Here is a 105,355-nt window from a genome sequence, read left to right as displayed (position 1 = left end):
ATACCCTCATGCTTCTCAGTTTCCCAGACCGTAAAAGCCAGGGCCCATGGATGCTGTTTGAATCCAGTTTCCCTTAATGCTTTCTGTGGAAGCAGAGAGCAATGATGGAGCCACATTAAAAGTATCAGGCTTAGTGATTAAGGGTAGACAAAGCAGCATCAGCAAGTTACCCCCATGTTTAGTTGTGCCCAGGGCCAGCGGAACAACTAGGCCTCGGCCTAGGGCGCCGACCATTAGGGGGCGCGAGCGGCAGCACCAACGGGGAGTGGAGATTCAGCAATCTCCACTCCTCTTTGCTGCCGCTAGCGGCCCCACATGACTCGCGCCCCCTAATGGGCATGGTAGCATGACCGGTGGGGGGGTGGCACTCCTCTTTGCAGTTGTGGCACCGCCACTCGTGGCCTCACATGGCTCACGCCCCCTAATGGGAGTGATGGCAAGGCAGAAGGTGCCTAGGGTGCCCAATCCCCTTGCACCGGCCGTTTGTTCCCCAAACTGTAAACGTCGGGGCTCTTGTTGGTTGCTGTCGGAATCCACTTCCCCTTTTCCCACAGGCCTTCCAGAGAATTAGAAACAACATGAAGGAAATCTTTCGGAGATGCTCCATCAGCCGGTCTCTGCACCGGGTGCTGCCATGCAGAAAATCCAGATTCAGTTCGCGGTAGGACCGACATTTTCCACGGCATGAGGGCCAAGCTAATCCAGCCCTGCTCTTACCCCCATTGCATGCCTGGACTTGCAGTTCTGTTGTCCTCAGTAAAAGCAGTGGGACCTTTTCAGCTTGGAGAAGAGACGACTGAGGGGGGATATGATAGAGGTGTTTAAAATCATGAGAGGTCTAGAACGGGTAGATGTGAATCGGTTATTTACTCTTTCAGATAATAGAAAGACTAGGGGGCATTCCATGAAGTTAGCATGGGGCACATTTAAAACTAATCGGAGAAAGTAACGCACAATTAAACTCTGGAATTTGTTGCCAGAGGATGTGGTTAATGCAGTTAGTATAGCTGTGTTTAAAAAAGGATTGGATAAGTTCTTGGACGAGAAGTCCATTACCTGCTATTAATTAAGTTGACTTATATAATAACCATCGCTATTATTAGCAATGGTTACATGGAATAGACTTAGTTTTTGGGTACTTGCCAGGTTCTTATGGCTTGGATTGGCCACTGATGGAAATAGGATGCTGGGCTTGATGGACCCTTGGTCTGACCCAGTATGGCATATTCTTATGTTCTCCCCAGGCACGCCTCAGGGTAATATCAGGACCAGCTCAGTCTGTCTCTTCTGACATGGAGCTGTTGGGATGCCAGGCTCCTACTCATTGCATCAGCAGTGATCACAATTGTAAAAAGTGTTTTTCACCAAAGTGCATAACCATGCTCAAAGCAAGACCCTATTAGGTCAAAGGTCAATGCCTAAAACAAGAAAGCCTGCATAATGTACAAGGCTTGTACATGGAACACCCAGCATCAAGGGTGGAGGAGGTAGTTAAAGGACCATGGAGGTTGGTCAGTGCGCATTTGCATGGTGGAGCCAACAAAAAGTCGGTTTGCTCTTCTGTCCCTATCAACTGCTGCAGAGATGTGGATGGGCTAGGCCGGGGGGGATCGTGGCCTGGGATAAGGGAGGGGGCCCACTGCTGGGGTCCTGGCCGACCAAACACTGGCCGACCAAACCAAGTCCAAGGGAGAGGAAAGGCATCATAGCCCTTATCAGGCACTGCAAAAAGTTATCCACACCTCAGGGAAACGTAGTCAAGCTTTTGTTTAATCATGCGGGACCTAATTCAAACCACAATACCTAACACAATTCACAATACCCCCATTTCAATATTAATAAGCTGCTTTGCATGCTTCCGGAGTGGAACTGCTTTGTGTTGTCTTGAAAGCAGAAAGGACCGAAAGGTGATCCAAAGGCAGAGAGACTTTTAATCCCCTCCTCGTCCTCATACCCACGGGTTCTGAAGCGTGGATTTCTGAATGAGGACTGCCAGGCTGGGACCCCTGCGTGCAGTTGCTGTTGAAAGAATCTGTCAATAGAGCCTCATGTGAAGTTGCTGTCAGGAGGAATTTCCAGTTTCCCCAATGTGAAGGAGCTGCCTCCAGTCCGCAGGTACCATTCAGGGAAGTGCCTTTGTAAGAATAGCTGCTGCCAGGGAGGGCAGATTTACCACTGACTCTGGCTTTCATTCATTGGAACTTTATCCAATGGACCTGCCGTGAATTGTCACCTGCAATCAAGTTAACCGCTAAAAGGATTTAGTTTTGAACAACCTCAAAGGAGTGAGTTTCTTTTGCCTGTTTCTATTTGGAAGACGGCAGAAGAGCTCCAGCTGGCCTAAGGGCCTCGGGAGAGTTTCCCCTGTCAGGAAAAGAAAGCAGGAGCACAGGACAGAACGTGGTCCCAAACCTGCAACAGTTCATATAACCAGAGCATTTCTTCATTTTATTCAATATTTACCTTCAACTTTTATGGAATTTGCTTGCTGGTTTGGGTTACACTATTCTTTCTGCACAGATGACATCCAGTTTTTTGCCCCTGTTCTGCTAATGTTAGTGCTACTATTGGATCATTAGCAGTACCCATGGCAGCCATTAAAAGCTGGTTAGTGCACAATAAAATTGGTACCTGTTAGGAAAAAAAAACAGAGAACTTTCCTCAGTAGGAAAGCTGATATTCAGTTTAATTCTCACTTTACATTTGAAGGAAGTCAAACACTAAATAGGGAGAAGTGCAAAGAATTTAGGAATTATCATCGATTCTGATCTCACTTTACGGGATCAGGTTGAATCCCTAGCCTGGAAATCTTATTGGATATTACGAATGCTCCGTAGATTAAAGCCTTACTTCGATATATCAGAGTTTAGGACGGTTGTGCGAGCTCTTTTTCTACCTTGCTTGGATTACTTTAATTCACTGTTCTTAGCCTTACCTGCCTATTCCATTAGAACAAGTCAGATGGAGGCGAGGTGAGCTGTGCTAGACGTTTGGATTTTTTCCCCTGACAAATATTGCCTCGGTTTACTTGCCTGATAACCTGGACACTTTTGTTGCTTGATTGCTGCGGGGGTGAGGACGAAAACCCGCCCTGAAGATTGGATTGCCTAACCAATTGCCTGCTGCCACGTCAATAGGAGGGGCCGGAAGGTAGTCTGAAATTAATTCTTACGGCGCGCAGCTGCTGTGGTGTGCTGCCGAAGCCGCGCGCCAAAGGCGCGCGCGGCTCTGACCGGCTCCGACTGGAAATGCCAGGTACGTTTTATGGAATTTAGTTTATCAAGGGAAACAAGATTGTCCAGTGAATCGCTTACATCTGTGGGTAAGTCAAGATATGATTACCTATAATGATTAATAGCACAAAGCTCCTCGACCTCCATAGAGAAGTGTATTAAGTTTTGTAAGTTCCACTTCTGTGATCCGTGACCAGGAGTGAAGCTGTGTCATATTAATTAATATATGCCTCATACTAAAAGGAAGGCCAGGATAAGGCCAACCTCAAGTACTCCAACAGCTCAGCCAGGCCAAAGGACTGTCACAGAGTGGATGAGTTCTCCATATAATACCCCTGTTGAGGGGGCCGTTAAAGAGAAAGAATTAGGGCAAATTTCGTCTCTTTTGGCCGAGGACATATCTCTAAGTCCAGGGGCGCCGGACATTCCACCTCCACCTGGCAATGAAGGGGTTTCACCCATCAGTTTGCCAGATATCTCGCAAGGAGATCCAGACAGTGTAGATGGATCTGGTGAAACTAAAGTGGTAAAAGAAGGGATTTTGAAAAGCAAGACTTCTATGCCAAAAATGGATCAAGACAGAGTACAAGATACTCTTCCTTCTAAAATACAGAAACATCAATTGGGAGTTGAAAACCAACAAACGCTGGAGCAAGAAGTGTTGCTTAAACCAGCAAATGTAACTTTAGAGACTTTATGGACTTATATGACAAAACTGGATTCCTCTATAAAAAATTTAACAAAGGTGGTAAATGAAGTTAATTTGGTTGTTAAAAGTAATGCTGATATATTGGTTGTACAACAGAACCAAGTAAATGATATGGAACAACGGTTATTAAAAGTAGAGAATGTACAAGTTCATCAAATTAAAAATGAAGGTGAATTACAAAGGAAGATCGAAAATATAGAAAACTATTCCCGTATGTTAAATTTGAGGGTTATAAACTTTCCCATTACAAGTAAATTAGGTCCAATAGATCTATTTAGATCTTATATAGTTGAAATATTAAAGATCCCCGAACAATGTATTCCCCACTATAGTTAAAGCTTTTTATATTAATACCTCTACTTCAATTAAGATGAAAGAGCAAGTACAACCTGGAATACAAAGCAAAGATCAAGGAGACCCCAATAAAGAAATTTCTATCGATTTAACAGACTTCCTTGAGAAATCTCAAGAAGATATAGTTATTGAAAAAAGAGGAAATTTATTGGTTACGTTAGCGTTTATTTCAGACAAAGAAAACATCTTGAAATATTTTTTTCGAAATAGATCTAAAACCTTTTATGGTTACAAGATCTGGATATATCCAGATCTTGTAAAAACTACCCAGCTTAGAAGGAAAAAATTCCTTGACTTAAGACATCATGTTCTTGAACAAGGTGGCCAATTCTTATTGCGCTACCCTTGTAAGTGTGTAATAAAACTTAAAGGTCAGACATACCACTATATGGACCCAGAACATCTAAAAACACTTCTGGGAGTAAAGTAAACGGCAGGAAAAAAAAAAAAGTAATGTGGAGAAATAACTTACATTTTCATATTTATATAATTTCTTAGATTTGCTCAAGAGGGATACACTTCTCTAATTTTCTTATAAATGATACAGAAAAGATGTGAGATGTTATTGTTTAAAGTGTATTACAATTAGATTTCTTTTTACTTCTTTTCTTTTCTGTAATTTCAATACTGCAAGTAAATGCTTGTATTGTATTTAAAAATGGATAAATAAAGAATTAAAAAAAAAAAAGAACAAGTCAGATGATGTTCATGCATCAGGAATTTAGAAAAAGGAATGCAAATACAAGAACGTGTGCACAAAGCCGAGGGAAGAGGGGACGGAGTCTCTTGGACTGATGATTTGTGTGCACAAAGCACGAGGCAGGGAAAGGAAGAGCTGAGCCTGGGGGAGGGCTGTGAGTGTAACAGGCCATGGTGTGGGAGGAAGCGTCATGGCTACGCCTGGCCCACCCGTACATGCTGCGACTCGCTGCTGGAGCAGAGCTACCAGGGCACCACCTGCCACTACCCAAGTCCTTGGGCCTGCAGAGTCCCCACCTGGGGAAGAATTAAGCTTCGGCTCCCACTGCTGGCAGCATAGCCCTCCCTCCCACGAGCTGGGCTGCCAGTCTCAGACACCCAATTTCCTATGCGCACAACTGTGTGCTCTGCCCAGCGCACCTTATTCCATCAGCCTGTTAGTGTAAATGAGCAAGAATCGTGACAAAGAAAAACCCCAAAACAAAACACAGCCTGGGCATCAACACGAAAAGTAATGTTTGAGGAATCCCCTGCTTCGCAGCAGAGCAAACAAAATTGCATAACTCCATTTAGATTACGTATTATCTGGTATGGGGGGAAGACAACAGGAGGTGGTGGGGAGGGCAAAAATGGATGGGAAGAAAGAGTGGGCTAAGTACAGAAGATCCTTTCTTGGAGGGTAAAGCTGGTGCTTAGGTGGGGTTCAATGGTATTGCCCTAGATGGGGAGAAAACAGGCAGACTCGGAGGGGCTGGCTCTTATTTATTTATTTATTTATTTAAAGCTTTTCTATACCGGCATTCATGATACAATCATATCATGCCGGTTTACATATAACAAGGGATGCAATAACTTTCTTTTAACCAGTGTCGAGGAAGTAAAAAAGATACAATATAACAAGGTTGTTGAAACTGGGAAGGAAGGAGACAGGGAAAGACAAGAATTATATAATCTTAACAGAGGTAGCTTATTTACATTGTGCCGTGGTGTCCCTTAATGGAAATTATTTACATTGTGCAGAAGTGTCTCTCAATTGTGCAGTAAGGTCTCTCCATGGGTATTACCGTAGGTTCTCTCCCTGCCGTAGGATCTCCCCCTGGCTATTAGACTCGGGAAAGGCTTGTCTAAATAGCCAGGTCTTGAGCCTTTTTCTAAAGGTTAATAGGCAGGGTTCAAGTCTAAGATCCGGTGGTAAGGTGATATATATCCCAAAGCTTAAGTGTTAAGTCTATTGATTTTTCGATCGGAATTAAAATGTGTACATCGGTTGCATATATAAAATGTGTTAGAGTTCTACATAAAGGAAGTATATAAATATTAAAAAGGGTCGTGGACAGAGAAGATCGCTGGGGTACACCATGTTGGAGATTAATTGGTTGAGATTCTTTATCATGAAATTTCACTTTAAAAGATCTATTCTTTAAGTAAGTCAAGCCATTTCAGCGCAGAGTCTTTAATACCTATTTCATTTAATCTATCCAGGAGAATTTTATGCCAAAGTTCCCCATGTGAGACTCCTCAGGAAATTACAAAGTCATGAGAGAGGAGGCAGAGTTCTATTTGTGCTGGTAATTGGTTAAAAGGCTGGAAACAGAGAGTAGGACTAAATGGTTAGTTTTCCAAAGGGAGAGGGTTATTAGAGTACTACAGGGATTGGTACTGGTACCTGTGCTGTTTAACATATTCATAATTGATCTGGAAAAGGGAAAAAGGAGTGAAGTGATCAAATTTACAGTTGACCCAAAATTATTCCAATTTGCTAAAAGAGCAGCAAATTGCGAGGAACTGAAGAAGGACATTGTGAGACAAGGACCCTAAGTAACTGAACGGCAGATGAAATTTAATGTGGAAAAGTGCAAATTGATGAACATAGGGAAAAATAATCCTAACTCCAGTTACATGACGCTTGGTTCTGTAATGGCATCACTACCACTGAACAATACATTGAAATCACTGGTGCAGTGTACGGCGGCAGTCAAAAACGTAAACAGAATGATTCAAAAACGAATGAAGAATAAAACAAATCTCGTAACGCCTCTGTACTGAGTCATGGTGTGACCACACCTTGAATACTGTGTGCGGTTCTGGGCACCCCCATCTCACAAAAGACATAGTGGAACTAGAAAAGGGGCAGAGGAGGGTAACAAAAATGATAAAGAGGATGGGACATCTCTCCTATAATGAGAGGCTACACAGGCTAAGGCTTTTCGGCTTGGAAAAGAGATGGCTGAGAAGGGACATGATAGATGTTTATAAAATCACGAGTGTATTGGAATGGGTAAATAAAGGATGGTTATTTACCCTTTCAAACAATACTAAGACAGGAGGTCACGCCAAGAAACAGCCAGCGGATTAAAAAATAAACCTCAGAAAGTACTTTTTCACTCATGACCATCAGGCCGTGGAATCTATTGCCAGAGGATGTGAGCAAGGCGACAAGCAGAAGTTTGGCCAAGCTCCTGGAGGAAAGGTCCATAACACATTATTAGCCAGGTAGAGCTGGATCGGTCACTGACTGAGATGGGATGCTGGGCTCGGTGGGCCTTGGTTTGACCCAGGATGGCAATTCTTATAAATCAGAACCAAGGCTGCAATCTATTGCTATGAGCCTTCATTTATTTATTTATTATCGCTTTTTTTATACTGACGTTCGTAGGTACATCACATCGCTTTACACAGAACGGGAGACAGAAAATGAATGCTTACATATCACATGTTAAAACATTATTTATCTGCCTTCATCCCATGTTTCTGCTGCCAAGAAATGAGTTTCTTTTCACTTTTGTGACTAATTCACAAAATGAGGATGGCATAACCATTGTATCCCTGATTTTTCCTTCTCTCTTCCCCCAGGTTATTAAAGCATCTGCACCATGTAATGCACAACATAGATCATTAAAACCACCAGGCAGCACATGCTGCATGGCCCACTACAATAGCACCCTCTGTTGGGCACTTATGGCAACACACATTTCAGTCTGCATGGCTGCAAGGGTGCTTGTGCTGCAATTCTTTAATCCCTGCAGCTCACTTACATATTTTTCATACTGAAGGACTTCCTGCTACCCAACTGGCTGTGTGTGTTTTTTTTTTTTTTTACAAATAAAATAAAGGCAAAAAAAAATACTGCAAATGCTGGAAAAACTTACAATTGGAAATGAACAGGACATTTTGGTGCATGGCCTGAGGACAAACAAGTTTGGAAAGGTATAACCCCCTTCTGGTCGGCACACAAGGTCCAAATGGGTTCTCTGGGACAGCAAACAGCACATGTGCCCTGCACCAAGACAGAGAGATGGGCCTAGTCTCTCCTTATACCACCCTTTCACCAGGACACCAAGAGCACATAAAAAAATAAAATAAATAAAAGGAACTTATTTAATGCTTCTGCTCAATCCCCTAAATCGATCATCAGCTGTGGTGCAGCAGAAAAGATAGTCAGATGAGGGCACCATGCAGCCCATTCTACGGTGCAGGGTCCGGATGTGCTGCCATTCCCGGCCCTGGTGGATCTGGTAGACAAACACCACTCCATCCCATTTCACCAATCCCAGGGTGTCCTCTCTCCACTTTTAAGGAGCGTTCACATTTGTGACCCCCCCCCTTTAAAAAAACAAAAAAGCAAAAACAAAACAACTTTTCTTGGTTTGTCTTAACAGTTTGGTGACGGGTTTGCCGAAAGTCTAAAACAAAAGACTAAAATCTAATAGATTTAATTAAAATTCATAGACAATACACTTCTAGCTACAGTTCAGGACAGGCTACCTGTTAATTACAACCTCTGTAACATTGCCGCTGAATAGCCGCATACAATGAAATACTTAAACTGGATAACACTTATCCAGCTAAGTCTAGAAGTGCTCAATAGCAAGTCTAGACTTGGCCAGTTAACTTATCCAGCCAAGTATCAATATCGCTACTTAGCCAGATAAATCTAAGTTATCTGGCTACGAGATACCTGTGTAGAAGACTTATCCAGCTATTTAGCAGCTGAGTTTACATGGATCGTCAGTGGCTGCTCGCTAGCTCGATAAGTACTGTTTAGCTGGCTATCTCCCATTTGAATATCAGGCTCACTATGCTTAGTCTGTTACGGATTGCATTGGCGCTGAGAAGTGAATTTCTAAACAATCTTGGGTGTTCTATTAAGGTTCAAGGAGATGGCTTACAATTTTTTTTTTTAAATAAATTCTCACGGTGCCTAGTGAGGCTTAAAACCTGCCTCTCTCTCTCAAACAAGGAGACGCATGCAGTGCTGTCTGGCAGCGGCCACACCTGCAGGTGAGAACGGACTTCAGGTTTAGGGGAAAGAATCCGAACTGCAGCCTTGCGCTTGTGAAGTTTCTACTGGGTCTCCCCTCCTGATACCAGGTTCAGACTGGCTGACGTTCCCTACCACAGCCCTGCTGCAAAGTGATTTACTGCTGCCCTCACAGTAATAGCCCTGTCAAGAAACACCAATTGCTGCAACTAACTTTGTAATTGTTACTACATGTTCACTTTACTTTTGGTTTAGAGTAATATAGGGTTTGGGGGAAAGAGAGGGGAGGAATAAAATATTTATACGTTTTACTGTAAATTTGACTTGGATTTCACTTCCATGTATTAAAAACACGGCCGTGTCGGGGTCCTTGAGTGTTTTATATCTTCTATGACTGTGTACTTAGAAATATGTATTTCCACATTGTTAAGAGATATTGGTCAGTATATTGTTTGCCACACATTTCTTTTCATTGTATGTTCTCTACATGGGTGTTAAAAAAAATTAACACAATCAGAAATTAATTTAAAAAAACGAGATGGGGAGTTTACAACTTTCAATTTTTTTTTTTTTTTTTTTCTATTTAAAAGCATTTACTATCCATTTATAAAAGAACAACTGTGCTAAGCGCAGTACAACAACGCAATGCCATTAGTTGCAGTTTTGGGTGAGATCTGTCCACTTTTGGACCGGGGTGAACAGTTCTGCCCATGCGAACTGGCTCTACCAATGCAAAATTCTGCAATCACAAGGAACAACGCCAGGCAATGTGTTTGTTTTAGAAAATGGTGCCCCTGTTGTGGCCAAAACCCAACGAGAACGACGCTCGGCTGGACTTTGTACAAAAGCACATTGGTAAGAAATGTGATTGTAGGTACTCGACTTAAAAATTGTAAACAAAAAACATGTTTTCATTACTGCAAACTGGGCCACGCCTGCGCTTCCTCCCGGACAAGGAGAGGCGGCGCAGCCGATAGGACGGTAGGACCGGCTCCCTGCTTCACCAACAAAGCACCAGAGAAACAATCCCATGACATGAGGCCGGAACATCATCATATAGGAGCGCGAGAAAGCCGAGGGATCGAACAATCCCGAGTCGCTTGCACTGGGAGGAGCTCCACAGAACGGAAAGCGCAAGAGAGGAGAGGATTGAGGGTGGAGTTTTTTTTGTAAAAAGGGTCTGTTATTTGACAAGCCTTCAAAACTTTTCTGGCTTCTTTATGGCAAGAAGCAACAGAAAAAAAAAAGCAACAGAACGAACAGCCTTATAAAGATTAAGATTGATTCATACACACTGCACTGCTTCTTAATGATTTTTTTTTTTTTTATAAAAAAAGACTAAGAATGGGTTTTTGGTTTTTTTTTTTTAATTTGGGGGAAGGGGTGTGTGAAGCAGTTTGTGGGTGTGGGGGTATTTTAGGGAAGCACGTTGAGAGGGTAAGAGGAATGGACATTTGTGGGTTTCTGTGTGTGTGTGAGTTTTGGGGTGCCTGACGACGGTGTAGTTTTTCAACTGTGTGAGCGAACACAAACATGGGAAAGTTTCTTTGCTGTGGAAAGTTATGCGGGCAATGAAAAAAGTTACGCATGTACACTTCTACAGCCAGGGTATGTACGAGCTTGCTCACAGAGTTGAAAATGTATACAGAAGTTGGCAGCTGAAGCACACACACATCCAACCTTAACAGCCACACACTCTCCTCCACATGACCCACATATACACACTACTTACACTAAACATCCTCTTCACATACACTCCCTCCAGCCACCAATCCCTCCACCCCAAAACTCACACACACACCCCCCCCCTCATACAGAGAAACCCACAAACATCCATTCCTCTTACCCTCTCAACATGCACCCCTAAAATACCCCCACACCCACAAACTGCTTCACACACCCCTTCCCCCAAATTAAAAAAAAGACAAAAACCCAATTATTTGGGAAATGGTCAGCTACAGCCAAATATGGTAAATGCATAAAACATAAGCCAGAGGGCTAGTAAAAATGGCTGGCCCATGCAAGTTTTCATCTCACCAGATGCCCATGAATTCAAGCTGTCCCCAATCTGATTTTCAGCTTAAATACATTGGCATTTTGCTACTACTGTTTTTCTCTGGCATATACATGATGTATCTCAGGTTTATCTGTAGAGGCATGGATTACGTTAATATCACTTGTTTAACATGTTATGTTGTGTTCTCAATAAACTTTAAATTACAAAAAAAAAAAAATAAAAGTAAGAAAGTGATAAAAAAAAATATAACAGTGACCAACAAATGTAACATGTTCATGCAATGTAACCTTTCCTCAGCAGGTTCTGAATGTACTGCGAGCGGCTATGAAGCGAGGGAGTCCTTTTTGAAGGTGACGACATAGGCTCTGCTTAATATTTCAGGATAACCTGGGACAAGGAGCAACGCTTCGCCTTTCAGTGTTGCGATCCTGTTATTTTGCACATTTTCCGCTGTGCAAGTGCTATCAATAGCACTGCTCATATGAGAACAGGCATCACAGTTGAAGAAGGGACCTAGCTTGGGTTCAGGAGCCCCTCCGCAGCCTCCTCTCTGCATAACCATTAGTCCGATGGAAGCCAGCAGGACCCCTGACTGGATCTCCCACCTACCGCCAAGCGGCTCTGGTCACACGGCCCATGGGAGTCCATCTGCAGCCTCGTCAACATTAGAAGGACCCCACGCGGGAGCGGAATCTACGATTGTCGTGAAAAATTGCACAGCTCACAAGAGAGTTTAAAGTAGGATTGATTTAGACCTAGTTTAAAGCACCTCTCCCTTCACGCCAGCCTCCCCCATTGCCTTTAAAAAGGAAAATGCTGGAAGGGAGTGGCCCAGAAAAAAAGGCATTAAAAAAAAAAAAAAAAAAGTGCGTTTTTAAATTGCCCCTCTCCAGCAATTCACCGTCCACCAGCAAGTGAGTGACAGTGAAGAGCACTAATCCTGCACTAGTAAAAGGGGGGGGAAATGACACACGACAGTTTCTGCAGGTCACATGATTCTGAAGCAGTCTGGGAAATGCAGTTTTATGTTTCAGGACTAAAATGCCCCCGTTATTTGGAAGGCAGGAGGATAGAAATCGGTAAAGGGCTGGTCAAAAGAAAGCCTGGCCACAGTGCCCTTCATTCCCAGACCTAAGCTCCTGCTCCCAGTTCCCCCTGGGAGGGGGGGAGGAAAGGCTGTGCTAACACAGCTCACACAGTAACAGGCAGTCGTAATAATGCTCAAACTGTGCATCTTCTCGACACGCAAGGTACTGCAGGATTTCTTCCCTGCATGAGAGAAGATGCTCCTCCACATGAAATGAAACTGGCGGACCTGGCTTGGGTTTCCCCCACTCCTCGGCTCAGCCAGAGCTGGGGAGCCTCTGTCGTTGCTCAATAGCAACACCTAGTGGTCAGGCCTGAAACTGCAAGATTTCAGAAGGAGCTCTGGTGTGTGGCTGCAATGATCAGGGCTAAGTGAGCTTGCGGGGGAGGCAACTTATAAAAGAGGGGAAAAATGCCCAGGTAGTTGCAAAGGAGGATTCACGGTGCTGTAACCCAGAGCCCAGTTCTGACTGACTTTGAGAGTGAGGTGGAAGCAGAGTTGGAATCGTAGGCTCACATTACTTTGTAACTGTGTTTCAAATCAGCAGCAGGTCCTGCCACACTGGGGCAAACTGCACTGCAGACTAAAAAAGATAGAGCAAAAGGTAGTTTGAAAGCGCACATGAGAATCTGGTCTACAGGATGCAGGATATCCTGGAAGAGCTTATGAACCTCGTCATCTGCACATGGTGCCCTCTTGCACAATTTCAAGGGTCACGTGCTAGAGTTTACTCTGCTTGATGCGCTCCTGGAGAAGATTCCAAGCTTTCTGTACCTGTAAGAGAGTGAAACCAGAAAAGGGCTTTAATATTCTAGGGCGTGACCTCCCTCGCAGCACTAAACGTGGGAGGCAAAACCCTTCCCCGCCTCCCCCAGCCTGCAGTTCTCTCTCTTTAGGAACCAGCCTTTAGAAAATCGGAAGTTACTTGCAGACAGGCAGACAGAGTAGAATACAACCAATATCACCCGACATAACCTCGACGTGCAATCAATGTCACGTGTTACAAAATAATATAGTAAACAGGAGCAGGTAAGGACTGACTGGCCCATCCAGTCTGTCCCGTTGTCTTCCTCTCATAAGAAATTGCCATGCTGGGTCAGCATCCTGTTTCCAACAGAGGCCAAACCAGGCCTCAAGAACCTGGCAATTACCCAAACACTAAGAAGATCCCATGCTACTGATGCAATTAATAGCAGTGGCTATTAGCTAAGTAAACTTGATTAATAGCCATTAATGGACTTCTCCTCCAAGAACTTATCCAAACCTTTTTTTAAATCCAGCTGCATTAACCACATCCTCTGGCAACAAATTCCAGAGCTTAATTGTACGCCGAGTAAAAAATAAATTTTCTCTGATTATTTTTAATGTGCTACTTGCTAACTTCATGGAGTGCCCTCTAGTCCTTCTATTGGCCAAAAGAGTAAATAACCGATTCACATCTACCTGTTCTAGACCTCTCATGATTTTAAACATCTCTATCATATCCCCCCTCCGCCGTCTCTTCTCCAAGCTGAACAGCCCTAACCTCTTCAGCCTTTCCTCATAGGGGAGCTGTTCCATCCCCTTTATCATTTTGGTTGCCCTTCTCTGTACCTTCTCCATCGCAACTATATCTTTTTTGAGATACGCCGACCAGAATTGTACACAGTACTCAAGGTGCGGTCTCACCATGGAGTGATATAGAGGCATTATGACATTTTCCATTTTATTCACCATTCCCTTCCTAATAATTCCTAACATTGTTTGCTTTTTTGATTGCTGCAGCACACTGAGCGCACTCTCTGGGTAGAGGAGCAGAGAAATACCCAGAATTAAACCAACACCAGCTCTCCTCGCTATCCTGTTCCTTCCACTACCCTCTGTATCTGATCCAAGCGTGGTTAAGTCCCGTTGCAGTGCTGGCCTCCACCACCTCCGCTGGTAGCCTCTCCAGGCCTAGCCATCTTCCTTTATTCCTTTTATATCTCACATTTAATCCAACACTCGGGGCCCTTCCCAAGCTTTGCAGTTATCCCAACATTCATCAGAACTAGCGAAGCTGCTGTCCAAATGGTCCGGCCCACCCTGCGCGCATGGATGTTAGGTTACCCCCGAGTCAGCCACTCTCTGTCCACTGGCTTGTGTTCTCCCCTCTTTGGCCCTCTAAATTTTCATAGGACTGAGCAAATGCTCTAGCCCCCTCCTTCATTTTTTCTACTCGTCCCCCCCCCGCGCTGTGTCTGTCCCAAGCCTGCTTGAATCCTGTCACAGTACCTTGGTTTCCATCATCGCTGCTGGAATTTACCACTCAGCCTTCCTCCTGGCAACTTCAGATCGTGACCCCCCCCCCCCCCCCTTATCCTTGAATTTTCTTTTCTATGAATAATTTCACCATCCCATACTTCATTAAATCCTGTCAAATATGTGAATCCACCCTATCTTCAGCTCTGTACCATTTTGGTAGCTTTTTTTCAACACCGCATCCAAGTTCCAGGGCCTTTCAAAGGTGCAGCCTTCAGCACTGAACACAGTTCTCAAGGTGGGGGGGGGGGGGGGGTCTCACTAGTGATCCTTCTTCTAGTTTTGCCACCGAGCGTCTGCAAGCTTTGTCTTAGTACAATAAGTGGCTACTGCGAGGTTATCTGAGCTGATTACTGCTAGAGCTCCTTTTTGTTGGTTTCCAGCTTTTCTCTAATTGATAGGTGGCTAATGGACTTTTGCATCCCAAATGCATGATTTTGCACTTTTTAATCCTGAAACTCATTTTCCAAACCCTTGACTACACCCTTCTGTATTTCCTCCCCCCCCCCCCCCCCCCAAGTCCTCCATTTTTTTCACCCCCTCCCAGTGTCCACTCTGTCACAGATTTTTGCATAAACTGCATCCAAGCACAGTTTTCCATTAACTTCCTCAGCACGATCACCTATAAACTTATTAAAAACCAAGTTCTTGACGAGTACGGGCTTTCGGCCTCTATTCCCAGAACTGAACTCGCGGCCCCTTCCACTGTGCTACCTGGGCTCTCCGGGTTAACCGATTCTGTTCCTCTTCGAGCCCTGGTCACAGGATCCGCACCAAAGCGTGCAGCAGAATTCACAGAACCATACGAACAGAGGGGGCCGCGATGCGCATACTTCAGCTGGGTCCCCTGGAACTGGACCAGGGCCGCCGGTTCATTTCACCCAGGTCACCGCTTGTCCGTCCCCCCAACTAGACCTGAGCTGGATTTGACTTCATCGGTGAGCGGCGAGGTGACAGGCTCTGTAACACCTGATGATTCCCTGGTCCTATCCACGACACCCACTCCCTTCCCAGAGGACAGGGAGAGAGATCTGTTCTGACAGCCAGGGAGGGCAGAAGAGAGCGGGGGGTGGGATACAGGAGCCATGCTTGCTAGGCTGGGGTGTTCAAATAACTAACTAGGAAAAATAAAACCCTTATAAAAAGTAAATCCATTGTGATAATTTTAAAGAGTTTTTATCCTGTTGAAAGACAAGACAAGTTACAGACCAAGACTCCAGGATGCAAATGCACATTCTGAGGAAACACCACCTGGACATTCTGTTAAATTTATGTCTTTGATACTTTTTTTTTTCTAAGGAGGGGGCTCCTACAGTAAAGTTGACAAGCCACGTCTTCACAGCAGGGTGGCTGCCACTGGACATAAGTTACCTGAAGACCGTGGTTACAGCCTTAGTAAAGCCACAGTAAAAAGCATGCATCTTTTACTCCCCAAAACGATAAAATGATTACAAAATAATATACATGGGGCCTGAAGAGAGAGAACCCTTGGAATAAGACCAAGAAAGGTGGTAACAGGGCCAAGGAACCAGCCCTAAGTAGTATTATCTGTGCGTCTGTCCATCCCCCCCCCTTACCTGCTGCTGCGTGATTTCGGGCTCCCAGACTGTGCACAACACTACGTTGGACTTTGCTACTCTCTCACTGTTGCTAAGCTGGTTCACAAGCCTCTTCCTTGCAGCGTCCTCGCTCACGCCATCTCTGTTCATTATCCGAGTTACAGCCTAGAAGAAATCAGAAAGATTAAAGATGAGCCAGAAGGCAGCGGGAAGCAAGAGCTTAAAAAAAAACCAAAAACCACACACACATTTTTGTTTTGGTTTGCACCCAGTCATTCAATTACCTCTTGGTCAGGGATGATGGCTGTCCACACTTCATGCACCATTTCCTCCCAGCCAGCCTCCAGGAGCACGGCAGCATCCATTACGCAAACAGCTTTATCTGGGGAAAGATTTCAATTTACCATCAATGGCAGAATAACCTTCCGGATCATCACAGGCAAGCTATGCACTAAGTAACAGCTCGCTCACTATGGCCTCTGTCCGAGAGATGGTGTCCATAAGTGCATTTCTCTCAATAAGACAGCATGCGTTAGGAACTCCTTGCTGGGCAGACTGCATGGACCATTTGGTTTTATCTGCCGTCATTAGAGGGTGCAATATTCTGCAATAAAAAAAAGTTCCTAGAACTGCCATAAGAGGCCAATGAATAGTAGGTTTTTAGCATTTTTATGTATTGACTTCAACTGTCTGTGCACACATTATCTGCTGCACCATTCAACCTATAGCACATAAAACTGAAAAAAAAAAAAAAAAAAAAGAAAAATAGTATCCATATGAATTACTCTGCAATTCTTTTCTTACTTCTTGTATTTGCAGGAAATTGCACCCTAGTGGCCCAACAGATCATCTTGCTGCAAAGCAACAGCACTAACTACTGGACAAGCTACTTTTTACTATTATTATTTATACAAAAAAAGAAGAATGCAAACAGAGGTTTATCGCCAGGGCTCTCCCGTGAGAGCCTGAGCATCAAAAGTTAACTCTTCAGAATCACACAGCAAGGGAGGCACAGGCAGGGCCCGAACCAAGCAAAGCCACGATAAAGAATGAAATCTTGGAACGTGATGACCTGTCCGTGGTGGTGGTAGGGAGAGCGCTACCAGCTCATCTCACAAACCCCTTCACATCAGACAGAGCAAAGCACATCCATGCCAGCCTTACGGCCTCTTCTCACAGCTCGATAGGTTGGAAGCAGCTCAGGGCGTTCAGAAAATCTCTTTCAGGCCCTAAATAAGACTTAAAAACTCAGGTCCCTGGACTAACTGCAGCACTATATCCCCTCCTACCCATTTCCTCCCTAACCCTGTCCAATTTAAGTTACTTCATGCTAGTAATACGTTGAAGTATTCTTTCTTCCAAGGGTGGCAGAACTGATTTTTCACATCTGAGGGGACAAATAAATAAAATATCTTCCCTCAGTTTGTTGCTCCTTTTGTAAAGGCCCCTGTCGGACAAGGGTGGACAATCCCGGTCCTCGAGGGCCACAAACCAATCTGGTTGATACATGCAAATCTCTGTCATGCATATTCATTAGGGATCTCCTGAAAACCCGTGCAGTCAGAGGCTCTCGAGGATTGGAGCTGTCGTCCCCTCCCCCGCTGTGGGATCACCGGATAGCGATTATCCTGCATAAATGAATATCTGCACCCATGCTGCCCACACCCTTCAGCATCTCCCATGCTATATCTTTGCCTTGACCATGGATTTCGGCTGCAGGCACCCGACAGCTGGAAAGGCTTTCACACTTCCTCGAGCAGCGGGGGTGGGGTATTGTTGCAGTTTTAGCTGTAAATTGGCTCAATATCAGTTACCCTGGGCAGCTGCTTCTGCCATCTGCTTCTTTGCAAGTGTGACTATTGCAGGCCAAACGATGTCCGTAAGACGCTTTAACTGCTCCTAACAAGATAAACAACATCTTATGACTTTTAGGAATATCTTACAAGGAAACATAAAAGCAGTCGTTAGTGGATCTTATGCCACTGGGGTTGGCAGGATACGGGCACACCACAAAGAGAATGATCACACTCGGGCCGGCAACTGTTACTATAGCGCCCTTGGAATCGTAGTGCTTGCATGTAGCTTCCCTCCCCCATTACAAACTTTCAACCCTGCTCCTCCGAACTTTATACCCAAAGCATTTGGCCCATACGATAACATTACGGCACATTAGTGACTGAGGGCAACTCAGCTGTTAAAACATGCAGGCAAGCAAATTTGTTCACTTTGTCACAGGATATTTAGTGTAGAGGGGGTAAAAACATTAAAAAAAATAAATCACTGGTGATCCCCGCAGCCTATGTCACATCACAGCACTAAAAGAAACTTACAGCATCAGTGACTCTCCTGCTTTTGTCGCTCTGTGCCTTACAGGAGGAGGCTGCGTGCTGATATTAAAGACCAACGTTAAGCACAAAAATGTGAACAGGAAGTCTATTTATTTATTTAGTATTGTTTTATGTTATTTTATTATTTCCTTAAAGGGTGTATTGTGTTTTGAGCAAAACAAAGAGCTGGCAACGCAAGGGGGCTCCCATGCAACCCTACAACCAGAGCTAGAGATACAAGGGCATCCCACTGCACTAAACTTTCTACTACTGAAAGCTGCTAGCTGAGAAAACAACGGCATGAACATTAAATATGAAAACATCATATTTTGGAAAACAGGGTGATCATAAACACAGACCATTTCTTACCTTGTCTGCAAAGACTCTGCTACCCAGTACTTTTCGGTTTATTGTCCCGTCTTCATTTACGATACCTGCAGGACAAAAGTGGAAAATTAGTTTCTTACCTGATAATTTTCGTTCCTGTAGTACCACGGATCAGTCCAGACACCTGGGTTTTGCCTCCCCTCCAGCAGGTGGAGACAGAAGTTTTTTCAAAACAACCCTGCCATATATAGCGAGGTGCCACCCAAGGTCCCTCAGTCTTAAGTAATGTCAAAGCAGCATGGAACAAAACCAACCCATATACGGAACTATAACCATGCTCAGTAAACCCCAAACGGGAAGAGAACTAGCAGAACCAATAGAACAAGCGATACTGTAGCAGAAACAGAAAGAAAAACCAACCAGACCGGACTCTCCGTTACTTCTATATACACTGAAAAAGGGCGGGGCTCTGGACTGATCCGTGGTACTACAGGAACGAAAATTATCAGGTAAGAAATTAATTTTCCTTTCCCTGTACATACCCGGATCAGTCCAGACAGCTGGGATGTACCAGAGCCAACTTCACTGAGGGTGGGAGCCGGAGAGGCCCGCATGGAGCACCCCTTCTCCAAATCCCCCAACCTCCGAAGCTCGCACAACCAATCTGTAATGCCGTGCAAAGATTTTCAAGTAGCCACCCTGCAAATTTCCTGGGGCGAGTCTTGGTGACATTCCGCTGAAGAAGCGGTCTGTGACCGTGTAGAATGAGCGTGAAGCCCCACTGGTACCATCTTCCCATGCAGTAAATACACGGAACCGATGGCTTCCTTCAGCCAACGAGCTATAGTCGTCTTGGAGGCATCCCCCCTTTACATGGAACATTCCACAAGACAAAGATGATCGGAGACCAGGAAAGGATTCGTTACTTCCAGATATCGAAGCAGAGCCCTGCGGACATCCAGTTTCTGTAAGTCCTTGGCTACCAGATCCGATCGATCCACAGCAGAGAATGAGGGAAGTTCGATGGACTGATTCAAGTGAAAGGAAGAAACCAGCTTTGGAAGAAAAGATGGAACCGTTCACAACGAGACCTCTGAATCAGAAATCTGCAAGAAAGGTTCCCGGCACGATAACACCTGCAATTTGGACACCCGGCGCGCCGAAGAAATTGCCACCAAGAACACCATTTTCAGCATGAGATCCTTTAAGTTCGACCGCTTTATAGGCTCAAAAGGTGGTGCACACAATGAGGAAAGCACCAAATTGAGGTTTCAAGGAAGGACATGGATGGCGAAGTGGGGGGCGCAGGTGCTTTGCCCCACGTAGAAGACGAGCCACATCCGGGTGTAACGCCAACGCTATCCCCTGGACCTTACCGCGGAGACAACCGAGTGCCGCAACCTGTACTCTGAGAGAACTACAGGAAAGACCTTTAGACAGCCCTGCTTGCAGAAAACCGAGAATGTCGGAAACAGACGCCCGCGTAGGATCTACTGTGTGATCCGAACACCAAGCCTCAAAGACCTTCCAGACCCTGACATAAGCTAGAGTAGACTGTTTTCGTGACCGCAATAATGTGGCCACCACATCCGAATAACCCTTATTTTTTAACCGTTGCCTCTCAAAAAGCCAGGCTGCGAGACAAAAGCAATCCGCCTCTTCCAAACAGACGGGGCCTTGATGAAGAGCCGCGGACTCCTGAAACCGCAGGGGAGCCGTGGTGGAGAGACTGAGCAGGTCCGCAAACCAAGGATGCCTCGGCCATTCCGGGGCTACCAGAATTACTTCTGCCGGATGGAGTTCTATTCGCCTGATTACCTTGCCGATCAGCGGCCAGGGAAGAAACACGTACAGTAAGATGTTTGTCAGCCATGGAAGAACCAGAGCATCAACTCCCTCAGCCCCTGTCTCTCTGCGCCGACTGTAGAACCGTGGCGCCTTGGCATTCTGAAATGTGGCCAACAGATCCATGCATGGCGTACCCCATCGCTCGCAGATGAGTTGGAAGGCCTCATCAGCCAATTCCCACTCTCCAGGATCGAGATGGTGACAACTGAGGAAGTCCGCCAGTATGTGGTCCACGCCTGCGATGTAAGAAGCCTCAAGGCTGACTAGATGCTGCCTCGCCCAGTGCATCAACTGTCGCACTTCCGTCACCACCGGGCGACTCTTGGTTCCTCCTTGGCGATTGATGTAGGCCACCGTAGTCACGTTGTCTGACAAGACTCTGACCGACTTCCCCCGAAGGAGTGGGAGGAAAGCCTGCAATGCCAGAGCCACTGCCCTGGTCTCCAAGCGGTTGATTGACCACTGAGATTGATCTCTGGACCATTGCCCCTGCACAGACTTTCCCAGACAAACCGCTCCCCATCCGAAGAGACTGTCATCCGTGGTGACGACCGTCCTGGCGGGCATCACCAGGGAACTCCACGCATCAGATGTTCCGAGGTAAGCCACCAGTCGATGCTGGCTCTCGCGAAGCCCATAAGCGGAAGCGGCAGGTGGAACTGTTCCGACACCGGATTCCAGCGGGACAGCAAGGCTGATTGTAAGGGACGCATATGAGGGAAGGCCCAGGGGACTAATTCCAGGATGGACGTCATGGATCCCAAGACTTTTAAGTAATCTTTTACCCTGGGCAGTCGCTTGGACAACAGGTCCCTCACCTGTCCCTGAAGCTTGACTATCTGCTCCGTGGTGAGGAAGACTATCCCCTGCGCCATGTCAAACAGTGTTCCTAGGAACTCCAGCAACTGCGAGGGAACAAGACTACTCTTGGCACGGTTGACCACCCAACCGAGTGAACTCAAGAGCTGGAGCACCCGGCTGATAGCCTTTTGGCACTGAGCCTTGGACTTCGCCCGAATTAGCCAATCGTCCAAGTAGGGGTGCACCAACAAGTCCTCCCTCCACAGCCGCGTCACCACCACCTTGGTGAATGTTCTGGGCGCGGTGGCAAGTCCGAATGGCAGAGCCCGGAACTGGTAATGACTGCCCAGAACGCAGAACCTGAGGAACCTTTGGTGTGATGACCGGATACTGATATGGAGATATGCTTCCGTGAGATCCAGAGAAGCCAGGAACTCTCCTTGCCGTACGGAGGCGATGACAGACCGAAGGGTCTGCATCTGGAAATGAGGTACCCGAAGACATCTGTTGACTCTTTTCAGATCTACGATTGGCCGAAAGTACCTTCCTTTTTGGGGACTATGAAGTAAATGGAGTAGCGGCCCTGGAACCGTTCCGTGGGCGGGACTGGTGTTATCACCCCCAAGTCCAGGAGGCGCATAAGTATGCCGTGTACCGCCTCCCGCTTTTCTCGGTACGCGCATGGAGAGACCAGGAATTTGTCCTGAAGGCGCTGTACAAAATCTAAAGCGTAACCTTCACTTATCACCGTGAGGACCCACTGGTCCGACGCCAGTTTGGTCCATTCCTCGAAAAAGAGCGATAGTCTGGCCCCCACGTTTGGTACGGGAGGGATCACGGGAACGGAGAAATGGACCGGCAGGATCTCATTGTGACACCTTAGCCCCCGCAGCCGGTTGCGGATTGCCTGGTCTGCCGAAGCGTCTGCCTCGAAAGGACTGAGGCCACGATTGCTGCCTGTTTGAGCCCGGGTGAAAGGAGGAACCGGACAATCTCACCAGACGGGGTCTCCTTGAACCCTGAAAACGAGACCGCGCTGTAAACAATCCTCTTGACCTGGGTCTGTAGTCTGGCAGCTTGTGAACCTCGTTCTCTCCCAGCGATTGGGTCATATCTTCCAACTCCTTGCCGAACATCAACTTTCCTTTGAAAGGTAGTGAATTAAGGGTTGCCTTGGACGAGACATCAGCCGCCCAATTGCGGAGCCAGAGGAATCTTCGCGCGGAGACAGCGGACACCATGGATCTCGCTGACATATGCAGCAAATCGTAGAGAGCATCCGCGCTATAGGCGATGACCGCCTCCAGCCTATTCGCCTGAAGAGCCTCTCCCTCGGAAAGATCGGCACTGGCCTGGAGTTGTTGGGCCCAACGAAGGCCCGCACGCAGCATAAAATTACTGCAGATTGCAGCCTGGACCCCCAGCGCAGACACCTCGAACACCTTCTTGAGCTGTAGCTCCAACTTTCTGTCCTGCAAGTCCTTGAGAGCTGTAGCTCCCGTAACTGGGATAGTGGACTTCTTAGTTACTGCAGACACCGCTGCATCCACCTTCGGGACCCTCAGCAGCTCCAATGCGTCCTCCGATAGAGGATATAGCTTGTCCATTGCTTTACTGACCTTCAACCCCAGATCTGGGGTATCCCATTCACGAAACAGGAGATCCGTTGCTGAGAAGTGAAAAGGAAAAGAGACTGATGGCCCCCTGAGTCCTAGCAACACAGGATCCATAGCCCCCAGCCGGGACTCCACCGGCGGGGCATCCACGCCTAACTCGCTGAGGATGGCCAGAATAAGCGGATTCAGCTCATCTCGTTTAAAAAGACGGACCACCTTTGGATCGTCGCCTTCCATAGCCGGAACTCCTCGGCCTCCCTCCTGTGGTGGATTAGAATCCTCATCAACACCCCCACCCCCCCGGGGGTTTGGGTGGTGGATCCGGTTCATCCTGGGACGTGGAGTCCGAATCCATCCCCGGAGGCACAGACCGTAAGGGCCTCTTGTTCTTAGGCCGGACCGCCCCCTCCCCAGAGTCTGCCCGCTTCCGCAGCTTCTTATAAGAAGCCTGTGAGGAGAATTTTTCCTGATTCCTCCCAGCCTCTCTCTCCTTAAAGGCCTTGTGCATCAGTAGTATAAACTCTGAGGAAAAAGAGGAATCAGACTCAGGGGAAGTATAATCAGCCCCTCGAGGTCAATTGCCGAAGGAATACGGGCCGCAGGCACCTCCCCCTCGGGAAGAATTCGCTGTGGAGGTAAGGAGGGTGGTGAAAACCCCTCCCCCATCGCGTCCCGCGTGGCCGCCCGAAGGGAACTCAAGATGGCCTCCGTTCCCGTGCTCAGCGGGAACGGATCAGCTGGGGCCGGGCCGGCTGCCTGGAGCTTTGCGGAGGACCGAGGGACCCTCTGGCGATCTCCCCGGGGCAAAACGGAGGAGCCTTCCCCTCCGGGTAAGCACGCCACACAAAGGCCGTCCCTGGAAAGGCGGGTGCACGCCGAGCCGCAGGCACGGCAAGCCGAACCCTGAGGCATCTTTGCCGCGACAGGAAAAAGGATAAACTACAACAAAAAAAAAAAAAAAATAGAAGACCAAATAAAAAGCGCGAACAAAAATGGCAAAACGTCGCAGTACGGCTGAGGGATAGAGAAATAACGGAGATACAGCGCAGCAAAAAGTAAAACAGACTTTTTTTTTTTTTGTAAGACTTGCCAGATCGCTGTCCCGGGTTCTGTAACAGGGCTTGCTCCTGTAGGGGTGAGTGAGCCGGGCTCCCCGGTATCACCCAAGGCAGAGTCCTTGACCCTTTCAAGCAGCGGTCTCGACCAGGAGGGATGGTCCCCTCAGGACCTAGCATCCTCCTGGGAGACTCACAGAACCACCATCTTCTTCAGCTTCCAATGAAACTTTTTTTTTTAAATTAAATTAAAGGCACAGACTCCTAGAAATGTACCAACTCTCAACCTGATAACTCCACTACCCTAAGTACTAATTGTCATCAGGTAATCAGCAGAGACCATGGGTTTTGCACCTCCACCACCTGCTGGAGACAGAGTAAGACTGAGGGACCATGGGTACCACCCTCGCTATATATGGCAGGGTTGTTTTGAAAAAACTTGTCTCCACCTGCTGGAGGGGAGGCAAAACCCAGGTGCCTGGACTGATCCGGGTACGTACAGGGAACAGGCATTCATTCCACTGCTTCTGCTCCCACACTCTAGATGCCTCTGCCCTGGCTCAAGCATTTCCTAGCAAGGTTTCCCCCTTCCTCAGCATTTTCAGTTCTAAACCCCCCTCCCCCCTCAGAGCTCCCACCAGGACGATGCTAAATTCTCTCACAAAGTCTGCACTGCCTTCTTGTGGACATTACTGTGAGGGAGGCACGCATTCTAAAGCCACAGCAGTCAACTTTTCAAAACAATAGGGAGTGCTGAACTCAACACGTTACCTCTCTCTGAAACTCCTTCACTATTAGGGGCACTCAAGCACCCACTACCCTCATTAGAGCTGGCACCCATGGCTAAAGCCTCCTTTTAACAAAATCAGGGAACCTTGGGGTTTGATCACTCAATCTTCTGCAAGCCAACTTGCAAACTAAGGACCTTTGGGAAGCTCTCTTTGCTGAAAGAGGACAAGAATTCCATCTACTGCAGCCTGGGTTCTGATTTCAAATGACCCTCTCAAGGTATCCTTCTTACTCAAGAAAAATATAAAAAGGATTGGATGCGGGATCCCACTCCTGACACCACGTGTGAATGCTGCACATTGGTTGCAGAACACCACATGAATATTGGAAAATTACAGAGGTGAAGTGGCACCAGCCCCAGCTAAGCTGGTAGAAGGACCATTGGCATGAGTCCTATTTTCCTTCCCTTATTTTTTCAGCCTGTCCGTTATTCTGGTTTGTCTACGTGCTAGGTACAACACATGGTAGCTGCAAATTTGCTTTATTGTGTCTGTACCTGACCCGAATTCCTCAATGACTTGTTGGTATGCAGGACCACCAGGGCTATAGGTTTCATGGCCAAGTTTGTCGCTGTCGATCAGGGCAGCCCCCAGCTTCTCCAAACGTTTTGCAATGGACGTCTTGCCGCTCCCACTCCCTCCCGTTAGTCCAATCACATATGGGTGCGAAGGTATGTGTGGATTTTTCTAAAAATTGAATCAAATGCAATGTACGTAAGAAAGGCAGGCAGCACGCCAGGGCCAGAAACATAAAACCCATCAACTTAAATTGAACCTTTTCATGCTTACTTTTGGGGGCTGCAGTATTGTTCCCAGCAATCGGATCCGGATACTGGAAGAGCTTATCTTTTCCTCCTCAATATCTGTGTGCTGCGGGTCTTTAACTAATTGAATCTCATGGACAGCCAGCTCCAGCAGTTGCTAGGAAAAAACAGAATGGCAGGATAATGATTCATAAGGAAAATCTTCTGTTTGGGCTGAACAGTTTGCACCGTTCTGGTCCTCCAGTCTCCTAGATGGCGTCACAGAGACTACCTTGGACTCTCTCGTCTCCCCCAGACCTCTCGGTTGGTGAGAAACCCACTAAAACGCCCTTAACAGGCAGCTGGAAGCCCTCCAGCGTAGCAGAATGAACCACTCGCCTGTCCTGGGCAATTCTCCTGGCGATCTAGAGAAAGCCATGAAATCCAAGGCTGGGCTTTCCATACAGCTCTAGAGCAAAAATACTCCGGCTGCCGTGGTGGTTCACCTGAATATTTATTTATTTATTTATTTGATGAGTTTTATATACCGCTATTTGGTTGAGCCATATGTAGAGACAAGGGTCAGTAAAGCGAGCTGAGGGCAATACTATTTGACTGGACTAACTTAATACATCCACAACCAACTGTATGAGGGAAAGCAGATATACATAGCTTTGTGCAATGATCATTCACCGGCCTCCGACGGGTATAGTTATCTACAAATTTGACATTTCTAAGGGAAAAAGGAATTGCATGACTAGAATTAGGACAGGTTTTGAATGTTCTGTAGTCAAAAGCAAAAGGGATGGACCCAAGAAGCAAAGAGGAATGTGATCTATGATAGCCATGGAGGAAACAGAAGAACAGATGCCAGATGTCTGAACGTATTTATTGTAGTGGAGACGTGTTTTATAAAAAGCCCGACTCAGCCGAGTTTCGCCACACATCTAGTGGCTGCCTCAGGGGCTCTGATTTATGAGTCTGGTTTAAGACCAGACTAGGCCCAATCTTACTTGTAAATACATAAATTCTCGATAAAACATCCGCAATCGTAGCATATCGTTTAAACTGCAGTCGGATGTGCTCTCTTCGCTTCTTACAAACAGAACCTCCGTGTTCATGTCAACATGTTGGATCACTTTAAATGTTTTGCATGGTGTATTCCTAAAATTCCTATCCAATACTCGGATTGTGAGGTTCTTGGCCGATTCTGTATTATTCAAAACCTGGTGGAACCGTGGGGCTTCCTCACCGACAGCGCCGCAAAGGCCGGTCACAGATGCATTAAGTTAGCCCAATGTAAAGGTCTTGCCTATAGCTCGGTTGTTCCTTTATTTCTGCAATACACGAGAGACAGAGCGCATATTTACAAGCGATGTAACCCATTACATTTTCTAGCCTCTTCTTGTTCACAGCATTCCCTCCTTTCCAGGTTTCTTCGCTGACCACAATGCACATCAGCGCTGGGTCCGTTATGGACGGCCCGAAGGGGTCGAACAGAGGCACGACCTCATACTGTAGCGAAGGCTTTACATCCACCAGGAACTGACAGAGTTTGTCCATGCGCTGCTTGTATGGCTGGATTAACTCCTTCAGAGTCTTACCTGAAAGGTCAGAAAACACTGCGCATCAGCGAAAGCGCTTCTACCGGATCAAGCACTCATAAAACACATTCGAGTCAGCTGACTGCGGTATAAACATTCCTGTAAGGTAAGTACTTCTCTGTGTGGGCCTCAAGGCCTATACACAGCCAGTCTGGTTTATAGGAGATCCACAACGAACATGCATTAGATAAATCTGCATATACATGAGGTCTTCCAGCAGGAATCGGGGCGACCATCCCGAGCCCGATGCTTTGATTTGCTCCCCCCTTCTGCTCTCTCGCTGGTAGGAGAGCAATGCTTTTTACTTGTACCCGCCTCTGCCGGCTTCAGTCTGAACTGCAAAGGGACGGCGGGTCCCTATGGGGTCCTGCGAGGTTCAGAGTGAAACCGGCAGAGAAGCGCTGCTTCCTCCTGCCAGTGAGGGCGGGGGAGGAGGAGGACCTATGCAGGCTGATTTGGCCCAGGCCCTGCATACTCCTTGGGTCAGCCCTGGTTCCAAGGTACACAAACAAAGCATGAGCATATGGAATATGTACATCCCGAAAACCAGACCTGTTAGCTGTGCCTTAAGGTTGAGAACCACCAAGTAAATGAGCACATGAGACTGTTTCACCTTCCTTTAGGAAACAGGGAAAGAGATCAAACTTAAAAAACATGGGCCTAAATTACTTTTTTCTGCTCTTCACTTTATTTATTGGTGCTGGAAGAGTACAGTATGAAAAAGAAAGTCAGACATTTTAAAACAAATACTAACAGAGTCAGCAGTTTGATAAGATTATTCCTCTGGAAGAGGGGCAGCTCAGAGTGCAATCCACGCTGGGAGGAAGCCAAGCTGGGCTCTCCAGCAATATCCTGTGGCCGCTCGCTGACAGCCCGAGTTCACCCAACCGTCCCAGCCTTGAGGGTCTTCCAACAAGTCTGGCTTTCAAGGTAACCAGAATATGAAAACTAACCTGATTCTTAGATCAGACGTACGTGACTATAGCTCATGAATATTCATTCTGGACAAAGTCAAGACCTGTTTTGGTTTTTTTTTGAGAGGGGGTGCTTGGGATCTACTTGAGAGCCACTGGGCTAAGTATTCCTAATGTTTTCTATAAAAGGAAGATCAGTCATGGATCTCCCAATTTGCAGGCAGAGGGCAGGAGGGTAGAAAGGGAAGAACAGAGTGCAAGAGTCATCCCCGAACTCTCACTGTCTTAGGACAAACCATAAGGCTGTGACAATTAGGGGTAAGGAGCCTTGGAGTGGAAAAATAGAATATTTAAAAACTAAAGGGGAATGCTGGCTCAGGGGTTAAGTGCTTGGCACTGCCATATGGAAGGTCCATGGTTTGATCCTGGGATTGGGTTTTCTGCTCCCCAGGTCGGTCAGGGCAGGGCATGTCGTGGAAGGGGGGAGGGAAAGTTGTCATTGTTCAAGGGTGACACCTAGTGGTCAGATTCAGGGCCACGATGGCAGAAGGGGCCCCAGTGCACAGCCCTCAGCACAGGACCACGACACCAGTTGGGAGGGGAATATAAAATAGGGAAAACTCCCCAGGCTGATGTGAATGAAGGCACCAGATCCCAGCTTTGGTTCTGACTGAACTGCAAAATACAAAGGGGCAGATTTTAAAACCTGCGCATGGGCGCAGATTTGTTCGCGCAACCTGGCGCGAGCAAATCTACACCCGATTTTATAACATGCGCGCATGCAAGATAGGCTCGGCGCACGCAGGGGGGGAGGCAGGGGTAGGTTTTCGGGGGTTGCTGAAAATTCCTGCTGGACCAGTCCCATGGTGGAAATGCGGTAGTACTGCCCTGCGGAAGACCTAGGATCACTTCTCAGGCCCAGCATCTGCTCCCTGGGCCGGCTGGAGTCAGTGCGGAGGCAGCATTTACAGCCCTTTCAGGGGAGGGGGAGAAGGGAATCTCGGCCATCACTCAACGGTGACACCTACTGGCCAACATAGGGGGGGATGCACATTAGGTTCAGGAGGGAGCCGCAGACTGTGGCCACTGGCCAAGAAACGTTACTGCAAGTGCTGGGATAGCAGGGGGTGGTGGTGGTAAAATTGGGAAAGCTCCCCAGGTACTTACTTTGATCTGCGAGGGTTTAGGAATCGTTAACCTACAGCAAGACCCTATCAAATACTTCTCAATGCAAATGAGATCCTAACTCACTTTCCAGCAGATCCCCGTCAGAAAGCCCGATGAGGAGACGGCTCTCTGTCAGCAGGCAAGACGCACTCAGGAGGATCTTGTGAGCGTTGTGAAGCCCATCGAAGGTGCCGCCGACCACCGCGTCGCTGTAGCTCTCCAGGGCCTGGCTCGCTGAGGGGTCTTCCGAGATCTCGCTTTCGTCGGCTACCTCATAGTCCGGGTACAACAGCACAGACATGAGGTTGGGCCTGCAGCTGTAGCAGCTGGTTGCGTAGCGTTCCAAGCGCTGCTTCACCGGGTTGTACTGTCCCCCGTCACTGGTGTGGAAGTCTGTGAGAACCACCTCGGGAGGATGGGACAAATTCTGAACAGAGCAGGGGGACTGCGGGCTCTTGCTCCGGTTCCGGATGTTGGTCAAAAGGACCCGGACATCCAGGTGGCTGCAGGTATTGGCACTGGAATAGAGCTTGGTGACCAGATTGTACACTTCCTTCGTCGCCGGGATGTAGGTGGGCTTGGGCTGGGCCGGACCCGACAAACAAAGTCCCGGCTGTAAGTGAACGTAGAGTGTGTCCTCCACTATCCGGGAGGCCGAGGTCAGGATGGGCACGATCTGCCGAGACAGGGCAGACAGAGGCGACGTCAGAACCAGGACACCCGAGCGGAACACGGCCATGCTGAAGCGTCGGCTCTTTCCTCTGAAAATTAAAAGAGAAATTTTGCACACTGTCAGGCCCATTTTCACAGGCTTTAGGCTCCTAATTTTTGGAGTTAGGCTCTTAAATTGGCCTTTTTTGAAAATTTACTCTGGCTAAATGCTTGAATTTAGAGTCTTAGCTTTCACTAGGCACTTAAATTTAGGAGCCTAAAAAATGGGAGGGTACAAGGACAGAATTAGGGTGGGGAAATGATGTTAGGAGTTTAGCACTGATTTTCAGCACTTGGCACCTGACTTGGGGGCCTAATTCTAGGCAAGTGAAGAGCCGACCTAAGTTTAGGAATCTAAGCTCCTAAATTTATGAGACTTTCAGTTGAAAATTTAGGATCCTGAGTTTAGCTGAAAATAGGAGCAAAATTTAGGAGCCCAGCTTTTTATGAGTATCAGCCTCTAACAGTCCAGTTTTCTAAATGAGGGCTCAATGTCCAATTTAAAACACTTCAATTAGGAGCCTAATTAAGGTGCCTATCAACTATTTGGATGCCCTAAATTAAAGCACCTACATGCTCCCCTGCTCTGGCCCTGGTTGAAGGGGCCCAAAGTAGCTGTTGAGCCCATGAACACTTTTAAATTCAAAGGTATAGGCAGCTAACTCGTAATGTTATAGGCACCTATGTCTTGTGCTTCTATTTTACATTACATTAGTAAGTGATGCTGATGGAACATAGGCTGCTTCCATTCTGGTGTTCCCTCCTCGCTCTGTGCTTTCTGGTCAGTGCACCAAGCCTTCGGGTTTCTGAACACCAATCCGTCCACCTTGTGCTTCCAATCTTTCTGTTCCCGACACAGAAAGTACCATCAACATAAACAAACATAGTCAGGGTCACCAGTCAAGGCCTAATTACAGTGACCTGTGATCCATTAAACCCTGCCTGTGGATAAATACCCAGATTATGGAATAGGTCTCCATCCCAGTTGCTGACTCAGGGACTCTGAAAAGAAGTTAATCTTTTAAAACTACTCTATGGTATAAAGGAAAATTGGTTCTTTCCTGCTAAATTTTCTTTCCTGTAGTACCACAGCTGGGTACATACAGGGAACCTGAATACTGGAGTCAGCCGGATAACTCATCTGGCTAACTTACCTCCATCCCAGAACACCCCTAAATTTATCCAGCTAAACTTTAGCCTCATACGTGGTGGAAATATTCAAAAGTCAGCATCTAGCCAGATAACTCATTGGCTATCCGGCTAAGTGCTGCTGAATATGGACCTCCTCGAGTCTTGAGCAAGATAACTGCTTAATCCTTTTACTCCCATCTTGCTGCAGAACAAAGCAATGCTTGTAGCTATCTTTCCCCACACAAGACCATGATTTAATGCAAATCCCAGGGGGGGGGGGGGGTGTCAGGTTACCATGGTGACTAAAAATGTTATCATGGGGCAGGGAGGGTGCAATGTCTGCATCCTGCATGGGCAGAGGAGGATGAAGCAGTGTCAGCAGCTCACAGGGGCCTAAGGGATGCCTTCTCTTCATCCTGAAGAAAAGTAAAAATGTGTGCCAGGGAGAGGAAGAGACTGAGTTAGGATAGGGCAGGGGGATTGAGAGATATAGAACACGAATTAAAGGAGCTGGGGGGGGGGGGGGGGGAGGTGAACGGACTCCCCCGCCACTGATTTCCAACTGGTGAGGTGGGCGGAGAAAGCTCTCAGGCGCAGATTCTTAGATCCAAAAAACAATCTGACGAGCTCAGTTAAGGAGCAATTAAAGAAAGGAAAATACCACTCAAAAGTTGACTGAAATTCTGAGGTCTTGCCTGTTGCTGAGGTGCCACAAGATGCAGTAAGTTGAGGGATGCAGATCAGAGAAATGAACATGTCTGTGCTGCTAGACCTAAAATACAAAATCATCATATAGGAACATCAAAATTTTACAGAAAAATGTATTTTATTTTGGGCCACTTCCCAGCCTCTGTCTGCAGCAGGTTGCTTCCCCTTGGCCAAGCTGCAATAGCGTAGGCTGGGGTTGTGAGAGACACTGGCTACACCCCTTTCCCCTCAGCTCAGCACAGTGCATATGGTAGCAGCCGCAAGTACAGTGCAAACTATAGACCCCTTCCACTTTAGACAAAGCTCCTGTCAGTGGGGCACTGCCTCGTTACAAGGAGGGGGAGCAATGTCACAAGATGGCTGGTGTCCCACACTTTGTTATTGATTTCTCCACCTCCTACCCTTGTCCTTCTGATATCACATGGCATAGATAAGACAGGGCTGTTGCCAGGCTGGGCAGGGGGTTGGAACACATGCCACTACCAGCATCAGACCGGGGGGGGGGGGGGGGCGGCTGGCACACATGTCACCACTGCCATCATCATCATCATAGTAAAATACAGCAGATAAAGCCCAAGTGGTCCACCCAGTCTGCCCAGCAAGCTGCTTGCGGTAATAACCGCACATGTCCCATGCGGCTGCTTTGATCTGCGGGCCGGCCCCGTCATCAACGGGAGAACATCCCTCAGTGGCCGGTGTCCCTTGGGTTCGGCAATAGTCCTGCAAATGGACAAATCCATAACACAAGCAGCCTAAAAAACGCTTTGTAAACAACGACTCTGAAACTGGTTCTTAGTTTTGCAGGAGCAGTTATAGACCACGGGTTAATATGCACATCATCATTCACGCAGCCACCCCCACACCCCACGCACCTCGAAGCAGCAAGCAACCCCCATCCCATACTGGAGGCAAGCAGGGACGCCAAGAAGGGGAGGACTCTGTCGATTGGCTGCACGGCAGGGAACGCTGGGGAGGAAACGGAAGACGGTCTGGGTACTGACAGGCCAAGGGAAGGCAAGTTCCACCCCCACCCCTACGCAAGCCTGTCAGGGTGGCAGGAGGCGGGACAGGAAGACTCGCTCTTGCTCAACTGATTGGCTGCGAGAGGCGGATTTGGCGGACTCGTTTAGGCTCAGCCGATTGGTTGCAGGAGGAAGGCGGGTGAGGGAGCCGATTGGCTGCAGGTAACCTGCCGCTGTCCGGCGCCGCTGGGGGTAGTTTGAAGTTAATCGGTAATTTTTTTGTGCTGCTTGGGCTTACAACTTTGTCTCTTTGTGGTCGCCTAATGTTTGAGCGAGTCAGCGAGGGAAAAACAATAGGACCGTTTCTACAGTTTTGGGATTTATTGATCATACCTCGCACGATGGGTTATGTATGTCTGGCAGCACCGATGGACGGTCCGCTGCTCTCCCCCCAGCTATTCACACCTCATTGAAAAGGGCACCAAGTTGCCCCTTTCTTTCTTTTCCTGCCATTTCTCCGCTTTTCCCCACTGAAAGCGCAAGCCTGCTCGAGCCAAGTCTTATCTTATTTTATTATGTATGTTTTAGTTGTAACCCGCCCTGAACTTTGGAGGGCGCTGGAAATAAGCACTTTTAAATTACTAAATAAAGTGGGGGAACGGGGCGTTCACAGCCCTCCCATATCTCTATCCCAAGCAAAGGGCCACCACCTATCTGCCCACTGCTCCCCTTCCTTATTTCTTGCTGGTCAGTGACCCCATTGGAAAGGGCCACCTCCTTGGCTAATGGCCACTCCCAGACCCACCCCACCTGACCACTGACAAGCAAGGATCATCTGCTAGTTAACCACTGACTAGGACTGTCGGTGCTCCCCACGTCCACCGAACAGGCTGAGCCAGTCCTATTTTTGACAGATTGCATGCATAGAGTTGGAGTTTTGATTTTATTAGGGAAAGGGGGGGGGGGGGAGGAATTAAAACAAGAAACCCATGCATGCACTGGGGCAAAACCAGGACTGAATCAGGCTGTTTGGTTGACATGAGGAGGGGCAGCCAATGGCATCCTACTACTGACACATGTTCACCCTCTGTCACACAGAGGGATGAGGAGAGGGGAAGAAATTGGAGAATGCAAAAGAGAGTGAGTGGGCTCCAGCCATACTCTCCAGACACTCATCCTCACTTATACCAACCCCAAAACACCCCAACATATACACAGAGAAGGGAAGGAGGGGGGAGTGTGTACACACAACTCACTGATTCTCTCCCCAGACATGCAACATCTCACCTATAATCATCACCGCCCCCTGCACACACATCCCCTCTTCCCATACACAGGTGGGTGAGGAGAGGAGGAAAGATTACCCACATGCCCCTCACACCACTAGCTCTCGCCTCCACATGTCCCACACTCACACAGAGGTGAGGTGAGGAAAGGGGGACAACATAGGGTGCGATGTAAGTGTCCCCCAGCCATATACATCTCTCCCCCATCCACACTTCCCCCACACACATATGGGGAGGTAGAGGAAGGGGCTACAAAATAGTACAAGGGGGAAAACCCTGACCCAGCCCTCCTTCATGTCACCAACATCATCTACCCATGCTCTCCTTCCTCCGATCCCCTGTCCACCCCACAAACAGAGGTGAGGATAGGAGGAAAAAATACCCCTACCCATAAACACTTTTAGGAGAGGATTACAAAGTGGCACCTACAAGGGAGAGATTGGGACCATTAAAGAAGGAAAAAATTCCCCCAGCCACACATACACACCACTTTTGCACAAATTTCTCCACTATCAGGGCTGGCAAGCAAAATGAGCAGGGGTGCAGTCCCTGGTAAATTTTAAATTAAAAGCTTTAAAACAGGAGTTTTTGTAATGCAACCAAGGATTCCATTCTCCAGGGCTGTGTCACACACAAATACTGCTTCAGAGAAGGCGGGGGACTCGACTAGGCCTGCACAGGGGTAGTTTGGAGTATGGTGCATGTGCCCAGTGTTGCCAGATGGGCAGTTTTCACGCCAAATTAGGCTACTTTTTCTCTGTGAGAAATATTTGGCCTTTTTCGGTTGTGGGATTTTGGGCTAATTTTTTTGGCACATGAGGCTTTTAGGCATCTTGCCTCTGTCACGCAGAACGAAGGCCGGAAGGAGTGCAGAGTGGGCAGGGTGTACGGCCTTAAAGCCAGTCTCTATAAATACTAATGCATGATGCATCACAAACTACTACATGGGGGACAGACATAGAGCACAGGCCCTGACAGACAATGGTGAAGGAAAATTAAGCAACGCAGACGTAGGGCTGGGGAAACTCATACACCTGATGAGGTACACAAGGGGAGATAGCGAGTTTCGGGGCTTCATTGTGCATGAAGTTAGCAAGTAGCACATTTAAGACTAATCAGAGAAAACTTTTTTCACTCAACACACAATAAAGCTCTGGAATTTGTTGCCAGAGGATGTGGTTAGTGCAGTTAGTGTAGTTGGGTTCAAAAAAGGTTTGGATAAGTTCTTGGAGGAGAAGTCCATTAACGGCTATTAATCAAGTTTACTTAGGGAATAGCCACTGCTATTAATTGCTTCAGTAGCATGGGATCTTCTTAGTGTTTGGGTAATTGCCAGGTTCTTGAGGCCTGGTTTGGCCTCTGTTAGAAACAGGATGCTGGGCTTGATGGACCCTTGGTCTGACCCAGCATGGCAATTTCTTATGTTCTTATGTGCAGGAGCCATGCCTGACCGACCTTTCTACTAGCAGAGAAATAAAAGATGTACCTTGAGCTGAAAGCATTTTGCTTTCATTAGCCGTTCGCCCTGTTCTGCTCATCACTGGAGTAGGATGTAAGATTTGTGGATGAAGGGGCCGCCAGTCCATGGCTGCTGATTAGGCTTGGCTGCAACACAGAGTTAGAGCACACTGGCTCAAAGAAGGAGGGAGGGAAGCTGGCTGCTGCAATTGTGCTGGCAAATGACCAGCAATGAGAGTACAACTCGGGGGTGGTGGCAAATGTTCCTACAACTGCCTGGGCACGTTGTCTGGTAGAGGCTGGGTAGAGAAGGGCTCATAAATGGGATAATGAGCCCACTTCCCCAAAAAGGATTTGTAGATGAAGAATTTTACAGCACCATCCTTCAATAGCACTTCAGGCAGAGATGCTGATACAAGAGGAGTGTGAAGCAAACTTAATATATGGTGGATGGAATTGGAGAAAACTTGGTGCCCATGTCTTGTGTGGGTGATCCTGTGAAAACAGTTGCACTGCCTTTCTACTCTCCGCCTTAATTAAAGCAAGAACATATTCTACAAGTTGCCTGTGTATTTGTCAGATCCATAAGTCACAGTGACAAATATTTAATCTGATCCTCTTTGATGTGCAAGATTGAACATAGACGATTTAAACAAATTAAGTCAGGAAAACCTTAGCTAAGATGGGATTTAGGCCAAAGGAAGAGAATCTCATTTTCTCATATGCTGGGCATATTACCTTCTCTGCATGCATGTTTGGTCAAGATGAGACCAAAAAGCCTCGTGCTGACAGATTTAGCTATATTTTTGTCTTTATCAAACTTGTTAAGTACTTTGGCATATGCAGTAGTTGTATGAAAGATGCTACTAGATAGGATATTATATCATTTTGATGCTCAGGAAACCAATGCAAATGGTTTGACCAATGCATTTTCACATTTCGTTAGCATCAGATTATGCAACATGCAGATATGTCCAGAAATAAATTGTGCTGTAACTGTTTCGAGCCAACACTATCTATGCTGAATGGTTTTACATCCGATATGTACAGATGGTATAGTAACACTGAACACGACAACCTCAATGATTAGGTATTTCTAGCATTGTTTTTATAATTTTTATATACATTATTAAATTTGTCAGTATGCAGTACAGGAATTTGTATATAATCTTGCATAATGACAATTATTTTTGCAGCCTTTTAGTTTTGGGCTAGATTTTGTAAGTGGTTGGTTGGGCTCTATAAATTTTTGGCATCTGCAACACTGCATGCGCCGGATATGTGATCTCCTCCCAGCTCCTGCACGCTTTGTGCCGTGTGTCCTCGTGCGTCTGGAACGTTCTCTTTGCCTTCTGCTGCTTCGCCAGCTAAGCTGTGCGGGTGCCTTTTCTCTTCCCTGCTGCTGCAGCACAGTTTTGAGGCCAAGAGAGAAGCGGAAAAGTGGGCTTGTACTACAACAGCGGGGCTTTGGGCCTGTCGAGAGTCGGCACCTTGCCCTGGAATCTTATTGGCTGCCTCAGCCTGCCCCACGGTGAGCATGCGCTCAGAAGCCTTACGTTTCCTGGCGTATGCACATGCCAGAGAAAGCTTTCGCTTGTTCTTTGAGCATCGCCCCTCTCTTCGCTGAGGCTGTGCCTTACTAAAGCCGGTTTTATATTTTAACTCCTTCCTGCACGTGGATCTTGGCAGAAACTTAAACTTCCCTGCTCTTATTCTCAGCTCGGTTTCTTGATGGAGTGGGTTAGTTTTTGGACAAACTGACAAAGGTTCAATGCATAAAGTAAGTTGATTTAAAAAAAAAAAAATCTTGCATACAAACTTACTGTATTTCACCCCTTGCGGTCTGTATTTAATAAACCTCTATAGTGCAGAGACTGGCTAAGCATTTATTTTTGATTGCATGGCCAAATCCTAAAATGATTCTCACCCATTCAGGCCGATACAGTACTGTGCGCTCCAGTGGAGCGCACTGTTAACCCACATTTGGACGCACGTTTTCGACGCGCTAGCTTTACCCCTTATTCAGTAATAGCGTGTCAAAAACGCACATCCAACCCCCCCAAAACTAATAGCGCCCGCAACATACAAATGCATGTTGATGGCCCTATTAGTTATTCCACGCAATTCAGTAAGTAAAATGTGCAGCCAAGCCGCACATTTTACTTTCAGAAATTAGCGCCTACCCAAAGGTAGGCATTAATTTCTGCCGGCACCGGGAAAGTGCACAGAAAAGCTGCTTTTCTGTACACCCTCAGACTTAATATCATGGCGATATTAAGTCAGAGGAAGTACCTGTGCTGTGTTGGGGAGGCTTTTAGGTGAGATGGCTGGCTGAGCTTTGAGAGGGGCAGCTGGTTGTGGAACCAAATGAGTCTTCCGGAGAGTAGGGGTGCCGAGAAGGTGAAGGCTCCCGGAGAGTAGGGGTGCCGAGAAGGTGTAGGACAGGGAGGGGGCTGCTGCAGGATGTTGGCAAGCAAGAACTTTATATGTTGATGTGGCAATGCTAGGGTGGGGACACTCATTGAATGAGAACACAAACAGCAACACAACAGCAGAAGAGTGCAAGAGTGTGTGTCTGTGTCACTATGCCAATAAAGTTTTCTGAGTCTGAAAACATGGAGTGTGTGAGTGTGTCTGTGTGGCAGAATAAGGCCTGTGATGAAGAGTTACCCACTTTCCCCACCACTACCCTTACATAATACCGTTTCTGCATTGGATAACGAAGAAGCTCCAGGAATAGAAAATGAGGCGATATCTGAAAGGGATGTAGTCACCCTGTCTACCCAGAAACTCTTAAAACATTATCAAAGGTCATAAAAGGAAGCTACTTCTGCTGGGAGACTCAGTCAGCAGAGGAACCAATTTGGGTAATAATTTTGATAAGAACACAACAGTTAAATGTCTTCCAGGATCCTCCGCTAGTAGAAATACCAACCAAGTAGCCAATGCAATTACAGAAGAAAGTAGAGAGTCCAGAAGCAATGTTATCATCCATCTGGGGACCAACAACCTTGCTAGACAAGGTATCCTTGCAGTACAGAAAGATTTCCAGAATCTAGGGAAGAAGATTAGACACATGGCAAAGACCATTGCCTTTTCATAAGTATTACCTGTTCAGGGAAAGGGAAAGAGAGGTTCTGCCATATAGATAACGTCAATGTTTGGCTCAAAGCATGGTGTAAAGCAAGTGGTGTAGGTTACATTGGTGGATGGAGCCGTGTATGGAACAGTAAAAGGTTATAGTGTAAGGATGGTCTGCATTTGTCCTTGGGTTGGAAGTGAGAAATTCGGGAGACCACCCATCTCCTTAGGGCACAGGGAGGGGAGAAGGAAGAATACGTAGCGCCTTAAGTGAGCATCTCAAACACTTGGGGGGAGAGCACTGACCAGGGGAAGCTAAAAGCAGAGCTGCCCATGCCTGGCCAGGGGATCGCACAGCCGGCAGGGCTTTCAACAGACCTGCAAAGATCACGGAAGCCCACTGTGTGCTAATTTATATCCTGAATGTTCACTGCGGCTGACGGGCTGTGAGGTCTCCAGGAAAGCCCTGGCTGAAAGCAGGCACCGGTTCCATAGCCTGCAGCATCTTGGCAGATTGAAAGGCCAAGTTCTCAGGCGAATGTGTATAAGGTGACTAAATGAGATTCCCAAACGTACACACGCTAATGTGCCCCTGCTGGAGCACCCACACAAACAGCAGGTGCAGAGTTTGTGGACTCCTAAGGTGTGTACTTTACATTGCTAGGATGTGAAGCTGTCATTACATCCTATCAGATGGTAACTTTCTTCTCTGTATTCTGTTTGGAAAGCAGGTGATTGGTTGACTTGGTGGAGATTTGCCATATGTTATTTGTTTCTTTTTGGATTTAGTTTCCCCTGAGGCAGCCTTGAAGTAAGGCAAAAGATGGGCCCATGGCGGGATGTGCTTAGATATTTGGTTTCACATCTGTCCTGTCCCACCCTTGGTGGTGGAGGACATGGCAAAGAATTTGGAGATCCTTGCTGGCCCTGTTACATGTGAAAACAGTAAAAGGAAAGTAATTATCTACGTTACAAACTAAAACCATTTTATTTTTTATTTTTCAGGATGAATAAAGGGATGCCCTAGTGCTCCTTCTGACTTTTCGGATGTTAGAAAAGTTGAGAGTGGGTCATCTGTCGATGCCGTACCTGAAGCAGTGTTGGGAGAACAGCTCCAGCTATTAGAAAGGTTTACACAGCAACTGAGAACAGTAGCAGCTGATCCGGGAGAAATGGACGAAGTCACCGAAGCACACTAAAACCGGAGTTAACCAAAACCCGTGCTACAATTTAATGTGCATGGTGAAAGCTAGAGCCCCTGCTTTCCTGCAACAGATGGCAAAATCTGTGGCATGTAAGTAGCAAATCTGCATAATTTTGTATTCAATGTAAATCATTTTTTTACTTTATAAAAATAGTCATTTTTTTTTTACACTTGTGACCGGCTCATTTATTTGGAATCGTGGGAGGGCCAGAGCGATAAGGGAGGAAAAGGAATGAGGATCAGTAGGAATGGGAGTCGCGGGGGGATGGAAGGGAAGATTGGAATGGGGTGCGGAAGGAAAACCCCCCCCCACCTCTTCCACCCTCCCAAATCCCCATTAAATCAACCCGGCTCCCTCCCTGCCACTGCTTCACTCCCCTTCCCATGGACCCCTCTTGCCCATCTCTGCCTGGATCAGCTGTAGCCAGTCCTGGTGGTGGAGGGCTGCCCCACTCTCGATGTCTGCAGACTGCTTGTGAAGGGTGGTTTGTTGCTCCACTAGCCTGTGCCTCCTCAGGTAGGTGGAGCTGCAGCTGGTGCCTGCATCCTGAATAAGCAGGGGTGCAGGTACGCAGATTGCTGCTCGCTTCTCCCCGGAGCTGCCTGCCCTTGATGCTCTGGTTAAAATCCCCTGCTATTTTCCTGCATCTCACTATCATGTCTCGCAGGACCCAGCCGACCCTCATCCCTGGGGTCTCCTTTGCTACCAGATGAGGAAAATATGCAAACGTATCAGTGGCTCTGGCAGCCCTCATCACCTATTGCCTTGATCTTGTTACTGCCACCATCTGGAGTAGCAGGCTATAAAGCGGAGGATACCAGGGTTCAAATCCCGCTGCCACTCCATCGCCTGCCATACAGACTGAGATGGGGAGCCCCCTCTGGGGACGGGGAAAACACCTCCAGTACTTTGAAACATCTGACCGGTCACAAAAAAGCAGACTATAGTAAATTAACAAAAAGCCCCAGCAACGGTCAACCCTCCTTCATGTCCAAGTCCTAATGATGATATAAAAAAAAAAGGATTTGAATCTATGCAAGCATTTTTCCAAGATCAAAATGCACCGTACAGTTAGAACACTCTTGAGATGAATATCCCATCACCGCGATGGCAGTTTGGCAGCACAGTTCAGTTGCTGAACCTGTATGATGGCTTCAGAAAACAAAATTATAGTTGGATTTTACTATTCTATACTACGGATAGCTGCAACCCATTGAAAATTCATCAGCAAATAGGTTCTCCACCTCCTCGGTGCTTTTGTGCAGAGTAAGAAAGCCCCTTGTTAATCAGAGCCAGAACAGCACAGACAGCGGGAGTCCTTGAGTTTGAAGAACATAAAAAAAAAAGTCATGCTGGATCAGAGCACAGGCCATCAAGCCCAGCCTCCTGTCTCCAAGAGTGGTCACAGTCTGGCTTGCAAGTAGCCAGCAGATCCTATGAAGCAGACCTACTTCCTCTCACTCCCAGCCCATGGCACGTTCTGAGGGCTGGCTGGCGCTATTTTATTGTATGGCCGTACAAACATACAAGAAACTGGCACCAGCACCATTTGAAAGCGGACGACCCAGGAATAAGAGGTGTGACTGGGCTCCCCTTCAGAACCTCCACGGATGGGGTGAGTGGAGGCCAGGATGGTTCCTGGCCCTCCTAGTACCTTCTGGGGTGGGGAGGGGGGTTTGGCGGTCCTGGGTTGGGCCAGGGGGTGCCTTAGGTCAGCTTCTGAAGGGATTTTTCACTTTTTTTTTTCTCCGAAACAGAACGAAAGTAAAACTAATGAAAAAATTTTTTTTTTTCATTGAGTTTTAAAAATGTAGTGAAACGAAATAGGAAACATCTGTCATTTTCTATTTTGTTTCAAAATGACTGCACATCCCTATATATATCACCGTTTCCTTTTGCATTACTGAGTTACTTGGCTTGAATCTTGTGCCTCAGGGTACCCCCTAGGCAAGTTCTAATGACCAGGTTAAGCGTTTCCTTCCACTTAATGCTTAATTATACGGCCTGCATGCCCAACTTTCATCCACAAACACATAAACTAGGGTTGAATATTCAAGCTGCGAGAAAAAGCCATCAATTCAGCAAGCTGCATATTTATTATTATGAGCAAGGCAGCATTGTAACTCTATATCTAATGAGGCAGTAAGGCCATCAAGTAACACACCATGCGTTTTCTCCCGCTCCTGATCAAACTTCATCTCTCTTCTGGTTGGACGAGAATACAAACTGATGCATGGCGCTGACATAGTCCGACCCGTTAGTGCATGCTAGCTTCAGCTTCGTCAGCGGCATGAAGAACTGTGTGGTGAAATATCTCAGGGCAGGTGAGGGAGCATTGATGGCTTCCATGAAGACCTGTCAGACGGAAGAATTGCCATACTGGGTTAGACCAAGGATCCATCAAGCCCATTGGCCAATCCAAGTCACAAATATTTGGCAAGATCCCCAGACAATAAATAGATCCCATGCAGTGATAAGTAGTGGCTATTCCCCAAGTCTACTTGGTGAGTAGTTTATGGACTTCTCCAAACCTTTTTTTAAACCCTACTATTCTAACCGCCTTAACCACATCCTCTGGCAATGTCAGAGCTTAATTGTGTATTGAATGAAATAGAATTTTCTCCAATTTGTTTTGAATGTGCTATTTAGTGTTCCCTAGTCTTTGTATTTTTTGAAAGAGTAAATAACCAATTTACATTTACCTGTTCCGTACCACTTTTGATTTTTTAGATCTCTGTCATATCCCCCCTCAGCCGTCTCTTCTCCAAGCTGAATAGCTCTAACCTCTTTAGCCTTTCCTCATCGGGGAGCTGTTCTATCCCCTTTTACATTTTGGTCATTTACATTTTACATTTTTACACATTGGTTTCCAATGCAACTATATACAGATATGTATTTTTGTTTTAATTTTGTATTATGTTTTGTAAAGTATTTATTTTATTTATTTATTTAAAGTTTCTTTTATACCGATGACCGTTTACACATCGCATCGGTTTACAGTTAAAAAGGAACAAATGGGCAGAACCCTTACATATAACATTGAAAAAACAGGTTAACTTTTGGGCAGGGCCCTTACATTAACTGAGAACAAGGTGGTTAAAAGTGGGATAGGGTTATAGAGCTGACTATGCCGCGAGCGTCCGTGATATCAATAAATAGATACAGCAAAATCAGTAAAATCACAACTATTTACAAAAGCTAATTACATAAGTAGCCGAGTCAAAGTACAAAATCGATGGGCATGAGACATATTCCGAGAAATAGATTCCTAGTCATGTAGCAAATTCTTAGTTACTCAATTTTTAGTTAAACAGTGGGGGTTTATGTAATGGCAGGTGATGTGTGGTAAGCTTGCTGGAAGAGCCATGTTTTCAGTTTTTTATATATATATATATATATATATATACATAAAGTAGTATGTATAATTGATGTATTTTGATTGTGTTGTAACCCACTTAGCACAACTGGTTTGCTATAAGCAGGCTATAAATATTTTAAAATAAACAAATAGATACAGTCTATGCAGACCTAGAGAAAGACGAATCAGGTCAAAAGAATCTACTGTTAAACAGGGGGAATGGCTAAAGTTGAAGCATTTTGGAACTATAACTGATAATAATTTGGGTTTCTGTATCAGCTTTCCATCCAAAAAGGATGTGCCATACTTAGTAATTTAATACTTGGCAATGTACAAGCACCACTTATGGGTGGGGTGACCTGCCAGTACTTTCTCGCGCACAGATACTGCAGGAAAGCATCACCATTTCACAGGACCTCTCGTGGGCCGCTAACCAGTTCCTACGGGAATAATCATGTCATAGGGGTCGGAATGGGGTGTGCCACAGTGGCCATGGCCCTGACCAAGATCTGGTCCTCCTCCAGAATCAATGCAGGAGATCCAAGGCTGGATGAGGGCAGGCAGCAGCAGGAAGAGAGCAGCGCTGAATCGCCTCCAGCTCTGGGCCCAGCTGCTGCTTTCTACTGGATCAGCCGAGGCAACCCTACTCCAGTATGGGAGGGAGGGGGGGGGATCAGAGAGGAGGAGAAAAGAAGAGAGATCGAGGAGGGAACTGAGGCAGGGGAAGAGGGAGGTAGGGGGAGAAGTCAGAGCTTGATTAGCTTGTGGGCCTCCCCCCAACCAAAAAGGCATTTCACTGCCCCTGGTTTATATAATGCAAGGACTATCTTCAAATTTCTGTCACTTTATAGCAAACATAGGGCCTGATTACTAAGGCCTTTTTCCCCATCTGTGTCTAGTAAATCAGTCACATGCTGTTTAAAAATGATAACGTTATGTACTATTTAAGGATGGACCTACATGATGACTTTTGTTAGTAAAGGCCCAGGGACGGAGGAAAGGCGGCCACTGCTACTGTTGTGGCCCTTTTGGCCAACGAGTGGCACTGAGGGCTGTTCTTTGGAGTCCTGGGGCCAGCGAGGAGGACTAATGTTGCCCGGGAATGGCATCTGGTGAGGGGGACCAGCACTCACACACACACACACACACACACACACACACACACACACCAGGAGCAAAGGGGGGAGAATAAAGTCCCAAATCGAGATGCAAAAAGTGCTGTTTGTACGTTGACCTGTAATATGTCTTCCGTATCCTGGGCCGCATCCCGGAAGATCATCTGGCAGTGCTGCAGGTACTGCTGATACAGAGCTCTGGTCTCCAGGTCCGCCCCCTGCAGGCTGCTCTCCTCCGGGTCGGCACCCTGCAGGTTGCTCAGAAAACTGGTGTTCATTGGCCCACATTCAATTAAAGTGAGGCTGGACATAAACGAAGCAAAAGCGAGAAGTCACTGCCCTCGGCGGCGGAGGAGCCTACGGCGACTGGCTTATGGCAGGAGCTGCCGTCAACCTCTTTATGCCAGACGGGCCTGACGGGATTATAAGGAAAAGTATGGTCTATGGGTCGTGCCTTGCCCTGGATTACCACCGAGGGAGAGACAACTGCGAGGCAGTCAGAAGAAGGATGGGCTCTTTGGACACCGGCATTTCTTTCCCCTTAACCAACACTGTAAGGACAGTCCTTTGGGGCCACCACAATAAAGCTTACTTTCCGTAAACTTCTGACCATGGCCCAGATCTGACGGCTCCTCTGATTTTCAGGGCAGATCAGGATGTAATGTTTCAAGCTGACCTTAGGCCCTGACTGTAGCTGTGCTTCATTAAGGCAATGCTTCCAGCAGAGGATTCTTGATAGTCCTACCATGAGGTCAGGCCAGGGTCACCTTTTCCCCCTTTTTCCATCCAACCCAGCTGTTGCCCGCGACAGCCCTTGACCAAGGCCTACGGACCACGGCTCCTCCTGCAGCCTGGCCTACTTGCAACCCCGAGTCCGGCCCGTAGATATTTGCCGTTGTGCGACGGCCAGGACTCCCCATCCCAGGGGCTGTGGGCTCTGCCTCCGCCAAGCTGTGCCACCTACACCATAGAAAGCCCCAGAAGCTGCTGCAGTTAAGCAAAACGCCAGCAAAATGCCCACGTGTCGGGCTTACTCACTGAACATTGAAGTGCTTCAGGGCGATGGCCAAGCTTTCGCAGAGTCCTTCCACCGCAAACTTGCTTGCGCAGTACACAGCGTTGAAAGGCACGCCTGTGGGAGAGCAGAGGGAAACGCCATCGATAGCTCCCACACGTACAGGGTGCTAAAGTGTTTCACAATAGCAACCACTGGAGAGGAACGAAGAAACAAGCATACGACAATCCACTGCACACAGAAGAAAGAGCGTAAGGGTGGGGGGAAGGGAGCAAGAGGGAGAGATCAGGAGCAAGGGGATGAAAGAGGCTTGGATGATTTTGAAAGATGTTTATTCAGGTAAATGGGCCGGTCGTAAAATTGTCCTCCTCAGGGTGGCGGGGGTCCCACAGCACACATGCTGTCAGCCCAGGCTAAAAAGAGGTCAGGGGAGTAAGACAGCGGGTATACATGGCATGACTGTTATTTCATCCTCTCCCCTCCCCCTGCCTGTACAAAACAGGGGGCAAAGTAGGTGGCACTTCTAGCACAAATGCTTCCCATGTGACTCTCCACGCAGGCAGGCTATTGAAAGAGTAGAGGATCCTTTTCCGCACAGAAATTACATAAATGTGATGACGGGGCATCAGCCAAATGTACTAAAGCAGGAGTAGGCAATTCCGGCCCTTGATGGCCAACAAACCAGCCGCGCTTCAGGATATCCCTAATGAATATGCATGAGAGAAATGTGCATGCACTCTGCCTCAGTTGTATGCAAATCTATTTCATGCATATTCATTAGGGATATCCTGAAGCCGCGGCTGGTTTGTGGCCATCAAGGGCCGGAATTGCCTACTCCTGCTTTAGTACATTTGGCTGTATGCCCCGTCATCACATCAATAGCCTGCCTGAGTGCAGAGTCACATGGGAAGCATGTGTGCTAGAAGTGCCACCTACTTTGCCCCCTGTTTTGTATAGTACTATACTAAAGGATTTTTTCTCATTTTGTTTCTATGGAAAATATGATTGGAGTGGAGGAGTGACCTAGAGGTTAGAGCAGCAGGTTGAGAAGCCAAGGAAGTCAGGGTTCAAACCCCACATCTCCCCCTGATGCTCCTTGTGATCTTGGACAAGTCACTTCACCCTTCATTGCCTCTTGGGCAGGGAATAACCAACTCTACCTGAATTTGTACCTCACCTTGAGCTCAGATTTGGAAAGGCGAGTGATAAAATAAAAATCCTAGCGTACAGGCCCCTTGGGCTTACCTGAAACCTGGAATGCAGGATCAGCATCTGAGCAGATCCTAGAATATCATGCCAAATCCCAGAGTGATGTTCTTATGGCAACTCCTGACAAGGCACAGAAGAGCAGAGTGAATTCTGAGGGAAATGTGTCTTGCTCTCTCAGCCCAGAGGATTGTACGTGGAAAAGGGGAGAGGGAGGGGGGAAAATCAGAGAAAAGTGGGAAGGTGCAAGACATGACAACTCAGGTAAAGAGGGAGAGGCAAGGGAATATTTTTTTATTTACTGTGCATGGGTTTTTGTTTGTTTGTTTTACCTTGTAGCCCTCCTATACTACTGGATACGATGATCTTCCCAGACTTTCTGTGTTTCATCCCTGGCAGGAAAGCTTGAATGGTGCGGACTGTCCCAAAAAAATTGACGTCAAAGATGGTCTTCATGTTTTGATAAGAATGGCACTCCAAAGGTCCCATTAGGCCCACACCAGCATTGCACACTGTGGGGAAAGAGAGAGGCAGGGATGCATCTAACTAGGATTATTGTAAGTAAATGACGCTGAAACCTTTAAAGAAGGCGTCCGACGATAATTTTGCTTTGGCCTATTCAGGGCTGCGCCAAGATGTCCAGACCATCTAATACTATTACCTAGATCTAAAAGCACTACTAGGCATGTGCAGTGCTGTACAGAAACACATAAGAGGCAGTCCCTGCTCCAAAGAGCTTATGCTCTAGTCAGTCACACAGAGAAATCTCCAGTCAGTTTTCTGATTACACGTTATGCCAGTCCTGGTGGCTCTTGAAAGCGAGGCACAAATGTAATAAGTCAGTTGGTTTCACCAACCACGTTCTCGGGGGAGGGGAGGCGTTCAGATTGATGGAGGAGAACTGCACACAGAGGTTGAATTTCCAAATGCGTGCACGTTCTTTCCCTCCCTTCCCCAACCCCCTCCGATCATCTGCCCACACAAATAGCACGTACCAAGGATGCATGGGCGTCATACACACCTCCTTTACGCCGATTCACACAGGACTGCTCGAAGAGTTTCCATTTGAACATGATTGAGCGTCTGCTTTCCCAACGCGCGCCCATCCACTTCTCCCGGGCGTGCGATGCAGTATACTAATGAGCTGCTGGTTAAAAAGGAGGCGCTAGGGGGAAAACGTGTCCCTAGCACCTCCTCGGCATTGGGTGCCCAGTTTTATGAGCATCTGTTTTCCTAACCTGTGCACAGCCACGGGTTAGGAAAATGGACGCTCGTTAATTGAATATCTGTTTTTCCAACCTGACTGCTGACAAGATATTTTTTAAGTTACTCCTTTTTTCGGTTCCTCCAACTTAATATCGCCACGCTATTAAATCAGAGGAACTACTGAAAAGCAGTCCATGCAAATTTATCTCATGCATATTAATTGGGGAGATCCTGAAAACCTGACTGGTGGGGGGGGGGTGACCAGGAAGCCCTGCCTTAAGTTGCTGTGTAATGACTTAACAAAGGTCAGGGCAGGTCACTCCTGCAAGGACTTCTTTTAGTAGCCAGTGACCAGCCTTTTGTCGTGTGACGTTGATCCCAAACCAGGGATGGCCAACTTCGGTCCTCAAAGACCACAAACAGGTCAGGTTTTCAGGATATCCACAATGAATATACATGAGAGAGATTTGTATGCACTGCTTCCATTATATGCAAATCTATTTCATGCATATTTATTGTGAATATCTTGAAAAACTAGGCCCCGTCTGTGGCTCTTGAGGACTGGAGTTGGCCACTCTTGCCTCAAAGGAAAATCATCCTGAGCTTTGAGGTCCATGGCGCAACAGTCAGAGATTCTCAACGCAGTCCTTAGGACATTTTATTTTTTATTATTTAGGTTTTTATATACCGGCATTCGAGACAGCAGTCACATCGTGCTGGTTCACATAAACAGGAGTGCATAATAAACTTAAACTAGAAACTATGGTGCGGAAAAGGCAGTTACATGTAACAAGGGTGGCTAGAACTGGGAGAAGAGGGAAGAGAAAGGACAGGTTACTAATGGTTAACGATAGTTACAAGTAGTTACCAATGGGGTAGTTGATGATGTGTGTTGATGTTGAGGTGCTAAATCAATTGGAGTCCGGAAGTGCTTGTTTGAACAGCCAAGTCTTGAGTCTTGGCTGTCCTGCTGGTTGGATTTTCATGAATATGCATAAGATTTTCATATGCATAAGATTTTCATACAATGGAGGCATTGCATGCAAATCTCTCTCATGCATATTAATTATGCTATTCTGAAAATCCATCTGGTTGGTTACATCCCCAGGACTAGGATGAGAACCACTGGATCCAATTGCTTCTAGAGTTGCCAACAAACTCCATGTCATAAGGGACAGGCTGAGCCAGTCCTGGTTCTACCCTTTTGCTGGAATAGGGATGGAGTGGTGCAAGATGTTAGGTAAGACCCAGACTGGATTAGCATGCCTCTTATGACTTGGAGGGTTTAGTCTACCCATGCAGCAGCTTCTTACCCCAGCCGGGAGTACCTCGGATGTACTTAGAATGGGTACGCTTCTATCAGCCATTACAGAGTGAATTAGCATGTAAGAGAGGACTGCAGCTGAAGTTGGGGAGGAGGGGAGGTGAATCACATTGGTTAGAAAGGAGATTGTTTTCTTTTGAGGTCTTATTGTTGCAGTAAGGGTGAGCTGAGGCATCTGAAAAGAGATGGCAGGCTGGCCCCATGGCTCCATGATAGTGACGTGCGCTGCCAAGTGGGGTCTTGGGTTCTGTTTGCTGGGCCAGGCGGGGTTGGGGGGAGCATACTCTGGTAGTTGCACATGAAGGCTCATGCTGTCATAGATCAACAGAAGCCTACCTCTCACCTGGAAGCCCAGAGGAGAAGGAGGAAGTGTCCACTATATAAAAAACAGGAAACCATTGCTGGCAATCATCAGACTCACCCAAGACATCCACTCTCTGCTCTTGATTTTCTGTGCTGCTGAGACAACAGACTGCTGATCGGTGACGTCCATCTGGAGATCTCTAAGGTGTGCACATGGCTGTCCCGTAGGCTCTCCAGGAGTCGCTCCTTCTTACTCAGATTACGCATAGTAGCATAAACTGGAGAGAAGCAGAGTGCTGTCAGGTCTGCTTTGTCCTTGTATAGATAAAGGTCAACAAGTAAATTGTAGCTGATACCTTTTCATTGGACTAACTCTTTGTGAAGAGAATGTGTGTACATACATATATGTATGTGTGTGTGTGTGTGTGTGTGTTATGGGGCAGGCTTAGAGGAGGAAGGGTGATAGGTTGTTAACCAGGGCTTCCAAAGCTTACGCTGAAGCAGTGATGAATATGTTGGTAACAAAGTTTGGTAATTCGTGGTGAATACTGTGAAAACAAAACTTTTAAAGGCAAGGTAACAGGTGGCAAAGGATTCTGCAAGGTTGAAATGACCAGGAGAAGTTCAGCAGGAAAATGCCCCCCCTTGAGTGGATGCTGCAGGACAAAAGCCCCCAGCCCTGCCTGTGAGAGAATAATGTAAAGGGGGGGGGGGTTACACCTCCCCTGAGGGGATGCTACAAGGAGAAGGTCCCCTGCCCGTGAGCAGATACTGCCAGGGAAAACGCCCCCTCCCCACCATCATTGAGGGGATACCACGGGGAAAGCCCCTGCTTGTCAGAGGACATTGCAATGGGGAACCCCCCCTGTGAGGGGGGTTCCCCATTGCAATGTCCCCCCATGGGCAGGGGGATCCCTGTGAGGGGATCCCCCTGCCCATGAGAGGATACAGAAGAAGGAGGAAAACCCCCAGGCAGTGAGGGGATGCTCCAGGGGGAATGCCCCATCCCTACGCAGATGCTACAAGTTAAAGAGCCTATCCATGGGCTGAAAACAGAAACGTCCTCACTCAAAGTAACGTAGCGAGGCTCCACCTTAGATGAAAGAACATCCACACCTACAATGCTGCTTAATAATCGGAAACACTCTGCAAGCTACATTATCCCTTAAGAGCGCCTTCCAAATCCTCCTAGCACGTGCACTACAGGCGTTTACAACTAAAGTCATTTAAAAAAAAAAAAAAAGGTTAACCTGCCCCTTTTTACCTTTAAATCTTTGGGAGACATCGGAGGCAAGTCGGACCGCCAGTCCCAGTCCTATCCCCGAAGAGCATCCTGTTATTACGACCACAGTCTTCTCCATTGTAGCAAAAAAACCCCCCAAACACCCACGTCGGGCGTGCAGAGCGAGCGGAGCACTCTTGGAAGTCCAAACGTGAATGTAAAGAATTACATTAAAAAAAGAAACAGAGGTGGCGGTGGCTGCAGCCAAGCTCTGCTTTCATCACCCTGGCACTGCAGGTGTTTTGTCTCAAAGACTATCTCAAGGTTTCTACGGCAAGACTGGGAGACAGTGGCCTTTTTTTTTTTATTATTATTTTACATTTGTGCTTGGCTTCCTTGCCAGCTTTCAGATAGCTCCAGAAGTGTTTTGGGAAGATAACGAACGATGCCCTCGCTTAAGAAGCTCCTTTCCTTCCTTTGGTGGAAAACGAATGCCAGAGCTGCAGCAAGGCCTGGCAGGGGATGCCATGGGGTACAGGCGGATGTCAAATGGAAACAAGTCAATATTGGCGCGTGCTGTTACCCCCTTAGTGCGGTGCTCCTTATCGCGTTCGTATCAGCCCTGGGCCTTGCTGGGCTGCCGAGGTCCGATTTAAGATCACGGCGCCCATAGGCAGAGGACTGGGGGTGACGGAGTTCCTCACCAGAAAATCAGAGAGCAGGAGGAGGGAATTCCAGTTGTCTGTGCTGCCTCTGTCTAAATCTGGCCCTCCATGCTACTCGTACTCCCTGATCTACTTTCTTTCTCTGTCCAAATGAGACAGAAATACTTCTTTGGAATAAACCAGGTATGTAGCAAGTTAGCGCAGCTCCACACAATTTTTTTTAATTGTCTCTCCTGAGGGCCCTTATACAGTTGTTCACACCCTATTTATAGTTTAGATGGATTAGGATGGCCCGTGCACAGTGGGTAAGAAGGAAGGTCCTTTGAAACTAGTTCTTCTCAGGACTGGAAAAAAAAAATAAGATTGCCCGCTGTCATTTACTATGTCAAACAGCTCATTTTATGCTCTGTTGGTGCCTGCATTACTGCTAGGCAATCTATAGGAAGTTATTCCAGTCCAGTCCTACTTTCCAGGAATGCTGAAAAGCAAATGCAAATACAAATTTTGGAGTCCCCTCAGAAACAGTGACACAAGCTCCCTCCACTATTGGGCACTCTGTGACGCAACACAAAACCCTGCGGAAATGACACTCAGCAGCTGTGCAGCAAAACAGCACAAACTCCCACACAGCAACAACCCCCGCCTACAGAAAGGTAGCACTGCAAACATCGCCCCATGCCCTACAACACCAATACACCTTTCTCTCTCCTAACAACCTCTCTATTTCACCCTCCTCTCCCCCCACCCCCCATAGCCAGCAGTCTCTCTAGTCTTCATACTCTCTCCCTCTCATTTCAACCTGCTCCTCCCCCCTCCCATTCCAAGCAGCCCCTCCCACTCCCCATGCCCCCCCCCCCCCCGTCCCAGCAACTTTCTGTAAATACTGAAGGGGGGCCCTATCTCTTCTGCTGCCATGTTCAGCACTGTGGGGAGTGGGGCTCTACCTGGAAACCTTAGGTAAGAAATTCAGTGGGACCTACCTGGAAAACTTTAGGCCATGGCTTCCTCCAACCAGACTCAACTGCATAGGCTTAGTCAGGTAGCACTCGGCGAAAATTAAGCCCCGCCCCAGAACGCCTCATGCCCTTCCACTGTGTACCTGGGTAAAACTGAGCAGGAGGAAAGTGGCTTTTTCTGAGAAGCTGAAAAGTTACCCAGACAAAACCCTTTCAAATCTGAGCTCCTCGCAAGGAACTTTTCAAAGTCATTTCTGCAATGGACCCCCCTCTCCCCCACCACTGTGGGTAATTAAAAAAAAAAAAAAAAGAGGGGAGGGGCATAGTGTGGGGGAGGGAAAGAAAGTGCAGGAGCTTGCATTCTCATAACCCCCTGCACTCTTGTGCATTTGCACTGCGCATCTGGGGCACCGCCGGCGCAAATTTTGAAAACGTGCTTGCAGTCCCACGGCTACAAAGTACTCAAAGCCCCGCAGAGACTTAAAGAATTGTCCCCTCCCTGCCCCCATTCTGAATATCCAGAATTCACTGCAAAGCCTGGAAAGTTTAAACAAATTAAATCCAACCAGCAGGAAAAAAAATATATGCAAAGTTGAAACACACAGCAGCAACAGATGATTTTGAGATGTTCCGATTCTCATTTTTATTTTCCACACCTGACAGTCACACCTGGGAACTCTCCGGATCTGGCCCGGAGACTCCGGAATTCTAAAAGAATTACCGGGTCTCCGGGCCAATACCGGAAATCTCCGGGTGCTGCAGCAAAACCCATCTGCTTGGACCCGGAAAGAAGAAAGGAACGTCACTGGTCTTGCGCAGCTGAAAAAGGAAGGAGGCACTCGACAGTGATTTCTACCATCTCCAGACCTTTTTAACTCTTAACTTCGCTTCCTCGTGACACCACCTGCTCCTGTGTCCAGGCACTTGCCCGCCCCATCCTGTTTGCCTTGGCCAATCGACATTGTGATTTCCTGCCCGTGCATCAACCGAGGAGTAAGAAACAGGCAGCGTCCACTTCTGCAGCACAGGAGGAGAAGGCAGAGGCTGCTGCTGCTCCAGGAGCCCAAGTCAGAGTCTGCTGTTGCTAGTGCGTTTTGAAAGGGGGGGGGGAGAGAGAGAATGAATGAGCAGGTCTGAGAGAGTGAGTGAGTGTGTATATGTGTAGGAAGAAGAGATCTGAGAGTGTATGTAGGTGAGTAGGAGAGAGCTGAGTACAAGTGAGCATGGGTGTGAAAGTGAGTGGGCATGGTGTATGGAAGAGGGAGAGATGTGAGTGAGTTGAGTGTGTGTTGGTGGGAGAATGGCAGAAGTAAAGGTGTAAATGGACATGTGAAAATGGGAGAGAATGAGCAGTGACAGTAAGTGTGAACATGTAAGAGTGTTTATGAGAGCAAATTTGTGAGCATCTGGTCCCACTGTGCAGTTGCCCCTCTGCTAATCCATGGTAATCTCTGGGTGACAAAAGTTCCCAGGGATGCTGACAGTGCTGCTTTATACTAAAGCATTACAGCGTTTAATCTTTCACAGGGCTTGCGAGCTTCCCAGAATCTTTGCAAACAGAAATGTCACCTTGCAGCTGCAAGCAGCTGCTGCCGGAGCAGATCCCGGGAATGCAGCCGTGTTATGGCTAGGGAAGATTACATATCTGTGCTTACAAAACCCAGCCCGGAGGGCCATTCCTGCAAGTGGGAAGCAAAACCGGTACAGGCTTTATGAGGAGGCCGCAAACGGTTCTTCTCGGCACCTGCTCTGCAAGTAACGTTCTCCCTTGTTTCTTCTGTGCCTCGGCTGCCAATGGTGGATCTTTCTTTTAACAAATTCAAAACCCATTTGGACTCTACGAGTCCTCCCCCCCTCAGACACCTGGGCATTCAGATTCTGTCCTTCACCCCTCCTGTAACTTTCTTTTTTTTTTTTGCAGTGGAATGAGGAAGCCTTGAAATAACTTCCCTCCTGAAACACAGCCTGATTTTCACATGCCCCACCCCTCCATTACATACTTCACGTTGAAGCTCTGTTTGGTGCCTCACTAATTGTGTGATGGCTGGGTCTCTGCAAACACTGCCCCTGTCATCCCAGGCCCAGCGGGGCCGGAAAAGACAGACTCGAGAATCAAACACAAGATCCGTCTGCAGCAGTACAAGCAAAGGTGGGAGCCCACGTGATGGTTTTGTGAGATGCTCTTATGTCCCACTGTTGAGAAAAGTAAAGAACCTTTACTAATCGGAAGATTAACCTTTGTCTGGCAGCCCGATTTACAGACAAGAGGCCTGCTTGGTCATCCCATGACCTCCCTCGACAAAAATTCAAGGCAGGGAGAGTTTCTTCTCACAGGCCAGAGTGAGCAACTGTTGCCAGAGAGTTTTCAGAAGTCCCTGACCCTGTGTCTTTCACAATGGACTGACTCTGGAACGTCTACGCTGGCTACTCCCGCACCAGGCATTTGCCTTCTGTCCTGCAAATCTCTAAGATGAGGTCATTATTCAAAGCACATTCGGTGCTATTTAGCTGGATAAATGTAACTTATGCAGCTAAGTTGCGGCTGCTGAATATCCGCCTTCGTTCAGCAGCTGCCACTTAGCCGCATAAGTCATTTATACTGTTAAAAGGTCAGCCGCATAAGTTGTGGGCAGAGCGAGTTAGCTGTGTAAGTTATGCAGCTAACTGTCAATATTCAGTCTTAGCCACATAAATTAACCAAATAAGTTAGATGAGCCATACAGCAGGTCTAAGTTAGCCGGTTTTAACATATACAGCTATGTGCAGATTTTATATATATATATATGCGTGTATTCAGCAGCTTAGCTGAATATACCTTATAACTTAGCTGGCTAAGTTACTTAAATAGCCAGTTTTGAATATTGTCCTCGATGTGTCTGTCTGTCTTGCTTGTCTGCCACGCTGATGGCCCAAGCATGTTCACAAATCGATTTTTTGGGCCAGCCTGGTGGCTCAGTGAGTTCAATGCGTGGCTCTGGTCTTACAGTTTCCTGGTTGACTGGGACTGGAGATGCTGTGGAGGCATCATTCACAGCCCCTGGGGGGGTGGGGGTGGAGGGAGAGGGAGTCAGTCGTTGTGCCATGGCCAGGCCTAGTGGATGGAATAAGATCCCATGATTGCAGAGTTCCAAAAAGCCAGAGGAGGAATCTGCTGGGTGCAAAGACCAAATCTGCTCTGTTGATATGTATAAGTACAGGAATCCTTCTCTCATTGTTAACAGTCATCAGTTTTATTTTAAAAAAATCCTCAGTATGTGATCCCATTCTAGCCAATGACCTGACAAAACATAAACGTATTAGAAAACACATCATGAAACCTTGGTACAGTTAATAAAGATTTAACAGTATAAAAATATGATCCATGTCTAGAAAAATATTATACAAATGAATATATAAAATCTCATTACAATAATTAACCTAAATATTCGAACCAAAATCTCTTCCCTTTCTTTGGTTTTGAAATAATTGTGCTGCTGTATCTTTCTACTTAATCCAGAGTTGCTGCTATTTCACCGCCTTCTGCAAAAAGTCACCCTCGTTCCTGGCAGACGCTAATTGTGCATTTCTGCTGGGGGAAGAACAAAAACAAATAGAAACAGAGAATCCCTTCGTATTCAAAATCTCTAGATCAGGGAATCTCCACTCCAGGCCTGGACTGTCAAGTAACTGAGCTGTGCAGATTCCCTCTCCCTTGTTCTAAAGGCATTGCTGAATTAGAGCTCTGCAAAAATGAGCGTTTTAGAAAGACAGATTATTTTTGTTTTGGCACATGGGGGGTTTCCCTGCTCCTTTACACTACCAACTCAAATTGGCACTCTCTGTTATTTACCAACAGTGCCATGAGCCTTCAATTGTAACTAGCAGAGATTTTCCCCAATATGTTGCATTCCCCTGCCCCCCAGCCCAGTCATTGCACCTTGGCCGGGAGCCACAGACTGCATCTTTCTCTGGAGCCCAGTGCACGTGCACCCAACATCCAGCCAGCAGGTGTCACTAGTGAGCAATAGCCCTGGAATGCCTCCCCTACTCCAGGGAACGAAAGACCTGGCCCGGGAGAAAACTGGAGATGGAACGACCTAGTGGTTGCAAGCATTGGGCTGAGAACCAGAGAAACCAGGGTTCAAATGCCACTGCCCCCAACTACCATGCTTTTAGCCTGGGGCAAATCAATATCTCCCATTGCCTCAGGAAGCCACTTAAGCTTGAGTCATTCTGTGTCTCCATATACTTCACACCAACCCTGAACTGCACAGACTCTGCAGCACTTTATCCCTAGTGGTTAAAAGGATAGAAATGAAGAAAAAAGGGGGAACCCGTGTTAAGTGGTGTAATCTGCATGGAGTGGCAGTTACCACCCTAAACAAATAAATAAGCTGGCTAGGGAGACTGAATGGAGCACCTGGGTCGTTTCCTGCTATCATTTACTATAGGACAGGACTTGTCATTCCTGAAGTCTAATAATGCTGTTAGCTGCCTTCAGTATCAAGTGGAAAATGGGGGTAAGAAATCCAAAATTCAACCCAGACCCTGAAAACGGCACTGCACTGAGCCTCTGGCTGGCCCCATCCATAGACCTCAAAGCCATGGTAAAAGCTCTTGCAAGTCACCCAAAGGCTTCCATTTCCCAAGAATCTGTGCCCCTTTTTAGGTTGCCTAAGAATGACATGAGAAGTTGTCAACTGGGTCAGACCAAGGATCCATCAAGCCCAGCATCCTGTTTCCAGCAGAGGCCAAAACCAGGCCACAAGTACCTGGCAATTACCCAAACACTAAGAAGATCCCATGCTACAGCACTAGCAGTGGCTATTCTCTAAGTCAACTTAATTAAGTACTGGGTGGCATTGATACTGAACACTGACTGGAAACATGAGCAGCCACCACTAACAAAATGCACGTTGCACACTCCAATATTTAAATTGATATAAAATGTTCGGTTGGGAAACTGAGGGCATGAAGAATGGCTTGGTCGTCTTCTCTTTGGCACGGTGACGTGATTATCTGCAGTTTGTGTGTTTTGAAAATGATATATAATAAGCACCGATTGCCCTGACAATATTTGTTCATGTCTAACTCTTACATGAAGGTAATGACTCTGCAGATTTTAGGCACTGAGCCACGAAAGCAATTATTCAAATGGCAACTACTTCTTTTTGCATTTTCTAGCCTCACCTCAAGGGGCCCACCAGAGAAACAAAGGGGTTGAATAAAATTAAAGCCTCCTCTTTAAAAAAAAAAAAAACAAACACAGCAACATCTCAATAGGCAGAGGAAGGGGGGAGATTGTATGAACACCTGGACGATCAATCACCAGTCACTCACTCACTGAATTTGGCTCTTTTGTGGTTCAAAATGCTACAGGTCTGGCTAAAACATTTCCATCCAGCAGGACAGAGGGGGATCTAGATGGTTAGAGTGAGAGAAGACAAGAGATCCATGGAGTGCAGTATACATACAAAAGAAGTCTAATCTCCAACTGGATAAAAAGGTTTGATTCACGTCCTATTGCTTCATGGCCTCCACAAGCTCTTAATCACTATGCGGACCTTATGGAAGGTCTTAAAAAACAGCTTCCAGTTAACCTATTCTCTGACCTCTTAGTGGCAAAGGTCTGAGAATTTTTTCACCAATCTCTACCTGCGTAGTCTGTACAGCAGGTTTGTCCCTCTCTTCTGCCCAGGACGTAAAACTCAACAAACCTATCAAGACGAGAAGTGATACAGAAACTCCACAAGAGCAAGGAGGATGGTGCAGGATGGCAAGGTGACACATGGCGTGAAAGAGGTCTCTGTGCCGTGGAGACAAGGTGGCTGGAACGGGCTCTGCCCAGAGCCATGGCTTCCTGCAATAAGACTTCACTCACAGCACCTCTTACCTTACTGCAAATTTTAAGCAACAGGAAACAGCTCAGAAAAGAAAAAAAGTTGAAACATGAAGAACCGATTTAATTCCCTTTAAAACTTTCTGTATAATTTCTTTGAATTTGGATGATATTTAAGGAAGATCCTTTTCACAATCTGGACCGTATTTCCTATGGGACTGGTTGGATACTGCTTCTGGTTATAAATGAAGCCCTTCTCAACCTGGAAGACAACTTGGTTAAACTCATCTTGGTGGAAGGGTTTGCCGGTGTTGAGGCTCTCCACGAGGCTGCTCACGAACAAACCCCAGCGCATACCGTAATAATCACCAACCAGTCCTCCAAACTCTTTGTTAGCGTAATCTAAAATGTTGCCCGTTGGACCCCAAAGAGTTAATTGATTCCTAGCATTCATGTCAAAGAGAGCGGCTTCTTGCTCACTCGTAGCCATAGTTCGAGCCTCTTGCAGCCAGCGACCAAGCAAGAAATGGGTCTGACTGGACAACAGAGCGTCCAGTTCTGGAATGAGATCGTAGACAAGAACCCCACCCACGGTCAGCAGGTCAGGAAGTGACTGAGCCACATATGCCTGCTGAATTTCCAGGTAATACTGCGTCACCAGCTGCTGGACCGCCTCCCTCGTGATGTCAACCAGGTCATAGAGAAAGGTCGGGCTCCCAGCCAGCTCGGCGGACGCATTCTGCAGCAGCCGCCAAGCTTCGTAGACATCGCTCCTGTTGTACCACACATTGGTGTTCATCTTCAGGTGCGGGCGGTGGACCAGCGGATTCTGGTTGTGGTTCTTCCACAGCACCGTGCAGTTGTACACGCTGCGTAAGAGCAGATGCCAGGCGGTTACAGCCTGGGCATTTTGGCTTCCATAGCGTCTTACTGCATACCAAGTTATCCACTGGGAAAGGTTGAAGGCCTTGTCACTCCAGCCTATCTCGTTCATTAGTTCATAGATCATATCATTTTGCTCAATGCCTTCAGGGGTCAGGCCGGTGCCCACCATGGAAGAATTGGGAAAATTCATGGCTGCGAACGGTCCATTGTTGATGCTCTCCACGCTCCCGAACATGCCGTGGTTTCCCCCAAAGTTGTGCAGCAGGCACCATATGAAGGGTTGGCCATAGAAGGACTCCATTCGGAGGTAAACCGGTGCGGTCTCGGCAAACAGATCCAGGACAATGATCTTCCCAAGGGGCGCGCCGAGAAGCAAAGCCCGAGCCTGGGCCGGTTTCCAGAAGCTGGGCGAATTGAAGAAGATCCAGCCCTGCAACAACCAAATGGCATCGGGATCCACTGCAAACAGACCAAAACAAAGACAAATTATATTTGGGAATGACAAAGGTGGGAGGCATCAAACTAGACAAAAAGAAATGAGAGAGGAGATGTCAACACTGTATAAAAGGTTTTAAAAAAAAGTCCAGTTCTCCCACCCTACCATTCACTCTGTGTGACCCTGGGCAAAAATATTAATACTTTGGTTTCATGCAATGTGCAAAGCAACATTCACAGCCAGGGCAAACACCCCTACACCAGAGTGCCGGTGTGTCAATGGAGGATGAAGGAATCATTATAAAAACTGAAATTAGTCATTTAGATTTATACAGTGCCTTTCATCCAAACAGGACCCCCATCAGGTTTCATGAATTACAATGCATTGTAAAAAGCAAACAAAAAAAAAACAAAAAACCCACCACCACGTGCAACCACTTCTGGGATGGAAATCTAGTCACCAATGTTAGGGCCGGATTTGTACGACAACTTCCAAAGGGGAAAAGAAGGAATAAAATGTTACCATTATTAACCAATTAAAACAAAAGTAGGGGGGAGTAGGATTTGAACCCACATCTTGGAATTGTTGCCACTCTAACATGTAGATCACAGATTGTTTTCCTCCTGCACTGATGTTACCTGCTGTCATTGATTTATAGATGGCGGCACTAATTCCAGAGAGGTAAGTGGGGTCTGAGGAAGTGGGGCACATCTCGTTGAAGGTGTCAGCATTGTAGATGTGATCGGTCCCAAATTCCCTGGTCAGCTCTTTCATGAACAGGGCTCCTATCACCTGGAACATGGCATCCTCAGGGTCCAGCAGGTAGCTGCAGGAGTAGGTGCAGTCAAAGCCTGCCCAGCCCCCAAGCCTGGTCACATTGACATTGGGAAACACCCTGAAAGCAACAAAGGGACGTACAGACTGAAGAGATGAGACACACACCTGTCCAGAGCCTGTGTGCAGAGCACCACAGGAATAGTTACACAAATTACTGCATCACCACTAAAATACATAAGAGCTTTTGAGTTGTGGTCACCCTGACGATGGATTGGGGGTTGTACATTAAATTTCCTCTTCCACTCCCCCCGCCACACACACACACACACACACGCATGTTCTCTCTGTTTTCTTCCCCTTTAGGGATGACCCCCAGCACTTTCTGCTCTATTCTCAAGCCTGATGCCTACACTCTCCCTCCCCCAAGACCAATGCCAGCATTCTTCCCCTTCCCTGACCCCCAGTGCTCTCCCTGTCCCTAGGCATGGGCACACAGGGTTCTTGCAACCAATCTCACTCAACAGAGAACAATCTTCTGCTTCCTACTTCAAGTCTCTCCCCTCCCTTCCCAGGCAGTGTGCATGGAACAGGAGGCAAGGGGGTGAGACTGGGGCTGGAGCAGACTCTGCATCTTAATCCAGGGCCTCCCCTCCTGTCTTGCAGGAAAGAAAAAGGGAAAGGGTGAAGTTTGAGGGGATAGAGCAGAAGAAAGAAGAGAGACTCTGCTTCCTAATCCAGACCATTCCCTCCTGTTTCTTGCCCTTCTCAGGCAGCCTGCGTAGAACAGAAGGGGAGGGGCCTGGCCAGCATCTGGAGATTTCCCAAATGTCTCTAGAGACTCAGATTTCATTGAAATCCAAGTCTCTGGTCACACCTGGAGAGTTCCCAGGTGTGACAGTTGACATAAGGGATAGCTTTAGCAACTCCATTTTTCCTTCATCCAAGTGATACATACAGTAGGCTGAACTGAATTTAAACATGGAGGGCTCGTATATTTATTAACAGTTCTTTGTATCATGTTAGCAAAATGCCCCAAATATCTCAGAACAAACAATCGTCAGTCGTTATTTTGAGGGACATTTTTGGGAAGTGAATAATAAGAATGGGGCAAAGTCTAAAAGTTTAATTGAAATCCACTGGATGGATGATTTTTTTTAAATGAAAGTGTAAGACTGTTCTTTGAACTGTAGGCCAGTTAGCCACCATCAGATACCTTCATTCCAAAATATGATTAATTTAAAGGAGGTAGAAGGAAGAAAACCATTTTATTCAGAATGCCAGAGACAAGAAGTGAGATTTTTGAGTAGGTCTTTAGCGGCCCCTTGAGGTAGGAAGCCAAAATTGCAGCTGAAATTGATTACAGCTGAAAAAAGAGCAAAGAAACTTTTTTTGGCTAAGAAACTCCTCAGCTAAAAGTGTGCAGTGTCCCTTAAACATAATTTAAGATCTTTTGTCTTTTATTAACATGTATTTATCACTTATGCATTACGCACTAAGTGATGCACAGGAGGTAACACACATAAAATACACTCACATACAAGACAGAAATTTGAAAACATGATTTCTTCGACCAATAAAGCCATCTCAAAAACTGCAGTCTAAGGACGAATGCACTGGTCCTAGTCAACAATAGACTTGTTTAAAGAGATGTGTCTTCAACATTGATTTAAAGATCTTTACACGGTCTGATAAAACGCGATGCTTCAGGTAGTGAATTCCAGAGTGCGGTAGCCACAACAGAGAAAGCAGTTTGTCTCCACAAGACGTGCCTGTCAAACAGAAGGTTCGCCTTCTGAGAGGATCTTAAAGAACAGATGGGGCAATAAATGCATATTAGAGCATTAAACCATGGAGAGTCGTTAATAAGCTCTAACTTAAAGACAGTCATGCCAATATTATATTCATCATATTGGCTGAAAGAAAGCCAGGGTAAGTCGATAAGCGCAGGGGAAATGGGCTCTCTCTGATTGCTTCCTGTGATAAGACATGCAGCTGAATTTAGCAGAAGCTGTAACGGTTTTAAAGTCACTGCTGGAAGGCCAAGACCTCCAGGGCCCGAATCGATAAGCTGCAAGGTAAAACGGGCGCTCTTATTGAGCATTTTTTTTTTTTTTTTTTAACACGCACACAGCCACATCTCCTGGATGCGCAATGGCATATTTTAATGAGCTTCCGCTTTAAAAGGGACGTGCTAGGGATAAATTGTGCATCCCTAGCGCGTCCAAGGCATCAGACGCCTAGGAGACATGGCTGTGCGCAGGATAGGAAAATGGACGCTCAATTTACAAGCACCTGTTTTTCTAACCCGCTCACAGCCATGGGTTAAGAAAACAGACGCTTGTAAATTGGGCGTCCGTTTTCCTAACCTGACCACTGTCAAGTCTTTTTTTTTTTCTGCGATGCAGCTTTCTGTGGTTCCTCCTATTCAGTTTCGTGACAATATTAAGTAGGAGGAACCACAGAAAAGCAGTGTGTTTTGCTTTTTTGTTGAGGCTTGGGGTGCGTCAAGACTTAACGCCTGCTCTGGGGCTGGCAATCATTTTTGCGTGTTAAAATGTGTGCGTCAGGCGCACAGTGATTTTTTTGCATCAGGAGCAATAGCATTAGGAAAGTGATGTGATGAGCGCTATTAGCTATGCACTGGTTTGGACGCGCTAATCCCATTATTGCATGTCCTACCACACATCAAGCTGTGCACTACGCTGAGCGCACTATATTGCATCGGCCCCACAGAGTTACAGTCGCTAATCATGGGTAAAATCGAAGCTTGGATTACTGTATGAAAATCAGATTTGTCCAGTAGGTGTTTTAATCCGCAGTGGACTCTCAGTTTATAGAAACCAGCTTTTATGACAGATTTAATACGAGGACAAAAGGAGAAGTCAGAATCAATCCCTACACCCCAGGCTTTTTATATACAGACATAGAGAAATGTTAGAGCATCAAAAGTAATTGAGGTGCATTGAAGTTTGGAATGTGGTCTCTGGATGAGTGCAAACTGCGTCTGGGATAAATTCAGAGCTCATTTATTGAAGAAAAGCCATTTTTCTGATTGTAGTTTGATAAATTTGTACTAGTTCGGATGTAGATGACCATTGAGTTGAATACAGACAAACAAAACTCTACATCGTCTGTGTACAGTTAATACCCTTCACATAGGCCTGCGAGAATGTTGCATATGGGGGGGGGGGGAGAGGTATACAGTGAAAAGCACAGACGATAAGGCTGAGCCCTGTGGAACCCCCATTTTCATAGGAGACCACCGTGTGCAACCATTCCCAATTTTCCCTTATGTGCGGTCAGAAAGGTACAATTCAAACCACACCAGCACTGCACCGGTTATTCCACATTCGTTTAATTGACACAGTAGTGTCAATTAAAGAAGCCTGGTGTACTGTATCGAAGGCTGACAAAATATCTAAAGAAATCAACATATAACTATTTCCTCCATCCTGGCTTCTTCTGAGCGTGTCCAGAAGACAGACTATCAGTAATTCAGAGCTTAAAGATTTTCTGAATCCGTACTGATGAGAATCCAAAGTTTGTTTGCCCTCTATGAAGTCAAGTTAGTTGCCTTAACACGTCAGTTTCTAGTATTTTAGGCAGGAAGGATAAAGGATGAAACGGGCCTAAAATTAGTGAGATCTAATGGGTTAAGGCTGGGTTTTTTTTCAAAAAAGGTCTGACTGAGAGATTACTCCTTGCGTAAGAGACGTATTCAGAAGGATAGCAAGCGAAAGTGTGAGGGCATCTCTTGCTGCCTTTAATACCAGAACATAACAAATGTTCAGAGGGCACCACAATGGATTCAGTAAGGAAATGACCCGATATCTCTCTTTTCCTGGAACAATCTCAAGACTAGGCCCAGCATGGATCAGTTGTTTGGGAAATATTGGAATACAAAATCGGCACAGAGATCGAAGTGTCGGCAAGTTCGGCAACTTTCAAGGAAAAGCGATTCAAATCACTATCACAGCTAAACGGTATCGGATGGTCCTATCTGATCAGGAGAGGAATTTCTTGGGGCGTTGGTGAATTCCTTTGCAGCTCCGAATACCCCCTTCGAATTGTAGCCCGCTTTCCTAATGCATTTCATAAAGTAGGACCTTTTGTTGCCATTGATCCTAGCTCTATAATCATCGCGTTATGACTTGTTGCTTGCGTAGTACTTCGGCTGGACTCGGACAGACCAAGCTTGAAAGCATTTTACCCACGTCACTCAACTGTCTGAATATCGTCCACACATTGTTCCACAACGCGCTGAGGGGGGGGGGGGGGGCGTTCCCAGGGGGGAGGAAAGGGATGCGCGTAGCTGGCACTGGCAAATCTCTGCGTGGAGCTTTCCCGGTGCAAAGGCCATGGGTAGAAAGTCCACACGTGCTTTCGCTTTCAGAACTGGCAGGTAGAAAGTCCGCATAGCCCTTTATCCCAACATACAGACAGTGGAAAACTGCTCCTCTATATAAAGTACATTTTTTTAACCATTCCCCAGTGAAGAACTCCACAGCCATGCACCATTCATCCGGTCCCCACATTCTTATATTTGTGTCTGACAATCAAAGCTGGGACTAGCAACTTCACACCATAATGGACAGCTCTGTTTTCAACTCCGTCTCAGCATGCCAGCGACTTGCCATCTTGTATACGTTCACCGCACAAAGCAGGGCACAGAAGCTTAGATATGGAAGTCTGTCACCACACCAGGTAGGGTGGGGGAGAGGTTATCAGGTAATAGTGGTTTGAAACCTTGGCTTACCTTAGAATGCCACGGGGCATGTGTCCTGCGAAGGCTGGGAGGACAGGCATCATCCCCAGCGACCTCATTCTCCCCAGAATCCTGTACTGGTGTCAAGAAAAAACAGCTGGTGAAACAAGGGAAACCATGGCCAAACCCTGAAAACTTCCCTCTCTCCCCTCACCCACAGATGAATGGGCTGGCTTGGTCTACACAGAACACAGCATTCTGGAGTCCAACATCCCTCAGAAAAGAAGCTGTTCAGCTTGGCTGCATATTTTGGTCAGCTGATTTACTCTGAGTGTTGTCATTGCACACAGTGTACACAGATAGTTAACCATGCAGGTGTACAACGAATGATTAACACAAGTACAGCAGATTGCAGCTTCCTTCCCCAGAAGGGCTACAGTCTATGTAGGAAGAAAGAGAGACACAGGCTGGTGAGCACAGCCAGGAGGAGGGGAGGGCGATGGGAAGCAGCTATGGGAAGGATGTGGTGGGAGGCCACATGAGAGATGATGGGCTTCATGCAGATTAATGGAAAGCACCCAGGGAGCTGTCCCATAGCCTGGTCTGTCAGACTCAATCCCCGCGCTTGACCTCGAGCACTGGGCGTGGATGGCGGGGGTGCAAGCACACCCTGTTTTGTAGAAAGAGGAGAAACAGGTTAATTTCACTGACTCCTCTGCTGCTGCCGCTCCCAGTGGCAACAGGATCCCCGAACACAAAGCATGCTTGAGTTGAAGATGTTATCCGGTCAGGCAGGTACTGTCACCTGGCTGAAACAAAAAACTATCTTTTTATCTTCTCCTTTAATGTGGACACCTTCCTGATACCAGACAGGGTGGGAGCACAGGGCATCCCTAAGTCGAGTTACCTGTAAGTACAGCTGCTTTAAGTGCCAGGACAGGGGCAGCGGACCAGCCCAGGTGTGAATGTTCCCCATCCGACCCCAAGCTAAAAAGGCAGGCCCAGTGAAGTAGTCATCGATTTCAGACTGGTTGAGCCCCAACGTTAGGTAAACCTGAAAGGAAAGTCACAGTGAAAATAAAAACCTCATTTCTCCTTCCCTGACTACACGGTGTGTGCTGTCCAGGTGCTCAAACAGCACCATCACATTTGGCTGAAGGCTGCTCAAATAAATATTTCTAAAGTCGGATCCTGCTTTTCTGTCTCACCCAGAAAGGACATTTTGGGCTGCCTCTGTTTCCTTTTTCACTGTTCATAGCAGCCTACAGACGGCCCTGGTGGGAAGGGCAGGAGGAGAGAGTAGAAAGCCAAACCTGCACAGGGAGAGGCACGGCTACATCAAGCTTCCAAGGCGGGAAATGAGACCCAACCCAAGAAGAAACTGCAGGAAGGCTCCCGCAGCCTGCGCTGGTGGACCCGGGAGATCCGACAGGAACAAACAGGAGATGTACGGAAATTTGTCCCCTGGAAAACCCGACTGGATGTGGCGGTCACCAGGCCAGGAAAACTGGGGAGGCGGGAGGCATATGGTCCGTATTTGCTGACATTTACTGTGTTATGTTTCCCGTTTCCCCAGCATACAGCTAACGGACAGTTTGTAAAACAGAGAGCTTGGACGCCAGCTAAGTCACCCGTGCCACCATGAAGCCGACTCATTACTATTTTACTTTATTATTATTTATTTACGTTATAGGACTTGCAGCCCGCTCTATGATCTCTTACCTTTGCAGAGGTAGCTCAAGGCGAGAGACAGAACCCCCCCCCAGAGGGTCATACAGTTTAACCCTTTAAGACAAGGTCTCAGGCACAGTTGTTTCTTAAAACGAGACAGTTTCTGGCCATATACCAGCAGAAAGCTAAAACCTCCAGCTGAGCCATGGCATCTGGCATTCATTGCTGGGAAAAATCAGATCTAAAGCCATCATAGGAACACGGGGCATGACGGCAGATGGGGACCATTGGGCCCATCCAGTCTCTTCTCAAGCTGCTTCCAGCTGATCTCAGGCGTCCCTCTCGCTTCCTCATGCTACTGATCCCTGTGCTTCTCCCCAGCATTCCCAAATTCCCATTACTGCTTTTGTCTCCACCATCTCACCTGGTTTAAACATGGCTACTTTATTCTGTGGCAGTGGTCCTCAGGACGCACCTAGCCAGTCAACTTTCAGGATATCCACAGTCAATATGCATGAAATAAATCTGCATGCATTGCCTGCATTTATGCAAATCTGCCTCATGCATATTCAGTGTGTATATCCTGAAAAGTTAACTGGCTAGATGTGTCCTGAGGACCGGGCTGAGAACCCCTGCTCTGCGCCATGCTGGAAATTCACATTTCAGTTCCTACCTTGGCAATCTCCTAATACTAATTATTCTTGTAATCCCAGAGTTTGGGAACCTCCCCACTAACCCACCCAAAAATGCATCTGAATGGGGCAGAAATGTGGATGTAAAGGAGTCCAAATTAATGTAAATATCACAGAAGCACAAGCTGATAAGTTTAGAGCTTGCTAAATTGCAATTCTCTCGTTACTCTCCCATTAGAAACCACTGCTGGTCATTCAAGTTTCTTTAGCCACAGACCATCTCGGCCACCACAAAGAGGACAGGAAGCAATCCCTCTCTTCCAACTGGACATAAACTGGACTGAGTATGAGGCATCATTTGCTGAGAGCTGCCTTTGCTGGCTGCCGTCTGCAAGTGGCGTTCTGGTGGGCGGGTTTCTCCTCCGTTGGACCCCTGATGTCACGTCCGCCCCAGAACTTTAAAACATCATTGCTACCAGTGACAGATCACTGCTGGCGGATCGTGCGTCGAAAGGGCGCAAGTCAAAGGGGTTTGCCCCTTTGCAAGCAATAAAGCATGCCAACAGTGATGAAGAACATAAGAGCATACCATACTGGGTCAGCATGCCATACTGGGTCAGACCAAAGGTCCATCAAGCCCAGCATCCTGTTTCCAACAGTGGCCAATCCAGGCCATAAGAACCTGGCAAGTACCCAAAAACTAAGTCTATTCCATGTTACCGTTGCTAGTAATAGCAGTGGCTATTTTCTAAGTCAAATTAATTAATAGCAGGTAATGGACTTCTCCTCAAAGAACTTATCCAATCCTTTTTTAAACACAGCTACACTAACTGCACTAACCACATCCTCTGGCAACAAATTCCAGAGTTTAATTGTGTGTTGAGTGAAGAAGAAGTTTCTCTGATTAGTTTTAAATGTGCCACATGCTAACTTCATGGAGTGCCCCCTAGTCTTTCTACTATCCGAAAGAGTAAATAACAGATTCACATCTACCTGTTCTAGACTTCATTATTTTAAACAGGTTCGCTGTTTTAGACGGATATGGAGGAAAGATAAATCTATCTTAAATAAAAAGAAGTGGGGAGAAGCAAATAAGTCTTAGTTTTTGGGTACTTGCCAGGTTCTTATGGCCTGGATTGGCCACTGTTGGAAACAGGATCCTGGGCTTGATGGACCCTTGGTCTGACCCAGTATGGCATGTTCTTAAGTCTTATCACCAGGCTATTTTAGCAGCTAAAATAAAGCTTATTTTTAATAGACTTATATCTGCAGATTATCATTTGAAACAATTAATTCTGTTTGATTCTAAAATGGCTAATCAACCAGCTCCATGTCCTCCAAATCTGACCTCTTGTTCTGCTGAGAAATTTGTGTTGCATTTCTTTGACAAAATTAAAACAATAACTTCCCTGGGTTAGCTCAGACTTCAGTTGTACAAGAATTTGACGGTTCTGTCTCTCTATTACTGGCATTTAATTCTACTTCTACAGCTGGGGTGAATTTCCTTTTAAAATCTATTTGTCTTACTACTTCTAAATTAGATCCTTTAATTTCAAATTACTATCAAATTCTGGTGTGGACCTGACTGCTCCATTAGCAGTTATTATATAGTTTCATCATTAACTACATAATATTTTCCCCCATCCGTTAAAAAAGGCAATGGTTCAGCCATTGCTACAAAAGAAACAAAAAACAGTGGATCCTACAGAGGTTTCAGACCAGTTCCTAATTTACCCATTTTGTCAATAACTGAGAAGCTGGTTTTCCACCTGTTAAGTGATTTTGTCTGCAAGGCCAGTGTTCTTCATCCCTGCCAGTCAGGTTTTCGGAGGGCACACAGTACTGACACAGCTCTTCTTTCTTTGGTCAATGATATCAGAGTCCGTTTGGAAACATTAAAAATCAGGAGCGCAGCATGTGAAACTGTCAATCATTACTTACTTTTTTCTAGATTACATGAAACTGGCATTGCAGACGAGGCCTTGACTTGGTTTTCCTCTCTCCCTCTCAGAGGGCTCTTTCCAAGTGGAATGGGATGATAAGAATTTCTAGAAATCCCACAGGGCTCCACTTTGTCTCCCTTACTGTTTAATATTTTTGTCTCTTTGGCCACTATGATCCAGGACATGGGTTTTCGTCCCTCTTTCTATGTGGACGATTTACAGATAACAGCCTTTTTCAATTGGAAGAATGCTATAGACTTATCTACCTTCAATGCTTGTTTAAATAGGGTAGCCAGCTGGCTATTTATTGCAAGTAAATCCTTCAAAATCTGAGGCGGTTTGGCTTGGCTCCAAGTCTTTTTCTTCAGTTGCAGTACCTATGATGATAGGAACACCTAATCCCATAAAGTCTACAGTGGCTTCTTTGGGGATGCGGCTGGATTCCGCTCTCACGTTGACCAGTTTCATCTCAGCTGCTGTTCAGAAATATTGTTTTCTCGCTGAGATATATTAGGAAACTTCATCCTTTGCAGTTCAAGCTTTTGTGATTTCAAAGATTGATCACTGTAACTCTTTGCTGTTGGGCGTTTCTAATCTTCAGTTGGTGCAGAACACTCAGTTGCCCGGCTGATTTCAGGCCTTCGGAAAAACGATCATAAATCCCCAGTTTTAAAACAATTACACTGGTTACCAGTTGTTTACAGAATCCGATTTAAAGTGCTTTGTATTGTTTCCCCTACTCTTTCATCTGGTTTTCTATCTTATTTCTCTAAATTGTTAATTCCTTACACTGCATTTCGTGCATTAAGCTCATCTCAAGCTGATTTGCTTCACATACCCTTGCCATCTGTTATTCGGTTGGAATCCACCAAGGAATCATCATTTAGCTTCCAAGCTTCCTTGCTATGGAATGCTTTACCATGAGATACTCACTCTATATTGGATATATTCCAAGTTTAGGAAAGCTGTGAAGTCCTGGCTCTTTAATAAGGCATTTGATAATAATTAATTTGATGTCTCTTCAGAGTCCATTACGATAGTCCCATAATGTTACGTAAACAAGACTCTTGAAATGAGGCTAGAATTGTGATTGGGAGTTTTGTGTTTTTATATTTTTAAGTTTTGTGGAATTTCTGTATTGTTTGTTTTGTTGGGTTTTTTAAAATTATATATATATATATATATATTTTTTTTTTTTTTTGATGATTATGATTGTACTGCCACTTGGGTAACATGTTCTATCAAGCGAGATATTAAGTTTTAATAAGTGAAAATGAAACGAAAGCATGCAGTACTCAACCCGCTGCCAGATGGCCTCCTGACCGGTAAATGCCAGGGGTAAATTGATGCCGCTGAGAGCCATCCAGTCAATCTCCTTTTCCCAGCGATCCCAGTCCCACCAGACAAAGGAGTAGCTGACGGTGCACACATTCTGATAGTAACGGAACCTAGATGGGGAGAAGAAGACGCGAGAACAACGTGTTTACCATTATCACACTTTTGGAGAAGGACGCCAGGGATGAGGGCACGCGTCTGCTAGCGCTAAGTTGAGAGGCATCTAAGTGTGGGTTGTTGGATATCAGAATTCACCTCTCCAAAGACCATCGCCAAAGTCCCCCCATGGATGACAACACAATCCCCTCCCCCCCCCCCATGAATACTCACTATCAGACTGTGTCGCTCTGCCCTTCTTATACGGTTTTCACCAGCAGTCCACCAAGACGCTGTTCGGCTATATGCCAACATAAAGCTTCTCTAATGAGCAAGAATGTCAGTGTTAATTTGGCTGATCCCTGGTAAAAAAAAAAAAAAGGGGGCAATCGCAGGTAGGAGAAAATGATAATGCAGCATTGCCGTACTGCTGTCTAGCCCAAAGTCCCAGGAGTACCTTCCAAATATGTTGCACAATTACCAGTTCCCCCCCATAATCGGTGGACAATTTTCCACATTTTGCAAAGAATAAAAGAAAGACCTGCAGATGATGCATGTGAGAGAGGTCGCACTCTGTCGGGTCTGTCCACAGGAAATGCAGCTTACCTTTAATGAACTACCTTGGCGTTTCCCACCTCCATGGCCAGTTTTGGGTAGCAGGGCACAAGTACTAACCAGCTGCAGCATGGTCTGAGCAGAGCGGCCTGCTCACTTGGTGGATGGCTCTGCCCCACAGTTTCAGGCAGGTGTTTGAACACAATAGCACTGGCAGTGCACGTTTTTGCATGATCATGAATTAGGGTGCTGCTGTGCAGCTCATCAGCAGGACAGTCCATGAGAGTCCACACTGACTGACCCCGGCCTGTAAATCCACATTGCTCTGTTTTTGGTCAGGCTGAACACCAAAGCCTGTTCTACATTCTCATCTTATTGGACCCATCAGCTGCCTTTGGTTAGGTTCATCACTCTCTCCCTTTATGGGAATCTTACCTAACTGCTGCTTCAAAGAATCTTACAACAGTTTTCTCTCTTTATTTCTTCTTCTCCCTTCTCAGGGTCTAGTTTTGAGACTGTGTCCCTCTCCAATCTCTTTCACTTCTTTCTTTGGGCTATTGTGCTTATACAACAAATATAATCAGAATTCACCTGGTGCCATTTCCTCAAACAAATGAGAGCCTACATTTTATTGTGAAGGGGTTAAGTGACTTCCTCAAAGTCACAGTTAGTACGAGGAAATCAAGTGACTGCCTCAAGGTCACTCAGTGAGTGGTGGATAAGGGAATAAGGTTAGGGATCTCTGGAGTGAAAGCCTTGTGATCTGACCTCTAAGGTACACTGTCAGCCCAGTTTAAACAACAACACAAATTTTAAAAAGTCATATCTTGCACTGCATCATATAAATAGCAAACATTGTTCATTTCCTGGAATTTCATGCAGAATTTCACCCCCTAGTGTTCGATTACAGGGGCCAAGAAGGGAATACAAGGGGCCTTCAGAACAACAAATGGATATCAGATGGAATTTTAAAGCCTAGGATGTATATCCTTCTTTTTATGGGATTAAATCCTTCCTTTTATGGGATACAGAGGACACAGCAGTTAACTTCACAGGACCAGATGTCCCTGAAAACTGCAGTAGCTGCTAAAATGATTCAGCTGGAAATTAAAACAAGAAACCCAGTCATTAGAAGCTTCCTTTGCCCTTTATTTCCTTCCCAAGGGGGACATTGGTATCCAGAACACTTAAAAGCTTCTGCTTATCCCCAGCGGCTATCATGAACTAGCAAGGTGTGTGTGTGTGTCGGGGGTGGTAGGGGTGCCGCTGTGCATCAGTACCCCCTGTGAGTGTCACACTGGTGCTGTATGAATAAGCGAAGCAGGGACTCAAGGAAGAAAAGCCTTTAAAAGATGAGGTGTGGCTGTAAGAAAACATCCTCCTCTTAAATTGCTTCTGATTCTATAAAATACATATTAGAGAATGGGCAAAAACATTTTGCATTTCCAGATCACAGTTGTAAAACCCATCCTCTTCCCTTTTATTCTGGCATTACTGGTTGGGCAGGGTTTTGGCAATCACGATGCAAAATCGTTAAAGTAAGGACTGGAAAAAAACACCCAGGACATCTATACAAAGTCCTTGGCTCCTATCTAGACACAGTGAGGATCATTTTGAAAAACATTTACCGGGGTAAAACAGCCCAAAGTGATAACTTCTCCCCTTCAAATGACACTAAAAGTGCACCTGGGGTTGGAGTTGACAGTGCGGGTACTTTTACCAGCATTAAAGAGAGGTATTCCCAAGGGCCTGTGTCATTTGTGGGGAGAAAAACAGCGTGCATCCCATTACTTTCAAATGTATATGTGCTATTTAGCCACCCTTCTGCAGGACACTTTTAGCGCACCTACTTTGAAAATGTGCTTTTCAAGCTTCCAAGAAGTTTGCAACTACAAGGGCTATTTGAAAATTGCCCTGCATATACAGCAAAGTCTGCACTACAATATAAATGAAGGCATACATAAATCCATGCATGTGTGATGCTTTGAAAACATGCAACATGTATGATGCATGCAAGCATTTCTATAGGCTCCAGTACACAACATATAGGAAAGGAAACGTCAAACCTGTACTACGTGTAACCGGGACACAATTTACCTGTTGGGTGTTGTTATTGTGATCACACCTCTGACAGCAGGCAGGGGCGAGGGAAGCCGCATCTGGACCCCTGACCAGGAAACGTGGCAACCGCAGTAATACTTCAGGTAGCTGTAAAGGCCGGTGGCCGCAGCGACCCCCGTGCTCCCGGTCACCAGTACCTGGCCCCCGGCTCCCGAACTTAGCTGGTATGTCTCCAAGCCGTCCTTCCCGGCCAGGGAACTGTTCACCGAAACCCAAAACTCGCTGGCCCTGGCCCCGATCAGCCTCTGCAGCAAGTCCCTCACCGCCTGGGTCTGGGTCTCGTCGCTGGCCTGGGGCTTGAGGTGTGCCAGGGTTGGGAACACCCTCCCTCCTGCTGCCACTGCCACCGCCACCAGGAGCAGGCAAGAGAGGACAAGCAGGGGCTGAGATGCAGCTCTCATGGTTGTATCCCGATCTCCCTCCCTCCTCCCCGGACTCCCTGCAGCTCGGCAGTAAGAAGGAAGCCCTTTGTCAGCTCCTCTTCCCCCGCAGCAGGCTGACCAGCAGCTCGCACGGGCAACAGCTGCCCACTTCCGGAGCTTCACTGCCCGGCTGCTCCTCCCCCTCGCGTCACGACAGCCCGTCCTTCTGATTGGCTCGAGAGTTACACCGCGCCAGGCTTGCCGGCTCTTGATCTTAAAGGGCCAAAAGTCCCCGTCCAATAAACGAAATAACCTTGCCGGAGCCGGGCAAAGAAAACTGAATTTTCAGTGTCCTCTAGCAGCTGTACGCAGAAGGGATATTTTGTTTTTAAAGATGCTACGGATACATTTTTTTCTTTTCATTGCCTGATATTAGGGTTACCAACTTGAAAAAAAAACACCATACTCCTCCCTCTTTTACACCCTATGAGGCCGATAGGGGTATTAGCGCCTATTTAACCCTCGTCCAACTCGGAGTGAATGAGATAGTGCTCATCACATGCAAATGCATGTGAATGAGGCTATTACTCATTCACTCCGCATTAAAAAAAATAAATAAATGTGGGTCTCAGGCGTTAATAGCTGAGCGCATGTAAAAGAAGTACAGAAAAGCAGAAAAAACTGCTTTTCTGTTCTTCAGTAAAAAAACAAACAAAAAAATACCTCGGCAGACCGCCAAGTTATTGAAGACCGATACTGGTAAACTCGACATCAGTTTTCATAATCGGCCGTCTGCCAGTAATGAAAACGGCCGCTGATAAACTCGGCATTCGTTTTTATTACTGGCAGACGGCTGGTTATGAAAACCGATGCCGAGTTTACCTGCGTTGGACTTCATAACCGGCAGTCGCCGCGAGGTCGCGTTAGCAAGGAGGCGCTAAGGTCGAGCAAGCGACCCTAGCACCTCCTTGCTAGCACAACACCCCCTAATTTGCCTATTGCATGGCGCCCCCCTTTGCGGGCGCCATGGTGCATTAAGAAAGTGGGTGCTGAAAAGTCAGCGCCTGCTTTCCGCGAAAATTATTGCATCGGCCCCTCTTTAAAATTAAAACGACCCCTCTCTTCAACATCACCTGGCTCATGGGTTTTCTTTCGTTTTCACCAAGAGTTTGGGAGAATGATAATAATTGTCGGCGGCAACAGTAGTAGTGTTCCCAGGCTTCACTTCCCATATTATTAAGTTAAAAATATTTCTATCCCGTGCTATCTTAAAAAAACCCCAAAAACCTAGGCAGGTTAAAATAACATACACAATAGCTGAAACACAACCAAAAGAAGCTATTTTCTAGTTCACAAAACATAACAATAACCATAAAAATCTTAAAATTCCCCAGTTATCTGTAAAGATCAGATATTACAAAACCATTAGTTTAGTAAATATTATCCACGGAAAGCTTGAACAAACAACTGACTAGTTTTTTCCTTAATGTTTTTACACAGGTTTCAGCGCTTAAATTCTCAAGCAATTGGTTCTACATGACAGGGCCTGAAATTGCGAAATGCTCTTCTCTAGACTCTTACAGTCTTAGCTGGCGAAAAGTTGGATCTCGCCTAGGGAAACCAGGAGAGAGGTAGGCAGTGTTCCCCGATCTTTTCAAGCCTGAGTGCACCACAGCAACTAACACGGGGATGGCCTTGCAGACACAGAGAAGACTCATGTAGTCAAAACAAGAGCTAGGGATGAGGCACTGAAAGCCTCACCAGTCTCGTCCATATTTGAAAACAAAGGCAAGAGGGGGGCAGAGACAGACAGGCATAACTCAACAGCGTGGGCCAGCTCCCTCTGTATAAAATCTGAACTCCGCCACTGGCGGAGTCTGGTGAGAAGATAACCTGAGAAAGCTGTTTTGCACCAAGTTTTGTGAATAATTTGCTTGTTGAAGGACAAGATTCCCAGGGATTTTATAAACTTTCTGGGTCGGAACCTGGCTGCTGCACATGTCCACCCACTGCTTCTTTTGAGATAAACAACATGGATGTGTGTGCTTGTGTGGGCCATAAGAACATAACATAAGAAGTGCCATGCTGAAAAAGAGCAAGGACCACTGAACCCAGAGTTCTGTCTCCGACAGTGGCCAGTCCAGGTCACAAGTACCTGGCAGATCACAAATAGTTGATCTGTTTCACTCCCAGAAATAAGCGCTGGCTTTCCTAAGTCTTTATGACTAATAACCGTTTATGGACATTTCCTTCAGAATTTGTCCAGTCCTCTTTTGAACCCCACTATGTTAGTTGCCTTGACCACATCCTCTGGGAACAGATTCCATAGCTTGATTGTGCGCTGAGTGAAAAAAAACATAACTTCCTATGATGCTTTAAATCTGCCAGTTGCTACTTTTCATGGAGTGTCCCCTAGTCCCACTGTTGTTTGAAAGGGTAAATAACCATTCCCTATTTACCTGTTCTACCCCACTCATGATTTTAATAAATCTGAATCATATCCCCTCTCAATCGTCTCTTCTCCAAGCTAAAGAGCCCTAATCTGTTTAGCCTTTCTCCATAAGGGAGCTTTTCCATCCCTTTATCATTGTTGTCGCTCTTCTCTGCACCTTTTCTGTGTCTGCTATGTCTTCTGAGATGGGGCGACCAGAACTGCACACAGTACTCAAGGTGTGGTCACAGGGAAGCAATGTGACAAGGTGGTAGCTAAAGCCAGAAAGATGCTGGGCTGCATAGAGAGAGGAATAACCAGCAGGATAAGGGAAATGACAATGTCCTTGTACAGGTCCTTGATGAGGTCTCACCTGGAGTACTGGAGACTGTATCTCAAAAAGGATAGAGACAGGATGGACACGGTCCAGAGGAAGGTGACCAAAATGGTGTGGGGTCTGTTTCAGAAGACCTACGAAGAAAGGCTGAATGATCTAAATATGTACACCCTGGAGGAGAGGAGGTGCAGGGGAGATAGGATACAGACCTTCAGATGCCTGACAGGTATTAACGGTGCACAATCTTCAAACCTTTTCCACTGGAAACAGTAGAACTAGAGGCCATGATATGAAACTCCAGTGGGGACGACTAAGAACCAATATCAGGAAATATTTTGTCACAGAAAGTGTGGCGGATGCATGGAATGCCCTCCCAGAAGAGGTGGTGAGGAGGAAGATAATAAATGAATTCAAAAGGTCATAGGACAAATACCACGGATCCCTAAAGGCTTTAAGAAAGGGATGGTATAACATTTCTGCATGGGGGAAACTTACACGGAGCTGCCGTTACTACCCTTAACAGAAAGCATGGAGGTAACCTGCACGGAGCGGCAGTTACTACCCTTAACAGAAAGCATGGGGGTAACCTGCACGGAGCGGCAGTTACTACCCTTAACAGAACGCATGGGGGTAACCTGCACAGAGCGGCAGTTACTACCCTTAACAGAAAGCATGGGGGTAACCTGCATGGAGCGGCAGTTACTACCCTTAACAGAAAGCATGGGGGTAACCTGCTCTGTTGCGGAGCGCACCCTCAGGCCTGGTTAGGAGCTCGGAAGCGCAATCCATCTGGAGAGGAATGTGAGCCCTTGAGCCACGGCACGACTCAGGGAGGAGCCCCAAGATACACCGCGGGAGGTGAGCTGGTACCAGCACGGATGGAGCAGGAATAAGACTAGAGCGAAGACAAGGCTGACTGAAGGTACTGACCCTCCACCAGACCTGCAAGTTACAAGAAGACCAACAACACAATGGTGGTCAATGAATGGTCCTCCGACCATTCCAAGCCCTTTTGGACCTGCTGCTGGGCAATGGCAAGAAGTGGCAGGCCGGATGGAGGCCAGGCAAGACATGGATACTTGGACGAAGACTCAGGATCAAGGTTCAGGAGACGAAGGCTCAGGTTCAAGGTTCAGGATCAAAGTCAAGTACTAGGTTGAGGCTGCGAGGCAGCTCGCCCTACACAGCCCACCCGCGGCACTGGTGGCGGACCATGCTTGATGCGGGGCAGACTCTAGACGAGAAGTGAAGCAAGTGCGAGGAAATGTCCCAGATACTGTAGAGGCCTACACCGGGGCGTGCCCTACACAGCCGCTTGTGGCTGGTCGCGGACCACGCTGGAGCAGTGCAGGTTCCAACAGCGTCTAACACATGGGCAGAGCAGACACAAGGGAATCCGAGGGCCGGCAAGGTTCAGGACACAGGACCAAGACAAGACTTGGCTTCAGGCAAGGATTCAGGACCAAGATAGGACTTGGCTTCAGGCAAGGATTACCCTCTGGAGGCTTGTGCTGCAGGCATGAGGAAGGCCTTGTACCATGAAGCGCCCTACACAGCCCGCTCGTGGGGCTCGTTGCAGACCACGACATGGCACACCAAGAAGGGTGGCCATCAAGGAACCAGAGGTACAGGGCATCAAGGCTGGATCATGGAACATCAGGAACATGGACAACAGGAACATCAGGGCTGGATTGCAAACATCAGGAACATCAGGAAACATTCCAAACCACAGACGAAGGAGCTCCGACGAGGGACGAGACCAAGACATCAGAACGAGGAGACCAAGAACATCAGGATCAGGAATATGGAGAACACTGAACACGAAGCCATCTAACAAGTGAAGACCACAGAGGACCTGGACCATTAACAGAGCACAGACTACTGTGGAACCCGATCCGAAGGCCTCGAGTGACTGAAGATGAGCAATTATATAGGGCTGAACCAGGAAGTGAGGATCTGAAGACTTCCGGTGGGGCCACGGGCTTTTCCCGCTGCTGGCCCTTTAAATAGACTGAAGAGGCACGTGCTGACGCATAGAGGAGAGCCCAGAGTGAAGCAGGACCACGGACATCAGCGTCAGCATCCTCTGCTGCGCAGGCGGAGGAGCAGGCAGGCATCGGGGCGGCCTCCAGGCCGCAAGATGATGTTGGATCGGCAGCGGCTTCCTCCTGCTGCTCAGGGAAGATCTCGGTGGCGGCTCCATGCCGCGAGAGTGGTGTTTCGGCGGCAGCAGGAGCAGGGCCGCGAAGATGGAGACAGGGCCCCGCAGCAGCGGCAGTAGCAGCATCGGGCCGCACAGAGCAGTGACGTTGGGCAGAGTCACCGCTGGCGGGCAGGCTGCGGGGAGCGGCCTAACAAAATAGGTAAGTGGAGAGTCCTGCTCGCGGGGGTTAGCTCTGTGAGCTGGATTCATAACATGCATGGAGCAGCAGTTATTACCCTTAACAGAATGCATGGGGGTAACCTGCACAGAGCAGCAGTTACTACCCTTAACAGAATGCAGGGGGGTAACCTGCACGGAGCAGCAGTTACTACCCTTAACAGAATGCAGGGGGGTAACCTGCATGGAGCAGCAGTTACTACCCTTAACAGAATGCATGGGGGTAACCTGCACGGAGCAGCAGTTACTACCCTTAATAGAATGCAGGGGGGGTAACCTGCACGGAGCAGCAGTTACTACCCTTAACAGAATGCAGGGGGGTAACCTGCACGGAGCAGCAGTTACTACCCTTAACAGAATGCATGGGGGTAACCTGCACGGAGCAGCAGTTACTACCCTTAACAGAATGCATGGGGGTAACCTGCACGGAGCAGCAGTTACTACCCTTAACAGAATACAGGGGGGTAACCTGCACGGAGCAGCAGTTACTACCCTTAACAGAATGCAGGGGGGTAACCTGCACGGAGCAGCAGTTACTACCCTTAACAGAATGCAGGGGGGTAACCTGCACGGAGCAGCAGTTACTACCCTTAACAGAATGCAGGGGGGTAACCTGCATGGAGCAGCAGTTACTACCATAAGCAAATTGCTGGGCAGAGTAGATGGACCTTTGACCTTTATCTACCATCATTACTAAACTATATATATAGACATTATGATAATCTCAGTTTTCTATTCCTTTCCAAATAATTCCTAACTTCTATTTGCTTTTTTGATCATTGCTGCACACCAAGCCGAACGTTTCAAGGTATTGTCCACAAGGACTCTGAGATCCTTTTCCTGAATGGTGACTCCTAACACGGATCCCAGCATCTTGCACCTGTAGTTGGGATTATTTTTCCCTACATGTATTATTTTGTACTTGTCCACAATAAATTGCATCTGCCATTTATAAACCCATTCTCCGAATCCCACAAGGTCCTTCTGTAGTTCTTCACAATCCACTACCATTTTAACAATTCAAAACAATTGTGTGTCATCTGTGAATCTGGTCACCTCGTTTGCATTTTCTTTCTCCAGATCATTTATGAATATGGTAAATACCATAGGTCCCACTACAAATCCCTGGGGGACTCCACTAATGACATTTTTCCATTTGTAAAATTGGCCATTTAGTCCTATCCTCTGTTTCCTGTCTTTTAATCAGTTACCAGTCCACAATAGAACACTGCCTCCTATCTCATGACCTCCCAATTTCCTGAGGAGTCTCTCATCAGGGACTTTGTGAAGTGCCTTCTGAAAATCCAAATGCATTATATCAACCGGCTCACCTCTGCGTCTTTACATAAGAACGTAACATAAGAACATAAGATATGCCATAGTGGGTGAGACCAAGGGTCCATCAAGCCCAGCATCCTGTTTCCAACAGAGGCCAAACCAAGTCACAAGTACCTGGCAAGTACCCAAACATTAGATAGAACTCAAGCTACTATTGTTTATTAATTACCGTATTAGCAGTTTATGGATTTTTCCTCTAGGAACTTATCCAAACCTTTTTTAAACCCAGTTACACTAACTGCTGTAACCAAATCCTCTGGCAATGAATTCTAGAACTTAACTATGCTCTGAGCGAAAAAGAATTTTCTTCGATTTGTTTTTTATGAGCTGTTTGCTAACTTCATAAGTTCTTGGAGGAGAAGTCCATTAATGGCTATTAATCAATTTTACTTAGGGAATAGCCACTGCTATTAATTGCATCAGTAGCATGGGATCTTCTTAGTGTTTCTTAGTGTTTGGGTAATTGCCAGGTTCTTGTGGCCTGGTTTTGGCCTCTGTTGGAAACAAGATGCTGGGCTTGATGGACCCTTGGTCTGACCCAGCATGGCAATTTCTTATGTTCTTATGTTCATGGAGTGCCCCTGGTTTTTCTATTATCTGAGAGAGTCAATAACCGATTTACTTTAACTTGTTCTAGACCTCTCATGATTTTATAGACTTCTATCATATCCCCCCTCAGTCATCTCTTCTCCAAACTGAACAGCCCTAACTTCTTCAGCCTTTCCTCATAGGGGAGTTGTTCCATCCCCTTTATCATTTTGGTCGCCCTTCTCTGTACCTTCTCCATCGCAATTATATCTTTTTTGAGATGCGGTGACCAGAATTGTACACAGTATTCAAGGTGTGGTCTCACCATGGAGCGATATAGAGGCATTATGACATTTTCCGTTTTATTAACCATTCCCTTCCTAATAATTCCTAATATTGTTTGCTTTTTTGATTGCCACAGCACACTGGTAATTGTGTTTTTAAGGATAGCTTTTACCATTTTTCCCGGCACTGACATTGGACTCACTGGTCTATAGAGCCAGGAAACTATAAACTAGTGAGCCTGATGTCGGTGCTGGGAAAAATGATAGAAATTATTCTTAAAAACAAAATTACTGACCCACATAGCTAGACATGGTGTAATGGGAGAGAGTCAACATGGGGTTTGCAAAGGGAAGTCTTGCCTTACCAATTTACGAGATTTTTGCTGAAGGTGTGCATAAACATGTGGTCAAAAGTGAGCCCTTGATATGATAGATTTGGATTTTCAGAAGGCATTTGACAAAGTCCCTCATGAGTCCATTTTGTTCATCGAACTTGAAAGCCTCAGAACTGGGAGTGCTTACTGCCAGTAATATACACTTCTGCTTGCACACAGTTATGGGTGAATGATCTCTTAAGTGTGCACAGAGGCTCTTGTGCTACAGTTCTCTCACCCATAGTTAAACTGCAGATGGGGTGGGGGAGTGACATATCACTGATGATCTTGTAGTGAGCTGCAGGTGAACATGCCTGAGATGCTTACCAGCCTGCAAACTGACCTTGCTCCTGGTTTCTTTTCTTTTCTTTTTTAGAAGAGAGCTCACTCTTTAGCCCTCCACTGGCTAGCAAAATGTAGGCAGTGGCCCTACAGTGCAGGGACAGTCTTACTTCAGCCAATGAATAGTAGACACATAGCAGTTACAAATAGGACAAATGGTGAGAAGCAAAAAAAAAAAAGCCAAACCACAAACAAATCCGTAGCGAGTAGAAGCATTAAAGAACAGGGGTGGACAACTCTAGCCTTGGAAGCTGCTCTGGTTTTCATGGTAACCCCTAATGAATATGCATTAGACTGATGTGCATGCGTATTCATTAGAGATATCCTGAAAACCTGACCAGCTAGGGGCTCTGGAGGGCTGGAGTTGTCCACACCTGCCATAGAAGACAGGAATTTTCCCTGCCACAGGCGTTTTATGCTGACATATGGACTCTGTCAAGTGGGTCTTTGGAGGACATTCACACACTGCATGCATCCTTTTCAAGTTTCGGAACTATTCCCTCTATCATATGCCTTCGTCGCCTCGTCTCCAAACTGAAGAGCCATAAGGAGCCGCTCCATCCCCTTTGTCATTTCTGTTACCTTTTTTCCGTACCTTTTCTAGTTCTGCTATATCTTTCTTGAGATGGGGCAACAAGAACTGCACCCAACATTCACCACAATATACACTGTATTATCACTGACTGATGCCTCCCACTGCAGCGCACACTGAATGATCTCCGATTCATGCCTGAACCGCAGCCTAAACTCCTGTTTTGTCTGCCGTCTCACCAGCACATGATGCTGATGTGCTCTCTGGCTGTCACGAGATCCCTGTGCTTCCTTTATTGAGTGGCTTTGGCAGCAGGTCACATCAGATGATCTGAGAGCAAACAAATGCACACCCTGATGGAAATCAAATAAAGTGAAGCTGCCTTGGACAGTTCAGTTTCCAAGGGCAGAAAAGGGTTTCCTTTAAAAAAAAAAAAAAAATCCTGTTTTCCATTTGTTGTTTATTTTCTAACACCTTCCTTGCCCTTGCCTGGTTAGCAGTCTGCCATTGTGGTTAATGGTGCCCAGAGACAGATCCAATGGGCCCAGTGACAATAAAGGACAAGGGCAGGGTATTTGTGCAGCTTGTGGCTTCAAGGAGGTCCTGGAGGAAGCTTCTCGCTCAGGCTCCCCATTTAAAGAGCCTTCACTGTATCTGCCAATCATCAGTTGGTACCAAGCATTGCCCCCTTCGGAATATACTGCACCTGTCTGTTCTTGTGCCTCCCCACGTCCACATTAAATCATCTCTGCTCTCTATATCAGTGGGTCCTTTTATTGTTCTCACTGTCATGTGTGCAGCGTTCGCTCTCACGTATATCTAGCATTCCCTGTCACATGTGTGCGGCATTCACTGTCTTATATCTGCAACCTTCACTGCCCTGTGCTATGTCCTGTGTGCAGGGTGTTCACCATCACACGCGTGGTCTTCTCTGTCCTACTTGTGAAGGGTTCGCCGTCATAAGCGTGGCGTTCACGCTGTCTGATCTCTAACATGCTCTCTCAAAGCTGAGCACGTCAAAGCTCCAGTGCGGGGAAGGAGGAAAGTTTTCTCCAGAGAAAAGTGAAGGCCGGCACAGTTTGCTCTCAGTCGAAGTTTTTTCTCTACTAATTTTAAATCGCTAGGCACAGATGTATTGAATTAGTTCAGTAAAAAGGGTAGCATCACCTACAACAGGGGTGGGAAACCTGTCTGATCCTCAAAGGCCAACTGGTTGGGTTTTCAGGATATCCCAGGTGAATCTGCATGAGATAGATTTATATGCACATGGCCTAAAATGTATGCAGATTTATCACATGCATATTCATTATATAAATCCTGAAAACCCGATCCATTTTTGGTCTTCAAGAACTGGAGGTTCCCCACCCCTGACCTATTTTAATGTGTTGCACCTTATTTCTACATATTCAGGTGGAACTAGCAGGGCAACCACAATACTAAGCTGAAAATAATTAGATACACTTTCCAGTTATGCTGGGCACTGCTGGTGGGAGATTGAGGATATGAAGAGAGACATATTATCCCTTTAAATTGGTGCTATGTAAATCCTGTTCAGTACCCTGACACCTCTGCTATACTCTATAACAGGATAGCAGAGTTGCTTACTTGAAGTGCAAAAAGTGTAATATAAAAATCTAAATAAATAAATAAAAGGTGTTCTCTGAGGAGAGCAGGATGTTAGTTCGCACACATGGGTGACATCATCAGATGGAACACGGCATGAAACTTTGATCTCAAAGATTCTAGAACTTTCAAACATGCCCTACTGAGCATGGGCAGCTGTAGTCATCACCCTGCCCCTAGGCAGAGTCCCTCAGTCCACGATATAACTAATACATGGAGAAACCAACTCCCAGGGGAGGCGGGTGGGTTTTGTGAGGACTAACATCCTGCTGTCCTTGGAGAACACCTGTTACAGGTGGGTGAATCCCTACCTATAGGCTGTCTGAGCAGGACAAAAGGGGAAATTGCACAGTGCAGAAGCACTACCCGTCTCTCTTTTGCTTGTGAGGCAGCCGACCCACAAGGGGTCAAGGCTGGAGAAGAGTTTGGGTTCTACAAAGAAAAACCATAGAAATGGCAGAGACACAAAACCCTCATACGTAGCAAGGGCATCTAAGGCAGAGGAGTGATGCGAGTATGAGCAGAAGCAGACGCCGCATCACGGAAAACATTACTAGCAGGGTTTCGGATCAGTAACCCTGACAATGAAGTAGGCCTAGAACCTCCTGGGTAGGAAAAAGCCTAGAGATGGAAACAAGAGAAGGACCCTTGGACGAAGACTGCACAGTTTCTTTCGGTGTTAGAAGACAACCAAAAACCCAACTGGGGCCCAAGAACTCCCCATAAAGAAACTGCAGTCCACTGACATCCGAAGGACAGAATGTCTCTGCTAGGGATGTGAATCGGGCTTTGGACGGTTGAAAATATCGGACGATATTTTCAACATCGTCAGAAATTGGGGGCTCCCCCAAAACGATAGGAAAACCCCACGATATTGATCGTGGGGGTTCTCTTATCGTTTTGGGGGAGGGCGGGAAAAATGGCACACAAAAATAACCCCTAAACCCACCCCGACCTTTTAAAACTAATCCCTTAGCTTCCCCCACCGTCCCGACCCCCCCCCCAAAAACGTTTTACAGGTCCCTGGAGTGATCTCCCGCTCCCGGGCTGTCAGCTGCCACTAATCAAAATGGCGCCGATGGTCCTTTGCTCTTACCATGTGACAGGGTATCCGTGCCATTGGCCGGACCCTGTCACATGGTAGGAGCACTGGATGGCCGGCGCCATCTTGTGGTCCTACCATGTGACAGGGGCTGACCAATGGCACTGGTAGCCCCTGTGACATAGTAAGGGCAAAGGCTATCGGCACCATTTTGAATACTGGCAGTCGACGGTCCGAGTGCAGGAGGTCGCTCCCGGACCCCTGCTGGACTTTTGGCAAGTCTTGTGGGGGTCAGGAGGGTCCGGGAGCCACAGGACCGACCTAAGATTGCGTTCCTGATCGAACCCTAAGGGGAGTAGACGCCGGGAGGGTGGTGTCTGGAGCCTTCTCCTCCCTTGGAAGAGGAATATGTCTTTCAACCCCTCCCGTGTCACAAACCCCTTTTGTGGGGAGGCCCCTGAGGTCGGAGCCTGAATTCTTTGATTTGGTGCATCTCCTGGAAGGCCAGGGCTGGGGTACAGCAGCGGTAGTCGTTGGACCGTTGTTGCTGGGGCTTCTCTGTGGATTACTGTGACCCACCCCATCTGAGGGTAGCTGCCTGAGGTGGATTGGTCACTTCTGAATCTCAGTGATCAGTGATTGTAACTCAACTCTCAGCGGGAGAGTTGAAAGTTTTTTTGGGATCGGAATGCCCCGATTCCCATTACTTCTCTCCCTTTAAGAAGGGGAGATTCGACTGGGTTCCAGGGCAACCTTTACGGGTTCCCCTCTGGGTGCCCGATTGTCCAGCCCCATAAGGGGATTCTCTCGTTCTTCGTTCCCAGGGAAGGGATGTCACCGCTTCTGACTGGCAGTTGCTTTCAGTTCCTCGAGAGCTCTGAGAGCCGGTCGAGCCAGCAAAATTGAGCGTCCATTTTCGAACCCGCGGACAGATTTTTGTTTTTTTTTAAGTTTCTGAGTTTTTTTATTTTTGGGACCTCCGACTTAATATCGCTATGATATTAAGTCAGAGTGTGCACAGAAAAGCATTTTTTTCTGCTTTTCTGCACACTTTCCCGGTGCTGTCTGTGATTAATATCTGCCTTTGGGCAGGCGTTAATTTCTGAGAGTAAAATGTGCGGCTTGGCTGCACATTTTACTTTCAGTATCCCAGGCGACTAACTAATAGGCTCATCAACATGTATTTGCATGTGATGAGTGCTATTAGTTTTTGCGAGTTTGGCCGCGTGTTTTCAAGGGGTAATAATAGTGCATCTAAAATGCGCGACCAAACGGGTGCTAAACGGTGCGCTTGGCTGAGCGCACTGTACTGAATCGGCCCGTTTGTTTGGGAGGCAGAGCCGGTAACGAGGGGAACCGGTGCCTTCTCAGAGCTGCTCCAGCGCACCTCCTTATTTCTCCACAAGAGGGTGCAAGAATCCCAAGGAACCGATTTAAAATGTAGCAGCCCGGTTCTGAGACAGCAGAATTCCTGGGGTTTGTTTGAAATAGCATTTTAACCTCAGCTTCAAATTAGCTTCTTTTTAAATGAAAACATATTTTGGAATATTTATGAAAATGCATCCAGCGGCTCATGGAAGAACAGGGGAGGCAGCAGAGTCGCTTTACTTAACATCCCCATTGTGTTGACGAAATGATCTGTCGCCTCAAACGAATGGAACCGGCGTCAGAAACCCTGAGGCCACATTTAAAGCTAGCACGGAAGTGCTGTGCTTGTACCAGTCCATGGACGCTTCAAACCTGAGCCTTCAGGGCCGCTTTAACCACCTATGGGTCCTTTAGTTTCCCCAGATTGAGCCCACCCCCATGTAAGGAACCGAGAAACTTTGTACTTTTATGACATGGATTTTAAAGCAATACTTGCTTGAATGATTATTTACAAAAGATTATTAATGCATAAAGTATGCAAGTTTCAGATCTTAACATTTTCTGAGAAGGAAAGTAATTTTGTGATGTTTTCTGCTTTATATCGTTTGCTTGAAATATCCTTAACTTGCTTTGAAGAGGGTCACATTTCTCATAAAACAGGATGAGAGCAGTGTCTGCTTCACGCTTGGAAAACGGGCTGGCTGTGAATTTCTGGGGCCACCCTCCCACTCTGTCCCTTATCCTACCCCAGTTCCTGTTTTCCTTATTTGCAGGCCGATACAGTAAAGCGCGCGCAGCTGAGCGCACTCTTTTACCCGCAGTTGGACACGCATTTTGGACGTGCGTCCAAACCCCCCCCCTCAAAAAAAAAACTAATAGCACCCATCACATGCAAATACATGATGATGAGGCTATTAGTAATTCACCCCAGATACCATAAAAAAAATGTGCACCCGATCCGCACATTCTACAGTCAGAAATTAGCGCCATAACTCAGCAGCCCGCAAATGTATACAGCAAAGCAGAAAATACTGCTTTTCTGAACATCCTCCGACTTAATATCCTAGCAATATTAAGTCGGAGGAACCGAAAAAGGTTAAAAAAAATTAAAAAATAAAAACGTGCAGGCGGATCAGGTTAGGGAAATGGACACTCGAAAAAATTGAGCGTCTGTTTTCCGAATCCGCTGACAGTCACCTCTCCTGGGTTTCCGCTGCTAAGGGGGTGCTAGGGATGCGCTATTGTCCCTAGCACCTCCTTTTTAGCACGACCCCTCATTTAAATACAGCATCACGTGCCCTGGAGAGGTGGCTGAGCGCATGTTGAGAAAGCGGGCGATCAACACTGAGCGCCTGTTTTCCCCGCACACTTTACAATGTTGGCCTGTTAGATTGTTAAGTGGCGCAAAGGTTTGATCTCATACGGTTTTACATAGTAACAGAATGACAGCAGAAAAGGATCAGATGGTCCATCCAGTCTGCCCAGCAAGCTTCTCATGGTAGTGTCTGCCGCACCGTGCAGGTTACCCTCATGTTTCTCTCAAGGGTAGCAACTGCCGCTCTGAGCAGTTATTCCCTAGCCTTAGGATAACCCATAAAACATTTACTGCTAGCAACATTTTTACAGGGCGATGAGCCTTCTTGAAAATTCAGGCAGTGCTGACGTGTTTTGCTTATGGACTTGGCCTTAGAAGCAGTCTGCATATTAGTACCCCAGACCATAAAAGTCAGGGTCCGAGTTGGTTGTCATCTGAATCCAATTCCTCTTCCACTCCCCACAGCCTTCAAAGCAGAGAGTGATGTTGTAATTACGTCAAAAGCATCAATACTTATTGGTTAAGAGTAGTAATCCCATGCTTTCTGTTTAGGGTAGTAACTGCTGCTCCAATCAGGTTACCCCCATACTTATCAGTTCCTCAGACCATAAAAGTCATGTTGGTTGTTGTCTGAATCCAATTCCTCTCTTCACCAGCAAAGCAGAGAGTGATATTGTAGTTGCGTAAAAAGCATCAAGGCTTATTGGTTAAGAGTAGTAATCCCTTGCCTTCTGTTAAGGCTGGTAACTGCTGCTCCGTTCAGGTTACCCCCATACTTATCAGTTCCTCAGACCATAAAAGTCATGTTGGTTGTTGTCTGAATCCAATTCCTCTCTTCACCAGCAAAGCAGAGAGTGATATTGTAGTTGCGTAAAAAGCATCAAGGCTTATTGGTTAAGAGTAGTAATCCCTTGCCTTCTGTTAAGGCTGGTAACTGCTGCTCCGTTCAGGTTACCCCCATGCTTATCAGTTCCCCAGACCATAAAAGTTGGAGCCCTTGTTGGCTGTTGTCTGAATCTAATTCCCGTTTTCCCCCTGCCATTGAAGCAGTTATAGCAGAGGAGAAGCCTAGTGGTTAGAGCAGCTGCTAACAAATGGGGGAGACCAGGATTCAAATCCCACTGTTGCTCCTTGTGACAGTGGACAAGTCACTTTATCCTCTGTTGCCTCAGGTACAAACTTAAGATTATAAACCCTCTGGGAATAGGGAAATACCTACAGTACGCAAATGTAATCCACTCTGCAAAGCAGAATATAAAAATCTAAATAAATAACAGGTGCATCAAGGCTTATCGGTTAAGGGTAGTAACCACCACCCTAGCAAGTTACCCCCATGCACTCTTTTCTTCATTTCCATCCTCTGGCCTTCAGAGATCCACAGTGTTTATGCCACGCCATTTTGAATACTTTGACTGTTTTCATCTTTACCACCTCCTCCGGAAGGGTATTCCACGCATCCACTGCACTCTCCGTGAAGAAATGTTTTCTGGCGTCGCCCCCTCTGAGAACCAACATCAGAAAATATTTACTCAGTTGGGTATATGATCTATGTCACCTTCTTCCAGTGCTTACCCTGGCTTTTCCCACAGTGATCAGCTGGCTCTCCCTGCAGTTTCTTCTGAGAAATCAGGCCGTCTGCGATCTAATTCTTTCATGATCCTGCACAAACCAATGGCTTTGCAAGCCGTGGAGTCCCCTGGTCTGCAGAAAGTTTTGTAGAGACAGCAAGAGTCAGGGATGGTGGCTTCCATCAGGCAAACTATGCGGTCACCTAGAGCGTCAACATTTGAGGGGCAGCTAAATCCTGCCAGCAAGAGGCCCAGAATATTGCTGGGCCAGAGCCAATACTGCTGGAGAAGCGAGCGCTGTGCTGTAGCCATTGCCGCAAGAAGGAGGGAGCGCTGGTAAGCTGGGGGAGGAGGGCGCAGGACCGGTTTCACTTAGGGCGCCAAATAGTCTTGCACCAACCCTGGCAAGAGACTGACTGACTTACTGTGCAAGAGACTTACTGACTTACTGTGCTTTACTGAGCTGTGGGACAATTTTTTTTTTTTAATGCAAATAGTATTCTACATATATTGTACATCACCTGCTGCCCTGGGATGGACAATATAATACATTTAAGATAAATAAATACATAAAAATTAAAAGAGACCTAGGCAGGGCCTCCGTGCTCTAGAGACCCAGAAAAGTGTGAAATCTGGAAGCTCAATATGCTGGCCATTTCAAGGGCCAGCATATAGGGTCATCATACCTCCCTCTCCCCACCCTCACCAAATCTGTTTTATGGGAACGCTCTCTCACAGAGACAGCAGGGACCGGAGAGCGCACTCACACATGCTGTTTCCGAAGTCTGATTTCTAGGAAGTGCGGATGACGAGCAGCAGGACGCTCTTCTTTTTGATATTATTATTATTAATCCCAACTGTTGCAGTGATTCACAGTATTGTGTTTTCATTTAAGCTTGGATATCTCCGTTGATCCCAGCTCACATGCCAGGGCTTTTCGGAAGCACTGTGGGACAGCGTCTCAGTCTGCTGTAACTGTCATGTATAGACTGCTCTTAAAGAGAATCTCCTGCGGAGCAGGGTACAATGTAACATAAAATATAAAAATACAAGCAATTAAACACATACAGGCCGATTCAGATAAACGTGCGGGAGAGCTGGCGAGCGCCCACTCTCCCGGCGCGCGCACAGGCCACTCTCCTGGGTGCACAATTCAGGAGGGTGGCCTATGCAAATTAGGGCCTGCGGTAAAAGGAGGCACTAGGGACACTAGCGCGTCCCTAGTGCCTCCTTTTTGACAGGAGCGGCGGCTGTCAGCGAGTTTGACAGCCGCCGCTCAATTTTGCCGGCGTCGGTTCTCAAACCCGCTGACAGCCACGGTTCGGAAAATGTAAGCCGGCAAAATTGAGCGTCCATCTTCTGATCTGCGGGCCGCGGGCCAATTTTTAATTTTCTTTTTTTAATTTTTACTTTTTTTTTACTTTTGGGGCGTCCGACTTAATATCGCCATGATATTAAGTCGGAGGGTGCACAAAAAACCCAGGGCCACCACACAGCTGCTGCCGGCCACAGTTACCTGCCAGTAACACGTTTGTGCTGTGACTCTGAATGAGACTGGAAAGAGCTACATCTGTCTCTAGCTCACTCCCTGAATAATTCTGCTGAAAAATCAAATCTTCCTCAGAATGCCAGTTTGCCCCCTACCCAACTCCATCACTTCCTTATCAGGTTTCATTCCTAGATTCCTTATTTGTCCTGATACATTTGATTTTTCATAATTGTACCCTGCTGTAACCTCTGATTTGGGGATTCTTCAGAGAGGCATACTGAATACCCGGGCTAAGTCTCATGATAATACTACGTCTTTCTCCTTCCCCCCTCCCCCCCCCCGATTGGAAGGTCTCCATGGGGTGGGGGGTAGGATAAACCTCCTGGGCCTGTATAGCCCTCTTCAGAATGCCAGTAAAGAAGATGGAAACATTTTTTGATGTTGAATACTCTGAGCGACTAGATGGAATCACTGTAAAACTGGAGGACGTAATAACTGAGATTGACAGACTAAAGAATAACAAATCACTGGAACTGGATGGTATTCACCCCAGAGTTTTGAAGGAATAGAAAAATGAAATTGCAGACCTGTTTCTGCTGATTTGCAACCTATCATTTAAAACAGCCATGGTACCAGAAGACTGGAGGGTGGCCAATGTAACACCAATTTTTAAAAAAGGCTCCAGAGGTGATCCGAGAAACTATAGATCGATGATCCTGATGGGAAAAATGGTAGAAGCTATTCTTAAAAACAAAATTACTGATCACATAAATAGACAGTTTAATGAGGGAAAGTCAACATGTTTTTTTGCAAAGGGAAGTCTTGATTTAACAGTTTACTAGGAGATCCATATTCAGAGGCATTTAGGCAGATAACTCACAAGTTATCCAGCTAAATGCCAACTTTTTAATATTTCCCCCTCTTATCCGGCTAAAATTTAGCAGGAGAAAGATCATTAATGGAATGCCCCATTGGTCTGTATTGAGACCTATGCTATTTAGCATATTCTTAAATGATCTATAGTAAAGGATGTCGAATGAGGTGACCACATTTTGTTGCGAATGCAGACAGGTGCTCGAGAGCGTGAGCCCCTGTGCCACGACGCAACCTGCATAACCCCAGGGCTGGCCATGGTCCATGCAACTGGTGGGAGAGCGCATCCGGGCAAGGGCTGACTGAAACAAGAAATTCTCTAGACTTGGAAACAGGAACACTCAAATACTCGGAACAGGAACACTTGGATATCCAACATGCTCCAGCCCCACGGCCAGTCCCAGCACAACCCTGGGGCTGGCCGTGGACCACACCATTAGCAGCTCAGGCACAAGGCTCAAAGACTTGGAGCAAGAAGAAAGCTGGAACAAAAACTCTGAAGACCAGGAACAGGACTCAGGAACTCGGAACTCAGACTCAGGAACTCAGACTCAAACTTTAAAACCAAGGAAGGACTTTCAAAGACTTGAACCAGCAACAAAGACTCTGAAGACTCTGAAGACAGGACAAAGGCTTGAAACCAGGAACAAGGTGAAGACTTGGATTCAGGAACAGGGCAAAGACTTGAATTTAGGAAGAAGGCAAAGACATAGATTCAGGAACAAGGTGAAGAGACCACAGGAACCAAGAGACCAGGAACAGGAAATAGCAAACATGGAGGACCTTGAAAGCACTAGCAGACCTTTGCAAAGACCCCGAGCACAATCTGAAGAGCCCTTTTATAGGGCAGCCAGGAGATGACATCATCAGGAGGTGCCATGGCATTTCCCACCATGGGCCCTTTAAATCTAGGACTATGGCATGTATGCACAACTAAGAAGAACACCAGCAGAAGCAGAGATGGAAGTCAGTGGCCCTTAGGCTGCGAAAACCAAGATAGCATCGAGCAGCAGAGTGGAAGGTGGCAACGTTCCAGGTTGCGAAGATCATGGGCATGTTGGTGGTATCTCTCAACCACAGGAAACGGCAGCCAGGCCCAAGTGGCGTCGAGGACAGCGGCACTCTGGCAGCATAAGACAGCAAAGGTGGGACAAGGCTGTGTCGGGAAGTGAGTGAGCCATTCGTGGGCCTGTCCCGAGAGCAGGTACTATAACAGTAGCCCTCCTCAAAGCCCTCTCCTCAAGTCTCCTTTCTGTACCAATACCAACAGTGGGAGTTGAGGGTCCAAACAGAGGATCTAGAGATTACGGTACTGAAGTGAGGAACCATACTGGACAAGCTGAACTAAGACAAGCAGGCTCAATCAAAGACACGGCTTAAGGCTTGCATGAAGGCATGGCTGCAAACTAGAACCAAGGCTGAAGAACTTAACAAAATCTAGGTGCAGGCACCTTCTGCGGGTCATAGGCAAAAAAAAAAAACTCAGGAAGGAACAAGAGTCAAAACATGGAAGGCTTGTCATGGGGACACGTTCAACAAGCTCATGGCCTTCACAATCTGTTGTGAGTGCAGATGGGTGGTCGAGAGCATGAGCTCCTGTGCTATGATGCAACCTGCACAACCCAGGGGCTGGCCATGGTCCACACTGCTAGCGGGCAAGCTCATCTAGGCATAGGCTGACTGAAACAGGAAACTCTCTATACTTGGAAATAGGAACACTCGAAGACTTGGAACAAACACTTGGACATTCAACACGCTCCAGAAACTGTGAACTAGCAACCCATGCTGGTCTCTGAGGTAGCCCTCTAGTCACTTGAAAGCCCTTTTGGATTGCCACTTGGAAGTGGTTTGAGCATGAGGATAGATGGAGGCTGAGGACTCTGAAGATGACTCTGGAGACGTGGACAAGATGCTGAAAACTAGGACATGACAAAGGCTCAGGACTTGGAACAAGACAAAGGCTCAGGACTTGGAATATGACGAAGACTCTGAGAGAGTCCGGTGCCACTGTGGACCCTGCACAACCCTTGGGCTGGCCATAGGCAATGCCATTAGCGGCACAGGCATTGAACTCAAAGACTTGGAACATGACGGAAGCTGGAACAAGAACTCCAAAGACCAGGGACAGGAACTTAGAAATCAGACTCAGGAACACGGACTCAGACTCACAACAAATTTGCAGATGACATAAAATTATTTTGAGTTGTTAAAACAGCAACAGATTGTGAAGAATGCAGAAGGACCTTGTGAGTTTGGGAGACTGGACTTCTAATTGGCAGATGCAATTTAATGAGGACAAGTGCAAATCAATGCATGTAGGGAAAAATAATCCCAACTACAAGTGCATGATGTTGGGTTCCATGTTAGGATTCACCATCCAGGAAAAGGACCTCGAAATCCTTGTGGACAATACCTTGAAATTGTGTGGCAATGGTCAATAAGGCAAATACAATGTTACAAATTATTTGGAAAGGAATAGAGAACGAAACTGAAAATATAATGCCTTTTGTATCGATCCATGATGCGACTGAATCTGGACTACTGGGGGGATATGATTGAAATTTATATAATCACGAGTGGTGTGGAACGGGTTAATAGGGATCGGTTATTTATCCTTTCAAACAACACTGGGACTAGGGGTCACTCCATGAAACTAGGAACTGGCAGACTGCGAAGAGAAGGAACTGTTGAGATAACCACAGATGTTTTGGAGAATGAACAGCGTTTGACTGGAGCCGTCACGGAATATTTTGGGACTGGGACTGTTTGCTACATCAGATGAGTATTACTTTGAAGTGGGACTGTTTGCTATATTAGAGGAATATTACTCTGCAGTTTGTTTCATACTTAAGAGATATGGGATTGTTTCCTAAGGATTATAAAGAACTATAAAGGAATACCTATTCATTCGCTCCATTGATCCGAGGAGATACTGACACGTGGGGTTAGTGAGTCAGCTCCAGTTGGTTTATTTTTAAGAAAAAGTTTGAAACATAAAAATATAAAAAGGGGTCAACAATTAAATAAAGTAAATGGACCATAACCAGATTGAGTTTGATTGAAATACAAACTCATAGAGTGTGGGTCCTACAAACAATGTATTGGTATTGCTAGATATGTGGTTACAATTGAAAAGAAAAAAATTGTGACCAGTGAAACCTACTGTTTTTGTGAGTGTGTTACATACACTTTCTGAGGGTTTCTGGAATATAGGAGTATTTGGGCGGTTTTTTGTGACTGAGATTTAAAACAAATCATAAGAAGCAGTTTTTTTCTCTCAGTGCACAATCAAGCTATGGAATCTGTTGCCAGAGGACGTGGTCAAGGCAGCTAACATAGTGGGGTTCAGAAGAGGGTTGGACAAGTTCCTGAAGGAAAAGTCCATAAACAGTTATTAGCCAGGTTGCCTTGGGAAAGCCAGCGCTTATCCCTGGGAGTGAGATACAAGAAAGAGATCAACTGTTCTGGATGTGATGGATACTTGTGACCCAGACTGACCGCCGTTACAGACAGAAGGCTCTGCTCGATGGGCCTTGGTGTGACCCAGCATGGCACTTCTTATATTCTTATAGCCACTGTGAGGGTGTTCCGATGAAATATTTCAAACATGAAAACATGGTACTTAGTACAAGTTTCTCACTGATCATATCCATAAAGCAATTCAAATGGGAAAATATGTGATTCTGTGATCCCTTAATCTAGATACCAGGGTCCCTACTTTCTCCTTGGAGAGAGTATGAAGCCTCTCGGGGTAAACTGTGAAACATGAGCTCCTCCTCTCCCAATTTGGTTCCCGTCCAAATACCTGGCATCCACATGCTTGATCTTGAATTCTCAAACGCTTTCCTCTCCAACTCCCAGGCACCTGCAGGCACCTCTTCAGCTGGTTGCTGTTGGTGAGCATCCAGAATGGTAGCTCAGATTCTCCTCCTGGTGACCATACCAGCTGGGGATCCATTCCTCCTTCTCCAGCTTTGCCAGATTGGCAAGGGAATCCTGTAAGCTAAAGGACACCAAGATAACAAAAAAATCCCACCATCTTCCTTACTTCTCTCTCTCGGCAGGAAGGATGGATAAAAGCTATCCCCAGCAACAAAAATTACAATTATCTATACAAATCACTAGAGATGCGTTTCCAACCTCTGGGAGTGAGTTGAAAATAACTCTTTTTGCTTTCTAAGATTCCTCAGACAAAGCTTTGGGCCTTTACTCTGAAAAAAAAATTAAGAGAATTGAAAAAAAAAAAAGTCTCTCTCTCTCACAATCCAAACTAAAAATCCATACAGACAGCAGAGGTAGCCAATTGCAGTCCTCAGGAGCCACAAACAGGTCTTGTTTTCAGGATATCCACAATGAATATGTCTGAGGGACATTTCATGTGCTGCCTCCATTGTATATTCATTCTAGATATCCTGAAAATCAGGCCTGTTTGTGGCACTCCAGGACCAGAGTTGCCTAACCCTGTGATAAACCAAGGTGACCAGATAGCTCTACGTTATGGGGTTAAAACTGATCCAGGCCTAGTTTGCTGTAGTCATGATTTCCCTAAGAAAAATAGGAACTACATCTCCCTGCAAGCAATGGAGGAGGGGCTCAGCCTGCCCTTATGATCTGGAGCCAGTGGGTCAATTATTCACAAGCAAACAGGATGAAACAAAGGGGGTGAAGAGTAGAAAAAAGGCAAAAAAAACCAAACCAAAAAAACAGAAGCAGAAGAAAAATCAAAAGCAAGAAAGATATTATTAAAGAAAGGGAAAAAAAGCTGAGAACAGAAGGGGGTCCCAAAATAAACCATGCTGCGCACAAAACCAGCCAAGAAAAGCAAGAGACAATGTCAAAATAATAATAGAAAAAACATCAGGGGAATAGTATACAAATTTTAGAAAGTAGCTCAACAGAGCAAAAACCAGACATGCTGGAGTCTGAATTGGCACAGTATGGCTTGTATAAAGAAACGCATGAGAAAAACATGCAAGTCAAATTGAAATGAAAGCAGCACATACGTGTCCTGCTACAGTTACTTTACGTTTTCAGTGCTGGACATAAAGTAGAGCCTTTCAACCATAACAGTAAGCCAGGAAAAAAAAAGTTTTAATGGGATTTGGGATGTAAATATGAAGAAGATTGAAGGTCACCAATTTACCTTGTTTACATTTCTGGAGACCGCACCTTCAAAAGGTTATAAACCAGTCCAGAGGGGGGCTACAAAAATGGTCAGTGGTCTTCATTCTAAAGCACATGGGGATAGACTTAAAGATCTAAAACTGTACACCTTGGAGGAAAGGCAAGATAGGGGAGATGTGATAGAGCCATTCAAATATCTGAAAGGTTTCTATGCACAGGAGGTGAGCCTTTTTCAATAGAAATGAGTCTCTGGAATGAGGCGTCTTGGGGTGAAAGGGGGTAGACTCAGGAGTGAAATATTTTTTTATAGAGAGGGTGGTGGATGCATGGAAAAGCCTCTCTGGGGAGGTGGTGGAGACGAGGACAGTATCTCAGTTCAAGAAAGCATGGGACAAGCACAGAGGATCTGTGACGGAGTGGTAGAGATTGTTATGCTGAGCAGTTGGTGTGGATGGGCAAAGATAGGCCATATGGTCTTTTTCTGCCCTCACATTTCTATGAAAGATACAACGGCCAAAAGTGCAGGGTGCTATAAGGCCACTAGGTGGCACTGTTCTGTTGTAAGGGGTTGAAGCATTGCTTGTTAGGTGCTTTTCTGTTCATTTACTGCTCTCATTGGTCCTTGTTCCCCCTTGAGACAGGGCCTGAGATGCTACTCAGACTCTGTCTCAAGCAGGAACAAGATGAAAAAGCCCTACTGTACATATTAAATCAAGCCATTTCAGAGTCCTGCTGCTCTTGAGCACGTTATAACAAGCTTACCCCCATGCTAAATGTGCAAGGCAGAACCCCAATGCTTTTCAGCTTGGTCCCCAGCCCATTTGGGTTTCCAGGATGAGCGGAAGGAATTTGCCTGTGATATACTTGCCCACGTTTGGGACTGAGAAACCAGTTGATGCGTGCAAAGAATGGATTAAAAAGTGCTTTTTTTTTTTTTTTAATCAGGTCCTATGAATTTCTTCCAAAAGCAGGACTGGGTGCCTAAGTTGCAGAAGATGAAGGCACCTGTGAAGATTTCATGTGCATGGCGGCAATTCTGCACTAGTGCAACCTGTTCTAGATAGCCCCTGTGGCATGGCACGCACAGTCCTTTTATATGTGTCTGTGTATGTCTAGCAGCACTTTAAAAATAAGAGGCAACAGAAGTAGCAAATGAATACCGTAGGCACAGTCATGGACCAGGCTAAGAGCCACTGGCATAAACAGAAGATGCGAAGGTCGTCTGGTAGACAATTAATTCATTCTTTCTATTCCTTGGTGTCGGGAAGAGTTTCAGAACCATTTTGTAGGTTTGCCATTCATAAGTAATGAAAAGTCTCACCTCCTGACGAGTGAGAATAAGTCACAGACGGACAACCCTTACATTTATTTTCCATCTATGGCATCAAGAGAGATGTCTCCATTACTAAAGAAAGAACTGGAGAGAAGAGTAGCCAGCCTATGTCTCTTCCTCAGCTGGTCCTTCAGCCGGCCAGAAAGATGATTCGCCCCCATCCCCAACTGCGGCTCCCAGCTGTCCATGAAAGGGAATCCTGCCCTGCACCGAATCTGTGTGTTCTCAGCTCTGCAAGTGCCTTCATCGCCGTGCCCTGCCGTCATCGTGCCGCATGGGCACATTCCAGAGACTGAAACATCCAACCCAATCCCCCATTCTCTTGTTGCATCTTTCTCGTTGGTATTTGAGGCCCAGAAATGGAAACTGACTGCCTATCTGACTGTAGCAAATTTCTAACTCAGCTCATCGCATTTAACCACATTTCTAATCTGGGTGACTAAAGCCATGCCTCAGGCAGGTGGCTCATTCAGTCAGTTGCCCACTGACTTCCAGCACAAGCTATTTCATTCATTTGCAGCACGCAGGATGAGATCAGCGCTTCCTTACAGTGCTGATGGGCTCCTCACCCGTCCAGACCCGCTACATGAGCCAAAGTCTGAATGCCTGTACATGTTTCTGCTGGTACACAGACAGACAGGGTGAAGTAACGAGGACACCGCAATGCTAGCAAAGGGCTTCAAACCAAGGGCATTCTGTTTGCCCAGAATGGATAAAGTCTAGTGATGGCAGCTTTTTGGAAGGAGAGCTTTACTGCTAATTATTGCTGTTTTTCTAGACTGCCCTGCTAGGTCTCCAGTTGCATAGCTGCCGGCACTTGGCAGTTTAACCCTGTAAGCTCTTGAATCACAACACGTTGTGACTAATTCTGCTCACTCTTCATTAGACAGCAACCAGGGTCCTTCTCCTTCTGACTCACCTTTTTCTTTCAGGTCCTCACGTAACTCTGTGATGCCCCTTCCCAAGTGGGATGATAGGAAGAGGATTAGAAATGGCACGGGAATGCAAGTGGTCTTGGAAAGACCAGCGATACCTCATCAGTAGGGGTGAGCAAGAAGGGTGACTGGGCAAGGGTGCCAAGCTGGAGCAAGGTGGTGGGGGGGGGGGGGGGGGGGATGCTACACCACCACTGAAAGCAAACCTTGCTTGTCCAGCAACTGCCCTGTTTGTCAGCATGGATTGACAGTATATCAGCTCACGTGCACTGGTGCACTGGGCACCTGTCTGTGACACATGCTCTCGTCATGCAGGTTGTGAACAGCATTAGCAGCGCACCTATGCAACCAAAAGACCAATATATTTGATTTTCAGGACTATGGATTATACTTCAAGATCCAATCCAGATAACTACAAGTGATTATCTATCTATGTATCTATCTATCTATCTATCTATCTATCTATCTATAGGTGCCTCGGTTTCGATTCCCGCTGGCCTTTCTGAGATGAGGGAGGAAGGCACAGTTCAGGACAGCGATGTAGCAATTTGAACACACTTTCATTCTAGCGTCCGCCCGCTAGAGAGGTGGTCACGCTTTTGCAGATTTGTTTATTCTCCAGTAATTTGAGCAGTGTTTTCATGCCTCTCATGAACGATAATCAGGATTTTTGAGTAAAACATTTTTCGGCGCCTCATTTCAAGTGATCTTGCCTTACATGGATGCCAATTATATAATAAGTACGCCCGGTCCTCTTTTACAGCAGTTTCTTGGTCTCCGCGTTCAAAGCCAATTTTTACTTCCTGATATGTTTACAGATGTTTGGAATTCATCTACGTTTTTGGCTCCCCCTTTCTAATGTGAGGAGCCCATAAAAGGGGTTCCCCCTGAGGAAGCCATGGCGGCGAAACAAGGGCCTTGTCGGGGAATTGACATCACACCTAGGAGGAACACCACACTGTTTCAGTTCGAAATCCAATTTCTAACCATCTTTTTGCGTTAAGATATATTAGATATTTAGTCTTGCATATTTTCTATGTATTATTATAGCAAGTACTTATGGATTGGAGGGGATTCTACATTCCCTGTGAGTCAGTTATAGCAATGTGATAGGGCATTGTGTGTTTTTTACTTTTCATTTTTCATGTATAAAACAATCATCATTTTGTATACATTTCAATAATGTTTTGCAAATGTATCTATGACAGATATGTTTCATGTTATATATCACCCGTGGAAAACTGATGTTCTCGCATTACTTTACATTATAACATTGCGTTATACAGCAAACAAGATTTGTATAGGCAGGGAGCAGTGTTTATCTATGGTTAACATTGGTATATGTAAGGTGTACGGGTTTGGGTCAAATCAGTATCTTAAGTGTATAGGTGCTGATTTATTTTAAAGATTTGCTTTTAATTAAGATTATATCATTCGCATTAGTGCTCTTTTCTCCTATTCCGCTGGAATTATTTTTTGCCTGGTTTTTTTTTAGCATTTATAGAACTCACATATTGCCTGATTTTTTTGTAGTATATATAAATATATATATAAGAACTCACTTTAGTAAACATCACTGAGCTCGCCTATGTTCCCCCTTTCCTCTCCCTTTCTGGCCCAAAATCCTTCCTTAATACCAGGCAGGGGCAGGGTCACATTTGATCCCAGTGCTGACAGCCTTGGTGCTGAAATCAGTGGAGTCTGCTTTGTCCGCCTGGCCTGGACAACTTAGTTTCACAGCAGGTGCTGGCACAGAAGTACCCCGCAGCCTGCCAAGTCTGTTCAGTTTGTCGCTGCAGACCGTACTTGATAGGTGTGTGCAACCGGAAAATGTTCATGTTTTTATCGTTTTTTGTTTATTATTTTAAATTTGTTTTGTTAGTTTTTTATATGCGTAAAGTTTTCGTTTCCATTTAGCACGCATGGAATCAAAACAGTGCATACTAAATCAAAAATAGTGTATGCTAAATCCACTTAGTGCACACTAAAATCCAAAAATGAATCTAACAAATGCACATCCCTACTACTTGTTCTTCAGACACCTCCCTTGTTCTTACCATTGCCTTTTGTACCTGATTCAGGTATGGTTGAATTGTGCCACTGGTTTGGTTGCCACCACCCCTGCCACCCTCTCAGCAATGCAATACCTCCTCTAAGCCACTTTCTCCTTTTTTTTTTGTTGATATTTTCCTCTTGCGCCTTTTTGCTTCCAGCACAGAAGTCAGACTGGCCTGTAGTTCCCAGCCTCCTCCTTACTTCCACTTTTATGAATAGGAACCACATCTGTCCTTTTCCAGTCCTCCGGAACTATTCACTCTCTAAAGCAGCATTGATCAGGCCAGCGGAGCTGCCAGAACATCTCTGTTCCCCTAGTACCCTCGGATGTGTGCCATCCGGCCCCATCACCTTATCTACTTTGTTTATTTAGCTCCTCACCAACACACTGTTCTGAAAATTGATTGAGGTTTGCCTTGCTTCCAATCCTATTTATGTGGTCCTGCTCCTGGCCCTTCCGCAGCGAACACTGAACAGAAATATTTGTTAAGCAATTTTGCTTTTTCCTCCACAGCCTGTAAATAATATTTATTTGTTTATTTATTTATTTATTTGTTTGTTTATTTATTTCTTTAACATTTTTATATACCGGGATTCGTGTAGAAAATTACATATCATCTTGGTTTACATTATAACGGTAACAAGCATGTAAGAATGCAATTACATTGAAACAAGGGCGTAGAAAACTTGGGACAAAAAACATGGGGAGTAACGGATGAAACGATATAAAGTATAAGTATAAGAAATGAATAAGATTTTTTTTTATTATTCTTTTTTTTATTATATTATATTATATTATTATATTATTTTTTTTATTATAATAAATAAACATATTTATTATTTTAATATTCCTCCCTTTCACCTCACATTGCCACTTTTGCACTTCCTCCTATCACTAACCTATGTAAAACACAGTCTTATCCCCTCTTTTGCCATACTTGCTAATTTTTTTCCATTTGCATCTTTGCATTCCTGACTGCTTTCTTAGCAGTTCTAGATACTGTCACTTGCCTTCCTTTTTCTGCAATCTCTTGTAGTTCATGAATGCTAACCTTTTTTTTCCCCAGTAGTTAGAGGCTCTGTGCTCAAACTGCTGGGCTGCTAGCCCAGGGAGGCGCAAAGTCTTCCATCATGGCAAAGGAATCTGTTTTCTAGCTTCACTTTTGTGTTGTTTTTTTCTATTTGCTTTGTGCAGTAATGGCTGCTTTCCTCACCTGCTGCTGTGCCAGGGTACAACCCCCCCCCCCACATGTCAGGTTACATCATGCAGCCTCTGTTGTTGAGGCACAGTCGCCATGACTATACAGGAGATGAAAAAGTACATTTGCAAAGTGGCTGTTACGTAACCTTCCTTGTTGCTCTGCCACCAGTAATTAGTTACTGCCTCTGCATGTTTTTCAACTTGTCCTCGAAAGCCGTTCTTGGCCGGGGGTCGAGATCCTGCTTCATGGAAAAGTTTGGCTCGCATCGATTGTAAATTTTGTGCCTCCCAAAGGAGTCTGAACCCTGGGAACTGGGAATTCCTTGTCAACTCCAAGTACTCGTCCTCAAATACATCAGTCCCAAGACTAATTCTGATACATTATTGACTGCAGAAGGTAATGGGATGTTGTCAGGTTTGGTAAAATCTCTCTGTGCAGTTGAGACCTGCCCATGGAAAGGCACACGAAGGCTCTTTTGCTGCTCATCAACCATCTTTGGGGGGGTCTTCTCTCTTAGTCAGTGGGGCCTGGAATTCTTGTGTCAGTGAGGGGTCAAAAAGTAGTTCGGCCAATACCTTCTTCAGGTTAACACAAGGATAAAGGATAGTGCTTCAGTGGTGGGGGGGCAAAAGGGGAATTGGAGTCAGTCAACAGCCTAAGCTGGGCCCCAGTTTTTACGATCCAGATACACAGACATTGAAACAGCATTGTCTGAATTATCAAGAAGGTTGCTCACCCCATTAAAAATGTTGCTAGCAGTAATTGTGTTATGGGTTTGACAGTTGCTTGGTTTTGATTGTAAATATTACTCCCTTTAACATACGGCTTGGGGGTAACCTGCACGGAGCGGCAGTTACTACCATAAGAAGCTTGCTGGGCAGGTTGGATGGACCATTTGGTCTTCTTTTGCCATCATTACTATGCTACTATGTCTCTACCTCTAGGATATTTGGTTATTTATTTATAGATGTCAAAGATCACATCTGCATTCAACAAAAAGAATTTTACCGTCCATAACAGGGGCTAGGGTTGGTGGCCACAACTTGTAACTTGTCAGTCTACCCAGCAACTAATACTAGCTTGTCCCAGGCTGTCTGGCTGCATCACCTCACAAAAGCCCTTCCAGTCAGAATGGGTCAGATGGTCACCAGTCACGGTGATAAACTCACATCAGAGATTTTCAAATTCCCATTTCACAAACCCTGACAGTATCACTTGTTTTTCCACTGGTGAGGCTGTTATGTGACTGACAGGCCAAATCTCCTCAGTTTAATAGTTAAATATATTTCTTTTTTTTTATTTTTTTACCAAATGCCACAGCTGCTGAAAGAATCACCACTGAGATTTCTTCATTCAGGGCCAGTTTTGGCATGGAGTGTTATCAGTTGCCCTTTGACCCCCATGTTGCACCCTATTGGAGCCGTCCTTGCAGCACAGAGGGGCCAATCAGGGATGGCGCGTCCATTAGGCGAACTTCGGCGGTCGCCCAGGGTGCCGAGCCGTAGGGGGCGCCGAAGAGCAGCCACGTGGTGCCGCAAGCGGGGCTTATCCCTGCTGGTGACACACAGTCTCTATTTCTCTTTGCCGCGAACGGGATAGGCCCTGCTTGCGGCACCTCGTGGCTGCTCTTCGGCGCCCCCTTCAGCTTGGCGCCCTGAGAAGCACACAGTCTGCGTCGAAACAGGTAGGGGGGAGGGCGCGACCGGAAAGGTGGTGCGACCGGGGGGCAGCAGCGCAAGGGTCGCCTAGGGCGCCCAATACCCTTGCACCGGCCCTGGGGCCAATGTGATAAGCAGCGCTAAAGCTCTTGTTATATCGGCCCCCGAGTATCCTGATGGCAGTCTGCAGGGGCTGGGGAAGGAAGAGACCCTGCAGGTAGAGCTGACTTCCTGCAGGGATCCAGCGCTACGGGACAGACACCTACCACGGGCGTAAGATGCAGGGGCGCCTGAAGAGAATCTGCTGCCTGAGGCGAGGGGTGATACAGCGCTTCCCCATCCCCACCCCCAGCATGGCACAGGTAGAATCGAGAGGTCCCCTTGGGGTCTGGCCCTTTCGATGACTTGCAGTGCTGCAGAGAGTGGAAGTTCCCCTGAGGAGTGGCAGATAGAGAGTGTCAGTGATAATATTTCCAGGAAGCTGGCGACCCTGCCACACTCCCAGGAACCCCTACCACCTGCCTCCCACCTTTTCCCACCATTTTCTCCTCGGAGAAATGGGAAATAGGTGAATGGTGAGGGCCTCTGTGTGTCACGCTCTATCCAGTGCAAGGGTATTAGGTGCTCTAGGCAAAGCTTAGAGCCTTGCACCTCCTCCCTCCCAGCCCTCACCACACACAATTAAAAATTATACATTTAGAATAGATTTTACATGAAAAAGGACATTCATAATCTTCTGAGCTAAAAAATCACAACATGTATATTATTTTTACATGCACTGCAGTGCTGCCAACTGGAAAACTCTGCCTAAAGACACCTGGAACCCATATGGTATTGTAAAGTGCATTTAATGTGGGCTTGTCCCTCAGAGAGCCATGAGTAAACTGAATACCAATTACAATAGAGAAAACCTCCCATACAAAAACAGCACTAACTGCTAGCACTCAAACAGTAACAATTCTACCTATGAAAAGGCAACACTGCAAATATTACACCAGATCCTAAAACACCAATATACCGCCTATTAGGAAAACTGAACAAGCCAGGCTGCTATAGATCAATAAACAAATTGCATGCCATCAGAATACCTCACCTCAGTCACACATGCAGAACACAGACAGACCCTCACCAAGGACACCATAAAGTATAAAGAGAAATGTGCAGACAAAAACTGAACTGGAAACCGCAAGAAGCCAGACAGTGCAACAAGATCCCCATCTATCACACACACAGGCTCTCTCCTCCTCACACACATGCGCATGCACGCACACACAGGCCATGCACTCTCTCACACACATACACATGCATTCAGGCTCTCTTACATCTTTTCTGTCACACGCACTCACACATACATATATGCTCTCTTACATGCACCCAGACATGCATACAAATTCTTACACACACCCCTTCTCTCTCACATGCACTCACACATACATACAAGGCTCCCTCACATACCTTTTCTCTCATACTCCTCTCTCACACGCATTCACACATGCATATAGGCTCTCTCACATGCACTTACACATGCATACCCACATGCTCTCTCACTCACACAGCCTATCTCTTACTCAAATACATCCACATACA

At 46.4% G+C, this 105,355-nt stretch overlaps 3 protein-coding genes and 1 long non-coding RNA gene across 6 annotated transcripts; 1 reads left to right on the top strand and 3 right to left on the bottom strand.

Moving 5' to 3' along the window:
- Nucleotides 1–11,325: 11,325 nt before the first annotated feature.
- On the bottom strand, nt 11,326–33,023 carry COASY (Coenzyme A synthase). 3 transcript variants are annotated; one of them, XM_029574015.1, is made up of 12 exons: nt 32,812–33,023; nt 31,893–32,003; nt 30,811–30,944; nt 29,474–30,150; nt 27,094–27,308; nt 25,751–25,882; nt 25,459–25,648; nt 18,896–18,960; nt 18,014–18,098; nt 16,484–16,581; nt 16,218–16,364; nt 11,326–13,134 (listed from the first exon to the last, which is right to left on the bottom strand). In XM_029574015.1, exons 3-12 carry the CDS (start codon nt 30,834–30,836, stop codon nt 13,081–13,083), a joined length of 1,689 nt encoding a protein of 562 aa, XP_029429875.1. In that variant the 5' UTR covers nt 30,837–30,944; nt 31,893–32,003; nt 32,812–33,023; the 3' UTR covers nt 11,326–13,080. The 3 variants fall into 3 exon arrangements, with proteins under 3 accessions (XP_029429875.1, XP_029429877.1, XP_029429876.1); XM_029574017.1 differs by lacking the exon at nt 30,811–30,944 and having other exon boundaries at nt 31,927–32,003; XM_029574016.1 differs by lacking the exon at nt 30,811–30,944 and having other exon boundaries at nt 32,812–33,022.
- A 3,990-nt stretch (nt 33,024–37,013) lies between these two features.
- LOC115074508 lies at nt 37,014–55,392 on the top strand. The gene is made up of 3 exons (XR_003852256.1): nt 37,014–37,425; nt 39,732–40,020; nt 54,223–55,392. It is a non-coding gene; the product is annotated as an uncharacterized LOC115074508 (long non-coding RNA).
- On the bottom strand, nt 42,005–51,019 carry HSD17B1 (hydroxysteroid 17-beta dehydrogenase 1). The gene is given in 8 exon segments (XM_029574018.1): nt 42,005–42,286; nt 44,524–44,707; nt 45,443–45,536; nt 46,958–47,137; nt 49,577–49,600; nt 49,603–49,677; nt 49,680–49,736; nt 50,723–51,019. Coding segments are annotated over 8 exon segments (879 nt in total). The 5' UTR covers nt 50,820–51,019; the 3' UTR covers nt 42,005–42,118.
- A 130-nt stretch (nt 55,393–55,522) lies between the features above and the next one.
- On the bottom strand, nt 55,523–73,805 carry NAGLU (N-acetyl-alpha-glucosaminidase). The gene is made up of 6 exons (XM_029574013.1): nt 73,252–73,805; nt 70,469–70,616; nt 65,830–65,976; nt 64,974–65,059; nt 60,079–60,335; nt 55,523–59,463 (listed from the first exon to the last, which is right to left on the bottom strand). Exons 1-6 carry the CDS (start codon nt 73,674–73,676, stop codon nt 58,253–58,255), a joined length of 2,274 nt encoding a protein of 757 aa, XP_029429873.1. The 5' UTR covers nt 73,677–73,805; the 3' UTR covers nt 55,523–58,252.
- Nucleotides 73,806–105,355: the final 31,550 nt, after the last annotated feature.

The sequence above is a fragment of the Rhinatrema bivittatum genome, chromosome 12 (genome assembly GCF_901001135.1).
Source record: "Rhinatrema bivittatum chromosome 12, aRhiBiv1.1, whole genome shotgun sequence".
In the NCBI taxonomy this organism is placed as follows: Eukaryota; Metazoa; Chordata; class Amphibia; order Gymnophiona; family Rhinatrematidae; genus Rhinatrema; species Rhinatrema bivittatum.
This window is presented reverse-complemented; position numbering and strand designations above follow the sequence as displayed.

Excerpts from the sequence above, each read along its gene's own strand:
- COASY (XM_029574015.1), bottom strand. The coding sequence starts at position 30,836 with ATGTTCCATCAGCATCACTTACTAAT. Across the intron at positions 27,309-29,473 it reads TGACGGGGATCTGCTGGAAA|GTAAGACTCTGAAGGAGTTA; the intron begins GTGAGTTAGGAT and ends CTGACCTTTCAG. Across the intron at positions 16,365-16,483 it reads CCATCATCCCTGACCAAGAG|GCTGTAACTCGGATAATGAA; the intron begins GTAATTGAATGA and ends GATTTCTTCTAG.
- NAGLU (XM_029574013.1), bottom strand. The coding sequence starts at position 73,676 with ATGAGAGCTGCATCTCAGCCCCTGCTTGTCCTCTCTTGCCTGCTCCTG. Across the intron at positions 70,617-73,251 it reads ACAATAACAACACCCAACAG|GTTCCGTTACTATCAGAATG; the intron begins GTAAATTGTGTC and ends CTCCCCATCTAG. Across the intron at positions 65,977-70,468 it reads AGGAGGCCATCTGGCAGCGG|GTTTACCTAACGTTGGGGCT; the intron begins GTTGAGTACTGC and ends CTTTCCTTTCAG.